General features: G+C 42.3%; 2 protein-coding genes across 10 annotated transcripts; one reads left to right on the top strand and one right to left on the bottom strand.

Annotated features, from left to right (window-relative positions):
• The first annotated feature begins 26384 nt into the window (after positions 1-26384).
• On the top strand, positions 26385-48451 carry Rab14 (RAB14, member RAS oncogene family). The gene is made up of 8 exons (XM_075985996.1): positions 26385-26665; positions 35222-35280; positions 36424-36477; positions 37711-37888; positions 41389-41455; positions 44893-44980; positions 45305-45335; positions 46249-48451. The coding sequence occupies exons 2-8, from the start codon at positions 35229-35231 to the stop codon at positions 46424-46426; spliced, it is 648 nt and encodes a 215-aa protein (XP_075842111.1). The 5' UTR covers positions 26385-26665; positions 35222-35228; the 3' UTR covers positions 46427-48451.
• Positions 48452-49981: 1530 nt separating this feature from the next.
• Positions 49982-138336, bottom strand: Cntrl (centriolin). 9 transcript variants are annotated; one of them, XM_075985986.1, is made up of 44 exons: positions 138195-138336; positions 131322-131569; positions 129432-129562; positions 126101-126231; positions 124394-124535; positions 122411-122597; positions 120371-120564; positions 114974-115093; positions 113689-113911; positions 111583-111692; positions 109843-110037; positions 105922-106075; positions 104568-104788; positions 93531-93707; positions 90863-90997; positions 88097-88242; positions 87431-87638; positions 86573-86752; positions 84138-84317; positions 83179-83295; positions 82831-82975; positions 82236-82384; positions 80300-80489; positions 78100-78416; positions 74464-74672; positions 71255-71447; positions 68445-68575; positions 68112-68252; positions 67881-68007; positions 67560-67724; positions 66735-66894; positions 64638-64753; positions 64348-64565; positions 60850-61007; positions 59546-59619; positions 57234-57422; positions 56604-56829; positions 55844-56049; positions 54636-54776; positions 52931-53194; positions 52702-52764; positions 52001-52207; positions 50666-50735; positions 49982-50374 (listed from the first exon to the last, which is right to left on the bottom strand). In XM_075985986.1, exons 2-43 carry the CDS (start codon positions 131536-131538, stop codon positions 50682-50684), a joined length of 7011 nt encoding a protein of 2336 aa, XP_075842101.1. In that variant the 5' UTR covers positions 131539-131569; positions 138195-138336; the 3' UTR covers positions 49982-50374; positions 50666-50681. The 9 variants fall into 9 exon arrangements, with proteins under 9 accessions (XP_075842101.1, XP_075842106.1, XP_075842104.1 ...); XM_075985989.1 differs by having other exon boundaries at positions 50240-50374; positions 109843-110001; XM_075985988.1 differs by having other exon boundaries at positions 50240-50374; positions 120371-120561; positions 138195-138331.
• Positions 138337-144179: the final 5843 nt, after the last annotated feature.

Here is a 144179-nt window from a genome sequence, read left to right as displayed (position 1 = left end):
CACTTAAATACCCTGTGGAGTGGTCCTGACACCCCCAGGGAGGGGTCAGGACCTGGCATGCTGGGATTTGTGTCCAGACCAATAAAACTCTCAGGCCTGGGGGCTGGGATAGTTGTGAGTAGTTGGGGTCTAGGCTCCCAACTTAACAATATATTTTTATCATCATACAAAAGTTCATACCAATCTAAAATATTTGTTACTTCCTTAGTCTAGAAGGAGATACAGTGGACTAAGAAGTGTACTCTTTAACCTTAGTAAAAAAGTTGGCTTTTGGGGGCGGGGGGCTGAAGAGATGGCTCAGAGGTTAAGAGCACTGGCTGTGTAAAAAAAGTTGGTTGTCAAAGCATGGGATAAAACCGGACTCTCTGAACATGGTGAACAATGAGGGCTGATGAGAAGCCAAGGACAATGGCACGGGGTTTTGATCCTACTTCATGTTCTGGCTTTGTGGGAGCCTAGCCAGTTTGGATGTTCACCTTCCTAGACACGGACGGAGGGGGGAGGACCTTGGACTTTCCACAGGACAGGGAACCCTGATTGCTCTTTGGACTGGAGAGGGAGAGGGAGAGGAGTGGGGGGAGGGGGAGAAGGGTGGGAGGAGGGGGAGGGAAATGGGAGGCTGGGAGGAGGCAGAAATTCTTTTTTCTTTTTCTCAATAAAAAATTAAAAAAAAAGTTGGCTGTCAGCCACGTGTATGCCTACATCATGATGAGGTCACCAGACAAGATGTAGGAGAGCCTCACGGTATCTGTTTAAAACATGTCTTTCTTAACAATAGCTACCTGCACATATACACACAGTTGAATCCGAGTTACATACACACATACACAGAGTTAAATCTAGCTTGCATCCACATATACAGAGTTAAATCCAAGTCACATACGTGTACACACACACATATATATGTTAAACAGGAGTTGACTAAATTAAAAGAAAGGGAAAACTGGTGGGTGCTGAGCAAGATGAAGCTGCCTTCTCCACCTCTGGCTCTCATGCTGAAGCAGACCTAGACAGGACATTTAGGGAGGGAGAGCAGACAGATACAAGCAGGCTTTGGAGCAAAGAAAAAGAAAGTGGGTACCTTTGGCAGACCCTGTCATTAAGCAGACGACACACCACGTGCAACAGAGTTAGTGCAAGAGGCTTATGAGGCCTTGGGGAGGGGGAAGAGTGCGGATGTGAGAGGCAGGCAGACCGGAGGTAAAGAGGAGTGCCTGGCAGGCACTTTCAAAGGGTGCACTTGTCACACAGCTGATGGTGGGGAGGGACCTATGGCATGTAACTGTTGTGGTGGCAGAGGCAGGCTGTTGCTGCAGAAACTAACATTGGAATTCTTTAACGAAAGAAATGGAGTTAGAAAGAACAGAGAGAGGGCTTGGAGTGAAGATAAAATAAAGGTTGAAAATGGGGTACCCCTGTCCATCTAGAAGATCACTGACAGAATGTTGCAGTGGTCCCGTAAAATACCAGGATATAGGATGCTGGAAAGCAGTAATTTAGATAGATATCTAAGGGGTATTTGGGTCAGATCTAACTGCAAAGGCAGATGAGATTACATGGAAGATGCAGATCCCGTGAGTGAGGTATATAAATAAGGTCCTGGGATCTGCAATTCCTAGATTTCCAGGAATTCAGAGAGGACTATATTTGAGAAGGCCCAAGCTGCTCAGTGATTTGTCAAACACAGATTAGAGGCCAGACTTCTAAGCTGGAGAGATGAGAGATGATGGGGAAGGCACAAGCTTGTCAGTGGGTCCCAAAGGTCCAGGGGCCGTGGGGCGTTGAGCCCCAAGAGACATGTGGTTGTCTGATATCACGGTGTCTTTAAGAAGTAAGAAACCATGGTCAAGAGATGAATCCTCATTCATAGGAAACGATCAGAGAAGGGGGCTCACTTATCATGCTGGTGTCAGATGGGGGGGTCCAGAAATCCTCTGGTTGAAGAACCAAGACTGTAGTAGTGGCCTAGGTTTCAGGGATTCAGCATGCCTCAGACTACTGGCAGGCAGGAGGAAGCACCAGGATAGTCTGCAAGGTCACGGTACCAATGCTATAATTAAAAAACAAACAAACAAACAACAAAAACAGTGGAGTGTGTGTGTGGGGGGGGGGATGCAATCACTTTCTACTTATTGCAAAGGCCAAAGTTAAATTTTAAGTTTTAATTACTATGCCTAAGAGAGCCATGAAACAAAAATGTCTCTTGATCTGCAAGCCTTTCCTTTGCCCAAGGCTAGATAGTTTCTGAAATGCTGGAGGCTGTTGTTTATGGGAGATAATAAGTCACACATTTTCACTCCCCTAATTAAGTTTGTTTGACCCAGCTGCATCAGCTATGCCTGATCGCACGTGAGCAGGAAATGTGTCAGGATGTACCCTTGCTCCTGATTGGATGTAGGCAGGAGGTTTGCAGGTAGGAAGTACATCAGGATGTATGTGTGCTCCTGATTAGACCTTGTGGGAAATGTGGTAAATTGTGGGTTTAACGACTCAGGGCCATTTTCTGAGAAACCAGAGACAGACCTGGCCAGAGGCCATTCACCTCTTTACTGTTAAATTAAAGCTTGCTTAAAATTTTACTTTAAGCTCTGGTAGTGGTCTTATTCTTGACCAGTGGGATTATCAATATCGCCTGTCTACTTGTGACCAAGCACATCCGGTGCAGTTGAGTCAACCAGACTTGTTTAAGGAAGTGAAACAAGTGCCTTGTTATCTTAGATGTACAACAGCCTCCAGCCTCTCAGGAAGTATTTGTGTTTGGACAAGGGATTTAGAGCTTAGAGGCATTTTTGTTTTATGGATCTTTTAGGCACAGTAATTAAAACTTAAAACATATCTTTAGCTCTTACACTCTCTCACTGAGCCTCTGGGCACTGCTGTGATCGTGAGCAAATGAAATGCTTTACCCTCCGTGTTCTCTGAGGTGAGGACTCCAAAGAATGATGATGTCAGGGGGCTGGAGAGATGGCTCAGAGGTTAGGAGCACCCGCTGCTCTTCCAGAGGTCCTGAGTTCAATTCCCAGCAACCACATGGTGGCTCACAACCATCTGTACTGAGATCTGGCGCCCTCCTCTGGCGTGCGGGCATACATGGAGGCAGAATATTGTATACATAATAAATAAATCTTCGGGAAAAAAAAAGAATGGTGATGCCATCAGAAAGACTTTGGCAAAAATCCCTCAGTCTGAACCTACTGGATGCACTTTGAGGAAAGAATCAAGAATCCAGTGCTTGCTTTTATGAAAAGACATAGAGGGGCAGCAGATAGATGCCAACAGAGGAATTCGTGAAGAGCGTGTTCTCACCTGTGCATCTGTGGAAAATGAAAGCATCCCTGGGATTCTCAGAAACATCAAAGAAGTACAATGCTGGGGGGAAGGGTGTAGCTCAGTGGTATCACTTGTCTGGTACCCGTAAGCCCTGGCTAGATTCCCAGTAGTGAATGGGTCAAAATAAATGAGAATGAGTGATGATGTCAGGGTTTGGTGGTCATGTGGGATAGATGCTCAGATAATGGGGGTGGACCCCCAAATATTACTGAAGTCCATCTGCTTCAGAAAGACAAGAGTCTACTGGAAGGGAATAAGGTTCATTCGAGAGCTGGCAGGCACCCTTGGAACATGGAGAGGGACCGCCACATATGTCTACCCCACCCCACCCAAATAGCATCTCTGGGAGCTCACATATGTTCAAGACTTATATGGAGGGACAGGAGGGTCAGCGAAATAAGGACATGGAGTCTACCTGAGATCTTTTCCTAGAACTGGAATACTACAATTGATGACCTCTGCAGCTGATTGCATACAACTTTTCTGTAAGTTAGACATGCTGGGGTGGTCAGTCTTAATTGTCCACTTGATGCAATTTAGAATTACTGGCTAAGAGCTCCCTTGCAATCCCAAAGTAAGGTCTCACTTTATAGCTCTGGCAATCCTGGACCTCACTCTGTAGACCAGGCTGGCCTTAAACACACAGAGATCCATCTGCCTCTACCTCTTGAGTGCTAGGGTTAAAGGCGTGCGCCACCACACCAAGTTCCAGCTGGGAAGTCTTAAGAAGGGACTATTCAGAACAAGTTGGTGTATAGGCACGCCTGTGGGAGACTATATTAAAAAAAAAAACATTTACTTTGTTTTATGTGTATGAGGGTTTTGCTTGTACATATGTATGTGCACTGCATGCATTCCTGTTGCCAATGGAGATCAGAAGAGATTGACAGATCCCCTGGAACTAGAGTTACAGCTGATTGTGAGCTGCCATGTAGGTGCTTGGAACTGAATCCTGATCTTCTGCAAGAGCAGCCAGTGCTCTTGACCACTGAGCCATCTATCTCTCCAGCCCCTGTGGAAGGTTATCTTAATTGCATTAATTGATGTCAGAAGACTCGCCCACTATGGATAGCCCCATTCCCTACGCAGGGGATCCTGAACCACAGGAGTAGAGAAAGAATGCTGAATACAAGCATGCATTCCTTGCTCTATTTCTGATTATGGATGTGATAAGACCAATTCCCTTAAGGACTGGCCATTGTAACTTCTCTGCTATGATGATTATAGCCTGGAACTGGGGGCTAGAATAGATTATTTCACAGCTAAGTTACTCTTGCAGGCTATTTTTCCCCAGGCACCAGGAAGAGAAGCTGAGACACAAACTTTGTGGTAGCTGATGCACGAGGCTAGCATAGAAAGGTGTTCTCTCAAGAAAGATTAACTATCAGCTACCATCAAAATCATGGAGGGGGAGATTTTCCATATAATTTTGACTACCAGGAAAAGGGGAAGCAACAACTATGCAAAAGGTAACTCTCAAAGAAGCAGCTTGTCACATGAAAGGTAACTTCTATATGCCGGCTAACTGGATAGCCCTAGGAGAAGACTAGAATAATTTCTTAGTCAAGGGTACTATGGCTCTGGCAAAATGCCACAGCCACGCAAACTCAGATGGGAAGGGTTTATTTGACTTATACTTAAATATACTTAAATTTCCTCAAGTGGGGTTTCATCCTGTCCAGCTGACATAACCCTAGCCAGCACAATTGGTGACCTCTATTTTACATGTAAGGACAAGGAGACACCAAAATAATAGGTGACCCCTAGAAATTGCATAGCAGCTCAAAGGCTCCATGCCTCCATCTTTTAATATTCCAACAACTCTGAATATGTTAGTCAGCTCATCTCTAGGTCAAGGCAAGGAGAGTGGCGCATGGGTAAGAAGAAGGGAGAAGACAGAGGTTTACACAGGAATATGCATAATGGGAAATATTTACAAAAACCCATACCAAAGCTACATCTTTATAAAGCGCTCATCCACGCAAAGGCTTAGGAACAGAACTACATGGGGTCGGATACAGGGGGGACTTTAACATTCCTTTTGTAGTTATAGTAATAATAATAATGGTAGTGCATTTATATATTATTTGAGTTTACTACAAATGTAAAGAAATAGCTATTACAGGTCAAATCATGTCACCTCACCCCCATCCCGAAATGAGCTGAAGTCCGTACTCCGAGCACCACAGAATATAACTGTATTCTGAGGTAGGGATGCCATGGCTGTCATTTATGCTGCTGTGATGAAACAGCTTGGCCAAAAAAAAAAAAAAAAATCAACTTAAGAGGGAAAGCGCTTGAGATAATGCTCTTGTACCCTGTAAAGATCTGTCACTGGTTTAATAAAATGCTGATTGGTCAGTGGCCGGACATGAAGTATAGGCAAGGCAACCAGACTAGGAGTGTTGTGGGAAATCCTTCTGTCTATGGGTTGCTTTTATTGATTAATAAATAAAGCTGTTTTGGTCAGTGGCTTAGCAAAATAGAGCAAGGTGGGAATTCCAAGCAGATAGAGAAGGAAAGAAGGCAGAGTCAGGGAGAAGACATGTAGCCTCTGCAGGAGACTTATCAGACACCAGATGGAAGTGGACCACAACCATGTGGCAATACACAGAAATTGGTTAATTTGATATGTAAAAGCCATCTAGAAATATGCTTTAGATATTGGCCAAACAGTATCGCAAATAATGTGATTACTTCGGGTCTGGGTGGCTGGGAATAAAAAAGCAGCCTTTGCCAAGAGATTGGGACACCAACGTGGGGCTGACTGCAGCCACGTAAAACATTTAAATGCTTGGAAAGCAATTCTGGACACAAAAGAACAGAGTTAAGCATGGCTTCTTGGTAGCCAGCATTTTGTTTTCAGATGCGCTCTGTTTGCTGGCAGTGAGCAGGGGCACCATGGCTCCTTTATGAAAGGCCTTATTGACTCAGTGTAAGAAATGGCAGCTTCCTGGTTCAGGCAGCAAAAACTCTGGCTCTTTTAGGAGGCCGAGCACTTAAGTGCAGTTTGTGAGCAGTGTGCTGCAAGTTACTTGGTTGGGCAGCTTGGGCCAACTGCTTACCAGAGTTGAGGTGGTGAGGACGGCTCCCACCCGGCAGTCTCAGAGGCAGTGAACAGACATCTGCCATGTTGGACTGGGTGAAGCCAACAGGTAAAGAAGCCTTAGTCCTAGCCACACTGCTTAGCATTTTAAGAAGAGGTCCTGGTCAGAAAAGGATTACAGATATGCAATAAAGACAGATTCAGATAAAAAAGACCTCTAAATGGGTCACAGTGCTGGCTAGATGTATGTAGGCTTGAGAGAGAGAAGAAAAAGAATATAGACAGTTATAAAAAGAAGTAAATAGCTTTTTAAAAAATTAAACAAAAGCCGGGCGATGGTGGCGCACACCTTTAATCCCAGCACTTGGGAGGCAGAGGCAGGCAGATCTCTGTGAGTTCGAGACCAGCCTGGTCTACAGAGCTAGTTCCAGGACAGGCTCCAAAGCCACAGAGAAACCCTGTCTCAAAAAACCAAAATAAATAAATAAACAAAGTCTTTAAAGAGACAAAATATAGACAGTCATAGATTAAAAGAGAAAAGAAAAATAAGCCGCGTAAGGATGGAATATACACAGAGGGTCTGGATTAGGTATATTGTTGTGTTTTCTTTAAATTTTTTGACTGTGAATGAGCTAAGTACAGAAAGACATATATAAATATATATATATTAAAGGTATCTTGACTTCAAAATTTAGGTCTAAGGCTATGTTGCTTTGGAAAAGAGGTTCTGCTTTTGTTTCCACAGAGGATAAAAAGCTGTGGATTCCTTTTAGACTAATGGACCAAGAACTCCCAAAAGGTCTCTGTGAATCCCCAAAATTATTTCACCCAACAAAAAGCAGGAAGCAGTTTGTAAAGAACTATGCCCAAATTCCCAAATATTGTTTATAAATGTTTGTTTACATTTAAAGGGGGATATGCTATAGAGATGAATACTTTGCATTGGTATGGATCTTGGTTTATTGATACAAGTTTAAAGTCAATTTTATTATATGTTTATTTCTGCTCTTGATTAGGGTATTGTATCTCATTAAAATGTAATCTATAGTTAAATAAAGGTTAGTAGATAGTAATTATAATAGTCAAGCTTGTAGTCATGTTAGGTTTTCTAGATATACAAGATATATTTCAGATGGACAGGTATTCTTCAAACCTTTCAAAGACTTACAGAATATGTCATTTAAATATTTTAAAAACTTAGGACTTTTCATGACAGTGAGACACATCTGCTCCTGATATCACCAATTATTTCAAAAGGATGATGGGCACTGAAGAGGGTCCTTATGGAGTTTGTTAGTCATTTGGGCAAGAAACTGCTCTTGTGTGGACTGCTTGATGCTATGCTGTATAAACTGGACATGGAGGACCCACAGAAAAATGACTGCTGAACTTGCATAAAGATGAGACAGTCTTCCAGGTTTTCTGCTTCATAAAAGAATCTGCCAGATATTCTGCAGGACACAGAAAAAAGTGACTGACAAACTGCCAATATAGGTGGAACTGTCTTTGAAATTTACTGCTTCATGGAAAAGTCTTCCAGATACTATGGGCCTGTTTGCTCAAGATGGATGCCCCATTGTTACAGAAGAATTTTGGGTGGCTGTCCAGGCAGCGACATCTGGGGTTATTGATGGAGTTGAAGAATAGATAGTTATAGTTTTTTTTAGTTATAATAAAAGATAAAGTAGATATAAATATTACAACTATAATTATTGCTTGATAACTGTTTTGTTATATGTAATTTTACTATGTTAAAGTTAAAATCAGCCGGGTGGTAGTGGCACACAGCTTTAACCCTAGCACTCGGGAGGGCAGAGGCAGGCAGATTTCTGTGAGTTCAAGGCCAGCCTGGTCTACAAGAGCTAGTTCCAGGACAGGCTCCAAAAGCCACAGAGAAACCTTGTCTCAGAAAAAAAAATGTTAAAATCTTCCTTTTTATTTGAACAGAAAAGGAGAAATGGTATGGTAAGCCCTTCTGCATATATGTTGCTTTTATTGGTTAATGAATAAAGCTGTTTTGGCCAATGGTTTAGCAGAACAGAGAAAGATGGGAGTTCCAAGCAGATAGAGGAAAAAAGAAGGCAGAGTCAGGGAGAAGCCATGTAGCTGCCTCAGGAGACTAACTGGACACAAGATGAATCCTTATCAGTAGGCCACAACCACATGGTGATATACAGATGAATAGAAATGGGTTAATTTAAGATATAAGAGCTAGCTAAAAATACACTTAAGCTATTTGCCAAACAGTATTGCAAATAATATAGTTTCTGTGTGATTATTTTTGGTCTGGGCAGCTGGGAATAAACAAGCAGCCTCCACAACATAGAAAAATTCTAAGAAGAGGAAAGGCAGAGATGCAGTTGCAAGCCAGATGCAGAGGAAGCAAGATGAGAATGCCATGTTGAGAAAAGGTACCAAGCCACATGACTAAACATGGGTAAGAATTATGGGTTAATTTAAGTTGTAAGAGTTAGTTAGTAATAAGCCTGAGCAATAGGCCAAACAGTTTATAATTAATATAAGCCTCTGTATATTTATTTGGGACTGAACAGCTCTTGGACTGGGTGGGACAGAAACTTCCATCTATAGGAAAGGGTTTATGTGACTTATAAATCCAAGTTACAAATTTGTCATTTGGGGAAGTTAAATAGCGACCTCGCACCTTCAGTCAAGTGAAAAGAGGATAAGTGCATCCTTGCTTGTTTTCCCTTAGCTTTCTCTTCTTGCCCTGATCAGGTCCTCTAGTCTAGGGAATGGTGCTGCCCACAGTGGGCTGGGTTGGTCTTCCCCACAGATATGCCCAGAAGACAAGCCGATCTACATAATTCCTCACTGAGACTCTTCCTAGTTGATTTTAGGTTGTAGCTAGCTATTAATTAAAAACTAACCTAGCACTGAGGAGGCTGTGGGAGAGGCAGAGGGACCTTTGAGTTTGAAGTCACCCTGATCCATATAGGGAGTTCCAGAACAGCCAGGGCTACATAACGAGGCTCTGTGTCAAACAAAACAAAACAATGACGGTAACAGAGCCTTGGAAGAGATAATTGAAATAACATTGTAAGGGTGTAGTGTATCCTAATCTGACTATAAGAGAAAAGAAAGACACAGACACTCGGGCAAGAGCACACAAAAACAAAAGATTTCCATTACCAGCTAAGGGGGGAAATGGCAGTCCTCAGAAGAAACCAGTTCTGGAGACTTTGATCTAGATTTCTAGCACCAGAGTTGTAAGAAACTAGCTTCTGATCTCAGTCGCCCATTCTATGAATTGTTATGTATCCTGACAGCAAAGTCCCTTTTAAAGGTTTGGTCCGTAGCTTGGTTGTGGGTTCCTTAAGAGGTAGGACCCAATGGGAGGCCTTCAGATCACTGGAGATGAGCCCTGTGAGATAACTGAGGGAGCCCCTGCCTCTCTTCACTCCCTTTTCTTCCTGACTATGAGGTAAACAGTTTTGCTCCTCAAATGCTTTCCCCAGGTGCTTCCATGATGACATCCGGCCTCTCCACAGGCCCAGAGCAATGGGCCCAAATGATTGTGGACTGGAACCTCAGAAGCTACAAGACAAATCAATTACCTCAGGTATTTTGTTAGTGTGATAGAATTCTGACAAATGCACACAGCACACTAACAGGACAAGGTCAGTTTCCATCTCTCAGGAGCCACCAGCCTAAGCAGAGAAGCGGGGTCTTATAGCGAGGTATTGTAATTCCAAGGGAACTGAGAAAGGCTGGGAAATGAGGAACTATGGAGTTTGGGAGTGAGAGGACGAGGGGAATGCCAGGCAGATATCATAGAGGAAGTCGTTCTAGAGAGGGACCTTAAAGGTGATTAGCAAGGAAAGTCAGACTCAGGACTGGCGGGTATGGTGTAGGGACGGAGTCTGGGACAGGCAAAGGGAGTGGGGGCGGGACTACTCCACAAAGGGCCATAAACTAGGAAAAAAAGCAGCATCTGTCGCATGAAAGGTAATCTTTAAATGCCAGATAATTGGAAGATCCCAAGAGATGAGCAGACCTATTAATGTTCTCTACTTTCCTTGTAAGGGGAAAGAGATGCAAGCCAGGGCTGGCCGTGAAGTTCTGGTCTGTGTCCGAGTAAAACTGGAAGGCAGTTCTTGAGCACAGAGATGGCGAAGAGGGGCCGGAAGTTGTGTTGGTCGCTTTCTCAGCACCGTTATGGACGGTCTGACATAGCCAGCTTATGAGAAAGATTTGTGTCAGCTCCGGTTTCAGAGGGCACATTCGGTCCCTCTGCTTTGGGTGCTTTGGCAGAATGCAGACCGCAACCAAATCAACACACGTACGGAAAAATAATGAACAACTGTGAGGTTAGTTGTGCCCCTCCCTCCTAAACAGATGAACGTCCTAACCCCTGGTATCCGAGGATCGTGTTTATTTGGAAGCAGCATCTTTTTTTGCTGATGCAATTAAGAGATAAAGTACTGTATGATGATAAAGGAAGAGGCTGGACCCCTCATCCAGTAGACTACTGCCCCAACAGTAGCTCAGAAAAGAGCAAGGAAGAAGGAGGCCCAGGGACAACAGAAGCCGACCAGATCTCTGCACCTGCAAACCAAGGAACAGCTGAGACGGATGGCCACCACCAGCAGCTAGTGGTTGTCCTGGTCAGTGTCAGAGGAAGGCCAGCCTTGATGACTTTGATTTTGTAAAATTTCAAGAGAGGACATTTCTGTGTTCTTAACCTGTCCTGTTGTAGTCAGAAACTCTAGGGAGTAAATACTTGGAGGAATCTACATTTCCTGCCAGTGATTGACGGTTGGAGTCCAGGACACTCTGGGGGGTGAGCCTCCAGCCACCCGAAGACAATGACAGCAAAGACTCCGAGAACAACAATGTTGCTTCTTTCTCCTGAGATGCGGCTACAGTAGTCAAGGTCGGGAGAAAAGATAACATCTTTTTAATGTAATAGCTTTCAGACAGGGAACCTAAGAGTCGCCAGGGCTTAACCTTAAACTGGCTGCTGGGGGGTGGGGAGGAGCTCAGTAAGGACGGGAAGATGCAGCACAATTAAGGGAAACAGCAAAACCAGGGAATTATCTTAGTGTCTTTCCCTGTTGCTGTGGAAACGTACTCCAATAAAGCACCTTAAAGGAGCCAGGGTTTATTTTCACTCACAGTTGAGAGGCCAGGGGAATCCAGGAGCAGCCTGTCCCAGCACACAGTCAGAAACAGAAGGGCAAATGCACACGGCTTCCCTTCTCCATTCATATCTAGTATCCCCGAGGAAGGGGAATGTCCGTCCCACATAAATGAACAATCTCCCAGGGGGTTCTAGGTCCCTTCAAATTGGCAATTAACACTAAGGAATGCTCTTCAGAACGGGTTAGAATACAGCCTTAGAAACAAGCCTTCCTCGCTCCATGAAAGGGGACAAACTTTGTCATGTTTTATGCGTTGCCACCACCCTATGGCCAACCTTCACTATGCGTGAGAACATGCTCAGGAAGCTCACATGACACAGAGTATAAGACCCGAGGGCCGTGTTGACGTCCATGGTGTGTACTGCCACTAGAGATACGCTGTTTCCAGAAACCCTGGTGGGCATGCTGTGTAGTCTGCACAGTTGATGCCTCCTGTGGGGTGGGCAGAGAAAGACTCAGTTTTCATTAAGGGGCTGGCCATGCTCAGAGAGCGTACGGGCAGCACAAAATGAACTAGTTTTTGTTTGTTTCTTCTTTTTTCAGGGAGGAGGTCACAAGGACGGGGGTGGATCTGGGAGGACTGGGAAGTGAGTATAATCGTGGTGTATTATGTGAAATTCCCAAATAATCAATAAAAGTATTATGCTAAAAACAAAAGCAATTAACGCCCATCCCATGCCTGTGAGGTGCCAGGCTCTATGTGAGCGTGACGGTCATGCTCTCATAGAAAGGGCACAGGACATTATGGGGTAGGCACTATTTTAATCTTTGCCCTATGCTTTTCATCACTGCCATGAGGAAAACGAGAGCCAAGAGGTCAAGTACTCGCCCAAGTGTGTAATTGCGGAAGCCGGATGAGGAATGGCACACTCTGGCTTTGCTCGAAAAGGGAGGCCGAGCTAGCAGCTTAAAAGGCTTCCTATCTTTGCACTCTATGAACAATGATCCTTGCGCTCATGGGTGCCCAAGGGAAGTGCAGGAGTCCGGAGAGTAAGACATGGGCTCCCCTCAAGTCTGGACCTTTGGGTCCTGATCCTTGAAGTGCTGGGGCTTCACCGACTGAGGTGGAAGGCAGGCTCCTTTGTGTGCTGGGTGTCTCTAATTCTATACTTCCCCAAGCCTGGAACGAAACCACTAATTATTAATCAGAATGAGAGCTAACTTGCCAAGATTTTAGCAAATGGGAGAGCCAGGATTTTAATCCAAGTACACCTGACTCCAAAGCTTCTCCACTTACTCCTAGACTGGAGTAACAAAGAGGCTCAGGGAACACAGCTGCCAAGAAAGGTGTGCGCCAGCAGGGCAAATGGGCCCTGTGGCCACAGGCCAGGCTAGCCGGAGCGGGCTGGCATGGACACACTGCGCCCTCTTGCGGAGAAGTCCTGAAATGCTCTGCTCCCCTGGGTTTTCCAGAAGAATAGGGTGTTTTACTCATAGTAGGTTTTGGAAAGAAGTGGCCTCGGCTAGTGTTCCATTCCTGAGACTACATGAAGTCCAGGTGCCTGATCTGTGAAGGCCAGCTGCGCTGGGCTCAGTTATTGACTAAACAGAGATTTTATTTTGTGTTTTGGTTTTCCATCGTATCCACCTGCTTAACGCAGCACACCTACCTGAACCGGTTTTTATCGGCAGTGTGGAAGAAGTCGAATGTAAAATGAACAAAAACCGAAATAAATATGTCGGCAGGAAGAAATTCGGCTTCCTTCATGTTTCCTTTCTCTTTCTCTTTTGTTCCCATCTCTGGAGTGGAAAAGATCTCTGGCAAGCCCAAGGCACGAGGAAGTGCTGTGGTTTGTACGTTTCTGAACTCGGCTCCCAGCTGGTGCTGCCCTTTGGGGAGAGTGGGGACCTTCTGGGGCCTGGCTGGAGGACACAGGTTGCTGGGAGGCAGGAGGTGAGGACAAGCTTCCTCCCATCATGCCTTTCCCATAATGGGTTGGGAGTCCTTAAAACTGAGAGCTAAGATAAATCTCCGCTCCTGAAGTCACCCCTGCTAGGTCACAGCTAAGAGAAAAGAATGGCCATACAGAACATTTTCAAGGCAACAATGCATTACAATCAGTTCTAGATCCGAGGTCATTTGCCCCAGCAGCCTCGGAGGTTGCTGTGTGGGCCTCCTCAGGGGGTGGGGGGGGCAATCTGGAAAAGAGCAGAGTGTGGAACACTTGAGCCTAGCAGCTAGAGGCCTTACCAACTCGATCAACTAGGGACCACCACCTCTGTTGCATGGATGAGGAGGCTGAGGCCAAGAGAAACTAAGCTTGTTTGAGCCTTCGAATGGATGAGCTACCTGCCGAAATAGCGCTGGAGGAAGCAGTAAATAAAAGTCCAAACTCCGTTGTCTGGTCTCAACTCGCAAGGACTTGCTGTGGGCGGCTGCCTGACTCTCTGCTTTCTTATCAGCCCGACAGAGACGCATTTTCAAAGGTGCCCAGGGTCTCCTCTGGGTCTGCCAGTTACTACAAGGGTCAGAGCCGAAAAGGACAACACAGGCACAGAGGAGCTTGAGCAGAACTGAAGAGATAAGGACCCAAGTCTGAGGCCAGGGTTCTTGACATCCTAGGAAATGTTAGCCCAGGGCCTCTCCTGCTGCCCGGCACAACCTTACCAGCACAGAGCAGAGAACACCAGAGCCCACGGAGATTTCTTTATCTCTCTGCTATTTTAAAAGTTTTAAAACAAAAACTCCAAGTCATAAATCCTTCAGAATGGTTGCTGTGTGTTATATTTTTTCCCATCAGAGAGTTGCTGCGAGTGGGAAGTGGAGGGGTGGGGGTGGGGGGAAAATAGCCTCATCAACCTGAACCTGAGGAAAACCTTGGGGCCCCAGGGCTGAGACACACTGGAATGGATTCCTGTCTGAGCACAATAATCTCCTCATATTCCAGGTATGGAAAATGAGGCCCAGAAAAGGGAACAACCTCCCCAGGGTATCCTCAGACCCTCCGTCCCATTTCATGATTGAAGCCGGTCACTTTCTCACCCCAGTCCCTCGTTAACCGGCAGCACGCACACTTGGAAAGCTACTGTTTGCCAGTATTTCCAGGCTGCAGAAACCATCAGGCAATTACAGAGCGGCTAGAGGGTCTGTCATGTGAGTTGAATTACCTAAGGCTTGACGATTTGGGGGTATTTTTCAAAACTAATTTTTTGGGTGCAATGTATTTTGGAGGTAGTAGAATATAATATATAATATTTGTCATCTTAATCTTTGTGAGTGTATATGCGCGCGCACACACACACATATATGAGTCTCTGTATGAGTATAGGTGTGTGTTTGTGCACAGGTGTGCGTGTACAGTGTCTATGTGTGCAGGGGTGTATTTGTGTAGGCACATACGGAATTCAGGGGAAAACCTTTGGTGTCATCTCTCTGGGGCCATCTGCTTTGGTCTTTGAGACAGGATCTTTTACAAGCCTGGGAGTCTCTGGATACACCAGCTAACTGTAACTGGCCAATGAGCCCCAGGGGCCCCCATCTTCAAGTCCCCAACACTGGGATTACAAGTGTACGCCGCCACAGCCAGCTGTTTACGTGGGTGCTGGTGCTGGAACACAGGCCTTCAAGTTTACAGTGTGCTGACTAGTTTTCATGTCAACTCGACACTCTCGGGAAGAGGGAACCTCCAATGAATGAGCAATCGTTCAGACCAGGCTTGGCGGGAGCCATTTCTGAGAGGTTGTCTTGACTGACGACTGATGTGGGAGGGCCCAGCAGGAGGGCCCAGCCCACTGTGGGTAGCATTATCCCGGGTGTGTGGGTCTTGGCTGAGTGTGAACTAGGGAGGAGTGATCCAGTATGCAGCTACTTCATGGTTTCTGTCCCAGTTCCTGCCTGAGTCCCTCCATGACGGTCTCTGACCCGGAAGCATAAGCTGAAAGGCCCTTTCCTCTCTAAGTTGCTTTTGGTCCCAGTGTTCATCACAGCAGCAGAACGCAAACAGCAGCTACTGACCGAGCCCCCTCCCTCGGGCCCACTTAAGCCCCTTTAAGTGTATGCTTTCGTGGTGCTAAGTAGATACACGCTACTGTGTGACTGTCAGCACGGCTCAGCTTCAGAGATGGTTCATCATTGAAGACTGAGCTCTGTACCCTTAGCAGGCACTCCAGTGCATACTGAGAACCCCACTGTCTCCCGGGCTATGTGGCCCGGTACAGGAGGGACTTCATGGAAGTGTAGCCGTACAGTACCAGTCCTCTGTGCCTGACTGTTTTCACACCATGGTCATGATTCAGCCACATGTGGCTTGAACCTGAATTTCCTTCCCCTCTGAGACTATAACATGCCATTGCATTTTGTGTGTCTATCTACCTGTGAGTGGTCCTAGTGGCTTTAGTGGCATACGTCTGAGGACTGAGTAGGGCAAAGCACGTAACAAAGTGTGTCACTAACATGGTCAAAAGATCTTTCCTGGGTTCAGAGAGTGGATGAGGTAGAAAAATAACACTATAGTCAGACTTGGTGGCGCACGCCTTTAATCCCAGCACTCGGGATGCAGAGGCAGATGGATCTCTTTGAGTTCAGGGCCAGCCTGGTCTATAGAGTTCCAGGACAGCCAGGCCTACACAGAGAAACTCTGTCTCGAAAACAAGGAAGAATGGAAGAAAGGAAGGAAGGAAGAAAGAAAGGCAGCCTTACCAACACTCAGAGTAATAAAGACACTCCCTCTTAGGAATTTGGAATGCTACAGTTACAAACTACCCTCACATTTGTATTTCTCGTGTGAATTCCCACACACTCTCTGTAGGGTCCATTGGAGAGATACTGATCTATCCATTTTGCTGCTCTTAGCAACCACCTGTCTTTTGTGCTCTTGGATGTAATTGGATGGGGATGGAGTCTGTTGAGGTAGACAGGAATACTGTCTGCTCCATCCATCCTTCTATGGATAATTATAAAACCAAACACTCTCAATTTGAAGCCACACAATGTGATCTGAGCTACTTTAGAGAAAAGACTGACAACCCAGTGTATTTGCAGATCTATTTTCCATGAAGTCTGTCAATGTGCAGAAACAGAGACAGAGAGTGTGCCCTCTGTGTCCTGAAGTAAACATGGTATGGCACTGGGAAGCAATTGATGCATGGGAGCAAAAGAAATAAATGTTTGTAGTTGTTATAAACACTGAGTTTGTGATGTGTTTTCACTTGCCACACAGCAAAACCTAGCCTCTTCTAAAACATCTACAAAAGCAATATCCATTCCTGACATAGGGAGCTGTGACAGATTCAAAACTCATCTTGGCTCTTAGTGTGTGCATGTGCACGTGCACGTGCGAGCATGTGTGTATATGCATGAATGCATTTGTATGTGTATATGTGTGTGCATGTGCGTGTGTGTATGTGTGTGTATATGTGCCTGCATGTGCGCATGCCACGGGATAGGAAGGTCCTGTTGAGATTGTCTCAGACGGCCAAGCCGCTAGATCCCTACCTCCCATTCTTCCCCAACTTCCCTCTTTCTCTGTTTATGTTTCTCTTTGCATACCCTTCTGGTCTCTGTCGAATTCCATGACAGCAGGTAAACCTTCATTCCCTACCAGGTCCCATGCTAGGAGCTTTCCAGGCTTTACCTCATTTTAGCTTAATCCCCACTGTGGGGATCTGCCACCGCCACTTTTTGCAGACAAGGGCATGAAGCTCCTTAAAGAACTTGTCTAAAGCCTCAGCGCTACAAAGGAAAAGGCTGAGCTGAGCTCCAGTAACTCCTGCCTTGTGGGCTGGGGCACTTTGTTTGTTTTTTTCTACAGACTTGCTTGGTCCGCTCTTTCTAGGCCCCACTCTTCATCAGGATGGTAGAGGGGAACTCCTTTTCTCTAGTTCTTCTTTCAGTTGTAAAGATTTTTTTTTCCCTGAGGATGGCCCTGCTCCTCTCCCCTTCATCTCGGCCCTGCTCCTCTTCCCTTCATCTTGTCTTGGGGAGATGAAAGGCTAATTTGTTCGGTAAATTTGGGAATTCCTGGTCATGCTCAGTTCAGCATGGGCCTGGATTCTGCTCTCCGGTTTGGGAACTTCCCTCTGGTCTTTGCTGCCCCAGGTCTGGGGTTCCCCTGCATTCATTTCTGGCGCTAGATCTAATGTCCTCTTCTTCTGCCAGCTGTATCACTAACGAGAGAAGCATCCTGGCCTCTCTCTGCTTCTTTATGTTTCATTTCCTCAATGTAAGAACTCAGGCAACACGAAGAGAAGCCACAGACTGAAGAGTTCTGAAAAGAGCCCCAAAGGGAAGCCTGCGGGAATGGCCCTGCTGGGAAAGGCTTCAAATCCTACTGTTCCCAGCTCACTCCATGACCTCATCCCCCCTAGCTCAGTACACGGTCTCACCCCCCCAGCTCAGTACACGGTCTCACCCCCCCCCCCAGCTCAGCACACAGTCTCACCCCTCCAGCTCAGTACACGGTCTCACCCCCCAGCTCATTATGACGATCTCACATACCCTCCCCCAATTCAATGGTCTCAGGACTTAAACTTAGTCTTTCCCTTAAGTTATTTTGCTCAGTGCCCTTTCAGGGAAAGAAGTGTAGAGTGGCGGATTTGGGTGTGTCTTGGGGACTGAAAACTTGCAGCCTGACTTGCAAGTTGCCTTGTGATCAGGTGACTCATCTGTGGGATGCAGGCAGAAGCGGTCTGCACAACTTCTGGGAAAGACACGTTCAGTATTTAGAACCACAAACAGCATTTTTTTTTCCCGTGAGGGAGTGGGGGAAAGAAGCGATAAAATAACCAAGGCACCTTCTAGCTGCCATGTCAAGTGACATGTCTTCCTGCCTAGTGTCTAGCGGGAGAATACATTTCTATCTCTGGCAAGTCACTGTCATCTTGGGGGCACTTGGTTGTAGCATCTGAAACCAAATGGGATCCTAGGAGCTACTTCCCACATAAGGAAAGGGGGAGGGGCACAGGGCTCTGGCAGAGGCCCAGATATGCAGTTGAGGGCACAAGCAAGATATCTCTGGGGTTAAGACCACTTGCTATTCTTCTAGAGAACCTGGTTGGTTCCCAGCAGCCATGTTGGTTGGATCACAACTGCCTGTAAGTCCAGCTCTGGGTGATCCAATGCCGCCTTCCGGCCTCTGTATGCACCCGTGCTCATATATTTTTATGATTTATTTTATTTTTATTTATGTGTATGTGTGTGGGCATGTACAAATGAGTGCAGGTGCTTGGAGGCTAAAAGTATCAGAACCTAACTGGAACTGAAGTCAGAGGCAGTTGTGAGTCACCTGACATGGGTGCTGGGAACCAAACTCACGTCCTCTGGAAGAGCTGCAAGTGTTCTTAACTGCTAAGCCATCTCTCTAGTACCCACACATATAAAACAAAAACCAAACATACTTGGGTTTGGACAAATAGCTCAGTGGCTAAGAGCCCATACTGTTCTTACTGAGGACCCAGGTTCAGATCCTAGCCATTTCTCACCTTCTGTCTGTGAACAAAACTGACTGGCCAACTGAACATTCCAAAAGATTTGTCTGTGTTCTTAACAACACTTCCTTTGGCCGACTTTTCTTTCCTGCTTGCCAGTTCCCAAATAACCAACATGGAGACTTAATACTAATTACCAATGCTCAACCAATAGCTCAGACTAGTTACTAGCTAGCTCTTACATTTTATGTTAATCCATATTTCTTATCTACACTTTGCCATGTGGCTTGGTACCTTTTCTCCAGACAGCACGCCCAGCTTGCTTCTCCTTGCATCTGCAGGTGACTTCAGACTCTGCCCTTCTCCTTCCCAGAATTCTGTTTGGCTTGCGCACCTAACCTTACTCTGCTCAGCTATTTTATTAAACCAATCACAGTGACACATATTCGCATAGTGTATAGGAATATTCTACACCTTCGACCTTGGCTCCGTCAGTTATCACGGGGTAAACACTTGTGTCACATCATGTGCATGGCTAACTTCTTTTTCTTCCTGTTTTGCAGTTCTGGGGATGGAGCATAGAGCTTCATCCATGCTAGGCAAGCGCTTGGCCACTGATCTACATCCCTTATCCTCATTTAAACTTTCAGTTAAATGTGCAAGGCCAGAGAGAAACACCTCAACTGGCATTCTGTCCTCCTTGTTTCTAAGCTGTGCCTCTTTGGAGTGAGGATGCAAGGAAAGAATTGAATCTGTTTTTCTGCAGATGTGCATCCACTGCATGTTACAGGTGGTCCACTTGAGTCTGCTCTTCTGCAGATGCGCGTCCACTGCATGTCACAGGTGGTCCATTTGAGTCTGCTTTTCTGCAGATGTGTGTCCACTGCATGTCACAGGTGGTCCATGAGTCTGCTCTTCTGCAGATGTGCGTCCACTGCATGTCACAGGTGGTCCATGAGTCTGCTCTTCTGCAGATGCGCGTCCACTGCATGTCACAGGTGGTCCATGAGTCTGCTTTTCTGCAGATGTGCGTCCACTGCATGTCACAGGTGGTCCATGAGTCTGCTCTTCTGCAGATGTGCGTCCACTGCATGTCACAGGTGGTCCATGAGTCTGCTCTTCTGCAGATGTGTGTCCACTGCATGTCACAGGTGGTCCACTTGAGTCTGCTCTTCTGCAGATGTGCGTCCACTGCATGTCACAGGTGGTCCATTTGAGTCTGCTCTTCTGCAGATGCGCGTCCACTGCATGTCACAGGTGGTCCATGAGTCTGCTCTTCTGCAGATGTGCATCCACTGCATGTCACAGGTGGTCCATTTGAGTCTGCTCTTTTGCAGATGTGCGTCCACTGAATGTTGCAGGAGGCCCGTTTGGCTACACTGAGTGAACTCTTCAAACAAAGTTGCCTCTGTTTTTTTCCCTTAGAACAAGATTCTACCTTGGTTCTACATTTCTGTGTTCAGCCAGAGAAATGTCTGTCAGACCCAAATTTAGACCCAATATCAGAGAAACACTAAGGCTGTGCTGCTTGGGTTTTTCTTAGAAATTTTCGGTGTGATTTTTAATCTTCTATGATTCTCGTTTGTTATGGGGACATCTTTCGGATGTCACATTGCCATATATGATGGCTGCAGAGGATCTTAATTTTGAGAGTCATCATAAAGTATGTGGAGATGGTAGAGCACTTTGGTAATGGATAGAATATTTCTTTTTTAATTTTTAAGCAGTTGTATTGATATAGCACACCATTAGTCAGTGACCACTAACTGAACTGAATCCCTTTTCAATTCAGTTAAAGACTAAAGGGTTCCATGAATTTGATTTTAACTTGCTAGTCAGTCTGCTAAATTTTGAAGCACACCACTTATTTCTTCTTTAGATGAACTAAGGTTTGTGTGTGTGTATTTGTTGTTACTCTTTTGTTACTGCTGTTTTGTTCTTTTTTGCTATTGGTTTTTACTTAATTATGTATCCCTGAGAGTTAATGAACCATATTTTAAAATATATTTGTTTTTAATTAGGTATTACTGGCATGTGGCATGCAATGCAGACAACAAATGGTATTAACTCTGATATTATCTTCAGAGGCTTCTAAAGCATTGGGGCAGTGATATTTTAATACCTGAGTCTGGATTGGTGTCAACTCCAACACTACCAGTCAGAAAGGGGTGAGGGGAGAAAGCCTGGAAGAGAGGAGAAGAGAAGAGCGGGAGGGGATGGGGTAGGGAGAGAGGAGAAAAAAATCTGCAATTCAATCTAAGCTTCTGAACCAGAAATTGGAAAAACAGGAAAATTAACCAACAAAATTAGGACTATAAAACTAATAACAAGGAGATGCATTAATTTAGTTTAATAAGCACGATGGATGTGAAAATGACTCTATTTAGGTTGTGAAATGGGATACAGAATAAAGTAGAATCTTTTTTCTTGCAAAAGAAAATACATAAGAATTCATAAACAAAAGTAAAACAAGACCAGGTGGGTATGGCAATGATTAAGTGCCAGGTGGGTCCCTGGAGCTGGTGACCCTCACCTGCTGCATTGCCCAGCTGACTGTAGGCTCCATTGTTTACGCTTCAGCCCTCTGATAACATCCCCTTGCTGGACTGAGCAGTGGGGTAGGGGAGATGCAAGCAGTTTAAGTTGCTCTCCCTCCACACTTACTCCCCCACTCCACCAGCCCCTGATGGGCTCGCGCCACCACTAGTGCAATCAGCAATACTAGATCAGGTAAGTCTGTTCCTGCACATATGCCCGAGGATGGTCAGCGCCCTTTGCTACCGGCACACTCAGGCCTCACTGAAGACCTTAACTCTAGAGGGGACAGGAGCCCCTGTGGAGAGAATGGGAGGAGGGCCCCCATCCCTGCATTTCCATGGAGACTGATGTCCCTCTCATCTCCCAGGTCCACCTTTACTGTGGTATGTGTCTGTGGGTCATATCTATGGTAGCATCTATGAATGGGGGTGTAGGGTTAAGCCAGCCCCTTCTGCTTCCTGTGCTCTGCAGGAACCTTGGTCCTGTAAGTCTATTTCTTCATTAAAGCTGTATATATTCTTTACAATCTGCCTGCATTCATTTACGCCGCTACATGGGGAGATGGGTTGAGAAGCACTGGGGTGGAGGTGGGAGGTTTGGAACAAGATTTACATCTTGAAGAAGATTTAATCCTTTGTCTATAAAATCCAGACTCATTGGGGACTTTTGTTTTCAGGTTTGACCATAGCAATAGTTCTAGGATAATAGAAAAGATGCCTGCCTCCCAGTGTCTTTTACCTAAGTGAGTCACCTTTAAAAGAGCTGCAGAATATACCACAATATGGATGTGCTATAGTTTACTGTAATGGCTCTCTGCTTTTGTCTTTAGTCCTTTGCTATTATAACGCCCCTGTGAATATTGTGTGTGTATCTCTCATTACATAGAAACAACTCTTTAAAAGAGTTAACTGAAAGTGCTGACAGATGTTTGGCAAGAGGAACCCTCAACTATGCAGTGAGCAGTTACATTGGACCTTAACTTTAGAAATTCTAGGGTCTGCTACAAGATATAGCTATTTAATGGTCTGCAGTTTCTTTGCAGACCATTTGCAACGATGTTTCTTCTCAATGCCACTTCAACATGATCCAGTAAAGCCCAGGATCTCCAAGTTCAACCAAGGAAAAAGTACAGGTAGAGCTCAGAATAGGAACTCTCAGGTCATGTTCCGCAGGCTCCTGTCCCCACACCGCCAAGCTTTACCTATACGACTTGAGGCCTACAGGACATTACACCTTTGCATTCGTGAAAAGGGTGGGGGCCGGGAGGTGGTGGCGCATGCCTTTAATCCCAGCACTTGGGAGGCAGAGGCAGGCGGATCTCTGTGAGTTCGAGACCAGCCTGGTCTACAAGAGCTACTTCCAGGACAGGCTCCAAAACCACAGAGAAACCCTGTCTCGAAAAACAAAAAAACAAACAAACAAACAAACAAAACAAAAAAAAAACCCCAAAAACAAAAACAAAAAAACAGTGATGAATTCATAAAGATGTTTTAGAAATTAAATAGGAATGGGATTGGAGAGATGGCCCAGTGCTTAAGAGCACTCGTTGTTTACGGAGGACCAGTTTCCATTCCCAGAATGCACACAGTGACTCATGACCATCTGTAACTCCAATTACTGCCGGGGTCTGGTGCCTTCTGATCTTTGTGGGCTCCAGGTATGAACGTGGTGCGCAGGCATGCAGGCAATCACTCATATACATACCAAAAAAACCCAAACAAAGAAATGGAATAAGATAATGACTTTTGGAAAGATCCTGGTATGTAATAAGTGTTTAATAACACGCTTCAGGTAACAAATAGACAGGAACTTTCTGGTTAGTTCTGGTTAGGCATAAATTCATCCCTGGGCAAGTACAGGCAATTTATGTTCAGCTTTCTCCTTTAGTCAGCAAAGCAGTTGAAAACTTTTATCTTTTTGTTTGTTTGTTTTGTTTTTTGAGACAGGGTTTCTTGGTGTAGCTACAGAGACAGTCCTGGAACTTTGTAGACCAGGTTGGCCTTGAACTCACAAAGATTCACGTGCCTCTACTGTGGCTGGGATTAAAGGCTGTGCCACCACCATCCAGCAACTTTTATCTTTTGCAGTGCTTGAGATGGAACTTACAACCCTGGTACATATTTTGTAAGTGGTCTACCATTGCCTAGAAATTTCCTTGATTTCAAAAAACATTAAAATATATACAAACTATATTTAAGTATAAAAAATGTATAAATGTCTTAGCCATTGACCAAAGGCAACTCTTACAAAAGGAAGCATTTAATTGGGGGCTTGCTTACAGCTTCAGAGCTTAGCTCATTATTGTTAGGGCAAGGGGCATGGTGGTACCTAGACAGGTGCTGGGCAGTAACTGAGAGCTGTATATTCTCATCCTTGGTCAAAGAGACACAGAGAGAGCCTGGACTGGTGTGGACTTTTGAAATCTCAAAGTCCACCCTTAGTGACACAATTTTTCCACAAGTCCACACCTATTCTAATAAAGCCATACCTCCTAGTCCTTTTAATCCTTTCAAATAAGGCCACTCCTTTTAAACATTTAAATATACAAGCCTTTGAGGCCATTCTTATTCAAATCATCACATTCAAATCCCTGGCCCCATATGTTTTTAGTCATAATGCAAAAATGCATTCAGTCCAACTTCAAAAATCCCCATAATCTGTAACAGTCTCAACATTGTTTAAAAGTCTAACATTTGAAGAATTCTTTCAGACTCATGACCTCTCTTAACTACATTCCCCTATAAAAATCAAAATTAGGGGGAAAGGAGGAATGTAGAATGTACATCTGACAGATAGCTCAGAGATTAAGAGCACTGGCTACTCTTCCAGTGGACCTGAGTTTCATTCCCAGCAACCACATGGTGGCTCACAACCATTTATAATGAGATCTGGTGTCCTCTTCTGGCCTGCAGACATATATGCAGACAGACACTGTATACATAATAAATAAATCTTTAAGAAAATCAGAATTAAAAAACAGATCATACACTTCCAATATATAATGGCACAGGATATACATTACCATTCTAGAAGGGCGGGGGGAGTGAGCATAGTGAAGAAATACTGTATCAAAGCAAGAGTGAAAACCAGCTGGGCAAACTCTGAAACTCCATGCCTGATGTCAAAGCACTCTTAAGATCTCCAATTCCTTTTAGCTTTCTCTTTTTCCAGGCTGGTTCTGCACCAGGTCTGCAGATCTCCTTGGCAGGTTTCTCACAACCCTGTTATGTCCAGCCTCTTGGGGTCTCCAACAGAATCCAGGTTTTACCATCACAGTTTGGATTAATGGCATTGATAGAGGAGATTTCAAGACAGCCTCGCACTGACTGTGTCCTTGGTGACTAGCACTCATGCTTCTGTGGGTCTATAATGGAAAGGAGCACGCAGCCTATTTTGGCCTCCATGAAGGAACACCCCTGGCACATGCCTGGCCTCAGTGATTTGCTTGCCCTAGCTGTGGAGGAGATTTGACAACCCATTTCTTGTAAGGCCAGAACCATGTGGCTGAAGCTGCCAGGTTCTGCTGCTTGCTGGGGCTGGGCCATGGTCCTCTCTTTGAATTACAGTAGCTGCAGCTTTTCTGCTGTTATTAGTTTCCTTCATGCTTAAGTTTTTCTTTAATCCCTTTTTACAAGTTGGAACCTTAGCCGAGTGGGATCTTGCCTTGAGGCCACCATTCCCTTTATTCCACTTGGCATCTGGCTTTTCTTTAAATTTTTATCTTCTTAAACATTGGACTTAGCGCCGTTCCATTTCCGGCGATCGTTTTCTCCTCAGACAGTACATTCTCCATTCCTCCTTGCCTGCGTGCTCCTTTTCTTGATAGACGACATGAGAATGCGTGCTAGTCACCAAGGACACAGTCAGTGCGAGGCTCTCTTGAAAGCTCCTCTAACAATGCCATTAATCCAAAACTCCTCAATTTACCTTCCAGCAAATTTTTACAATGGTGGCAGAAAGTGACCACACTCTTTGTCAAATATCACAAGCATTTCTAGGCCACTTACTAATATTCTTTCCCTCTGATATATCTTGACCTGGGCTTCACAGTCCAAATCACCCTCAGCTGTCTTCCATGCTCCTACCAGAATGGCCCATTATGCACAAGAATGGATACATTAATAACATATAACAAGACATTCATTTTCTTTGGCAAAAAAGTCGATTTTGTCCCTCCTGAATTTTCTTGGGTGGGGTGGGGTGGGGTGGGATGGGGTTCAATATATTGAATAGGGTAAAATATAAATCAACTATAAGTGTAAAATAAACAAATCTGCACTCAGGTTCTACCAGGTGAAAAAGACTTACGAACAAGAAAGTAAAACTATTACTTTCACTGAGGTGTCTGGGGAAGGTGCGACTAGTGGCCAAGCAGTGAAAATGTCTTTCTCTCTTGCTGTTGAAGGTGTCCACAGAGCAAGGTAAGGAGAGACAAAGATGAAACACAAGGCAGGGAGGGCCACCTCCTAATTAGTATAAGTGGGTTGGTCAATGTGAGCCACCGTTTCGCCTCTGATAGCACAAGAAGCTTCTTTGGGTGTTGGCCAGCCTTGTTCTCACAAGTCTCGAATTGGTAGGTAAATGTTGAATAAATGCAGGAAATACGTGTGTGTCCCAGGTGCCAGGACATAGAAGCGGCCCAGTGGGAAGCAGATACGGTATTAAAAACAGTTATGTCTCCAAACGCAACATTTCTGGACCTAGGAACCCCTTAGACAACAACACGCAAACCTGCGCAGTAACTTCCCCGGGAGGCGAGGGCACGCGACTGCGCTTGCGCAGACCACTTTCCCCGCCCCCTTCAGGCGTGAGGGCCCGCGGGGCGGGCCTCGGCCGAGACAGGCCGACTCCGGAGGGGCGGGCCGAGGAAGGGGCGTGGCCGCCAGGTCGGGCTCCACCACCCTCTTCCGGGCTCCGCTGGCTGCGCGCGCATCCTCCCCCCTTCTTTTGTGGTCCGGCCCATTGCGAGGGTGACAGGAAACCCTGTGCAGGGAGCGCCGCCATCTTGGACCAGCCCGAGGAGGATCCTGAGGGAGCCGCAGGAGCAGCCGCCGCCACCACCGCGCCTGCCGCCGGAGCGTCTGCAACCCCGGGCCAGCCCGCCTTCCTGCTGGGTCTCGGCCGACGGATCCCGGCCGCTCTCCCGCCGCGTCCGCACTCCGCTTCCTCGTCCTGACGTCCCCCTCCCGTCCGGAAAGCTGCCCAGCCACCAGCAACCCCCCAGGTAACCGAGGCCTTCCGCAGCGGCCGCCCGGCGCCGGCCCCCGGGCCCGGCCCTTCCGAGGGGCGGAGGGGAGCCGGGAGGTGGGCGGGCGGCGCCCCGGACAGGCCCCGCAGCGGGCCGCGGCCAGCCCGTAGGGCGGCGGAGGGCGCCGGCCTGACAGCGCTCTGTGGGGCGAGCTGTCGCCCGCGCCACCCGGCCCGGCTCGTGCTCCCGGGCTGCGGTCCCGCTCCGAGGCGTGCGGGGAGGGTGTGTTCCCACCTTATCTGCCGGCCTGCGGGACGCGGCCGCGGCCGCCGCAGGCCCGGGCCTCGCCGCCTTTGCCCGCAGCTTCACACCGCCCCCGCCCGCAGTGTTTCCCCACGCGTGTCACCGTCCTGCCACCCACGAGCCCCAGTGGCGGCAGTCCCACCCCAGGCCACATCTTCCCCTCCGTACAAAAGGCAGCGCTTCGGCACCGCGCGCTGGCTGCCGTGTCCTTGTCGCAGCCGATCTGTGGTCGGGGATAGGGTCGGGGACAGTTGGCGAGGTCCTGGGAGTCCCTGTAAAGTCCCTGGGCAGCCCGCGCGCCTTACAACCTACACAGCATCGAGAAATAACGAAGGAGAAAAGTTTTGGGCCTCTTGAGCATTTGAGAAAAGAAGGTGGCATGGGACTGCTTCGAGAGTTTGCACGCCACTGTGTGCCAGGCACGGGTTTAGGTGTCTTCACGCGTACCTTGCTCCGAGTGCTTTTTGAGAGTTTTCCGCATTTTTTTAAAATAAGGGACGGGGGACGAACTGAGGCTAGAAGTTGTCCTGTAGCTGAGTAATGACAGCACACGCAAACGGGCTCCTCCCCACACTGGCTGGTGTGTTTTGTACTACACTACGTTCAGCGACGGTTGGACATACACGACGTGACCGTTTCAGAGCAGTGGCAACTCAATTCCATTTTTCCTCTGTTTGCACTGGGTGATAACGGGTAACACCCAAAATCTACCATGTCAGCTGCTCCCCTGGCAGATGCTCATTGGAGGAGAGGTGGTAGGATTTCCTCTTTTATTTGTGAAGAAAGCTCTGTGTTCTTGGTGGCTGCACAGCAGAGTGTTAGAAACTCTGGAAAGTTGACTGCTCTGGCACTCCATTCTAACTATCTTTTATGTAAATGTGATCATCAAGGACAAGTTTGACCCCAGGGTAATCCAGCTTCCCTGCTTTCAACAGTTTTTCTGGGGAATTGCTGTAACTAGGAAGTGGCAGTACCAGAATAGGAATTCAAGGCATTTACACTCCAAAACCTTAACCTGCCTGCTCTCAGGCATGACCAAGTAAAATGCCCAAACTATAGCATCCTGGTTACTTAATTGACCCTAACTAGGTAGGTTAACCCCCCAGATTCAGTGTCCTTATTTATAAAGGGAATAATTGTGCCCACATTTCAGAATTACTTCAAGGATTAAGTAGGCTTTAAAGAAAGCTCTTAGTACCTTGTTTGGCATGAAGTGCCTCAGTGTCTCCGATTTTGCTAGGCTTATAATAGGTGTTTAATATCTGTTGAATGAAAGGAGCATGACTTTGGAATAGACCCTGGGCTTAATCCTACCTGTCTTTTTAGTAGTATATAATCATCAGTATATCACTTTTGACCTGGTTTCCTTATTTGTAAAATGAATTTTTAGGATTAGAGATTGTTTATGAAGTAGCTGGTTTATATTAAGCACTCAATAAGTGAGTTTGTTGTAAAGATACAAAAAACCTTAGATTCTAATAACTATTGAAAATTTCTTGGAATTAGGCTATTTTTCTTTTAAAAAGTCTGCTTTCTATTTTTTATCTTAAATTTTATACTTGTAAACTTCGACCTTGCAAAAGAGCTTGGAAATTTCTTGCAACCAATTTTATAAGTATTATATTTGCATAGTCTTAGTAAGACATGTAAGATATGTTGAAACTAAGCTATTAAGATGCTTGTGTCATTAAAAATGTTAGCAATGTGGGAGGGGAGCTATTAAGGTGGCTCAGCAGGTAAAGGCTCTTGCTGCCAAGCTTGACAATCCGAGTTGGAGTCTGGAACCCATGTGGTGGAAGAAGAGAATGAATTCCTGCTTGTTATCCTCTGACAGCCACGTATGTGCATACACATACACACAAAACAAACAACTATGGAAAAAGCTGTGGCAGGGACAATATTAGTATTAAGAGATAAACTATATTATATATAATCTATTGTCCATAATGCTAGATTATATATAAGAGATACTACATTTCAAACTTCTTAAAGTTTGCAAAATAAAGAAGTATATTGGGTATCAGTTTAATGAGCATTACTATCGTATCACCCATTAGTCGGTGTCTGCGGTGAACAGTCTTGTTCTAGCTATGTGCTGCTCCTCCCAAACTCATCTGTATTATCAGGAACATTTTTACTCTTAACAGTCCTTTCAAATGCAGGTTTCATATTTTTAAAGATGGATAAGTACTTTTATAAAAAAGAGGGTGCAGAATTGGAGTACCTTATTTCTTATTCATAGCATACTATCATTAGTGGGAAGATTAATATACAAATGTATAACTTTAAATGACTTGTGGAAAGTTGATCTCAGAAATGGACAGGTTGTTTTCAGAGGTTGTAATACTGTTATGGAAAGGAAATTGACCATTTTTGATTAAATTATTAGATTGACTATGGAAGTTTTATGTCCGCCTGGGTGATAAGTTGAGTAGCATTCCACTTCAGGGCTTCTAAACAAGAAGGCATCCATTCTTGAGTTCTGTGAATGTAGAGACAGTGTTACTTCCGTTTTTTGATCATTGTGAAAACCTTTAATAGTGGTTTGTGCTTAGTAGATAATAGGTGTTTTCATATTGTTGGTGTTGGAATCATAAAAGTAGTCTTGTCTCCAGTAACAAAATGTACGAATAAAAACCTAACACCAAAGAGTGATACTAAGAAAGACTTTAGATCACCAGCAGAATTTAGTGGGTTGCAGCAACACCCCCTTTGGGTATGTATCCAAAGGATGCTCAACCGTGCTACAAGGACATGTGCTCAACTATGTTCATAGCAGCATTGTTTGTCATAGCCAGAACCTGGAAGCAACCTAAATGCCCCTCAGCTGAAGAATGGATAAGGAAAATGTGGTACATTTACACAATGGAGTACTACACAGCAGAAAAAAACGATGACACCTTGAAATTTGCAGGCAAATGGATGGAGCTAGAAAACATCAATTGAGTGAGGTAACCTACACCCAGAAAGACAATTATCACATGTACTCACTAATAGGTGGTTTTTAAACATAAAGCAAAGGAAATCAGCTTACAAATCACAATCCAGAGAACCTAGACAACAATGAGACTCTAAAAGAGACATACATGGATCTAATCTACATGGGAAGTAGAAAAAGACAAGATCTCCTGAGTAAATTGGGAGCATGGGGACCTTGGGAGAAGGTTCAAGGGGAGGGAAGAAGGGAACAGAGAAAGATGTAGAGCTCAATAAAAATCAAAAAAGAAAAAAAAATTAGTGGGTTGCTTTTCCCTTACTGTTGTAAAGATTGTATAGTGTTCTGAGGAATAGACTACAAAAGTCATAGACCAGTGAATGACAGTGTATAAACAAACACATAAGGAGTTAAAATAGAAGCCTGAGAAAATGCCTGTTGCTCTTGGGTGCTTTGATTTTTACTCTGAGGTCTGTACCAATACCTTTAAAACTAGTCATTGGGAGCTGGAGAGAGATGTCTCAGTGGGTAAAAGCCCTTGCTGCTCTTGCAGATGACCCAGGCTCCAGTCCCAGCACCCACATTGTAGCTCATAACCATCCATAACTCCAGTTTTGAGAGATCTGACACCTTCCTTGACCTCTGTGCCCACCAGACATTTGGGTGGTGCACATACTACACATGCAGGCAAAATGTTCATATCCATAAGATAAATTTAAAAAATTAGTCATTTATATTATCTTAGGAAGGGATCGGATTCTGTTTGGCACAACAGTGATTAGCATGTAATATATGTTTAGTAATCTTTTAGCTGTAATTGTATTGACTCAGGAATATATATGATTTTATTAAGTGAAAAGAACATGGTGCATGTGTGTTTGTTGGTTTTTCAAGATAGGGTTTCTCTGTGTAGCCTTGACTGTCCTGGAACTGTCTCTGTCTCTGTCTCTCTCTCTCTCTGTGCGTGTGCGTGTGTGTGTGTGTGTGTGTGTGTGTGTGTGTGTGTGTGTGTGTGTGTGTAGCCCAGGCTGGCCTTGAACTCAGATCCACCTGCCTATGCTTCCCAAGTGCTCGGATTAAAGGTGTGTGCTACTCCAACCCACCTATGTTGCATGTTTTATGAACTGGTATATTCCATTTCCCTCCCTCCCTCCCTCCCTCCCTCCCTCCCTCCCTCCCTCCCTCCCTCCCTCCCTTCTTTCTTTCTTTCTTTCTTTCTTTCTTTCTTTCTTTCTTTCTTCACTCAAGACAAGGTTTCTTTGTAGTCCTGGCTGTCCTGGAACTTACTTTTAGGTGAAGCTGGCCTTGAACTCACAGATATCCACTTGCCTTTGTGTCCCAAGTGCTGGTATTAAAGGTGTTCACCACCACCACCTGGCAATATATTCTATCTTTAAATGAAGCTTGCATATCTCCTTGATATAGGTATGTTTCATGTTGAGATAAAAATTGAGAGGTACTTTGTTAAAGCAGTATTAATCATGCTTAATATTTAAAAGTGGTCACTTGATTACATAGTACAATTATCAGTGTTTATGGGACATTTTGTGAAGATTTCTTTTGATAGTCAAGGACAGTTTTGTGTTCACCTTTGCATGTCTTCAATAAGTTAGTTAGATAGAGAACATCATGGTCTTTGGAGTTATGCCTCTGGGCTCAAGTTCTAGGTCTGCCATTTACTAACTTTAGAACATTGGCCAAAAGAGTGAATTTCTCCAAAGCTCAGGTTCTTCAATTTCTGCAAGAAAATAATAATAGCTTTACAGAGTTGTGGGAAGAATTAGTATAGGAAAAAGTAACAGATTATTGTATGCTTTATTACCAAATGTCCCTTATTGTTAACAGTAGATAAATAGTAAATCAATATTACTAATTATCTGTAGTTGTAGTTTCTTAAATCTGTGCATACTCCAGATGTACTTATTTAATATTTCTTATTTAGAGTGTTACATTAGAAGCGAAGGAATGAAAGGTCTGTACCTTAAAGAGTCATGCTTCCTGGTACATAATCACCTGGAAGAGGCAGGGTGGTGCTGTTTTTAAAAGGAAATTTCTTTTACTAATAGTGCTGAATGCAGTTATAGACTTGTCCCAAACTGCCTGAGCTAGACATACTACTTTCTTCTTGAGATCATTTCCTCATTTGTAAAATGAGGATACTCGTAGCTGTCTTCTAAGGACAGCAGTAAAGATGAAGTCACTGTTAGAGTATTGCTTGGTGTTTATTCAGTGCCCCATAAGTGGAAACTGTGGCAGTTGTGTTCTCAGTTTACAGATTGTTCGTTGTGTGCTTAGTGGTGTTTGTTGTCGGAAATGCATCATTCTCTTTTTTTTTAAGCAAAGGCATCAAAGGAGATCTTAATGCCAACTTTATCCAAACAATTTTTATTAAAAAATGAAACAAAAGGTGGCATTTCTTGTAGTCACAGTACTCAGAAGGCTGAGGCAGGAGAATTATAAATGCATGACAGTGATTCCTAGGCAAGTCTGGGTGAATAACGAGACCATGTTTCACAAAAATAGAATGGGAAGAAAATGCATTTTAATGATACAAGTTATAGAATATTGCCAAGCTCCTTTTTTTAAATCAGTGGAAATTGTCCGTTGAGTGGACTGTGCTATCAGTGTGAACTGGGACAACATTTCTTGCTCACATCCTCATTCCCTCTGCCTTTTTTTTGACCTTTGAGCTTTTAAAGCAAATTTGCCCTTACATAACAGGGATTCCCTCCCCCCCCCTTTTCAAAGCTAGGCAAAAATATTTTGTTCACTTGATCAGTCTCATGCTTTATGTTTAAGAAGTGAGGTTGAGAAAGCCTTTGTCAGAGCAGTGGTGACTCCACTGTAAGTACATAGTTTGATTCAGCTGTGCGGTTATTTAAAGTTTACCAGTTTCTTATTTTTGAATAAGAAGTTTTTTACATTTGTCTACAGAATAAATTTTGTGAGTGTTTGTTTTCTTTTTTTGGTTATTATTTATTTTGTTTTTTGAGACAGTGTCTCATGTAGCTCAGGCTATCCCTCAAGCTCATTATGTAGCTAAGGGTGATCTTCACCTTCTCAGTGCTGGATTATAGGCCTGTACCACACTGGGTTTTGTTTATGTGTGAAGGTGGCTCTTGGTACATGCTCGTCAGACACTCTGCCAGTTGAGCTACGTCCCCAGCGCTGTTTCCCTGTTTCTCTTTTTAGGGTTTTTATATGGATTTGTAAAAGAAACTTGAGTCGAAAAATTAATGTGCATAAGTGGAAACAAAGCTTTGGTGTTCATCCTGAAATAGTGATTATTTATTTGGAAAACTACTATATTATGTTTATTATTTAAAAACACTCTCAAAACTCATCATTTCAGTTGATATTTAGAGAATGCTATGTGTGACAACTAACATGTACACAAATTGCCCAAATAGAATTGAGTTATAATTTCATGATTGCTCCTAGAACTCTTGAAGTTAGTTGACTTTGGGACTGTTTAAAAGCCGCAATTCTTGGGCGTTGTGTGTTGGGGGCCTGAAGCCAGAGCCTTGTGCATGCTAAGCCTGCTTTCAACACTAAGATACAGCACAAACTCTGTAATTTTTATATTGTCTGTCTGTCTGTCTGTCTGTCTGTCTGTCTGTCTGTCTGTCTGTCTATCTATCTATCTCCCTCCCTCCCTCCCTCCCTCCCTCCCTCCCTCCCTCCCTCCCTCCATTTGAGACAGGGTCTCTCTGCATAGGCCCAGCTGTCCTGGAACTCATTATGTAGACCAAGCTGTCCTCAAACTCAGAGATCCCCCTGCCTCTGCTTCCTGAGTGCTGGGATTAAAGGCGTGCGCCACCACCCCGGTTAAGGCCAAGTTTGAGTGCCAGTAGCATCTAGAAACGAGGTAGAAGTTCGTGTTTCGGCTCCCAGCTAATCTAACTAGAAAAACTCCTGGAAGAACTGGTTAAGGGAGTTTTCTATGATGTACAGGACTGACTATAATGTGTCGCAACATGCTGGGTGTAGTGGGAGCAAGGCATGGACTTGTGTTGAGTGTTGTCTGTACAGCAAAGTGAGACCACCATGCATTATGTGAGTGTTCCTTAATTTTCTGCATTTAAGGATTTCTTTTCCTTGATTATTCACCTATTGCAGATGTTTTTTTTGTAGGTTTAATTTGATTATGTTGAAATTTTATTTGAAATATAACGTAAAGTTACAACAAAATATTCACTAAAACACTGAAAAGCAAATGTTTTGCCTTGGTATGTATGATTTTTGTCTTTCCTTATCTGAAAACTGGGAAGAAATTTTATTAGATGCTATTATCAGTATTAGAATGTGTTTCTCTAGAACCTAGCACAGTATTAGATATATTAAGGCACTTACGTGAATTATTTGGGAAGACTTTTGTTCTTGAGACATAGGTTTCTTTATTGTCCAGACTGAACTCAAAAGCCTGGATTCAAATAATCCTTCAGTCTCCTGAGTAACAGCTGGGCCTAACATGCATGCCATTGTGCCTGTGAGATTAAAGGTTATTACAAGTAAGAAAGAAATGAAAAGTTTTTAGGCTGAGTATACCTGAGGACTAAGGAGTAGGCTATGATCTTTGAAAGTATCTTAATATATGCTTAATATATAAGCTTTTGCATTTCATAACAGTGAGTGTAGCTTTATAACCTTTCTCAACTACTAGAATGGTATACAGAAGACACTTTATATGCTTTTAATAATTGAATACTGTATTGAGTTGAGTTATGTGAAATTGCCAATAATAATTGTGCTTCTTTTAAAAAGTCTATAGGAACAGCAATTTCAAGTGATTCAGTCTAATTTTGACATCAATTTGATTTGAATTGCATGCTTGTTCTTTCTTTATACACTTTAGATTCTTTGCTAAGTACTGATGTAAAATAGAGGATGGAAGTTATTTTGTGTTTATGCTAGTGGTTACTTTTGATACTGTAGCTTATTTTATCAGGTAACAAGAAAAATTAGACCTTAGAGAAGGAACTGTTTGACTTAAATTTGTAGAGATTCTTTTCTTTAAAAAAATTTCCAGAATAATACTTGTTTTTGGATTTCCTAAAATGAAATTTTGGAGTGTTTTGGAACATAGTTTTTTTATATTTTTGTGGATAATATAAGAATATTTAAGTAACATTTATTCAAGAGAATTTTCGATCACTTAGGAAATTTTACTGACTTAAATAAAAATTTTATTTGTGTTGTCAATGTGGCTTCTTAATATGTGTGATATGTTTGAGATGTGGGTATGAATATATATTTGCAATGTATTTTGCCTTTTGAAAGGGTAGCAGTGATGCGTTTAGATAATGTGTGTGTACTTTTTTTCTGAAGTAACATAGTTTTTTTTTTGTTTTTAGTGCCACCATGGCAACTGCACCATACAACTACTCTTACATCTTTAAGTATATTATTATTGGTAAGTTTTTAAAACGTGTATGCTTGTCCTTTAAAGAAAGTTAACACATTTATACACCAGTACTTAAACATACTGCTGCTGAAGGTACATGATTTTCTGACTTCAGAACTAAAGCTTTTATTTTTTTTTTTTGATTTTTTTTTGAGACAGGGTTTCTCTGGTTTTGGAACCTGTCCTGGAACTAGCTCTGTAGACCAGGCTGGTCTCGAACTCACAGAGATCCGCCTGCCTCTGCCTCCCAAGTGCTGGGATTAAAGGCGTGCGCCACCACCGCCCGGCCAGAACTAAAGCTTTTTGATGAGGATAAATACACCTTTTACATCGTGGCCCTGTATACTTCTCTAGTCTCTCTTTGGGCACTAGTGAAATGATAGTGATTGTTCTTCAGGGCTACCTCCAGACTTGGTAGTGTTGGGGATGTAATTAATTTCCCACTAGTGCTGAAATACCCCAGTAGCATAAAAATTTTCAAGTCCCCTTGAATTCCAAAATTGGTTGTATGTGTATATATAATTAGAATATTTTTGTTTTCTCTTAAGTGTCAAGACTTTGCCCACATTGTCTTAACACTGTCTGTCCATGAATGTTTAGCATCAGGTGAAAGCCCAGGTGCACTTGGGGTAGAGCTCCTATAGACCTGCCCCGGCTGCTGAGAACAAAACAAACCGTAAATATAAAGAAAGCCCATGTCTTTTGCTTTGATGTCAAGTCTGTGTAGCTTTATAAGATGGCATCTACTGTAATCTAGCAGTAAAACAGAATAATGAGCCAGACTTCCAACATTTAGTTATTTATTTTTGCTTGCCCTTGGGATAGTTCATTTGTATAGCCCAACAAGTACACTTGGTCCCCACCTGGAAGCAGTTGAAACTAAAAAAGTCCCATTACAGTAATTCTTTTGTCACAAGCCATGTATAGCTCGTTAGCTATTTACTAAACAGTATTTGCAATCAAATTCTATCCTAAAAATTAGGATAGTCAGTTTGCCTTTACTTCATTCTAAAGGAGTGAGATGCATGTGTTCCTAGTGGTCAGATCTGTGATATGTGAGGTATGTGCAGTGCAGCCATCACTGCATATGATCATAAGAGTAAAAACTGAGAAACAGAATTGCCGCCTGAAACATTTTCTTTTTTTAAACAGGGGATATGGGAGTAGGAAAATCTTGCTTGCTTCACCAATTTACAGAAAAAAAATGTAAGTTCAATATGAAAGGTAAAAAGATGAGAGCTTACTCTATTGTTACATTCTCTACACCAGAAAAAGCACCATTTTCAGTGTATTTAATGCATTTGATTATAACCTGTCTCTATATTTACTCTTGCGTTTTTAAAGAGCCATGACTTTTTCTCTAAAGTTTGATTTTAAAGATTTATTTTTAAGAGGGGGGGCTGTGCATGTGAAAGTGCCCTTGGAGGGCAGAGACAGCAGATCCCCTGGAGCTGGGGTGAGTCACAGGTGGTTGTGAGCCATCCTGATGTGGCTGCTGAGAACCAAACTTGGTTTGTTTACAAGACACTTCGAACTTTGAACTGCTGAGCCATATATCTGGCCCCAGGTGCCATAATTTTTTTTAATGGGTACAGATAAAATGGAGTATTATTACCAGCATGTTTGTATGGTGGTTTTTGTTAAATGTATGATTAGACTCACTTTGATCTTTCTTTCATGTATATGTATATATTTAAAAAGACGGGGTCTCACTGTTTTGCTCTTCTCTTACTGGCCTGGAATAAACTATGTTTTATAAATTTATTTTATAAATAAAAATAGACCAAGCTGTCCTTAAACTAATTGAGCTCTGCCTAACTCTGCCTTCTGAGTGCTGGGATTAAAGATGTGCAAACCATGGCAGGCTGTTTGGATTTCTTGATAGTATAAATGTAGAATTAGTTTTTAAAAATGTGTCAAATGTAAAATTTAAATAACCTTTTTTAATACTTTTACTTAAAATGTATCTTTTAAACTTTTTATTTATGTGCATGTATGCACATTCATGCATGTATGTGCATGCCATAAGTGGGCTGGTACCCACAGAGACCCAAAGAGGGTATTGGATCCCTTGGAGCTGGAAGTTATAAGCAGTTGTGAATTGTTTAGTGTCATGCAGGGAGCTAGGCTCTGGTCCTCTGACAGGACAGCAAATGTTCTTAACCACCGTGACATGGCTCCAGTTCCCTACTGCCAAAATTATTATCTTAAGAAACATTTTCTTTTTGCACTGTATGCGTCATTTATCCACTATAATTAGTAGTTTTGGAATACTTATAGAATTCTTTCTGTTTTTGTGACTGGTTAAGATTTAGAGTACAATTTTTATCTTGTGGTAGAGAAAGAGGCCATGTGTTATAACTGATGAGATTGAGATTATGGCCTTTTTGTGCTTCTTACCAGAAAAGTTTTCTGAAATTTGTTTCTTTTCTTCAACAGTTATGGCTGACTGCCCTCACACAATTGGTGTTGAGTTTGGTACAAGAATAATTGAAGTTAGTGGCCAAAAAATCAAACTGCAGATTTGGGATACAGCAGGACAGGAGCGGTTCCGAGCTGTCACACGGAGCTACTATAGAGGAGCTGCGGGTGCACTCATGGTGTATGACATCACCAGGTATGATGGTGTCAGACTAGGGAGTAGACCTCTGCTTTGGGCAGTGCACTTTCTTTTTTACTGATTTAGGCCTTCTTTAGTTTGTAATTGGATGACTGTAAATAGTTTATTTGGGTTTTATGGATTCTCCTCTAAAGCTGTGAAAAACTTAAATAATATGCTGATTTTCTTCACCTGAAGTCGGTTAAAGAAAGACCATGGGTAATGGGGGATCAAGAAGAGCACAGTCTTGAGAAGCAGCACCAGTTGCTTGCAGAAAGGTGGCTTTATATAACTAACTTAAGAGGAGATGAGCCAGCATAAGGGATTGCTGTAGTCAGTCTCTGTGTTAAAATTGACAGCATCTAGCTGGGCAGTGATGGTGCACACTTTAATCTTAGCACTTGGGAGGTAGAGGCAGGCAGATCTCTGAGTTCAAGGCTACCCTGGTCTACAGGTGAGTTCCAGGACAGCCAGGACTGTTAACACAGAGAAACCCTGTCTCGAAAAACAACAACAACAACAACAACAACAAATTGACACCATCTGCAGAGAGGCCAAGTGAGGAGTGAAGTACTTAGTTTTGTTGTGGAAGCATGTAGACTGAAACAGATCCTGTTTCCATCTGTAGGCCAAAAAGAGATTCTTTTTTTGTTTTTTTGATATATGTGACTTTTTGACATTTAGGTGGTGGTTTATACATAATATTTACTCATTTACTTAATTCATTTTTCTACCATGTATTGAAGTGACTTAAAACACTGCATCAGGATTCAATTCATGACAACATGGCTATATCTGGAAACTCAGAGCATTCAACATGAAGTCACAAAACAGGAATACAAAGGTTTGACTTTGGAGCATGTAGCAAACTGCCACTTAACTAGACCTGAACAGTTGTCTGCTGTAAGTTAAAAATGAACTTTCACGGTGATGCACAGTGCCAGTCCAAAGCACCTCTAGGAAGAGCCCATCTAAGGAAGTAGAGACAAGTGAGTGGGACCAACTGACAGCTGGAGATCTGCCTGGGAGAACGTTCTATGCCATTTCATCTTGAAGAGCCAGAGAATACCTGAGCATAAGAGGACTCTGAGACCTTTACTGTAAAAGATCCCTTGTTGTGTAACTCTGTTGACTTTGACACACTCTAGAAAATACTGCCTTAGAATATTGATGGGGACTGGTTGTGATAATAGTACAGAAAGCCTCAGTCAGTTCTCAGCAAACAGTAAAACAAGCCTAAGTCCCCCCCCTGTACTGGGCAGTTGGTAACATGATCAATCTGGTCTTGTGGGGAGACTTTAAGAACCTGGCTGTTGTATAGAACTGCCTTATTTATGAACTATGACTGCATTCCTGAGGACTTACATTTAACATTCCATACATTTTCAATATACTTAAATATGATGATGTATGCTTAAAGTACAATTTTTTTTGCTTTGAAAACATTTTTTAAACATAGTAATACTATGGTAAAATTTATATGTATTCAAGTGATCAAAAAGCACTCCATATGGAAACAGCAGAAATGTCCTTCAGGTAAAGGAATGGATGATACACAGCAGGTGGCATATCCACACAGTGAACTTTTCTGAGCTGTAGAAAGGATGACTGACATACATACATGCTATATGTAAGTGTAAAAGGCTACATGTGATTCTGTGTGTTTATCTAGATTAGGCAGTAAGAAGATTGCAAGGGCATAGGCAATTATTAGGCACAATGTTTCTCTTTTGGGGTCCAGTGAATGTTCTAGAATTTGATAGTGGTGATACTAAAAGTAAATTGTATTTTTAAAGGGTTTATGGCGATTCATTGTATCTCAATATAATTTACTGAAAAAGTAAATTTTTAGGTGTTAGGTTTGTAGGTAACTAGACCGTTCATAGTCTTAGGTTGGTGGTAGAGTCATGACACTATTTTCCACCAATTTTTTGTATTAATCCTTGACATTTGCAACTTAGAAGTTCTTGCTTTAATTATACCTTTTATTTTTGGCATTTACTGTAATTGTTTTTTTCATTTACTGTAATTGTTATAAGGCATTTTATTGTTTTTTTATCCTGTTAGTTGTTTTGCCAAACAGTCACGGTGCAGTTAATATGTTAATACCTAGGTGAATGTATTTTGAAGTCAAGAAGTAGAATGCCAAGCCATCCTAACCCAGAGCTGTTCTGTGTTTGGATTTATTTTCTGTGTTAGGGTGAGCTGAACTAGCGCAGATGACACGGTGCTTTTTATTTTTTTTTTAATTTTATTTTTTAAATTTTTTTTTTTGAGTCAGGGTTTCTCTGTGTTGCCCTGGCTGTTCTGGAACTCTCTCTGTAGACCAGGCTGGCCTCAAACTCAAAAGATCTGCCTGCCTCTGCTTTCCTTTAACCTGCTGGTATTAAAGATGTGTGCCACCACCGCCTGGCTGACAGCATGCTTTTTAAACTTGCTCAGATGAAGTGGAAGAATGTTGCAGTCTGAATCTGCAGATGCTCTAACTGCTGTAAATAAGAGATAGAAAATGCAAACTAACTTTCTGGTAGCTGAGGTCTTCAATTTCTACAGAAACTTTTTTTTTTTGGTCTGTGTATTAGCTTACTCCAGATTAGTAGACAGGGCATGGTGCCACATGCCTATACTTCTAGCATTTAGGAAGTAGAGGCCGGAGGATCACAAGTTGGAAGCCAGCCTAGGAAACATTCTCTGAAAAAAGAAAGGAAAAGAACAGTATAGGAAAGATGAATTAATTTAGTATGACTAATTTAGAATGACTGTCTTATTTCTGCATGAAAATTTTAATTTGAAGGTAGATGCAGAAATTTTTCCCATGAGTATATTATTAGCTAGACATTTTGGTATTTTTCTCCATTTTATGATTGAAAACCTGAATGATTTCAAGGAATGTGTCTTGATTGCAAATCTTGATTCTGAATTTTTTTATGTTCCTTACGTGTATATCAGTCTGTTTATGTATATGCTTTTTAAATACTTCTGATATCATTAGTATTGTTGGACATCGAGCTATTTAAAAATATTGAGTTTGTAGCGAGGTATGATGGCACACACCTGTAACCATGGGAAGACTGAGAGAAAGTTGGTTTTATAGGAGAAGGAATATGGCTTGGACTACATACACAGTACGACCTTGTTTCAAAATGCAAAACAAAGTTTGACTAGATTTTTGAGAGTCATGTTGGTTCTGTTATATAGCGTCCTTTGGAGTAACCATCTGGTCAAGGTAGAAATACATGTAGTTGGGATCTTCCAATTAGTCTGTATATGTATGTATACATTGACATGAGCTTGTTTGCTTGCGTCTTTTTTGAGACAAGGTCTCACTGTAGTACAAGCTGACCTGGAATTCATTTATGGCCATGATGGCCTCAAACTCAGGTCACTTCTGCCTTGTCCCTGCCTTTTAATTGCTGGAATTGCATGTGTGTGACACATCATATCTGGCTGTCTTCTTTTTTCTGTATAAATGGCAATTGTATGTAGAAGTCAACACATTCTAATTTTAATTTTTGCAGAAGAAGTACATATAACCACTTAAGCAGCTGGTTGACAGACGCAAGGAATCTCACCAATCCAAACACTGTAAGTCAACACCTTACTCTATAAGAAATCTAAAATCAGTTAACCCAAACAGGCAAGCCCTTTAATGGTGAGATTTTATTTGGGTACTATGAAAAAGACACCATTCATTCATTAATTCACATTTTCTTTGGCGCTAGAGATCCAGGCCTCATGTATGCTAGGCAGATTCTCTACCATGAAGCTATGTCCCCAGCCCCAGGTGTCTTTATTTTATTCTTAAGGTGATTGATGAAAACTTTATTTTTTTCAGTTTTAGTTGTATTCAGGTTTTTCATTTTATTATACTTGTTATGGTTGGATCTAAAAAAATAAATAAGTAAAAGTTGTGAATGAGGTAGTGATCTAGGTGGAGATCTTATAATCTGAAATTATATTTTAAAAAAACATCTGGATTAAGTTTGTAAAGAATTACTGTTGGAGGAAACTAGGCAAAAGTGAGCAAGGGCTCTCTTATTTTTATATTGTGTGTAAATCTCATAATTATCTGAATAGAATGTCAATTTAAAGTTAATTATTTCACACACCTTGTAGACCATGGTTGCCTCGAACTCACAGAGATCCGCCTGTCTCTGCCTCCCAAGTGCTGGGATCAAAGGTGTGCGCCACCACCGCCTGGCTGATTATTAACTTCTTAGTCAGACTGAGAAGATAGAAGTTAAAGGACAGCTCCCATAGCCTACAAAGATACTTTTTTCCCTCTGGTCCAGAAAGGGTTATTGTCTAGTAGAGAGAGAACCTTCAGGTTTACAGAAAAACCATAAAAGCACCTGAAAGATGAACTAGAAATGCAGTGAGTGGTGCAGTGCCAGTGAGCAGGATGGGCAGGACCTTGTGGAGAAACCGGCCGGGTCCGAGGGTTCCCTCTCACTTAGCTCTCTACCTCCTGCATCTGACAAAGGCTGGGCCAGTAACGATGTAGATGAGTGGTAAGAGTGCAGCTAGCTAGTGTGGACCTAGGGCTTTCATTTCCATTCCTTCTAAACGCGTGTTGCTGTGTGTACACACCTGTGGATACATGTGCAGCGTTTTTCTTGATAACTAAAACCCGAAAACAGTCCAGCTGCCTACACACAGGTGAATAGCAAAGACAGTTTGATGCATTTACACTGTAAGTCCTACTCAACCACACGGAGGAAGGGTTTGTGATAACAGCATCTGCTCTAATGAATCTTTCTAGGTTTTGGCTGAATTTAAAAAGTCTTAGAATATGTAAACCTTTATGTACATTGACATATTTCAAAATGACAGCATCTTAGATAGATGGAGAACAAATTAATGGTGGCAGGGGTTTGTTAGTGATGGGGTAGGCGGATGATTACGGGAGAAAGAGTGCAGAGCAGTTTGTTTGTGATGATGTGATACTTCTGTGCCCTGATTATGCTGACACAAACTGTAACTGTGTTAGCATTTCACACACAGAACCACGCATAGACACGGCCACAATACACGAGAGTTTGAAAAACTGGTGTCTAAGGGCTGTAACTGCACCAGTGTTAGTTTTCTGATTTTGCAAGTATACTGTGGCTCCCTAAGTTGTAGCCCTTGAAGAATACCAGTAAAGGTATCATACCTCGTGATTATATTTTGCCAAGTCTATTTTCCCCCAAGTAAAATGTTAAAAATTCATTGTAGAGGGTCCATGGAAATTTAGTGAGCCATGTTTCACTTTACACCCTTTAAAATCTAACCATCTCTTCAGAAGAAGAAAATGTGTTTTGAAGCCCTTTGGTTTTTATGTAGAAATTGTGTATTTCTTGTTTTGGTTGTTAGTGTTTTTTGTGCTCTCTGTTGTTAGCAGACTATAGGCTCTCAAGGTGGACAGCAAAATCTACAGGTTGATGTGTAGTTGGGAAAGAGGAAAAAAAACCACTTACTGAGGAGGGTGGTGGTGGGGTAGAGTGCTGGGGATTAAAGCCAGAACTCTGCCTGCTAGGTCAGTGCTCTGCCCACACTCCTTAGGCTAGAAGGCAGCATTTCTTGATTTGAATACCTTTCTTACCCCCCCCCCCCCCCCCCCCGCAGGGTTTCTCTGTAGCTATGGAGCCTGTCCTGGAACTAGCTCTTGTAGACCAGGCTGGCCTCAAACTAACAGAGATCCACCTGCCTCTGCCTCCCGATTAAAGGCATGCACCACCACCACCTGGCCTTAATGACCCCCCCCCCCTCGGTTTCTCTGTGTAACAGTCCTGGCTGTCTGGCTGTCCTGGAACTCACTTTATACACCAGATTAGCTTTGAACTGACTAAGATCCACCTACCTCTGCCTCCCAAGTACTGGGATTAAATGGTGTGCGCCACTGCCGCCCGTCTAGATTTGATTTATTTTAATTAACTATTTTTAAAGTGTCATTATTTTGTTGTTTGGTGACTATGAACTATATATGAGCATTATTTTCCATTCTCAGTGGTCACTGGCTCTTTGATGAATGTTCTTTATTGAACAAGTTAACTTGTATGGAAATGATACTCAAGAAAAATTGAAAGTGTAACAAAGAGCCAAGCACTAATTTTATGCAGAAAAAATGTTGGGAAGCACCTTTTTGTTGAAATCATTGATTCCTAACATATTTGTATCTGATTGGAAGGGGCAGAGAGTTAAACGAGGGCTGGCGTCTTTCCTTTTTTTTCCCTGAAATAAAGACCCAAACCCCTTTGTTTCCCAAGGCTACCTTTTTTGTCTCTAACTTTGACATAATTTTACTTGTGTTGGTGACTCCAAAGTAGACAATAGAGGTGTGATATTTGACCAAGGATTTGAGCCTGTTGCATATGTACCCCATCTCCTGCCTCTTCCACAGACAGACACAAACATTGGTGATCAGTTGCTAGAAGTCTATACCTCTCCCAGGATAGTGTCAGCAAGGACAGAGTTTTGTTTCCAGGTCACAGTTTGCATTCTTTTAGGGTTCTAATGCTCTTTTTGCTAACTCTTTGCCTTAACTGCATTTAGTGGAAGATAATTACTGTGACCCTGAAGGAACTGAACTAGTGGTTTTAAGCTTCCTTAGGGTCCCAGAATCTTTTGAGACTCTGAAAGCCACACACCTTCTCCAGGGGATATTGATGTTTACCGCTCTTATGTACTTAATTCTAGGGCATTTTTACTAATATTCTTTGGCCTAGACTAGGGAACAAACTGGTTGTGGGCCACAGTCACTTAATAACTTGTTTTTGAGTGGTTTACTTTTCTATAAGGGGTCTGTAACAACAATAAAGACAATATTCAACAAAAGCTGTATGGGGACCACAAACCTGAAAATAGAGTTTATGTCTTTACAGCAGGTTGTCAAACCCTGGCCTGATTTGCTGCCAGAGTCTTTCCTAGTGCAAACCTTTATGGGTACTTAGGGCTCCTTTTTCTCCTGTCAGGACTTCTGTATTTGAGAATTTTAATGGTTATTTTTTTCTAAGGTGTCTTTTCTTCTGTTCACAATTTAGGTAATAATTCTCATAGGAAATAAAGCAGATTTGGAAGCACAGAGAGATGTTACCTATGAAGAAGCCAAACAGTTTGCCGAAGAAAACGGTGGGTTTAAGACAGCATTCATCATTGGGAAAGTATTAAAGGAAAGGTGATTTTGATCATGCAAGTTATTGGATAGTTTCTTTTCTTCTTTTTTTAATGTGGACTGTTCAGTACTCTCAGTGAGGAAATAAAGTGTTTCTATGATGCATGTTAGTAGTAGTGCAGCTACTGAATGACAGGCACAGATCTGCCCTGTCGCTCAGATGCATGTTCCTTCCTAAGTACTGTAGCGGGGGACTGTCGGGGGGGGCCTTGTCAGGTGTGACTGAAGAATGCTCTTGGCAGTCTGCAATGGCCTAATTATAGTCTGAATTTTATTTTTAGGCTTATTGTTCCTTGAAGCAAGTGCAAAAACGTAAGTATGGCTGAAATGTAGATGATGTTTTCAGTTACATGTGGGTTCTGAGTAGAACCGTGTGCTTTTTAAGTGGATGGCAGACATGCACGTGAATTACACTGCAGTGAAGGTGTGTGCATTCCGTGTCAGGAAGGACAGCAGCAGACGCTTCTGTTTCACATTGCAAGAGAATGCGAAGTTCTGTTCCTTCAAGGTTGTAGCTTATTGTGCCCGGTGATAACCCGGGTTAATAAATGAAATTATGCTTACATTTCACAAGTGTTTGACTTTCACAACCAAGGTTGACCAACGTGTTTACACAGCACTTGTGATCACCTTAAGGAATGATTCAAGGACATACTCAGTGCTAATGAGGTACAGTGAATATTTCTGATCATCCTTGGAGTCCCAGCATTGATCTCAGCACTCCCAGTCATAGTTCTCTGGTATCACACCAGGCAAGGGCAGACCAACCTGTTTGTGTTTATTTACTTCTGCTGTTAATCCCAAGAGAACTCATGTGTGAACATGGCTAAGCATGACTGTGTCATGCTTAAATCACATGATAAAAATCACAAAACGATGGAAACCTGGAATCCTCTCAGTATATTTGGAGAAACTTTAGGTTCTGCTCTCATGAGAGTGGCTATCTCAGTCATCATGTAATATGCTAGCATAGCACTGCTGAGTAGAAGATTCAGTGTGCAAACCCAACTTAGAAATAGCTCAGTACTGTGTTGTATGCTCGCTACCAAAGCCATTTCCCACATTGTTCTCTTAGCTCAGTTTTTGGTAATCTCTTATTAGATGACAGTGGCTTAAGTGGAAGACATCATGGCGGTTCACTAAAGGTTAGCAGAAGGTCAGTGTAAATGTCTTACGTTTTCTAGAAAGCTGTAGGTTGTGAATAAAGTTGTTGATTGTCTCTTAGGGGAGAGAATGTAGAAGATGCTTTTCTTGAGGCTGCCAAGAAAATCTATCAGAATATTCAGGATGGAAGCCTGGATCTGAATGCTGCCGAGTCTGGTGTACAACACAAACCCTCAGCCCCACAGGGAGGACGGCTAACCAGTGAACCCCAACCCCAGAGAGAAGGCTGTGGCTGCTAGTGACCTCTTTGCTCTGGCCCTCATTTGACCTTTCACATCTGTCTGTTGGAAGCAGTACTTTTTACTGCCTCCTTGTCTTCTGTACATCTTACTGGGTTTAATTAAAAAAAGAAAAAAACAACTCTTGTAAAAACAGTTTAACAATACTAAACTGCTAAACAACTAGTTGTAATCAGGTTCTCAAAGGCAAGTAGAGTAATAAATCTCTCCTGCATGGTAAATCTAGACTTTCCCCCTTTGATTGTCCTCGTGATAGGTTTGTCACCAATATGATTTAAACTGAGCACTGATGCGGGACTCGATTTTTACCTTCCCTTTTGGCAAGGCTTTGTCTCACTGTACGGTTTAAATTTGATCTCTTCAGCTTTTTCCCATCTTTAAACTGTTAAAGTATGTCTGTTGTAGCCAGAAAGTTCATTGCTGTGAAATGACTTCCAATGGCAGAGAAAAGGGAGTCTGTAACTGCTTTTGTTTTTGTTGGATAAATTCCCTGTTGTAGGGGTGGCATTTTTCTTGATGCGGTTTGCTTCTGTCTTAGCCTTGCACAGGGAAAAATACTCATTTATCTTTTCTTGTGCTTAATTAATAGCTTTATCTTTTTTTTTTACACCATTTTATCCTTTTCTCTTTAACAGAACGTAAATATGTATAAAATTTGAAGGAACCTAACTAACAATATCTTCTGTGTATATTATTTTAATGAAGAAAATAAATTGATTACTGGCATTGGAACAGTATAAAATACCAGTTTGTACAGTGTGACCTATATGTGACCATGTTACTCTCTTCCATCTCACACAAGGAAATAAGACACGACTTCAGTTTCACAAGTAATACTGGCTCCACCTTGGTGCTGGCAGTGTTTGGGGACAGACATAATGCTGGAAAGAGCTCCTGGCATCAGCAGAAACACTAGCGGATTCGATTCCATCTTTGCACTGTGGCTTACCTGCTGATTTTCTTAACTGTTCTTGTGAAATCAACAATGTGCTGACCTGCTTTTCTTTTTGTAAACATTTTGTTACAGGCTGCATTCTTGCCTTACTGTATAGAAAAAGGAAGAAGGCTGGGTTTAATATTGCACATTTTAAGGTTTTATACTTTTATCTTGGAATGGTCAACTTCTGGACCAGCTAACCGGAACCACAGGTCTGCTGTTAAGGGATTTTAAATTGTGCATTTTTAACACTAAGGTGAAATAATTTAATGCTATCACTTGTGTTCATAGGATGAGGGGCTATTTTATGTCCTGCTAGTGTAAGTTGTTTAGTAAAAGGAAAAGTGTTTCTAAATGTGTATGCTGACATAAAGTTACTACTTTGCACTGGGTAGTCGGCCACAAAAAGAACACCTTGTAAGAGAAACCTTTAGAAGGCATCTGTTTTACTCAATTCTTCGTGGTTGGTTTCTAGAGTTGAAAGTGGCTGGGATTCAAGAGGTCATTGGAAGTGCTCACAGGGAAGCCTAGGCACATTATATAATGCTATCAGCTCAATGCTGTGTTTAAAATTCACATTTTAAATCCCTCTTTACCAGACACTAATGAAAAAGTACATCTTTCTGGATTATAAACGTGGTAGTTCCAGAGTTTTGTATAGTCAATGTTAAATAAAAGCCAAAACTGGAATGTGCAGAAAATAGGATTTGGTTTATTTGTGGATTCTCCTTTTGTCTTTGTTTAACTTAAAGGATTCCTGGAGTAGATTGGTATATTCTGTTAAAGACTTAGAGCGATCCATTTGCTTACACTGTTGCATCACAAGGGATTTGCCCAGGGACCATGACCTGCTGGTGTGTGTATATATTTACAAAAACAAAACAAATCACCCATCGGGGTACAAGGTAGCAATCAAACTAAAGACGACTTCGACTTGTGTAGGTGCAATGCCCTGACTCTCAGTTACAGTGGGTCTTGTTTTTGTGACAGAAGGATTTATTCAGACTGCTGTACTCTTCGTTCGATGTAACAAAATGCTATTATCTAAATATTTGTAAATAAAGTACCTGTATCTAGATTAAATTGAACATAGTTGCCTTATTTTTGAACTGTAAAGACTTTATTCAGTTTTTATTGCAGCATTGTGCTTAGTGTATGGTGAGGTCTGTGTAGCTTATAAAACTACTAATTGAGCTGGAGTTCCATCCTTGTATATTGTATCTTTGAGGCCAGCACATTGGTGGCTAATAGTGTTCTCTCTTTACTGTATGTGGGGCCAAATTCTATTTTCATGTGTAACACCGTGTAATAAACTTGGGAGTGTAAGATAGAGGAGCAAACTGTTATATTGCAACATCTGTGTGCCAGACACTGGGCAGAGTGGATTTGTTAATTTTTAACCTACAAGAGCTTGTGCAAGTGCTTGCTACTCTGGTGTTGTGACTGCTTTCACAGAGGAGCTGCTCTGGTGGTGGTAACTAGTGCTCGTCTGCATCAGCATTCCAGCAGCTTTGAGCTGTTTTTCTGAAGTCATAAAGTGTGGAATGCAGTGACAGATGGAGGGAGTTGGTCAGTGGTGGTCACATTGTACTAGTAAAAGGTTATACAGGTTTCTTTAGAAAGATGTCCTTTTGGAACTGGCAAGTTTTTGGTGTATGCAGTGGATCAAACCTAGGACTTTGCACATACAAGGCAAACATTATGCCATTGACTTACATCTGTGGAAGGGCATTTTTGAAATCAGGTGTTTTGGTTCATACATTTGTTACCTCACTTTCTCAATAAGCTTATTGAGACTTTTTTTTTTTTGCCTGTACGTCTGTTTTAAATGTGGCTTTAAAAGAAATAGATGGTTTAAGATCCTTCACCATAAACAGAAAAACAAAACAAAATCCAGATAGTTCCCATTCCTACTTATATGGAAGTAGAGATGAAGGACATATGACAGTTACTTGGTCCAGGCCCAGAAAACTGTGTTCCCAGACCTTGTCCATAATTGTGATTAGCCCATGCCTTTAAGCATTTTGCAAAGATGTAAAGTGAAAGGAGAACAGGAATACAGAAAATATATGTTGGAAATACATGCCTTCTGGAACATACTGTGCAGTAAGTAAGTAAGGTGTGACTCCCATTATCTCTGTTATAATTGTATTTACTCCGCATCGTAATGGTTCAACTGTAGCCAGACAGCTTAATGAGAATATATATTCCTTATTGTGAGGGGCTGTTGGGCAGTGCTGACTATGGCTCAAAGGCTGTCCAGTCACCAACATCTTTAGGATGGTTAGAGCCACACAGCTTTGACAGGGTTGGTTGGTCATTTCTAAAGAGATGTAGCGATCACAGTTGAGCTGTTAGAGTGCTTAAAGGTAGACATTTATCACCAGAGCTGAGTCTCCAGAATACAGTCTTGATGTTTTCCACCAGAGAATTACTATTTTAATAGGCTAAAGAAAAGCAGTCTTAAGTGCAGCATTTTCCCGATGGAGACTTCTGAAGAAGGAAACACTCACTGCTAAGAAGATCAGGTAAAGATGTGAAAAAGGTTGGAAGATGTCATTGTCATAACCTGATGGCTTACCAAAGAATGCTCTTGTGAAATGTCAAACAACAGACCCAAGTTGGCTGTACCGTTTATTTTCATATTAAAAATAATTTTGGCCAGAATCTGAAAATAACTTATTAAGCCTTAGGGCTCCTAGTACATTCTTTTTTTCATGGTAACTAGGCATACCAGTTATGGACTCAGGAAGAACAAAAACTTTCCAAGGCTGGGGGAGAAAAATATTCTGGTTTAGACTTTATACATCTAGTCCCATAGGTACATGTAATTTACAAAAACTTCAGTGTAAACAGTACAAACACGAACTACAATGCATTCTCAGAGTCTTTGATTCACAGGATCTTGGTAATATATTGATATTCCAATTAGAAAGTGAGGTAGGAGAGTAGTTGTTCCCTCTTAAGCTCACACAAGACCATATTCCTGACCTCGGCTGAGGCTTCTTTTCCTACAGTAAGAAGAAGCAGAATTAACCCTCTTTAGCAGGACAAGGCTGTAGAGAATATGGTTGGTGTGATGACTGCTAAAGTAGCTTGCTGAAGGACCTTTGGAACCTATTCTGTAGTGACGGGGACTGAATCTGGGGATTTATATGTGCTAGGCCAGGGCTCTACCATTAAGCCCAGTTTCTAGCCCCAAAATATAAGATAAACTTTACGAAATACTAAAAGGTGATTAGTTCTTTCCTGGAGCTGCCACCTAACAAATCTTCCAGTTAAATGTAGGGCTGTTAACATACCCTGCAAGCAGGAAACTCAGCGGTGGTAACTGTGTGGTTCTAATGGACCTTGCAGAACTTGGAAGGAGCTCTGAGAAAAATGAAAAACAGTTTTAAGCACAGAAGCCAGCCCCCAACCCCAGCCCAATTCAAGGCTTCATCTCTCACTGGCCCAGATGACAGCCCCAGACTGAAACAGTGCCTACAACTCACCTGTACCTCTTATGTAGAGCCCTTCAAAGCTCATGTATTTTTTTGTACCACAGCCTCAGGTTCTTACTAAGCACTTAACTGAGTCCATTAAGTTCTGGAGGGCCTTTACCTGACTCGTCTCCACTACAGGTGTTAAGGTAATCTTACTAAAGACTCAGTCCTGCTGCTCATTAGTTTTGTGACTCATAAGCTATTTGCCCTCCTTAGGCCAATTAAAGAAGCAACTGTCTTTGGACATTCCTTGTGTTTTACACTTGGGACACACTGCTTTCTGGTAAAGGTAGGTTAGCCTGTATGTCCTGATTTGTCCTTTGCTATGTCCTTACCTGTCATCTACCATTTTATATAGTACCTTACCTACATAAAGGGACAAAATGTACCTTCCAGGATGTAAAAATTAAATGGGATATTGATTGTACTGTGTTTAGCATGTTGAGCCTGGAAATGGAAGCCATTTTCTGCTCATCAATAATGTGCTACTGTTGGCCTGTTCCATGAGTTACTTTATATTCTTGTTAAGTGGTTATTAAGTCCCACACAGAAACCCTTGTGAGATCCAGAGTTTATAGTAGACAGTGAAGAGGTCTACATTCAAATGTCTTTTGAGAATTGGGCACCACCTAAAACCCAGGGAAACCCAGACTTGACCTCACAGGTCAAAGTTTTTACTTCTAAAAATGTGTTACAGCTTTTTTGCCTGCATGTAAATATCTGCACTATTTGGGTGTCTGGTGCTTGTGGAGAAAAGGGTGTTAGGTCCTCTGGAACTAGAGTAACAACAGATGATTGAGAGCCACCATGTGAGTGCTGGGAACTTAGTCCAGATCCTCTGGAAGAGCAGCCAGTGCTCTTAGCTGCTGAGCCATCTCTCCAGCACTGAAGGTCTAAGTTCTACATTGATCAAGTAGAAAATAAGGAAATCTAGAAGTCAAGGACACAAACTGACTGCATTTCTCCTGGGTCATCCTATCCAGTTCTAGTTCACTGACTAAGCCACCAGCGTAGGTGCAAAACGATTAGGTAAACTTTCCCAGAGATTTCCAAGACAATTGACAGTGACATTAGATCCCACGTCTTGGATCACCAACCCCAAAGTTTTTAAGTATCTAGATGACACTAGACTCTTAAGTGTGTCCTTCTTACCTGACTTTGTCCAAATTGGGAGTCCTCCACAAGGAATGATTCTAGATGAGACAGACTAGGTGATGACGTTGAATCTACAGAGGTACTGGTGACCAGTTCTCCTAAAGCATCAACTTGTCTCCTCAGACTGTGTAAGGTGCCCTCTGTCTGCCGCTTCCCTTTGATTAACACTTCTGCTTGCTTAGACATACAGTGTCGAAGTTGAGCCTGAAAAGTGTTACCAGATACGGGATTTATACAAAAGAAATACACCTGAACTCAGCTTCATCTTTGATAAGCAAGTCTGACTTCAATAAACAGGAATGAGGGTGGGGCATTTTAGTCCTTGCATTGGGGAGCTGAGGCAGGAGAGCCCCAAGTTCAAGGCCACCCTATAGTTGTCCCATGGATGCATTTTATAGGTTAAAGAACACAACTGCACATCAGAATTGTGGACTGGACCGAGTACCCTTGCATGTGCTAGGCAAGTATGTACAACTGAGCTATATCCAAGGCCCTAGAATTCAAATGTTTTTTTTTTTTTTATTGATAGCTGTTTACTACTGTGTGATGTCAGCTTCTCTGAACTTATACAATGTGATCTTTAAACCTCTTGAGTGCTGCAAAATAGTGGACTGAGCAGTATGTGGACATGGGAACGCTTCTCCTGCCAAGTGCCAACTATCTCATATTGGCTATTTGTAATTTCTTAAAGAAGCAACCTTGAGTCGATCTTCACGGTGGCGCAGTCTCTCACGGAGCGCTTCTCCACGCCAGTGTTCATCCTTTTTCAGAAAGGAAAGAGATCAATGAGTCACCAACTGACACGAGTGGGAGCCTACCATCTTTCCCTCCTACCCTGGCACCCCAAAATCTGTTTTTAGCTTTCCTGGGGGAGGTGGGAACCAAACTATCACTGTGAAGCCCAGAGAAGAGCAGGACAAACTTTACCATGATGTGAACTTGGGAAAAGTTAGATTTTTCTTCAAAAAGTCTCTCATTCGTGGTAAATGGAAAGTTCTCTTTCAAGCTTTCCAGCTCTCCTAAGTTTTCGTTTCTTTCCAAAATAGCTGCTAGATCTGCTGGTAGTTCTGGAAGAAACTGGTTGAAATTCTTCAGACTGGTTCTGATTTCGTCTTTCACTTCTGACTTAAGTGTCCTCATTGCATCACTGATTTCTATTTGCCTTCTCTCCAAGTCTTTTTGGTTTGCCATCTAAAGAATGAATTGGAGTCAAACACCAGGCTGCTTAATGTGTCTTATATTGAAGGATCTACAGATACGGGACTGGCTCATTAGTAAAGTGCTTGCTTTGCAAGTGTAAGGACACACAGACTGGGCAAGGTGGGGAGGCAGAGACAGGTCAGTCTTTGGAACTCCTTGGCCAGCTTAGCTAACTAGTGAGCTTCTGGTTCAATGAGAGCCCCGTCTCAAGTCAGTAAGAGCAATTAGAGGAAGACACCAAGGGTCCTTCTGTCTTCTACATGAACCACTAAGTGTAAGCAACACCCATATCCAGACTATTTGTTACCCTAATACCACACATGCACACTTATGTCACACAATACCCTAATACCACACGTGTGCACACACCTACCACACAATACCCTAATACCACACAACACAGACCACACAATACCCTAACAACATACAGTAAGTAGTGTTCTTCTGTGGCCCATTTCAGTTCCTGCCTGACTTCCCTCTGTGATGGAGTGTGACTTGAGAGTTGTAGGGTAAAATAAACCCTTTCCTCCCCAAGTTGTTCTTGGTCATGGTGTTTATCACAGCAATAGAAACTCTAAAGATAGCAAGGTGGATGTCTTCTGAGGAATGACACCTGAGTTTGATCTCTGGCTTCCAGCTGTATGTGTACACATGTAAATTACACACATCAGTGCACGTGTGAGCACACATACACACCATAAAAAGTTGAGGGGTGGAGGGAGGTATTGGTCAGTCAATAAAGTACTTGGCTTGCAAGCATGAAAACTTGAGCTCAATACTCAGAATTCATATAATGTTGAGCATAGGGACACGTGTAATCCTAGTGCTGGAGAAGTGGAGGCAGGGCCTCCTTGGGGTTCCTGCCCAGCCAGTCTAGTCTAATAGGTGAGCTCCAGGACAAGGAACCCTGTCTAAAGAGACAGGGCTGGGTTTCCTGACAATGATACCCAAGGTGTACTCCAACTCCACACATGCATGGACCTGCACACTTAGGAGCCTGTGCCTGCACACCTATTTTTTAAAACAGTTGAGCTGTTTACCTCAGCAGGTAAAGTTAAGCCTTCCAACCTGAGTGGAACCCCTAAGACCCAGTAGAAAGGAGAGAACTGGCTCCCTCAAGTCTTCTGACCTCCACATGCTTGCCATAGTGTGTGTGTGTGTGGGGGGGGATGCACTCACACACAACACAAATGTCATTTTAAAAAAAGCTAACTGAAAATAATTTTAGAAGTATATTTTTAACCAATACCTTTTCCTTAAGTGAATGTCTAAATTTTAGTGCTGTAAAAGATTTAACTTACAGAATATTCTTAACAATAAACTTTTCACAACTCCCACATGCAACATATAAAGCCTGCCTGAGCCCTGGGGAGAGGTGTAATAGGCCCACATGGTGGCCCAGGCTGGCCAGGTGGGCTCTGGGGGTGAATACCTGTTTCTTGAGCTCCAGGTACTCATGCTGCATCTGGCTGAGCTCCTTCATGAGGCGTTTGGCCCGCTCATGGTTGTCCTGGGCTACCAGTTCAATTGTGGCCATTTCCTTTTGCATGCAGCTCTTCTCCTGTTTTTGTTCCTAGCACAGAGGGAGGCAAATTCTTTGTAGTCACTTATGGGCAGTTGTAGTTACTGGCTTCCACACTCACTAGCGTTGTAACCACCTCCGTTTCTACAGCTGCAGAATGGAGCTAAGTCTATCTGCATTCTGGGGGCAGGTGGGTGTAGTGTGGCCGGGAGAATCCCAAAGTTTGAACCTCGGATCTTTAGCACTATCTCTGACAAGTTACTTCCCCCTTTCCAGTCCGCTTTAATTATCTGAAATGGTAACAATATCATCATGGGTAATGTGTATGTGTGGGTTATTTTATTTACTTATGTATTTGTGAACAGGGTATTTAGCCACTATGTAGCTCTGGCTGACCTAGAACCTACCATGTAAGACTAGGCTGGCCTCAAACTCAGAAATCTTTGGCCTCTGGTTCTGAGTGCTGGGATTAAAGGTGTGTGCCACTGTGCCCAGATTAAATTTCAGACATCTAAATTCCATCACCTTGTCTAGTCCTAGGTGTAAGCACACACCGTCTGGGAAATGCATCCAGATTCCTTTCATACAGCAGATTCCACTACTCCCTGCAGAGAGCAGGGAGAACCCATTCTTCAGAAATCCACTGTGCTCATTGCTCTCAGTGATGTAATTATCCCTCCTCCAACCAACATACCTAGTTCAAGGGTAAAAGCGTGGTACACCGTACTTCCTGATTTTTGTATATCTGATAAAAGCCAGTGTTGACCAAAAAGGGCAGAATGCAGCTATACAAAGTTTCCTACCAACCCAACACCTGGCAGCCCACAGTGGGCTGAACACAGTGCACAGCTCTGTGGTGTGCTTATACTGTCCACAGGATGGCCCCCTGCTGGCAGCCAGAGCTGCTCTGGGGCTAATGACCAAGTCTCAGAAAAAAACTCACCTTGTGCTTCAATAATAAATTAGGATTAAATACACCAATAATTACCATTGGGTTAGGACCTGGGTTGATGAGTAATTTATTTTCTCTCCAGTGAAGCAGTGGATAAGTAAAATGTCTATGTCAATTCAATGTAAACCGATTGTTACTCTAGACTTCCAGGGTAGCAAATACTCACTAGAAGGTTTTTCTCTAGTTGGTTCCGCTGTATCTTCAATGCTTCCTTTAGGCCAGCCACCTGCTTCTCCGCCTTTTTCCTTTCTGTTAAGAACTGATTTCGCAGTAGGCTGAAATCTGCCCTCATAGCGTCTGCCTCTTTCTGCAGGGCCAACAGCTCACTTGATTTCTCCGTTAGCTGCTGTTCCCGTTCTGAAAGCTCCTGTTCTGGAATGTAAGCATGTTTAGTAGGTTTGGCCAGAGGCCCTGGAGCAGCTGTGGGCAGAGCTTTCTACCTCATGGACAGGTTGTCTTACAGTGGTGTTACCTACTCTGCTGTTTCCCTCTAGTACCTGGTTTTACAAGCCTGCCCCGACTCACTCCATGGGCTCAAGAAAGGCTCACCAAGAAAGCAAACTGATTCCAGAATGGATCCCTATTCTCAACCTTCAGTGCTGATACTGTATTTCTGAACAGCTGGGGTCAAATCCACCCCAGGTGCACAGCTCCCAAAATCTTGCCCTTGAGAGTCTAACTTCCTATTTTCCCACTCATCTTCCTGGATGATGAAGAAGGGCATGAAGAGACACTTTGGCCAGTTTTAGGGTCAAGCCTCACCAAAAGGACAAATTCCCCGACCTCCCTATGGCCTCAGCCATCTCTCACAGGGCTGCTGCCCTCCTTCAGCCTCCTTAGACGGGCCAGGGTCTGAGTCTTTCCACATACTTCACAAGATGAACAGAACAGCACTCCACCCTGTCACATCCCTGCAGGGTACTTACTGGCCTGGGATAGCGTCTTCTCCAGGCTCTCACTGCACCGCTCCTCTTCCTGCAGGGTCCTGAGGCGTCCTTCGGCCGCCGACACGTCTGTGAGCAGCTGCTCCAATTTGAGTTTCTGCTCTGTCAGCTCCTTCTCCAGCTGCTCTTGTTGCTGTATCAGGGTCACTTTACCAGCCTCTAGCTTCTGTTCCTCACTTTCTCTTTCCTTCTGGAGTTTTTGAAACATCTGAATAGAAAATCACCTTAGTCAGTCATATAGAAATAAGTGTCCCCGATGATCCTCAGAGAGATTCCAGTTCAAAACAAAGGAGAGAGAAGTCTGCAAGGGGAGAGGGGAGGCAGAGACGGACAGACAGACAGCGAGAAAAATTGCCAGTGCCTTTATAAAGATGAAGCAGGGTCTGGAAAGCCACCTGGCCACCATGAGAAGAGGATGCAAGGTGCTAATTTATTAGCATGTGGCCATTAAGATCTTTACAGGACCAATGCCTGAGACTGAACAGTCCATAACTTAGCCTAATCAGAGTCAGTCACCCAGGAGATGCACACAGGGTGGTCTGATCTTGGGTTAGGAGGTGGGAGACACGAAGCTCTCATGAAATGCAGAACACCCCCTTTTCTGTGCAGTACCGCTTCTTGCTGGTCTAGCTGGAGCTTGCTCTCTCTGATTTCATTCTGAAGTTCCTGAAGTTGCTGTTCTTTAGTCTCTGTCTCTTTCTGGCAGTTCTCAAACCTGGCAATCCATTTGCTGATGTCCTTCTGCAGCTGCCCCTGTTCACTGAGCAGAGCATTCTGGCGCTGGGTGGTGTGGAGCAGGTCCTTTAAACGAAAGAACACATTGGAACTCTTTACAAAGCCACTTCCTAAGGTGACCACATCCTTTACTCTCAGCAAACTTAACAGAGAAGTGCCCAGAACTCAGAGTTAAACCCCCGGCTTGCCTTCTCTCAGTGCCTACTTCACAAGGAAGATGGCAAGGGATGGCAAACCTCACTAAAGCTTCAGTTGCCCTGTCAACAAGATGGGGATAAACAGCACTCTGCAAAAACCTCAGGACTGCTAGGAAGACGAAGAGAAACTACAAACGAGGGCTAATCCTTTTGTTACTATCTGAAATCTTTAGACAGGTTCAAAACTTAGAACAAATTTGAAAGAGTTAGCTTTATATTTATTTATTTATTGGTTTTTTTCGAGACAGGGTTTCTCTGTGGTTTTGGAGCCTGTCGTGGAACTAGCTCTTGTAGACCAGGCTGGTCTCGAACTCACAGAGATCCACCTGCCTCTGCCTCCCGAGTGCTGGGATTAAAGGCGTGCGCCACCACCGCCCGGTGAGTTAGCTTTATTTTTAACACAGAAAAAAATTTAAGAATCTGACATGCAAAGATATTTTTTTTTTTGAGGGCTGGAGAGATGGCTCAGTGGTTAAGAGAAATGGCTGTTCTTTCAGAGGACCCAGGTTCAATTCCCAGTACCCACATAGCAGCTCACAACTGTAATCCCAGTTCCAGGGAGATCCAACAGACACACATGTAGTCAAAACACCGATGCACATAAAATAAAAACAAAAAAGATTTTTGAGCCAGGCCTCAATCCCAGCACTCGGGAGGCAAAGGCAGGTGGATTTCTGTGAGTTTGAGGCCAGTTCTGGTCTACAGAGCTTGTTCCAGTACAGGCTTGAAAGCAACAGAGAAAAATCCTGTCTTGAATACCCCCCAACAACAACAAAAAATTGTCTTAGAAGTTTTATGTTTTCGAAACACAGAATTCTAAAGGTAAAAGAAAAGAATTTAATGTTTCATCTAATTTCTTGAAGCCCTCTGAACCCTAAACTGTATGTAGTCCTGCTCTCACAGGCTGACACTGAGTGACCAAGGTCATCAGAAGCACAGGGTCACAAGCTGCACTAGTCGGCTCCTGACTGGATGGATGGCTCCAATTGACACCTGCTCTGCAGTTCTGTGAGCAGTCTCATGGGAGTGGGGAGAGCACCTGTGCCATAGGTCCCCATGTCCTGGTAGAGGCTTCTAGGAACTGCTGTTTGACTCTGGTCTAACTACTACCCTACTTCTTCCTAGCTTTGGGTCAACTTGAACCAAGTGCTAACACAGACCAGAGAACCATCCCAGGATCAAAGCCTTATTTGAAGGCAGTGCTGTGTAGGTAGATAGCCTTATGGAGCTGCGTAGGTAGATAGCCCTATGGAGCTGTGCAGGTGGCCCTATGGAGCTGCGTAGGTAGATAGCCCTATGGAGCTGTGTAGATGGCCCTATGGAGCTGTGCAGGTGGCCCGATGGAGCTGCGTAGGTAGATGGCCCTATGGAGCTGTGTAGATGGCCCTATGGAGCTGTGCAGGTGGCCCTATGGAGCTGCGTAGGTAGATAGCCCTATGGAGCTGTGCAGGTAGATGGCCCTATGGAGCTGCGTAGGTAGATAGCCCTATGGAGCTGTGTAGATGGCCCTATGGAGCTGTGCAGGTGGCCCTATGGAGCTGCGTAGGTAGATAGCCCTATGGAGCTGTGTAGGTAGATAGCCCTATGGAGCTGTGCAGGTGGCCCTATGGAGCTGCATAGGTAGATAGCCCTATGGAGCTGTGTAGGTAGATAGCCCTATGGAGCTGCGTAGGTAGATAGCCCTATGGAGCTGTGCAGGTGGCCCTATGGAGCTGCGTAGGTAGATAGCCCTATGGAGCTGTGTAGGTAGATAGCCCTATGGAGCTGCGTAGGTAGATAGCCCTATGGAGCTGTGTAGATGGCCCTATGGAGCTGTGCAGGTGGCCCGATGGAGCTGTGCAGGTAGATAGCCCGATGGAGCTGTGCAGGTAGCCCGATGGAGCTGTATAAGAGGCTATATGGTGTTGCGTATGGGGCCCTATGGTGCCATGTAAGGGGCATACAGTGCCGTAGTGCCAGCTGAAAGAAGTCAGTTATATTTGTGAACCTTACCTGCTTTGCTACGTTCAAATGGTCTTGGGTATTATCTAGTTCCTCCTGTAGCGAGTTTATGGCTTCCCGTTTATCTACAGAAACATTTTCATAAAATGTTATTTATACATATGCATACAGTTTTTCACTTGAACCTCCTCAAATTTCATCAGAACTAAATTTATATTTATTTCTGTTAAAACAATGACAATGCTACATTACCTTATTAAAGGGCAAAAGACATATACAACCTAGGTAGGGGTTTTCAAAGATTTCCATATTTTCATGTTTCAAGGAATTCATAAACACTTAGATAATAATGTTAGTTAAATTAGTGGTTTAAAAATGGGTGTACTGCACATTACTTCTGGAAATGTAAACCTGGCAAACTCTTTCATGAAGACAATGCATAGATAAAATTGGTATCTATTACTAGCTCTGCAATCTTTAGTAAACTGCAAGAAATTAAGCCTCAGTATCATTACCTATAAACAGATAATGGATAAAATACTGCTTTCTATGTCAAAAATGCTACAAAGGTTTTGTTTGCTTTTGAAACAGTGTCTCATTATGCAGCCCAGTTGGTTTTAACCTTAATGTTCCTCCTGCCTCAGTCTAATGATTACTGTGTCACCAGATCTCGTTTAACCTTAATGTTCCTCCTGCCTCAGTCTAATGATTACTGTGTCACCAGATCTAGTTTTGTCACATGGATTAAAAATGAGACAGTACATACACCATGACTAGAACATAATAAATGCTTAATAGCTATAAATACTTAACCAATTCTCCTAAATAAATGAACAAAAACATTTGGCAGTAAGAGACATTTCTACTATTTGGGTGCACGCACACACACAAAGAGTTATGGCGTGAGGAGTGATGTCAACCTATTGTGTATTTGTGCAAGTGAGTATGAGCATGAGCCATGCAGCAATGTGGAGGACAGAGGTCAACATCTGGGAGTCAGTTCTCTCCTTGTATTGTGAGCTTGAAGTTCAGGTTGTCAGGCTTGATGCCAAGTGCTTTTTACCTATTGAGCCACCTCACTGGCCCAAAAGTAATTTTTATATAATTTTTTGTTCTAATTCTAAACTGTTCCCTAAGGAACATAAATTACATTTTAAAAAACAGCTTACAATAAAATCCATGTATCATGTGTGTCTTAAAAGTATATGATCTAGACCTGGTATATTTATAGAGTAGTACAATCAAATCCATAATCTAACTTTAGAAAGAAACCCCATGCTCCATTTTGCATCACTTACTTCTCTTAGGGGCAAGCTGCGGGCTGCGGAGTCATGAGTCTGTAGTCTGTCCCTTACCTTGGAGCTGCTGCTGCACCATGGAAATGTCGCTGTGAAGGGCTAGCTTGTCTTGGCTCAGGTGCTCCAGCTCCTGCTGCAGCTCTCTGACACGCAGTTCCAGCTTCCCTAGGGTTGACTGCTCTGTTCTGTTGCTTTCTTCAGAAGCTGCTAGAACTCTACCATGGAACAAACCAGACTGTTAAACAGAAAATATGCACACACGAGGCCGACTAGGGGCAGTGCCACCCTCCGTAGTGCACAGCAGGAAGTCGGGATGAGGATGAGGCCTGAATACAGGATGCCAAAACTCATTTCCGAAAGACACCTCACCAGCATTCCAAACAGGAAATTAAAAAAAAAAAAAAAGGTTCACTAAGTTTTACATGTGACATTCAAAATTCCCAAAACAAAACAAAATAAAACTGAGTGATAGTTTGGTGCAAACTCTTCAGCAAGTGAAAAAGCAGGAAATACACTATTTGTACAATTTGTACCATAGGGTTTGCCTGTTACTGCAGCCACTCTAGCAAGTGTATCTCACTGTGGTTTTAAGTTGGGTGTCCCTAGTGATGAATGATACTTAGTGTTTTTTCATGTGCTTCTTTTCCATCATGTAGCTTCTATGAAAATATATGTTCAAATCTTTATTTAGCCCATTTAAAAAACTAAGTTATTTTCTATTAAGTTTTGAAGGCTCTTTATAATAAATATTTTGCACATGTAAGTCTTACATTACACAAATGGTTGAGAAGATTTTTCTCCTAACTCTTGCCATGTATTTTTATTACTTTCAAAAGTGTCTTTTGGAGAGATCTTTTAAATGCCTTGTTTTTATTTTTACTTATTTTTTGAGAAAGGATCTTTCTATGTAGCTCTGGCTGTCCTGGAACTAGCTCTGTAGACTAAGCTGGATTGGACTCATGGATTTCCACCTGCTCCTATCTCCCAAGTGCTGGGATTAAAGGTGCGTGCCATCACACCCGGCTTGCATGTCCAGTTTTTAATAAGGTCACTTACTACTACTGTGCATGCGTCTGAGCGCAGGCCAGAACACAGCCTCCAGGAGCTGGTTTCCTTTCTCCCTGCTGTGGTTTCTTGTCATGTTTCTGCTATGGTGGGTTCTCCAGGTTGGCTGGCATGTGGGCTTCCAGGTGATTCTCCTATCTCTGCCTCCCATCTCTCTACAACAGTGCTGGGATTCCCAATGCACAACCCCAGCATCTGGCCTTTTATGTGGGTTCCAGGGTTTATCTCATGTTATCAGAGCATCTGTGCCTTCTTGTCAGCATTAAATGTCCTATTTTACTTATCTACTTTTGTGTATATGTGTAAGCATTTGTGTGTAAGATATGTTTACCTGTACAGGCATGCATGAAATGATATAGTAGCTCTCTGAACCCGGAACTCACTCTTTTGGCTAAATGAGCTAAGCCAGTAGGCCCATGGGGTCTTGCCTTCTCTCCTCCTTCCTACAGAGTTCTGGTACCTGGAACTCAGGTCCTCACTGAGCCATCTCCCCACCACTGTGCTTTACTGTTTTTATATGGATCATGTTTTTGGTGCCTAGATAAGAAAATTTTTGTCCTACTTGAAGTCACAAAGGGCTTGTTTTCTCTTAAGTTTTATATTTAATTTTTATATTTATGGCTCACTTTCTTTACAAGTATTTATTCAGTTGGAGAGGGGGTATGCACATGCCATGTTGCATGTGTGGAGATAAAATGACAACTTAAGCCGGGCGGTGGTGGCGCACGCCTTTAATCCCAGCACTCGGGAGGCAGAGGCAGGCGGATCTCTGTGAGTTCGAGACCAGCCTGGTCTACAAGAGCTAGTTCCAGGACAGGCTCCAAAGCCACAGAGAAACCCTGTCTCGAAAAACCAAAAAAAAAAAAAAAAAATGACAACTTAAGGAGTTGTATTCTTCTATTTTGTGAACTCAGGGAATTAAACACAGGTTATCCCAGGCTTGGCAGCAAGAATTGTTACCCACTGAGCCATTTTGCTGGCTTATGTGACTAAGTTCAGCCTGCACGCATGTCTGTGCACTACTTGCATGCCTAGTACTCAAGTGGCCAGAAGGGAGTGTCACAATGCCTGTAACCAGAGATACTTACGGTTATATGCAACCATGTAGGTGGTAAAAATTGAACTCAGAACCTGGGAGAGCAGTAAATGGTTTTAACTCTTGAGCCATCTCTCTAGCTTTTTTTTTTTTTTTTTGAGACAGGGTTTCTCTGTACCTTTTTGGAGCCTGTCCTGGAACTTACTCTGTAGATCAGGCCGGCCTCAAACTCAGAAATTCACCTGCCTCTGCCTCCCGACTGCTGTCTAAAGAATTCTATGAATTGTTGGTCGTTTGCTTTCCTTATAAATTTTAGAACCAAATTTTGAATTTCTAAAAAGGGAAGGAAAAAATGCTTACTGGGATTTTGACTGCAATTGTTTTCAATATGTAGATCAATCTGAGAACAATTTGTCTCTTACAGAAATGAAGAAATTGTTCCTTTGCATTTGTTTCCAGCAAAAGAGAGCGTGTGTGTGTGTGTGTGTGTGTGTGTGTGTGTGTGTGTGTGTTTCAGAGGACACCCTTCGGTGTTTAGAGCTGCTCGCCTTTTTCTTTTGGAGGCAGGGTCTCTTAGTGCCTAGAGCTCATGCAGGCTAGTGTGGCCTGTGAGCTTCAGAGACCTCCCTGTGCTGGGACTATGAGTGTATGGTTCTGTGTTCACACGGGCTCTGGGGACTGAACTCAAGTCCTCATGCTTGAAAACAACCACTCTACCTCCAACCCCAGGCAAGATTGCTTGTTTATTTTATTTTATTTTATTTTAAAAAGAAAAGAAGCTAGCTTTCTTCATTTTACATACCAATCCCAGTTCCCACTCCCTCACCTCCTCCCAGCCCCATCCACTCCTCAGAGAGGGGGTAAGGCACATTGCTTTGGGGAGATCCAAGACCCTCCCTACTATATTTAGGCTGAGCAAGGTATCCATCCAAAGAGAATGGGTTCCAAAATGCCAGTACAAGCAGTAGGGATAAATTTAGTGCCACTGCCAGTGGCCCTGCAGTGTGTCCAGCCAATACAACTGTCACTTACATTCAGCAAGGCAGTTTTTGAAAAAATGCTTTTAAGGGGAGAAAAGTTGAAAAAAAAAGTACCAAAAAAAAACCCCAAAAAATTATGCTATAAGGTTTGTAAAATATTTTTTTCTGTTATAATTTTGCTGTTTTGTTGAGTCAGGGTTTCATTGTTTAACAGTGTTGGCTGTCCTGAAACTCGCTCTATAGACCAGGTTGGCCTCAAACTCAGAGATCCACCTGCCCGAGTGCTGGGATTAAAGGCGTGCGTCACCACACTTGGCTTTTGCTATTGATTTGAGACAGGTTCTTATTAAATAGCACTGGTGGCTTAGAACCTGCTATGTAGGCCATGGTGGCCTTAAATTCATGGCAATGCTCCTGCCTCAGCTCCTGGGTACTGGGATTCCAGACATGCAGCACTATGAGCAGCTCCCTTACCTTTTGGCATGTGAAGACTTCTTTTCCCAAGTTTCACACTGTTCTTGGAGATCTTCCTTTTCTTTAGTCAAACACTCCACGCATGACCGCAGTGCCTGGGTCTCGGCCCTCACTCGCTCTATTTCCCGCTTGTCTCGCTCCAGCAGCTGCTTCTGCCACTCTATTTCCCTGTTCTGCTGCTGTGCTGTCTGCTGCAAGCTCTCCAGCTCCAGCTTTTCCTGAGTCAGACAGGAAAGACTTCAGAACCCTGAGGAGAAAGGCTGGGGAAAGGCACAGGTTCTCCTTCGTACCTCCAGCACGTCCACCTGGGTCTTCTCTAGCTCTGTCACCTTCTGGTTGTGCTGTAGCCTCAGACCTTGGAGCTCACTGCTTTCAAGTTGCAGCGTGTTTGCTACATTCTTTAGCTCTGACAGAGACAAAGCGGGTCAGTGCCAGGAAGAGAACCAGGAGACAGGGCACGAGCACGGCAGACCGCACTTCCTTGTTGACCGACATAGAAACACAATTTTGCTGAATTACCTAAATGCTGATTTTATTTTTAAAGGAAAAACCTTTTTGAAAGTCCTGTTAAAAACACTAATTTGGAGCTGGCTGGTGGTGGCGCACACCTTTAATCCCAGCACTGGGAGGCAAGTAAACAAAAATGACACTAATTTGTTAAAAACATTTAATAAAATTCTGATTCTAGGAGCATTTATTTCCATATAGAATGAACTAAGTACTTTTTTTGAAAAAAATATTAATTAAAATAGGAAAAATTTGGACCCACATGGTGGAAAGAACCAATGCCCCCAAGTTGCCTGACTTCCATACTGTTTCTCACATGTACACATTTAATAAGCAAAACAATGTAATAAAAAACTCAAAAGATGACTACTACAAGAGCATTTTGGGGTGTTTTATTTCAGGAGTACACTTTGTTTGACATGGGCACGGCCTCAGACTTACAGTCAATGGTAGTTACCTAGAAGCCTCAGGTGGACTGGGAAGCTCTGGACAGGAACCTGACGTGACCGAGTCTGTGAATGCTGACACTGTGTGCACTGGCGAGCAATGCAGCTTCCTCCTCCCAAATATATACAGCCTGAGACTGCTATGCAGGCCTACAGAGACTAGACCCCACCTCCACTGTGCTGCTCTAGCGGAGCAAGTGTGGCCCATGTCTGCTTATCTGGTGTTTTCCCCATTCCCTCACTTTCCAGACAGGTTTCCAGGACACTGCCAGTAAAAAGCATTTGCTATGTGGATATGAGGACCTGAGTTTGGATCCCAGAACCCACAGAAAAAGTATATAACTGTAGCTATGTGTGTATGTGTGGGGTGGGGTGGGGTGCAGAGGTAGGAGGATCACTGGGACCAGGTTTAGTGAGAGCCCTCGTCTCAAGGGAATAAGATAGTGACCCAACAGGACATCAGATGTCCTCCTCTGGGCTGTGTACACACGCAGGCATGCACACACTATGCTCACATAAAATAAAACATGATCATAAATAAATAAATAAAAAACTGGGCTATATCTCATACTCACCATTCACCTAAATTTTTTTCACTCTAATTTTTCATGTCTTTAAGTATTAAACATAAGCCTTTTGTTTCCAGTTCTGTAGTCACAAATCACGCTATGGTGCACATAAAGGCGGGCCATCTCTAGATGAGTAGAAATGGGCACTTCAGCTTGTTGTTTTTCAGTCGGCTTTAGTGGCTGTACCTGATCTGATATCTTACCTACCATCTATGGCCCAACAGCCCTGAGGCCTGGCGAGATTTCCAGTCATACCAGCACCAGCTCTGTTGTTGCCGCCAAATGTACTTTTTTGACCAAGTCTCTATCATTCTCTTTACCAATAAAGACTCGGGAGTCAGATGTTGGGGTGAAAACCTGCTAGCTCAGAGAGGCTGAGAAGCAATCAGCTGGTTTTCCTTTTTGGCCAGAGACCTAACAAGACGGCCTCTCTTCAGCTGTCCCAAACCAAAAATATCATGAAACTCCCTACTCTTTCCTGTGTGCCTCTGCCTCTTTATCCATCTTTCTGTATGGTTATTCCTGTCAACTAATAAAATCAACTAATCCAAGGTTGATTTTATTAGCACAGCTTTGGGTTTCACAGTGTGATCAAATAGCCCACAAAATTGGTTTTACAAATTTGAATATTTGAAACCTCTCTGTTATACCCCATCAGTTCTAAGAGCCTTCCTTCCAACAGCACACTCTAATCAGCCACTAATATGGCTACTTCCCTTTAAATAAACCTTAAGAAACGGAATGGCAGGGACCATCATGTTCCTTTCATAACTTGCTCCTCTTTGCTCATCAGTGATGTCAGTGTGGTGAGGTGCGGCACAGATGCTCCCAGCCTCACACTTTGAGACCTGCTCTTTAAACTTACCAGCCTTATGTTTCTGCAGCTGCTGTAAAACTACCTGAAGGTTTTCTTCCTCTTTCTCCATCTCCTGCTTTATAAGTGCGAGCTGAGTCTTCTTTTCACTGATGTGGACATTCAGTTCTCCTTTCTGGAAACTCAGTTCTTCCAGCAGAGACTTTACTTCCTGTGTTTAAATAAAAGTCATCTCCTCTGTGAAGAACTGGCATCCCTTTCACAGGAGTCAGCTCTGTTGTTGTTTTATCTCACATACCTAATTTGTAAATTAGTTTATAGCAATTTTTGCCTTTGGTGCCAAGAACAGAACCATATTTTATACTAACATCTACCGTGTAACAGAAAAAAGTAACATAATTCATACATAGGTCATTGTGTGATTTTCCCCATACAAAGACTGCTTCCAGTCTCAGGGGCTGTCAGGACAGAAGGCTGGGAGCACAGATACTGTCACAGACAAGAGGCTGCTCTCAAATACAAGAGAAAAAAACTCCTTAAGAGCAACTGAAAAACAAAACAAAACAAAAAACAAAACCCAAACCAAAACAGGAGGTTGCATGTGGCTGAGCTTTGAGAAACAGGCAGAATGGGATGTAGACTGTCCTGGGATAAGGGCTTTTCTGGACAGGAAAGGCATGAGAAAGCCAAGAAGCAAGAGAACCCAAAGTGTATCAGGTGGTAACCTGACTCCCTCATCACCAATACATTAACACATGTCCAACGGCATTGTGGAGGAGGCCCTTCTATCTCCATTTGGGGAGAACCAGGGAAAAGCTTCAATATAAACCTACGGCACTGCCCTGGACTCCTAAGAGAGCCTATCGTCAAACATACCCTGATGTGATTGCACTTCTCAGCGACTTCCGTCTCGCCCAGTGTCAGGGCTTCTTGCAGGTCAGATTTTGCCTGGACCAGGCTGTCCTGGAGTAGGAGCAGCTCCTCCCTTCTATGCCTCAACTGCGTGTCTAGGTCAGCCAGCTCCTGCTGCTGGCTTGTCACCTGAAAAAGGAGAGATAGGAAGTTGGACTTCAAGATGTATCTATTTTTAATATTTTTTTGTATTTTCCCATCTTTTCTACAATTAATAAACCTTATCCAGCAATCCTCAAGAATAAATATGTCTTAATTAGTTTTCTTCCGAGTATCTAGCCACACCTGGCTTTTCAGTGTTTCCAGCTCAGCTCTCTTGGCCTGAAGGAGAGTCTCAGATTCTCTGAGGATCTGCAGGTGGCGATCCTCATTGCATTCTGCTATCTCGATGTCTCTTTGCAGACTCTGAAGCCTACAAAGCAGGGCAGTACTTTAGCAGCCTCTAAAGGGGCCTGGCACCCACAGCTGCTGTGGCCCACACCCCCATCCCGGGGCCCCTCAGAGGCCTTTACTCACTCTTCTGTCAGTTTCTCCTTCTTCTCATTCAGACACTGGAAATCTGCATCTTTGGCTGCTACAACTTTGTTTATTTCTTTTAAGATCTCTTCTTGTTTGATTTTGTGCTGCTCCAAGTCCTCTGCATCAGCCTGGAGCAGTCTACAACGGGATATTTACCCCCTTGGCTCTTCAGGCTTAGCACACATCAACCATATTACTCTGTGCACCTCAGCCCTCAGTGGCACAGGAGTCAACCCGCCTCATCAGTCCCGAGGTCACCTACCTCAGTAGCATTGGGGTCCACCCAGCAGGCTGGGCTCCACCCACCTCAGAAGTCTGGGGTCTACCCACCTTAGTTGCTGCTCGGCTTTCATGAGGTTAAGTGCAGTCTCCTGGGCTCTCTTTTCTAATGCTTCAGCATCTGACTCAGTTTGTAATAAATTTCTTTCAGCATCAGCAAACTTTTCAACAGCATTCTTCGTCTAGAAGAGAAACTGCCATTAAAACCAATTCGACTATAGTACTTACCAGTTATTTACCGAATTAACTGGTACAAATCTCAGTAAACATGACACAAACAGAAACACCTGAAAACATTCCTTTGCTATGACTCTCTAATACTCAGAGAGTTGTCCAGAAGCAAATAATCACTATGTAAAAATGTAGTTAGATAAATCTGGACAAATGAAAGATGAAGATAGGGAATTAAAACAGACTGTGACCTAGTCTTTGTAAGGGCGTGTAGCAGCATGCAGATGTCAGAGTATGCTAGAGCAGAAAAGAACTTCAAGTGGTGTAAGCAGGTGAGAGGAACTGTACAACTACATCTTTGTCAACAAAGAGCTCGTAAGAAAAAAAAAGTTGTTCCAAGTTGATGAGACTGACTGGAGATTCCTTTTTATTTAAAAAATTGGATTATTATCAAATTTAGTCAACTAAATGGCAATAATCTGTCTCCTTTCTGCTGCTCTTCTTTAGGGGCAGGCAGGACTTTTCCTACTTCTTCTCTAGTCTCTGTGTCTCTTTTTCTTTCTCTTCTCTTTCTCTTCCTCTCTCTCCCTTTCCCACTCCCTTCCCTCAATAAAACTTTCAGTTAAGTTTAAATAAATAAAAATAAATGGCAACAATTTTACCAAGCTTTCACTCTCTCGGTAGATTCTTCTTACATCATTGTGAAATGGGCTCTCATTTTGTGATGGTGACTTCTTTATGGCTAAGGAACACCAACACCAAATCTCTTTGAAGTCTCTGGATTCCTATGCTAGATTTGGCATATCAAACATCAACTTGGTTTCCTGATCTGCCTAGATTAAGAGGTTTAATGGATCTAAAAGGAGAGTTTAGTTTGTACTGACTGAATACTGACTCCCATAGAGCCTCAGAAGTCATAGGTGTCTGCGGGTGAAATCCGTCTGAACTGTCCTGTGGATGTCAACTGGCTGGAAGGTCCACAGCACTGGACACGTCGCCGCATCTCTTCACTGAGCTGCCTTCTGCCGGCTCATCAGCAGAGCATCGCCCTGCTCAAGAAGGAAGGCGCTCTAGCCTCCTGGGCAGGTTCTAACATGTCTGGCACATTCAGCTGCTTCCTCTCCCCTGCTTCACAAGCCTTAACCCTGAGTCCCTGGGAGGAGAGAGCGGTCTGCTGTGTGGTCAACTTTCCTCTGTGTGGTCAACTTTCCTCTGTGTGCCCACTGCCAATGCTACTGATTAAAACAAATACAGGTGATATGTTTTCTCTACTTCTCCACACAGCAACTGAATGTTTACAGCACAAGGACTCCTCGTAAGAAAAGAAATGAAGGTCAGGCAGTGGTGGCGCACTTCTCTAATCCCAGCACTCGGGAGGCAGAGGTGGGTGGATCTCTATGAGTTTGTGCCTGGTTTGCAGAGTGAGATCCAGGACAGCCAGGGCTACACAGAGAAACAGAGAAACCCTGTCTTGAAAAACTGAAACAAAACAAAACCAAAACCAAAACAAAAAGAAAAAAAAAAGAAATGAGGACATCCCTGTTCTCATTTAAGACCATGTACCATGTGAGGGAGGCTTCCTGGAAGGGGCTGTGTCTGTGAAGACTGATGGGCTCCACTGTTGTAGGGTTGACATGCTGCAGGCCAGAGACTCACTACAGTTTACACTGGGTTAGCTTCAGCCTCCGAAATTAGAGACATGCCTTGGCCACCTCTGTGGGGGACCTGACACCCTGTTGACTAGCAGATAAAAACTGATCTAACATCCTGAAAAACAAACTCAAAACCAAAACCAAACAAATGAAAAACCTTTGGGTTGTATTGCAACAACAGTACACAGAATTTAATAGGTGAAGCCACCCATTCAGTTCCAAGTAGTAGGTTTCTATTAAATAGATTCAAGTTGAACTAACAAAATAAAAATAGTTTCTGAGGTGTCTCATGTGCCCAGGGGCTTTGTCTCTCTCTGGAATTCTCATTTACTAAAGAACTCTTAGGAAGGCGCTGCTTCAGCTGTGCAACGCTGGGCCAGATATAAGCTGCGCTGAGTTGATAGGCAAACCATGCTAACGTCAATTCACAGAGCTGCCAGGGATGCGAAATGAAATGGCTTTTATAAATAGCCACCATACGGGCTTGGAAAATCACCTTCCCTCTGGATTTCTCCTGCGTTGTGGCCTAAAGAATGCTGTTACTGTCACTCACTCACCACAGAGGTAGGTTCTGCAAAGAACATCTCAGAACCTTTCTTTGTTTTTTTAATTTCAACTTGGCTGTACTTAAATAAATGAAAATCTATGACCTAGGAACTGAAAGGATATCATTACTTCTGTTATCAATGTGAAGAGAAGCAAGACTTCTATAAGAATCTGATTGGTCTTTTAAAAAGACACAGATTGAAGAGTCCAAATTAAAAACAAACAACAATCCCTCAACAAACACAGGCAGATGGAAGAGAAGGACATGCTGAACTAAACAACTTCAGGAATTTAAAACATGCTATTTAATACTAAACAGCCTGCGTATTCTTAGCTCGAATTTACGGAAAGGCAGGCCAAGCCTGAGGACTAAACTACTGGCCCAGATGTCCAGACCCGGACAGTGCTCTCGTCCGTTTCCCTGCAGTCTTAGGCAGGCGGCTGTAGTCGCTGTGTCACACAGGAGCCCCAGCCGGAACCATACGGACTCACCTTCTCCTTAGTGCAGGAGAGCTCATGCTCAGCTTCTGCCAAAAGTCGGTCAGCTTCCCTGAGCTCTGAGCGCCGCTTCAGAAGAGTCTTCTCTATGCACGCAACCTCGTCGACAATATCCTCATGGCGTTTGAGAGACTTTTCTATTTCTAGTTCAGTCATAAGATTCTCAACATTTCCATCAATGAAGTCCCTAAAAAAATTACATGAATATCAAGAGATTTTAAACATACATAATGTGGACACTCATAGCCTATGAAGAGTGTTCAAGAATTTACTAACTTTCTAAGAGAGGTAACTACGGGCTGGAGAGATGGCTCAGAAATTAAGGACACTGGCTGTGCTTCCAGAGGTCCTGAGTTCAATTTCCAGCAACCACAAGGTGGCTCACAGCCATCTGTAATGAGGTCTGATGCCCTCTTCTGGCCTGCAAGCATACACAGAGAGAGAGAGAGCACTCAATCCTACATACATAGAGAGGTAGCTACAGTTGGTTATGTTCAAAACGTACTATTATTACAAACATGGAATATTCCTGGCAGTAAACACACACTATGTAAAATGCCTGGTGAGTTTGTGCTGTCAACATCTGGCCAAGACAATGCTGCCACATTATTTTTTTGAAAAATAGAAATAAAGGAAGTGGCTACACAATAATATCCAGGTCCTATGACAGTCCTCAAGGACAGACCCCAGGCCAGTTGGCCTCAAACACTGCATGGATTTGTGACTTACTTCTTTATATTAGAGTAAAACTGTCATAAAAGATTTGACAAAAAAGTGACACAAAATTCAGTAACTCAAGGCTAATATGACAAATTATATGAAAATGCTTCAGAGAAAAACATGAGAACAAACTCAGCACACTGATGTTTTTCTTCTCTCTTTAAACAAAGGTGTGCAAAGAACTTTTGCCTTTTTCTCTGATGACTTAAGTGTCATTTTCTTCCTACTGTTACAGTGGCAGATGTCCTACTGCTCCACCACCGCCGTGCTCGTCCTAAGATGTACATTCACATGACTAGTAGCTATAACCACCCTACCCACGAGCACAGCATCCCGTTCTTCTCAGTGAGGCTCTTGCTTTCCACAGCAGTTTTAATCACTCACCTGTCCACTCCTAGGCAGCAGTGATCTTGTCTCATTCATTCTGCATGCCTCACAGGCCCCCGACCACCCCGAGAGGAGGCCTAGGCTAGTGTGGATTAATTGACAAAAACTGGGGAACAGCCATAATTCATGGAGCACCACAGAAGACAACATTTTATAGAACTGAGCAGACAACAGAGGCTCTGTGAACTGACTGACTCTATGCTAGCTAGGTACAGGCACCCGTAGACGGAGGTCCAGCTATCACCCTATTGACTCTCTGGTTGCTTACAGCACTGCATGAGCAGGGCTATGTCAAAGGTTGCTAACCCTAACTTTCACAGGATACCTGAGAGGAAGAAGAAAAAAGGAAAAGTTTAGAGTAAAAGGGAACCCCTGACCTTTGTTTTAAATTCTTTTTTTTTTTTAAGATTTTATATCTATGAATGTTTTGCTTTCATGTATGTATGTGCACCACAGACTGCCTGGTGTCCACAGAGGTCAAAAAGAAGGTGTCAGATACCCTGGAACTGGAGTTATGGATGTTTGTGAGCCACTATGTGGGTGCTGGGAACTGAACCTGGGTCCTCTGCAAAAAGCAACAAGTGCTTTAAACTGCTGAGCCATCTCTCCAGTCCCTCAGCCCCCACCTTTGTTTTGAAAGGCAGGACAGATGGACGGCTTGGGGAGGGCATTTCAATGATGGAGGAAGGTCATTGGCTAATAAAGGAACTGCCTTGGCCCATTTTATTGGTTAGAACATAGGTAGATGGAGTAAACAGAACAGAACGCTGGGAGGAAGAGGAAGTGAGCTCAGACGCCACAGCTCTCCTCGCGGGAGCAGATGCCATGCTCCCAGCTCCTGGGCAGACACACGCAATGAAGCTCCAACCCAGGATGGACCTAGGCTAGAATCTTCCTGGTAAGCGCACCTAGGGGCGCTACATAGAATATTAGAAATGGGCTAGTCCAGGTGCGAGAATTAGCCTAGAGGAGGCTAGATAGAAATGGGCCAAGCAGTGATTAAATGAATACAGTTTGTGTGTTGTTATTTCGGGCATGAGCTAGCCAAGCAGGCGGCCGGGGTGCTGGGAACGCAGCCCCGCTGCTCTTATTGCTACAAATCCACAGCTCTCCTCTCGGGAGCAGACGCCTCAGAGAGACACCATGCCTCGCTCCTGGGCAGACACACGCGATGAAGCAAGCTGCCAGGTTAGACATGCTGAATCTTTCCTGGTAAGACCGGTGCTCACAGATTATTAGAGATGGGTTAATCGGTATGTGAGAATTAGCCTGTAAGGGCTAGAGCTAAAGGGCCAAGCAGTGTTTAAATGAATACAGTTTGTGTGTTGTTATTTCGGGTCATAAGCTAGCCAGGCAGCCAGGGTGCTGGGGACGCAGCCCCGCCGCCCTTATTACTACATTTCAGGAAGAAGACAGGAGTGAAGGTGCGGAGGCAGAGGAAAGTGGTGCTAGGGGATAGATAGCACAGACGTGGTTCATGCCAAGTGTTTTCTGAGGCTGAAGTCTAACCAAAACAGGCAGGGTTCAGACTGCCTATGTACCAAGATGAGACTGAGTCCAGTGTTTCCTGGCAGACTGGAGAGAAAGATTCTACACATGGTGGTCAGCGTGGAAGCCATGTTAGTGGTCTAGAATTCCACTAATTAAAGGATACAGCAGTGGAAATAACAGAAAAGGGTCAGTTAGCTCTCTGTATGCAATGTCAGAAGGACAAAGAAACCACACAGACACCACAGAGAACAAAGGTTTGAAAACCCTGTTGTATGTTCTGCTGTGGTGGCTGGGATGGAGAATGGCTGTGCTGGGCACCAGAGAACCACAAAAAGGCTGATCTGGATGATCTGCCAGGATACCTTAGATATTCGCTGTCCTAAGTGGTATTTACCACAGAGCACTAAATTAATTGGAATTAAATTTTATCAGTTCCCTTTGCCACATTTAAAGAACCATATACAGCTAACATTTATTATTTTGCAGTTTAGATTGAAGAAAGTTTTACAATGATAGAATGTTTTATGAGGCACTGCTGACTGAGGCACCCTTCCGAACTGATATGGTATCCTATGAATTATAGAAATATAATGGTGGATGCTTACTTTCGTTGTTGATGTTTCTGGATGGTTCTATGCAATTCTTCTACTTCATGTTCTAGTTCTTTCTTCTCTTGCAAAAGGTCATCAATATTATGCAGCAGCTCTTCCACTTCTTTCTCAGAATGCTGCTTGGTTGCTTTCAGCCATTGTTCTTTCCGTCGTTTTGATTTTAGGTGCTGCATTATGTCTTCTAGTCTAGACACTTCATTCTCCTGGTCATAGAACATGAATGCATTATTGAGATATCGGAGGGCATCTCTTCCCTTTTGCTGTCAGAAGTTGAAATCGATTGGATAAAGTATGGATCTATGGCCTAAAAAATAGTGGGGCATTCTAAGACTTCAGTATGGGAAGAAAAATTGAGTCAAGTCAATTTTTTTCACACGGCAAGATGGAACTGACAGACTTCACATAACTTTTCCATCAGTTTGACTCTACATTAGAAACTCACCAAACCACTCTGTCTCTAGAGTTCAGCATCTAGCAGAACAAAGAAATTGAAGTCTCTCTCTACTCTGGACACATGGGAGAACTGTTGAAATAGGTTCCCAGAAGAAGAGGTATTTTGCCTTCATTTTGCAGAATGAAAAAGGTAAACCAAGTCTCAAGAAAGAAGAAGCTAGCTGGAAGGTGGTGGTGCATGCTTTTAATACCAGCACTTGGGTGGCAGAGGCAGGAGGATCTCCAAGTTGGAGGCCAGACTAGTCTACAGAACAAGCTCCAGGCCAGCCAGCCAGCCAGCCAGCCAGCCAGCCAGCCAGCCAGCCAGCCAGGGGTACACAGAGAAACTGTTTCAAACAACCAAACAATAACCAAAAGAAGGGGGAAACAAAACAGAAAACTACAACGTCGAGGTGTGAAAGCACACTGGAGAAGCTGTGTGAGTCATGTATTCTTTTTTTTTTAAAATATTTATTTATTATGTATACAATATTCTGTGTGTATGCCTGAAGGCCAGAAGAGGACACCAGACCTCTTTACAGATGGTTGTGAGCCACCATGTGGTTGCTGGGAATTGAACTCAGGACCTTTGGAAGAGCATGTCATGTATTCTTGAAGGGCTCTAGTAGGCCTGGGCATAGCAAACAGGGCACCAACAGGTTTGCTCTTCACCTTTCCCTTTTCCCCTTGCTAAAAACAATTATGTCATATTCCTAAAGCTAGCCACCAAGTTCTATTCCCTTTTTGGCCACTTCCTCCTCCTGGGGCTGACTACCAAGGTTCAACTATCAAAGTATGGAAGTCCAGCAATCAAAAGCCCCCATTTGGCTACACTAATTAACATGCCCAATCAAAATTACCTCATTCTAATGGGAGTTCCCCTTGTCCCTTAATAAACTGCCATTTGCCTAAGGGCCATGTGTGTCTTCTCTCTATCCAGAGGCAGTCCTTTGTCCCTCCAAGGCAAATATCCCTTCCCCTCCCCTCTCTTGCCCCTTTTCTCTTCTCCCTTGTCATCTGTCTTTGTCACTCTGGGGCAAACAGAGCTCCTTTGTGCTGAGAACTAGGTGTGTTCTGTGTTCATTCCAGGGTAAAAGAAATAATCCAAGGGAGTATCAGCAAATGCTTAACAGACAGATGGTTACAAACTGAATGTATGCAAAAGCCACATGTGGGCCCCGTGGACCAACTGTGACCTACTAGAAGGGGACAATGACCTGGTACCAGGTATCTTTTCTTCTGTTCCCTCAGTGGGCTGAGGAGGGAGGAAAGAACAAATGCTCTAAGTGCTCTGAGCTCAAAAGATGAGCTTAGGATGCAGTGTTATATTAGAACCAAAAAAGTAGAAAGCAATTGGATTAGGAAGTAACCACTTCTTAAAATCTAGCCTAAGAATAAAAAGCACATTTAAGAATCCTCACAGTGGGCTGGAGAGATGGCTCAGTGGTTAAGAGCACTGCATGCCCTTCTGAAGGGCCTGAGTTCAGTTCCCAGGAACCACAGGGTGGCTCACAACCATCTGTAGTGAGATCTGGTGCCCTCTTCTGGCCTGCAGGAGTACATGCAGACAGAATACCGAGAATACTGTATACATAAAAAATAAACAGATTTTTTTTTTTTAAAAAGAATCTACATAGTCTGCCGGGCGGTAGCGGCTCATGGCCGTTGATCTCTGTGAGTTCGAGGCCAGCCTGTTCTACAAGAGGTAGTTGCAGGACAGGCTCCAAAGCTACAGAGAAACCCTGTCTTGAAAAACCAACCAACAAACAAACAAAAACAAAAAAAAAAGAATCCACACAGTCACCTACTGCACGTACAAATAAAGAAATGTTATCTAGATATTAACATGCTGTTTAAAAATATTTGTACTGTTCTGTTGTATAACAGTTTCCTCCTATATTGAAATATCCCATCCTGCCCTTAAGCAGGGAGGTAAACAACTCAAAATAGCTTCAGGAAGCCCCTGAAACTGATCACATTCACTAGACCCCTCCCTCCCTGCCAGAGTAAGCAGAGCTAAGACCAGCTACCTAGAAGATGCAGAAATCAGTAGAGCTGCCTGGAAGTGGTTTAGAGCAACCTAGTCACTTGGAAAGGATATTCACCAACCTGTGAGCTGTCAGTGTGTACAGCGTGAGCCAGGTTCCCAGCTTCTGTAAGCTGGGATGGGCCTTAGTGATGCAGCTGCGACTCATTTCTGTTCCTGTATGTAGCCCCTAACACACAGTTCTGTAAGTAACCTCAATGAAACTCACTGGTTCACTAAGCTGCATTTTGGTGGTGTCTGTACTTTAGTCTGCTCTGAGTTCCCTATCTGGGGTGGGTAGATGTGTGTGCTGTGTTGCCCCAGGGAAAGTTTTGTCATACAACAATTCTTGCAGCAGACTTAAGTTCCTTTCCTAGAACCCACACCAGGCTTCTCACAATTGTCTATAACTCCAGCTCCAGGGGAGTTGATACCATTTCTGCCTCTGAAGGCATCATATTCACATGCACACCCAACACGTGGTTTTTTTTTTTTTTGGTGTTTGTTTTTGGTTTTTTGAGACAGGGTTTCTCTCTGTAGCTTTTGAGTCTGTCCTGGTACTTGCTCTGTAGACCAGTCTGGCCTCGAACTCATAGAACAGTGGCCTCTGCTTCCCAAGTGCTGGGATTAAAGGTGTGCGCCATCACCACCCGGCCACACACATATATATATGTAATTAATAAACAAGTAATTAATAATAAAATCTTTAAATTATAAAAACTGGGTATTATTTCTATTAGTAAATGGGAAAACAGAATTCAAATGTGCATACAACAATAACTGTAGAAAAAATGTATAATCATTCTCACCCATATGTACTGAATGCTGTTTATACATATCAGCACATATGGGCACACGTGTACATGTGGAGCATACTCACACACATACATAAGCTACAGGTACTAGTATGTGATAGCTTTACATAAACACTACTACACAGTTAACAATAGGAAGTTGTTGGTGTTTAGACTGAAAGCATTTTAGAAAACAGCTAGCTGCATCAGGCTTTGGGCTTGAGAATTTCCTATCCTGTTCAAAATCATATTTTAATAGGAGACTGTTTGTTTTTTAAACATCAGCCCTATAATCTCACTCCTGGTCTAGGCTCATGCATCCGTGAACTCATCACATGTGCGTCTGTCTGAAGCACTTGGAAGCTGTTTCCCACTTACTAGGTTATGGTGCTCTGGGACATTGCAATGCTGCATACCCACAGGGACAAGGGGAACAGCAAAGTTGGTGGGAGGAGGTCCACATAAGATGGGGGCTCCAGCAGGAGGTGGGCCATAAACCACAGTGCCAGGGTGCAGAGGTTGGCTGCTGCTGGGCAAAAGAGGCGATGGTGCATACAAGGCCATTCCTCGGGGTACTGGAGAGCCATCAGGAAGCACAGTATACATTATGTACCCAGGAGGAGGCACAAATGAGGGTTCCTCCTGGTCATCCAGTCCACTCTCTTCCTGGCTATCTCCTCCACTGTCTGCATCTTCTGTGAGATAAACAGGAGAGTATACTAGGTAAGTAGATTTAGGAAGAAACAAGAGCATTTTAATCAAAACATAGGAGATGTAAAACAAAATTGTAAGAATGGTCAAATGTAGTTGTGAGAAACAGATCAATACACAAAGTATTTTCAGCAGCTAACACTTCACGTTTCTTCACCCACAGATGTATTCAGCAATCATTTGAATATGTGTTTTATACTACATAAAATATCAACAGAGATGTTATGAGACAGAACTCAAGTTGATTCTGCCATGACATGTAACACTCTAATATGACGGCTTACTTCCTACTCATCTCCCCTAAAGGCAGGAGCTGTGTCTGCTGACCTGACATTAAATAAAGCAAACACACAGCAGGCACTCACCCAAGGAAGAGTTCCTGTTTGTTTGCTTTTGTGTTGCTAGGGATTGAACTAACAATGAGCTACATCTCCATCCTAACAAATATTTTCTTAATGAACAAATCACCAAAATATAGTATTACTATGTCATAGATCAACAGTCTCAGAGCCGCAGAATGGTTTGACTGTGCCCACAGAGCTATGAAATGTAAGAGCTTAGACTACCCAAGTCTCATTCTTGGCACAAAGCTTTGAAAGACTAACCTCTGACAATCTTAGTAGATTAAAAAAAAAAATTATCCAATGTTCCATGACCTAGAAGCACAAGCCAAGAAACTATTCAGTTGGAGAGAGTGGAGGAAGACACCATACAAGGAGCATAGTCTTCCTAAACCCTGAGTATGAATTGGTCTGGGGAAGGAAAGAGGAAGACAAACATTACAGAAAAATGGAGGTTTAGGGGTGCGGATGTAGCTCAATGGCAAAGTGCTTACCTAGCAGGTGCTAGGGCCTGTGCTCTACCTACAGCACTGAAAACAGACAAAAGCAAAGAGGCTTGAACGTGGCATGCTACAAGTATCTTTAGATTAGCGGTTCTCAATCTTCCTAATGCTGCATCTTTTAATACAGTTCCTAATTTTATAGTGACACCCCCAACCATAAAATTATTTTCATTGCTACTTCATAACTGTGATTTTGCTACTGTTATGAATCATTATGTAATTATCTGATATGCAGGATAAGCAGCCCCTGTGAAAGAGTTGTTCAACCCCAAAGGGTCACACCCCATAGGTTGAGAACATTGCTTTAGACAGATAATGAAGAGATACTAACTAGCCCACTTAGGCACGTGACTCTGGCTGGCCTTGCCCTTGTCCCATTCCCTCTGCCTTCCTAAAACTAGTCACCAAGGTCTAGTTCCCTTATTTGGCCACTTCCTTCTCATGAGGCTGACCACCAAGGTCCAGCTATTGAGGTATTGAAGTCCAGCAATCAGAAGCCCCCTTTGGCTCACCTAATTAACATGCCCAATTAAAATTAAACACCTTATCCTAACATGGGGCTTTCCCCCTTTACCTTTACAAACCAACATTTGCCCATGTGTCCCATCGGTCTCCTCTCTCCAGAGGCAGTGCTTGGTCCCACTTACCCCTTACCCTTCTCTCGCTCCTCTTATCTCCTTTACCATCACACCCCAGCCCATTTTAACACAGACTACCCACTTCTTCTCTTAAAATGACCCCTGCAAGGTCATCTGCTCCTGTTTCTCTGCCAGAGTCAGAAAGCAGCACTTTAACTTTTCTTCCCTGCTTAATAAGGGATCCCTGTGTGTTTTGTGCCTAATCTAGTGTCTGGGAGGGAGCCCCCGCTGTGCAGTTCTTTTCAGATAACCTATGAAAAGATAGGTTGTCAGCCAAAACAGGATCACACAGGATCTCAGAGTAAGCTAAGGACTTTGGAATACACCTGTGGATTTCAAGGAAACAAAGGTCGAAATGCAACTTCCCTTATGTGAAGTGACTTACCTCTATTTGAAAATGATTTACGCAACCTATTTCTGCTGGGTGAATAGACCCAGTATCCTGAAGTAGGCAGAGGTCCACGGTTGTCCTTCTCTTCTTGCTGTCCAGGCTGTGGTTTTCTAAGAGGAGTAGAGGCTGTATACTTTAGACCCAAACCGGAGTCCTTTGTGGCTTGAGAACTATGGCTGGAAACCTAAAATCAGTGACAAGAGAGTGCAGCCTATCATCAACAGAAAGGCTGACCTTTAGATACGCCAGAGCACACTGCTAAGGTGAGATACACAAAAACTAAGAAAGGATCTATGTCCTTATTATGGTTCTCATTTTTCACAAACAGAAATAAGAAACGATTGCAGTTATACACAGTCATAAACTATAGTCCATACATGTGGCTCAGCTTATTAGCATTTCTTTAACATGGCAGTGTTGGGAAGGCTGGGCAGGGAGGAGTATGTATGCAATGGCTGAAGTCACATCAGACTGCTCTGGTGAAAAGGGTAGGGCTCTTTTCAGGAAGCTATGTAAGAGCTGTCTGGACCATTCTCTGGGAATAAAGGTCCTCACAGCACTGCAGTGGTAGAGGCATGCTGTCTGGCTATTTGACTGAGTTTACTTTATGGCACAATTTTTCATGAGAGAAAAATAAAAATAAATTCTTTGTAAGTTACCAGACCCTTGAGTGTCCTGTCCGCCTCCTACCTGCACTCATGACTGCTAGTGGCTTTTCTTCCTTTGCCTTGTCCTTAGTAGCCCAGTAGCTAAGGTAAATGAAACCACACACTCCTAAAGAATCTGGAGGTTAGTGTCTTGCTGTCCTGGAGTGTGCTGCTTCTGTCCTTCCTGTTTCCCATCACACTCAGCTCCACAGCTGACTCAAAGGGTGTCATTCAGTCCCACTTAGGTCCATTACTCACTTCCACACTCAGGCAGCAAGCTCATCCTTTCGTATTACCTCTTCTTTCGCAGCTCCACTAATCTAGCTCTGGCCTTCAAATGGCCCACAGAAAGCTCGCCTGGCTCCAACTCTAGCCCCCATGCTCAGCGAGAATATCCTTCAGAACTCTGACTCTATAAGAACAATCTCTTTTTCCCCTAACATATAATGGTCTTTTAAAGAATGACCCTGTGGTTTGAATGAGAATGTCTCCATAGGCTCAGGTATTTAAACACCTGGTCTCTTGCTGGTGGTGCTTTGGAATCACAAGCCCAAATCAACTGTTTCTTCTTTAGGTTGTTCTGGGCATGCTCGTTCATCACAGCAGAAGAAGAGCAGCTCACACAGCCCCAGTCTACATTTCTAGCTCTTGGTTCAGCATTCCCAGTAAACTAACGTTACAGGTTCCTCGCTATGGCTATACCACCTTCCTCTTCACACAAGCCGTTTCCTCCCTCTTAACCCTTCTCTGGACAGTTGTTCACTGTCACCACCGCACAGCTTCAGCTAGTCAGCCTTCCTTCCTCATAGAAGAATCTTCTAAACCAACCTCTCCAGCTAGAGCACACTGGCCACGTCTGACGTTACAACTACGTTACTGTCTAAGTGCAGGGATGCATCTGTCATCACAGCACTCAGTACAGCCTAGCATGTGGCCTACAGTTTGGTTAACACTCAAAAGATTTTTTTTAAAAAAGGAGATCAAACCTAGGTACCCATTATTCTGTTCACACCTCTGCACATTTCTATAACCATTTTCATTCAGCTCGTTGGGCCTAAGTCACCTTATACTTTATCTACTTCACGACACTGGCCATGAAAGGCAAGTACTACTGTCTGTAGGACAGCTCTATTTTTAAATCACAAATGACACAAACACTGAAGAATGTAAATGTATGTCTCAGCAGAGAAGTATTTCCAGCACCTGCTAACAAATTTGGGGAAGGAGAAAATGTCACTTTCAAGAAAATTCAGTATATACTTCTAGCAACAGAGAATTCCTACTTTTGATGATGGCGGTGGTGGTATAAAATACCAATAGCCTTGTCTTTTGAAAGGATCTGTCAGGTTGCTGATGTACTCATTCTGAGCAGAAACTTCATGCCGGAGTTCAGCAATTTCCTCTAAAACATTTTCAATGCCTCCTTTGTTATCTGTAAAGGAAAGCCACTCTATGAAGCTGCTATGCATTCAAGGACTTCCTTTCTGTGCCCACACAGAAGAGAGATTCTGGGGAGCAACAGCTTCTACCACCATGTCCCAAAGCTGACTTTCAGCCTGCTCTTGGGTAATTTGCTGTTGCTGAACACTAAGACAACATCCTTCTGTCCATCGATTATAAAGTATAAATTCACAGAAAGCAAACATACTTGTAAGACATTACTCTTTAAATTAGTCTATACCTTGTCTTTCTATAATCGAATCCCCTCATACCACACTGTGAAATGCTTTTTAAGTTCTTAACTTGTCAGGTAAGCCACGAATCTCTAGGTCACATATGGAACTGACTCCTTCAGCCAAGTGCTTTTTTCTAAAGGCAGCAGAAGGCAGTTCAGTTTGTAACACAGAACCAGAGAAATCAAAGCCAACAGTACTTTACCGGTCCCAGTGAGGTGTAGTACATCCCGAAGCCTTGTGATCTCAGCCCTTTGCTTCGCCATGGCCTCATTCAGCATCTCCATCTCTAGCAGCTGTGAGTCTGCTCCTTTTGAACCTACGCCTGCATTCTCCGTCTCAATGTGAAACTATTGAAAAGGCGTACACACAAAGTCACAAGAACGTCTACCCTATAACCAAGAAGCCACTGTCCCTTTCATTTCCATGGCACAGCAAGGCCAAAGTGCTGCCTACTGACCGGACTTCAGTGCGCTTTGAGCAATCTCCTGCAGCGCTTAGTTTAGGCACCTAGAAGCTCACAAGAAGGGTAGCTCCAGGTACCAACACTGACCTGCCCCTCTCTCTCCCTGAGAAGATGCTGCAGGAGCTCGATCTCCGCTTCAGCTCGAGTCAGGTCTCTGGCTGCTTGCCTGGCCTTTCTGCTGAAGTTCTCTGCTTCCTGCAGCTCCTATCGGGACAGAGCATGAGAAGGGCATTGCCATCATGATGGTCATCTCAGTCAGTCTTCCTCTCAGTGTGACCTCTCTGCTCCCATCCTACTACCAGCCTGGCTTAGTCATGCACACATGGTGCCAAGCCTGACCTGTCTGGGGATAGTCTCCCAAGCCTGTCTTTCTGGCTTCTTTCTCATGGTCTCAATCTCACTGAAGTCTGTGTCACAGTCTGTACCTTAACCATCACTCCAGCCACCACACTAACAGCCTGTAAGGTAATGGGTTTTCATATACATAAACAGGATAAACATTTTGAGGGTCACAATGAGCATGGTGGCACATAACTTTAATCCCAGTGCTGGAGAAGGCAGAGGCTGCTGGTGAATCCCTGTAAGTTCCAGGGCAGCCTGGTCTACTACATAGCCAGTTCCAGGAAAGCCAGGGCTGCATAGAGAAATCCTATCTCAAAAACAAAACAAAACAAAAAAACAAACAAAAGCAAAACAAAAAACCCCACCAAATACCCTAAACCAAAAACCATAAAAAAAGAAAAAAGAAATACTTGAGGCTCAGAGGAACTATACTGAAACTTTCAAAACTTCAAGCACATATTGACAGAGACTTCTTTAAAGAGTCTGCTATCCTTTAATATTCATTTTGTGGTTTCTTTAAGAACTCGGTACAATCTGGGGCCTGGAGCAACCCCAATGATGGGGTACAATCACTGGGTCTTAAGAAATGCAGAGTGTACCACAGTAGTTTGAAGATGACCAAAGTCTGTACCAAAGAGCCATAATGTATGTGGCTGCGTTTTTGAGATAGAGCTGGTAAAGGCATTCAGACTGTATGGACTAACCTCGGCCCGCTCCTGATTAATTCTCATGACAGTTCCATGCAGGGCCTTGAGCTGGTCCTTAGCGATGGTGAGCTCGGCTGCAGCTAGTTTATCAGAAGCAGCCACAGCTTTCTTTAGACTCTTCAGTTCTTTATCTAAACCAATAAACTGCTCCTGAGATTTGGCATCTTCATGCTTCTTCTAAAATAAAAGAATCATAACCAATATAAATAAATGAAGACATGAGCTCCAAGAGAGCCAGGATCTGTTCCGTGCTCCATGCCCATGTCTAGAATAATACCTAATGTATACTAGGTGCTTCATAAATATTTGAAGAGAGACAAAAACATTTGTGTGTGTGCGCCTGTGCACACACACATGTGCAGATGTTATTTCCCACTGAGTCATTTGAGACAGAATCCTTCTTGGAGCTTGTGTTTTCTTAGCTAGCCTAGACCCAGCAAGTCCTAGCCATCCTCTTGTTCCAGCTTCTCTCACAGCTCAGACTGCAGGTGTATGGAAGATGCCAGTTTACTGTGAGCAGTGCTGGTCTCTGGTCCTCATGATTGCCAGCACTGCTCCCAACAGTCGAGTCATCTCTCCAGCTCCCCATGCACATAAAACTTTTTAAGTAACTCTTTTCTTCGTTAAGAATCATGGACTGGAAAGATGGATTAGAGGTTAAGAGTACTGGACACTCTTCCAGAGGACCCAGGTTGGATTTTTCAGAACCCACATAGTAGCTCACAGTAACTCAAATTCCTGGGAATCCAACACCATCTTCTGGCCTCAGTGGAAGATGTGTGATGTATAGAGATACACACAGACAAAACAGCCATACACATAAAATTGAATGAGTAATATTTAAAAAACAACCTTCCAAACCCAGCCTTACTTCTTGGCACCATAACAGATGGACAAGGCTTTCAAAACAACTGTATCAGGCCTGGCTATACGATCGTGAAGATGTTGACATTTTTGAGGGTACTGAAGTGGACAAATCATGCAGCGTCTCAGGCTTAAGAGGCCTGGTCTTTAAAGTGAAGGTGGGGAGAGGAGGTGGGACTGACTACAGCCATTTCCCCATTTCAGAGAGGGTGGTGACTGGAGGGTTCCTATAGGGTAATTTGTTCACTGGGATGGAGACGAGATGGCAGGTGTGGAGGAGGAGGGATGCCCAAATGACACGTGACAGTGAGGCTGAGGGACACTACCGTTCTGGAGAGCTACAGTCCACCCCCAGGACCATGACACGTGACAGTCCACCTCCCCAGGACCATGACACGTGACAGTCCACCCCCCAGGACCATGACATGTGACAGTCCACCCCCCAGGACCATGCGGACCCCAAGAAAGCAGCGATCTTAGTTTTGTCAGGGAAGTGAGACAGAAGAAAAAGAAAAGGGACTTAAAGCTACTTCTGGGTGAAAAAAAGACTTAGTAGCTGGCCGAGGACTTTAGGCTGGACAAGAAAAGCAGAGACTGAAAAGCTGGAGGTGCTCTTCTTTCTCGTCCTCTCTCTCACCTGCCTCTCTGCCCCCTCCCTACCTTCCCTCCCCCTCAATAAAACTTTTCTCCCAATGTGAAGAAAAAAAAAGGAGGCTGGTGAACTAGAAGCTCGAGGAGACCAGAAAAGTGTCAGCATGAGGAAGTTAGGGAGACAAGAGGTTGTGACTAGAGCAAGATGCTTCAGTGTCTGGTTTTAGAAGTGCTGAGTGAAATTTCTGAGTGGACTAAGGAGATTACACTGGGATGGGTGAAGGCAGATGGAGAAAAGGGCATCAGAGGGGCCAGATGATGTGGGATTCCCCTCTGTATGCTATGAATATGTTTTATTACCACTGGTTAGCAAAGAAGTTGTTTCAGCCAATGGTTTAGTAGAGTAAAGCCAGGCGGGAAATCTGAACAGAGATATAGAGAGAAAGTAGGTGGAGTCAAAGAGATGTCAAGTAGCTGCCGAAGGAGAAAGACGCCAGCCTCCAGCCAGAACCTTACCATTAGGCCACAACCTTGTGGTGATTCACAGATTAATAGAAATGAGTTAATGTAAGATGTAAGAGTTAGCCAAAAATGTACATAAGCTATTGGCCAAACAGTGTTGTAATTAATATAGTTTCTGTGTGATTATCTATGTCTGGGCGACCGGAAACGAATGAGCAGCTTCTGCCTGCACATCAGAAAGTGAGAGGGAGAGTTTAAAAGTAACTCCATGGATGTACCTGGGTGGCAAGCTAACCTGTTATTGTTTGTTAAGTGTCACCTCCATGACCCCAAGGCTAGTTCTCTTGTTTCCCTGTATCAGGAGAGTTTCAGGTCCATGACTGTCTAACAAGACCCAGCTGTGAGGTCAGGCTCAGCACTGGGTCAGCAACGAGAGCTGGATGTGGATTACTACTGACTCTGTCACCAGAAGCAAGATGTGGGAAGCAGGTCCCTTACTTTTCTAGGCTCCCTACCTTTTTCTCTAACTCCTGGAGTTGGGTCAGAATTCTTTCTTTCTCTTCATCTGCTTCCTGGAGCTGGAGGTCTGTAAGGCCTTGGATTTCTTCCATACTTTTTAGGTTTTCTTGCAAATAGTGAATTTCATTTTCTAATTGCTGGATTCTTGCATTATGTTGCCTTTTATCAAACTTAATCTGTGAAGAAATAAAATTTTTATCAAACTGAAGATCTCTCTCTCTCCACTCTCTTTGAGACAGCCTCTTGGTATATAGCCCAAGCTATGTTTGAATTTGTGATACTCCTACTTGATACTCCTGAGTGATGAGACTTGTGTGTGTATACATACATACATTATATGCATATATATATATACACACAAGTGTATATATACACACATATGTAACCACATTAGTAAACGTGTATGTAAACATACATACATATAAACACATAAAATGTATGTTTTAAGCAAAATAAGAATGTTATGGAGCTATGGTTTCCTTAACAGGAAACATAAATATAACAAGGTTTTGTGCTAAATAGCGACCAGAGATGTTTTTATCTTGCTCTCTGGGATTTGAATGCTTACCTCAATACTTGAACATAAATCAGTAGGTTAAGATTCTGACATCACACTATACTTTGGTTATGTGGTATTATTTAATCTATCCATTATAAACTATCTCTCAGCTGCTTTCAAAACAAGGAAAAACCACTGTTACAAACAGGCCTGACTTTGACATCAATAACCACATTCAGGATTGGATTTTAGTCACAGACTAGTTATGAGTGAAAATAACAAGGGTATTCTCGATTTACATGTTGAAAACAGCAGCATTTGCTAAAGGCTGCCTTCTGTCTCTAGTCTTTCTTACTCTGGCTTCAAGTGCTCTTTCACAGGCCTGCCTGAACTCCTCTTGTCCATTTGCCAGTTTCTCTTGCTGGAGAACCATTTCTTCATGGAGTTTCCTCTCTCTAACTTGTGCTTCCTCTTTTTCCCACTGAGATCGTGCAAGGATTTCACTGAGTTGTTTCTGTAGATCAGCAAGACTTTTCCCCAAGACATCTGAAGGACTATAGGTTCTAAGGGGGAAAAACAAGAAGGTATAAATGTGACATTTAATTCGATACAAACATGTTCAATGCAGTGTTAAAAACTGAGAGTAGAAAGTACTGTGTGAAGGGACTGGTGTCAATTGCAGCATTTTTCTCAGTACCTCATAAGAGCAAATCATTGTACCAAATCACTGTGGCCACTCTGAAGACACAGGCTAAGAATATGTGTCCATAAATTTGATGTTATCCTGTTTTGTACTTATTCACTACAAAAATACATATTGTTCTTTCGGATCACATACAACCAACTTCAAGAAGACTCTTAAATACTTTATGCTGTCATCAGAATTAAGCAATCTTGCATCAGTCTTTCAGAAACATCAATCAGTACTACAGAGACTGAGGATGGAGAGCTCATGGTTGGTCTCAGGCACAGCTCTCAAGTGGAGAGGGTCACTCTAACTTGGGGTCCTACTTCTGCTTACCTCATTTCCCCACCTCCTAGTTTCAACTTTCTGCTTAGCTCGTCTACACGAGCTGCTACTTCTTCTGGACGAATCAGACCATCAACCACGTGGTTGAGGTGGTTCTGGAAATCTTTCAGCTGCTGCTTTAACAGGCTGTTGTCATCCTGTGCATAGGGTGAAATGGAGAGGATGTGTTATCTGCCAGCAGACATTCCTTACTAACAGATACATGACCACAGAATCAAACTCATATGGTGCCTCTTTCAAATAGAAAGAATTGCTAAAATGTCCCCACGGTATAAAGAAAAGTGTTGCTACATCTAAAGATGGACGCACACTAGTCCCTTGAGTGCCTGTGGTACTCGAGGGATCCTCTACTACACATCCAGTGCAGCGCTGCTAACTACAATGGAGGGTCTAAAATGGTGAATACATTTTTTAAGTGCCCATGGCATCTAGAGGTTGGGTCTGTACACTGTCCCTCCCAATACCCTGAGGCAGCTTTCTCTGGGCCACAGTGTCCTCTACCACTTTACAGTTTTTTAAATGTTGTCTCCTGATACCATGTGGAGGCAAGGAGGTCCAGCTCCTGGACTAGCCAGGCCACCAGGGTAACAATACCTCTGTAGTGTATCCAGATGCCATGTTCTTTATATTTTGCTTGTGTTTTGGTATATCATCATGTTTCCAATAAATCACAACAGATAGGCAACATTTTATCATACAATAGGCTTTAAGATAACTTTGCCTAGCCAGGTGGTGGTGTTGCACACCTTTAATCTGTTCAAGGTCAGCCTGGTCTAGAGAGTGAGTTCCAGACCAGGCTTCAAATCTACACAAGAGAAACCTTGTCTTAAAAAAAAAAAGATAACTTTTCCTTACTAGACTAAATGCAAATATTATAAGCACACATAAGGATAGTTAGACCACAGTATGATATTCAGATTAGGCACAGAAAATGTATTTGAAACAAGTTATTTTCAACTTGTAGGTTTGTTAGGACATAACCCCATCATAAATCAAGGACATCTCTAGAGCCTACTCCTGGCCCTACGTGATCTGACTAGGTGATATGACTACAGTCAGCCTACTGATTAGCCAGAAAAAAAATAGGCTCTTATTATCTTCATAATTTGAAGTAAGATATATAGTAGATATAGTCTGTACAAGAGTTGGACCTGAAACAATGTATCAATTCAGGACTGAGGTTTAGGTTGTGCTAAATATGATACACAGAGAATTAGGAAAAGACATGAGAGCCATTGAGCCCCTAAAAGATTGATCAATGACTTTGATTCTTAGCAGCTTTGTATTAACAGTTTCCTCCAAGATTGAAACACTCCATCCTTCAGGGAAGCTCCTTAAGCAGGGACATAAACAACTCAAAATAGTATCAGGAAGTCCCTGAACTTGACCACATTCATTAGGTCCCTCCCTGCCAGAGTGAGCAGAGCTAAGCAGGATCTCAGACAAGCCAAGCTGCAAAGACAACTGAGACCAGACCAGCTGCCTGGAAGAAGCAGGAACCGGCTGAGCTGCCTGGAAGAAGTGCGGACCATAGTCACTTGGAAGGACACTCTCCATCCTACTGAGGGCCTGCAGGCTGTGCAGGGTGCTCCAGGTTCCCAGCTTTCGTGAGCTGTCATGCTGGAGTGGCATTGGCGATGCAGCCATCTGTGGGTCATTTCTGCTCCTATATAACCTCTCACCCATATTCCTGTGTAACACCAATAAACACCAGTTCACCAAGCTGGACTTCGGTGGTATCTGTCCTTTGGTCTGTCTACTGATCCTATCAAACTGACTTTTAAGAAAGATAAAGGTAGAGAGTAAAAGGTGTACTCCTCATCAGAAGGCCAAGCAAGCTCTAGTCCTAACCAAGGCAGACTACGGCAAGGCCAGGCTAGAAAGCGGACTTTAGTTTACACCTTAGAGAAAGGCCCACGAAGACTTGACTTTAGTGCTTTCTGGGAAGAGTTGCATAAAGAAGTATTTCTAGGTGAAAATATACTGGGTTTTTCTCTTTTGAGACAGGGTTTCACTATGTAGCCCTAATGTCCTGAAACTTACTACAGACCAGACTGGCCCTGGACTCACAGAGATTCACCTGTCCCTGCATCCAGAGTGCTGGGATTAAAGGCAGGAGCCACTATTCCCAACTTGAATTTTTCTTTAAAATACTTCAAAGAAAAAAAGTAGACCGAATGAAGCAATGTTAGTAATTGTATAAACCAAGCAATGGATCAAAGGTCATGGGGTTATTGTTTTTGTGATCACTTTAAATTTTCATAATAAAAATAAAATTTAATAATCTACTAAAGACTCCAAACACACACATACACACACACACACACACACACACACACACAGTTCACGCAAGAATGAAAAACTGATTATACTTTTAATTGCATCTCTATTGAGAAGACTGTGAGAACTGTATAATTAGGAGACCTTACTGCAGCTCACTATGGGAGACATTTCAATGGGAGAGGGTGCACTGATCTAGCAGTCTTAAGTTAGGTCTGCTGACAGTTCCTAGGAAGCATACAGGAGTTGTTTTCACAGAGAAGAGGTAGAGTTTATAGAATGCTGTTTAATCTGGACACGGGCACCATTTCTTTACACTATCCAGTTAATTAAAAACAAAGAAGCAGAGGCTATGGTGCAGCTCCATCCAGAGTTCATTTCATCTAATACTTCAAGTTGCTTAGTACATATTAGAGCAGGCTATGCCTAAGTGAGGTTGTTACCAGCGTTGGATGCTCCATGGCACAGATATCTTACCTGCAGCTTCTTAAGCTGTGTGTGGAGCTCACTGTTCTCCTGTTGCTTCTCTTCTGAGGACTGGACTTTGCCCAGGGCATCCCTGAGGGACTCTCTTTCCTTCTCCAGTTCTGTGTGAAGCACCGATTGCTCTAGCTGTTGTTGGAGGTAGCAATGACATTAAAGTGCAAAACAGTCATAGTTTATGATCCCAAGCAGCACAGGTACATAAACACCACTGCTATCGTTCTACATTTACGCACTGAAATTTAAAAACCCGAGATCACTTTCCACACGCTCCTCTGACTACTTAATGAGGCATTCACCTAAGAATTAGCTCAGCCTTGATATCCCATCAGAATCTTCAGGGAAGTCTCCAATACCAATCTTTATAAGCAAACTGTGGTCCTCAAATACCTGTATCAAAAATAATTTCATGTACCTATTAAAAATGAGGGGCTGGAGAGATAGCTCAGTTTTTAAGAACACTGGGTGCTCTTCCAGAGGTCCTAGGTTCAATTCCCAGCACCCATATGGTAGTTCATAACCATGTGTAACCCCAGGTCTGGGGGATTAGACACCTTCTGGCCTTCACAGGTACTAGGAATGCACAGAGAGACATGCAGGCAACACTTAAACACAAGGATTTTGAAAATACAGATGAAACCTGGCTTGTAATCCTAATGCTTGGGAGGCAGAGGCAGGAGGAGTGAGAGATTGGCCTGGGCTACAAAATGAGACCTTGTCTGAAAAGTAAGAGGAGAGAGAAATGGGGAGAGGATGGGGGTGGGGATGGGGGGAGTGGGAGGGACAGAAAGAGAAACAGAGGGAGGGAGGAAGGGAGGGAAGAGAGCAGGAAAGAAGGAAAAAGGAAGTGGGGAGGAAGAAAGAAGGAAGATGGAAAGAAGGAAAAAGGAAAGAAGGACGAAACAAAATAGCAGATGCCCAGACCCCATCTCAGATTTACAGGTCTGAGTATCTATGGAATCTGCATCTAATAAGCTCCACAAGTGGTTTCATAGAAGTGCAGTATAACAACCAGGAAACCAAGCCTCCATGCTCTATATAGTCTATGTGGTCTGAAGCTCTATGTGGTGGTTAAGGATAGGGTACTGCTTTCAATACCAAGCTCTTCTAACATTTTTGTCAAGACTTAGCAAACAATAAAAGTAGAAGTACCAAAGACAGCGTCATTCAAACTAGTTAGGGCAGAATTGGAAAAAAAAAGGTTTACTCTGAAGAAAGAAATGGCATTTAGAAATTTTATTTACTATTATTTAAAAAAAATCTACTTGCACTTTGCTTCCCCAACCTGCTGTTTCCTGTTACTCTGACCCTGCAAAGCGTTTTGTAAAACTTAAATGCTCTCGAATATGCAATTCTGACACTTGGCAAGACTCTGACCTCTGGTAAATAAAGAACAGTCCATGACCACTCCCGTACAAGTCCTTCCTATCACTGGACACGGCAGCAGGTGCCTTTCTGCCTTGTTATTTTACGTGTCTAAGTGTTTGTTAGCATGGATGTCTGTACACTATACGTGTGCCTGGTACTTGCAGAGGTCAAAAGAGGGCATCTAATTCCCTGAAACTAGAGTTACAAATGTTTGTGAGCTGAGTGGGTGCTGAGAATCCAATCTGGGTCCTCTGCTAGTGTTCTTAACCGCTTAGCTATCTATACAGCTCTCCAAACTGTAGTTTTGGTCTGTTTTTTTTTTTTTTTGAGTTAGAGTTTCTCTGTATAGTCCTGGATGCCCTGGCACTAGCTCTGTAGACCAGACTAGCCTCAAACTCAGAGATCTCCCTGCCTCTGCCACCCTTGCCTGACCCAAACTGTATTTTCACTCTCATAAAGAATACGCTACATCTGGCCTCCCTTTTCCTTTTGCCTTTAAGTTTTACCTTCTTTCCTCACTCTTCGTTTGCCCTTAGGTCTGAAGATCCTCACAGTATTTCGCCTCTTCCTTATTCTTCGGCAAGGGCGCTCACCCCTTCCTTCCTTCTCTATTCCTTTCACTCCTGACTCCCCCTGAGCCCACAGTCTCTTCACCCTCTAAGCTACAGCTGAGATATTGCTTCTAAAGGTGGCCATGCCTTTCTCTCTTTCGTCTGTCTCACGTGCTGGACTATCAATTTCTCAAGACAGGTCCTTAGAGGTCAGTACTTACTGGACGGATACTGTTTTCTCTAATTTGAAAGTGTAACAAACTAGTGGATCTTTCAACCATCATCAAAGGAAACAGCAAACTAAGATCAAACATTAACTTAAGAATCTCTTAGAGCTATTGTGAGAAAGGAAAACTAGGATTTATCAAATATTAACTACCAAGGGCTTTAATGCCCATTATATCCTTTATCTTATCATCTGCTATCTAACAGAGGAACAGGCTATGGGGCTCAGAGCCCCGAAATGATTTGCCCACACTTACATAGGGGTAATGTTTGAATTCAGAATGCTAGACTCCCAAAAATATGCTCTTTGACATGTTCCATCAATTCATATCCTTATTATTAAAAATGTTTAATATTAAGACTATGCCAGGTGTGGTGGCTCATGCCTGAAACTGCAGCACTCCAAAGCTGAAGCAGGGTGCTTTCCAGCCTGGGCTAGACTACACAGTGAGATGCTATCTCAAAAGCACAACAGATAACAGACTGCTTAGTTTATACTTGGGATATGCTCCACTTACCTGAGCGAGCCTTGTGAGTTTTTCCAACTCCTCCTTGAGCTGGCTGGCTTCAGCTTCTTTTAGTCTCAGCTGAGTCTCTAGCTCAGTTTCATAGGCGCTGAGCTCTCCTTGGGCTTGCTGTAGGGATGCATTCACCTCACGCTGCTCTTGGAGGGCACTTTCTAGCTCTGCAAGCTCCTGCAAAGTTCAGCATGTTTAAATGCAGCATCCTGAGTACCTTGAGAGCATCTACAAGTCATAACTAACCTGCGCACCAAATACTGGGCAATCGCTACTGCCTGGCACAGAAAGATTTATGAACAGCAGGATGGAGTGTTATGCTGGCACATTCAAGTTGACATACAGAGCATTCTACTAAATGTAACCTGAAAATTCACCAAGTTGCCAACATGCTGTTTCCAAAGAAACTATTTGTGTGACACTCCAGTCTGCAAGCATATGAGGAAGACAGGAGTGGAAAATACAAACAAACAAACAAACAACTGCTTCCCTGGACCCAGTGTTTTTACACCACTGTGTCATCTGTCTCCTGAACGGCAACTCACTATGACCACAGCACCATGGAGCTAGAAAAAGGGGGTGCATTATGGACCTAGATCTCTGACTGCAAAGCCCACATTTTTCTAATTAAACCACAGTGTGTTCATTTAACAGAAGAACAAAGGACTGGCATGCTAAAGATGGCAGTGACTGAACTGAGTGCTAACAACAAGCCAAGTGTCATCCACTGAGAAAGGAAAACACTCTCAAAACTAAACTCCTATACTGACACACCTTCATGTGTCAGTATACAACTTCTGTCTATTTATTTGGTTATGGAAGAATTAGCTCAAACTACTGTGAATAAACAGGAAGAACCTGGAGTAACTTCTATTTAGTTTTGTAAGAACTACTTGGCACTTTTTGGATGAAAGGCAGTTGTATGTACTGTATGTATTCCAAAAAAGATTAACATCCAAAATATAAAGAATTCTTGCAGTTAACTAACAAAAGAAAGATGATCCAATACAAAAAAATGGTCAGAAAATATGAATAGGAATCCATTAGGCTAAGGAAATCTGAACTGCAAAGAACAAATGAAAGGTATGTAACCACTCCAGTATTCATGGGAAAAAGAAGTTAAAACAGATATTATTTTATATGGAGTATAGAGGAACAAAGTAAAACAGCACAAGGAGTCTACCAGGCAGATGTACAGAATGCACCTGCCTAGACCATGCACACATGCACACCAGAATGCACGCATGCACGTGCTCATGCACACCACTATAAATTCTGGAGATAGTTAGGAAAATCTGATGGTAGTTTAAATGTTAGATGACCCCAGGGAAGTACCCTCAGTTTTCCTAGATGTAAGAATGGCATTTATTGTAGTGATGTTAGAAACCAACAATACTGATGAAAGTGATGTTTGAAACTTTATGAGCAGAAACAAAAGGTATATATTTATAAAATCAAAACCAAAATATTAATTTAAGGAGGCTCAGAGATATTTAACTACTTTTCTAATTTAACTACTTTTCTAATATTCCTGCAAATGTGAAAACTTTCATAATACAAAGTTTGGAGGAAGACACCTTTTAAGACTCAGCAGACTGACAAACTATTACATTTCCTGCTAGTGTGGTGACGCACATCTATAATTGGAGCACTCAGGTGGTAGAAGCAGGAGAGTCACAAGTTCAAGGCCAGCCTGAGCTACATACTAAGGTATTTTTTTATTTTTTATTTTTGTTATTTTGAGACAGTGTTTCTGTGTACCCCTGGCTGTCCCAGACTTACTCTGTAGACCAGGATAGCCACAAACTCAGAGATCTGATGGGGAACCTCCTCAAGCCAATGGCCTTTAAGAGGCTAGACCAGGTTGGGACATGACTTTTGGACCCAGAGAAAGCCGTTGGCCCAGCCAGCTCTCTCTCTTGTTCCCACGCTCCACACCTTGAGCATGGACCCCCTGTTCCTGTTCCGTGAGATCTTCCCTTACAATAAAGAATAATCTTATAATTATTATAATAATCTTATAATAAAGAATAATATTATAATTATAATAATCTTATAATAAAGAATAATCTTTTGGAGTTATCTTGGGATTATTTGAATTGTGAGTTCCCTCATTGAACATGTTCAGCTTCATTTGACAATCCAACTTAGGACCCAGTTCAGGCCTGCTCTTCAGGACGCCTAGGCACCCCTGCGGTGCTCCCCATTTGACAGCTCAGCATCACATTCTCTGCCAGGGGCTGGTGACCCACCCACCACCCCTCTCATTTGTCTCTCTTCATCAGTCCCATCTCAAACAAGCCGCTGCCTCTCCAGCAAACTAGTGATCCCAGCACAGTCTGCACAGACTGCAACTCACACTGACGGAGAGCTTTGGGTTTTCTTTTTATCCTGTCACCAACTCTCAGAATTGCTTTGACCACCTTAATAACTGCTCTTAATTTGTTAAACAAAGCATATTTTTCAGTATCTAACAAGCGCAAAAACAAACTGGGATTGTCCATTGCTGCTTGCATCTCCTTGCCATGCGGCTGCTACTGCAACACCTGCTGGTCGATGAGGATTATTACACCTACTCCAACTGGCTGCAATTGCCTTACAACAGGTAAGAGCTGGAAAACTACAAAATTACCGATAACATAACTATCCAGGAGTTAATAATTACTTTGCTTATGCTATGGATGGTATTCTGAAAGGATTATGTGATTTTCCTTATATATCCCTTTATTTGATTCTAGGGTTTAGTTTTGTTTTTCATGTTATCTCATTAATATAGTTTGATAACAGAGCCAAGAATGAGGCACTTTTAGAAATGACACAGCCTTTACAGACTAATAATGAACAGCTAGTTGGGCAAATCAACACTTTCGAGAGGGATACCATTAATTTAACAGACAAAATCCAGTCAATGTCGAAGGGTGCTGAGATATTATCTGAAAAAATTCGCCCTGCTAAATTTAATAATTGTAATCTGTTGAAAAGTTATGATAGACTAATGGATAAGACATTTCTCCAGGAAGGTAATATGCACACCATCAAAATTATGTTCAAGAATGAGACGTTATATTTACTAGACAAGTTTCATACCTTGGAATGCTCAATGAGGGCATTAGAACAGAACAGAACACTGGATAGGAGATTCAGACTTTACAAAAGGCAGTAGTAAAAGAGTTGAAAAGATTGAGGAATTTATAGAAACTGATGAGCAGGGACAGAAGGTACAAGGACAGGATTTAGCCTCATCACTACATGCCAGACTCTGGGGTGACTTACCCAGAGTTTTAACTGCATATCCAGCAACTTCCTTGGAAAGACCATTTGGTACAGAGTACCCTAAGGTAGTCAAAGAATATACATGGGAACCAATACATATGAGCTTTCTAAAAGAAATTAAACGAGCAATATTAAGCTTATGGACTACATTCACATTTGTTAGGGAAATGGTGAAACATGGGCTTTAAGCAATAGGCTGACATACACAATTAGCTTCAATTAATCTCAGTGATCCTAGTACATGGACCTCATCTGCTTTGAAGTGTTATTGGAGTGAAGAGGCAAAAATTTTAGAACAACAGGGGAAAGCAAAAGGATTGGAGATTTACCAAGATCAAATTCTTGGTGAGGGCCATTACTCTGATCCTCAGGAGCAGGCTCTCTATGATGAATGCACCTTGTCCGTGTGTAGCACAGCAGCTTTAAATGCTTGCAACAGGATTCAGGAACCAGGAAAAAAACCCGAATCATATATTAGGGTTAAACAGGGCCAGAGAGAGCTTTTTAGTGACTTTATACAAAGATTAACTAAGGTTATACAAGTAGGAGTGTAATAGACCCAGAAGCTAGATGTATACTTATTGAATCTTTGGCTTTTGAAAATGCCAACTTAGAATGTAAAAAGGTCCTTGGGCCTTTAAAGGTCAGATCAGCACCAATAGATGAATGGATCTTACATACAATGAATGTCAAGACACTTGACTATAGCGCTGAAGCTTGGGTAGGAGAAGCGATTTCCAATGGTATGAGGAGACACCAAAAAACCAAATGTTTTAATTGTAGCAGAATAGAACATCTGAGAAGGAATTCCTAAGAATAATGTCCCCTCTAGGAAGGGCAAGAATATGCAGTCTATGTCTCAGCCTTCTGCTATATGTAGGAGGTGTGGCAAAGGCCGACATTGGACCAATGGTTGTAGATAGACAAAAACCAGACAAAGCAACATGAGACTGCTGTGGGACAATGGTCTTGTATTCTGTAAAGATCTGTCACTTGTATTGTTTTAATAAAATGCTGATTGGCCACTAGCCAGGCAGAAACTATAGACAGGGTGACAAGAACAGGAGAATTCTGGGAAAAGGAAAGGCTCAGTTTGTAGTCATTACCCAGACACAGAGGAAGCAAGATGAGAATGCCTCACTGATAAAAGGTCCCAAGCCACGTGGCAAATACGGACAAGAATTATGGGTTAATGAAAGTTATAAGAGTTGTTTAATAAGAAGCCTGAGCTAATAGGCCAACCAGTTTATAATTAATGTAAGCCTTTGTGTGTTTCTTTGGGACTGAATGGCTGAGGGACTGAGCATGACAAAAACCTCTTTCAACACGATACCACTGGGAAACTCCTTGGGGGGCCTCTCACAGGCCCCCATGTCAAACACAGTCCAGTCATTCCCAGTCACTATGGAGAACATGCTTCACCAGGAAAATTAAAAAATCCAGTGCCTATTGTAAAAAATTATACTGTTCTGGATAATGGAATAGAAATGGAAGAATCAAAAATTCCAGTAGGAAATAGGAAACATATGTTTTGTAGGACTTCTATAAATGATCAAAGACCAAAGCTAAGATTATGGATAAATAATATTGTAATTGATGTATAACTAGACATGGGTGTGGATGTGAGTATCATTACTCCAGAATCTTGCCATCTGGATTGGCCTCTTCAAGAGGCAGATATTCAACTCCTAGAAACTGAAACCTTATCTCAAATGAAATAAAGCACAGGGTGGGTTGAATGCATAGGTCCAGGAAAGACAGGAAGGCTGAGGCCATATGTAGCTAATATTGCAGTGAATTTATGGGGTCATGATCTATTGCAGCGATTGAACAGCCAGATTAACATTTCTGCAGTCCCCAAAACTCATGTTTCTGGAAAGGATATTATAAGGTATTATAAACAAAGGTCACCAGTCATTCAGGCTGTACAAGAACACAAAGCAACTAGCAAATTTTTGGAGGTACTAACGACCCTATCTTTAAAATTGTTAACTGAGAAACCAATATGGGTTAAACAATGACCTTTAACAGTAGAGAAACTGAAGGCTTTAGAACAGCTGGTATAGGAGCAACAAGATGCTCATCATATTGAAGAATCAACCAACCCTTGGAATTCTCCTGTATTTGTTATTAAAAAGAAATCTGGGAAATGGAGAATGGTGACAGGTCTTAGAGCTATGAATAAGGCATTCAATCTATGGGCCCTTTACAATCTGGAATTCTTCTGCCTTCTCTATTACCAAGAGGATGGCCTCTCATAGTTATTGATTTAAAAGATTGTTTCTTTACTATACCTTTACAAGAAAAGGTCAGAGAAAAATTTGCCTTCACAGTGCTTACTTACATTAATTCTCAGCCTACTAGAAGATACTAGTGGAGCATCCTCCCACAAGGAATCCTCAATAACCCTACCCTGTGCCAATACTTTGTAAGTCAGCCACTGGAAATAATATGTAAACAATGTCTATAATTTACCATTACATGGATGGCATTTTGTTATCTGATTCAAATGCAGATACTTTAGAAAGAATGTTTGAAGAAGTAAAGAAAGTTTTGCCTAAATGGGGATTACAAACTCTCCTGAAAAATTACAAAGAGGAAATTCTGTCAATTACCTAGGTTATAAAATAGTTTTACAGAAAATTAGAATACAAAAGGCACAAATTAAAAGAGAACGATTGTGGTCTCTTAATAACTTTCAAAGATTGTTAGGAGACATTTCCAGTCTATGTCCAGCTGTTGGGATAACACCTGATCTAATAATTCATTTAAAAAAAACCTTAAATGGTGACAAAGACTTAAATAGTACCAGGAAATTAACAGCTGATACAGAAAAAGAATTGATGGTCACTGAAGAGAAATTACAGGAGGCACATGTGGATAAGGTGAATCCAAATCTTAATTGTATTCTAGTCATATTGCCTTCCAGAATTTCCCCTACAGGAATTTTAATACAGAGGGAACATATTATATTAGAATGGATCTTTTAAACACATAAACCAAGTGAAAAAATTAAAAACTTATGTGGAAAAAGTCTCTGAATTAGTTATCAAAGGAAAATTGAGACTTTGTCAACTAGCAGGAATAAACCCAGCAGAGATGATAGTGCCTTTTGCTACTGATGAAATTAAAAAGTTATGGGAAGACAATGAACCATGGCAATGAGCTTATGCTAATTTTGGGAAGAAATTAATAGCAATTATCTCAAAAGCAATAGAATTAACTTTATAAAGAGAACTACTTGGATTCTTCCCCAAATTGTACATGATGCACCAATAACTGGAGCCCATACATTCTATATACTGATGCAAATAAATCAGAAAAGGCAGGTTACAAATCAGAAGAATTAAGTAAGGTGGAACAAAGTCCTTATAATTCTGTATAAAAGGCAGAATTATATGCTATTCTCATGGTACTAAGGGATTTTAAAGGACCTTTCAATATAGTTACTGATTCACAATATGCAGAAAGAGTTGTCTTGCATATTGAAACCACTTAATTTATACCAGATGATACAGAATTGACTTCATTATTCATTCAGGTTCAAGACATAATCAGGAATAGGCTTTGTCCCATATACATACACACAACCGATCCCCATACAGGTCTGCCAGGACCTCTAGCACAAGGTAATGCATAAATTGATCAATTATTGATTGGAAGTGTGCTAAAGGCCTCATAATTTCACAAAAAAATCAAATAGCAAAGGTTTAAAGAAAGAGTTTTCTATTACATGGCAACAAGCTAAGGAGATTATAAAGAGATGTCCTAATTGCTTTCTATAACCAAATACCATTACCTGCTGGGAGTAACCCAAAGGGTACTCAAAGGAATGAAATCTGGCAGATGGATGTACTCCACTTTACAGAATTTGGAAAATTAAAATATGTACACCACACCATTGACACTTATTCAGGTTTTCAATGGGCAACTGCTTTGAGCTCAGAAAAAGCTGATTCAGTAATCACACATTTACTAGAAGTAATGGCCATCATGGGTATTCCTGCACAAATAAAGACAGACAATGGTCCAGTATATGTATCTTAAGAAATTCAAACAGTTTTGCTTATTATAATATAAAGCATATTACAGGTATACCAAATAATCTTACAGGTCAGATGAGGAAGATCAAACTAAACTATAAATGGTATGCTAAACAAACAGAAAGGGATGGAAAATACACCCAGAAATAGATTGCATAGTATTTTATTAACCTTGAATTTTCTTAATGCTAATGAGAAAGGAACAATGGCAGCAGAAAGAAATTGGATAATAGGAAAGTCTTCTGAATTAAATCAGCTGGTGTATTTCAAGGATGTGTTGACCTCACAATGGAAATAAGGAGATGTGCTGTATGGGAAAGGGGTTTCGCTCTTGTTTCCATAGGAGAAGAAAAACCAGGGATACTATAAAAATTAATAAAGATTTGGCTTGAGAAAGAGAAACTCGGGGCTGGAGAGATGGCTCAGAGGTTAAGAGCATTGCCTGCTCTTCCAAAGGTCCTGAGTTCAATTCCCAGCAACCACATGGTGGCTCACAACCATCTGTAATGGGGTCTGGTGCCCTCTTCTGGCCTGCAGGCATACACACAGACAGAATATTGTATATATAATAAATAATAAAATAAATATTTAAAAAAAAGAAAGAAAAAAAAAGAGAAAGAGAAACTCTTGAGAAAGAGAAATGACAGCTCATCCACAGAGGTGATAACCATACAGGTGGTAAATAAACCTCATAAGGGTTGGGGCAGGGTTATGCTCTTGTCTACATAGGAAACTACACATCCTCGAAAAGTCAAGGGACCTTGGACATTTGGATGCCTAAAGGGGAAAAAAAATAACTATCCAGAAAGGATCACCAAGTAAAAAGGAATATGACCCATGAGGACAGGTTATATGGAAAAAAAAATTCTCTCTCTCTCTCTCTCTCTCTCTCTCTCTCTCTCTCTATATATATATATATATATATATATATATATATATATATATATATATACACACACACACACACACACACACACACACACACACACACACACAAAGCTGGCTTTGGAGATGGAATGGCTATCCTTCTCTAAATCCAAACAAGTTGTTAAAAAAAAAAATTCAGACTTTCTGTCTCATGTCAGGAGCCATCTGGTATGGGACAGAAAGAAGAATTTAGGAAAAAATTTTTACTCATCTCCATGCCTATTTTGTCTATATTGTATATTTTATTGAATATATGTCCATATGAATAATGTTTCAGCTTTCCACAATGAACAGTAGATTTTCCTGCAGTAATATTTGATGTTCCAGGAAGAAGATGGGGTCCCATAACAATGCCTACACCTAGTTGATATGACATCACAATGCTGATAGTGCTACTCTAAGACCGGTTTTTGGGTACCAACTGCTGAAATGGTTCACCCTGTTACAATGTTCTGGCCAGAACTCCAAATAAGAACTTTAGAAAAACCTATCGACTACTCAGAGACCATTTGCAGTTACACAAGACAGTAATCTTGAAACTTAACCATCAGTTTACTTTTCCAGGATCCCATAGAGAGGACACTGCTCCCATGACAGCTGGAAGCAATTCTAGAAGACAACATCCCCTCTCCCAACAAAGTTTGTCCTCAAGGTTAGGCACACCATTTAGGGGTTGGTTATTAGTTGGGGGTTGGGATGGAAATTAAGTAGACCTAGAGATCTCCTTGAAAAATAAGGGGGATGTTGAATGGGATAATAGGTAAATTAGTGTGAAGTTACTCACACTAATAATAGTGAGTAATAGAGTGAATACTTGTGAGCTATTATTTATGGACAATTTACATTGGTACAGATTCTTGTATTTTGTATAAGTTCATATTATATTTGTTATACTGAATATGCTCCTAATTCTCTTTACAATATTTATATACCTATGCAGTTATTTTATCACAGTATATGCATGCATGTTTCTGTATCTGTTTAAGACATTTTGCATATTGATATTTTTAGGATAAATTTATCATATTGCATTATATATTTATACCTCTGATCAAGACATTTATACATTGTTTATATTTTAAGATCATTGTCCTCATTCACTGCACAGTTGTTTAAAGATTGTTTAATATTCTGTATGAAGTCTTAGTCTTTATGTTATATAGGCATTATATATAATAGGCATACTATTAAGTATTATAGGTCAATAGTCATTCATGTTTGTCATACTTATAACAGACTAATTAGGTTCTTTAGATACATAGAGATTGTATTCTACATAGATAGATAATTTTCAACCACTTCAAAGATCTGTAGAGCATGGCATTTAAATAACTTAGGGTTCTGTTGATGTGAGACAGGATTGCTCCTGGCAGCACTGATCTATTTCTGAGACAATGTTGAGCACCAAAGACACTCCACTCAGATCTTGTTTTCCTCTTGGCATAACTGGCCTTTGGGCAAGGAACTGCCCATGCCTTGACAACTGGCAAAGTGCACGGCATCCGGACTGAACAAGCAGGATAGGATACAGGAAAAAAAGATTGCCAAACCTTGCCAAGACAAGGTAAGATGGTTCTGAAAATTTCCTCCCTCTGAAAATGGTCTGTCAGTTACTCTAGGCCTTAGCCAAAGTTGGTTGCTTCAATATTGCAAATGAAAGTTTGGGTGATTACTCAGGCAGCCAGTTGTCTCTGTCATCTACTGCACATTTTGGGAGCTGCTTGATTGAACTTCCTGCCTACTCAAGTAATATTATCTCCCTTCTCAGGCCTTCGAGGGGGTTGAAGATTAGATAGTAGTAGTTACTTTTCTCTTACGATCCAGCTAAGCCATTTCGAATACAAGACTCCTTAGGATAGAATGTTTATTAAAACATTTAGCACATATTCCTTGCTTAATATTGTTCATGCTGTTTGTAATTCTAATTTTGTATGGTAAAATAGTGTATATAGTTTTGTATTTTGGGTTTGGAACTCTCTCATTTAGACAAAAGCAGGAGGTAATGGGAAACCTCCTTCAGCCAATAACCTTTAAGAGGCTGAACAGGTTGGGGCATGACTTTTGGATACCCAGAGAAAGCTGCTGGCCCACCCAGCTCTCTCTCTTGTTCCCATGCTCCACACCTTGAGGTTGGGCCCTCGTTCCTGTTACATGAGTTTTTCCCTTACAATAAAGAATAATCTTAGAATACACTTTTGGAGTTAGCCTGGGATTATATGACTCACAATTTCCCTCATTGGACACGTTCAGCTTCAGAGATCCATCTGCCTCTGCCTCACAAGTGCTAGGATTAAGGGTGTGCCCCACCCCCATCTGACTATAGTAAGATTTTATCTGAAAAAGGTTACTAAAACAGCAAAGGGAAATCCTCAAAGTGATGAGGATGGGCAACAAATGAAAGCTAGAATTTACAACCTTATGTCTATTAGCTGTAAAATGATGTAAGTTACTAAGTAACAACAGTAAGATGAACCATGTTCTTCCTGTAATTTTACTGAATAAACCCAACATAAACATTTCATACAATACTTTTAGTAGATACAATTTATTGCTCTTTAGTTATTTGGCAATCTTTAGGGAAAAGAAACAAAGCTAAAATAAAGTGTCTGAGTAAAGGAAAAATAATGCTTCCAAGTATGCAGAATATGAAGTGTAGTTGTCATCGTCCTCACCTTTAAAGGACACAAACCAAATAGCCACTAACGCTTTTGTGACTTACAGTGGCACTGTTCCAAGATAAATTTTGACAGCATTTATTTCTTGGTTCAAACAAACAGACAGAAAGAAATCATACCTTTCTCATATTTTCTGCATCCATGGCAACTATTTCCAGTTCATCCCTCTCCTGCCTGACGTCTGTCAGTCTCTGCAGCAATGTCTCCTTTTCATCCCGGAGCTTCCTACACTCCTTCTGGGCCTGAGCTGCCTGGTCTTTGATAGTCCCCAGGTACTCTTGCAATCCACTGATGACACCTTCTAAATCCTTCTTCAGAGCTTCATTTGCAGCTATCTGGCCTATGCAAGATGAAAATAAAGAGATAATATGTATTTTAGAAGTACTTTGTCTCCTTAGTGATTAGCTATTAGCCCATAGTGAAATTCTAAGTTTCATTTACTTTATCTTTCAAGACAGAATAATTTATTTCTTATAATATAGGAATATTTTGCAGATATACAATAAGACAAGCATATTTTTGACAGATATTTCCAAATGCCTAATGCTATAAAATTTTAATCTCGGCTAAAGTAATAAAAAGGTATAATAAAACTATGAGTTCTTACTGGACACATAAATCAAGACCACGATCTATAAGACTAACACCAGTCTCAGACTGGACACACAAAACAAGACCATGATCTACAACACTAACACCACTCTCAGACTGGCAGCAGAATATACAGCCTGAAGGGTTCAAAAAAAGGTACCATGGAAATTGGAGAAACGGCCCATCAGTTATGAGCAACTGGCTGCTTGTCATGGCAGCTCACACATGGCTGTAACTTTAGCCCCATGGGAACCGACGCTGTCTTCTACATTCCATGGGCACTGCATGCACAAGGTATACAGACATATTTGCAGGCAAAACATCCATGCACATACATTTTTACTAAGTATTTTAAGTGTATGCTGATACATGCTATTTGCAGATACTTTATGAAAACTGAATGGAAAACTTCTCAACAACTAATTATCGAGACAGTAACCAGTTTAAGATGACACACAGGATGGCAATCAGGGAATGGAATCTTGATTTACACTGAGCTCAGGCTCTCATTAATACACCACTATTCTAAAATGTTCCCTTCTAAAAGTATCTTGCAAATGTGGGCCCAGACTCCTTCCTTTCTGTAACCAGATGAGTCTCCTACATAAACGGGCTCTGAAAGGATTTTATGCCATAGAAGATAATCAATGACCAAGCTCTTCCTGATCATACTGACTTCTTGCCCATTGTCATCAATGTAACAGACCACAATAATACAAAATACTTAAAATTTTATTAGACATTCTGGATAATCTCAGCAAAACTTCCACATCAAGTACTAGTGCTGAGACCTGGACTGTATCCAGGCAAGTCCTAGACAGTCTCTCTAGTACCTGCAGCCAGCACTGAGACTGTTCCGTTAAATCACACTTCAGTTCTCACCGTCAGTAAGCTGTTGTTCAAGATCCTTGATCTCTTCAGTCTCCTTAGCAATCCTAGACAGAATCTCATCCAGGCGGCTCTCGAGATGTGTGTATTGCTTGTTCATAATGTCAAGCTGCTGTTCTTTACCCCTTTTCTGAGCTTTCATATGGGACTGAATTTAGGGGGAAAAAATGAATACAACCCAAGTTTTTAAAACTCTTAAAAATAACAATCTTTAGCAATGTTTAAAAGGAAGAATAAAAAATAAAATGTTACAATTCCATCTGCTCTGAGTATTATTTTCATGTAAGTAGTTCCTGTTAAAATCCCAGAATGGCTTGAAATAAGATGAGAAAACAGAGCTGATCAGGGAGTGTAAGCCATTCGTTCAAGGTCACAACTGCTAGGTCTTACAGAAAACTTCAGTGTTATATGCACAGCATTAAAATGTCTTTTAAAAAGGATTCCTGAAACCTAGCTATATTGAAAAACAGTATATTTAGAGGAAGCATCCAAAAGTACATTCCAAAATATAAATGTTATATCTGTGTACAAGGACTCTAAGAGATTTTACTTAAGGGTTTCTATATTTACAAAATTTTGGGGTGTGGAGTTTTATTACTGATAACTAATGCCTTTTTAATGTGAAAAATACATTTATATGTACTTTAGAAGGCTTTTGGGGAAATGGAGACTTGTGATAAACAAACTCTCAGAATTCCCATTTACTTTCTATCTCCTATCCGACATTTGTTTTTAGATACAATAAACTGGGGATGGTGAGGGTAGTCAGAGACCACTATCCCAGCAAGTATTCAATGCAGGACCCACAGGCCCACACCCTCTTGTTCCTGACAATATGGCAGTAGCCAGTCACTGCTAACTGAAGGTAATGGATTATCTCCCCCCCCTCAGGTGTGCTGGGGAAAACAGAGAACCAATTATCTTGTCTAACCTTTCATTTCACAAATATAAGCTCGAGTCTCAGATCAATCAAACGTCGTGACTGGATCTCCTTAGGCAAAAGTTCACATACACTGTAATTCCCGAGAGAAATTTTGCCTTCCCACTCATTCCACCCTTCCCAACAGGTTCAGAACACTAGAACAAATAACTGAGGGAGAACTCGTCAGAACAGTCAGGGCCCGAACAACAAACACTAAAATGCCCTCCGTTGGAGAGGTCTTCTTTCAAATGGAGAACAAATGACTGGCAACACCATTGTCACCGTCAGCTATTATTTTACTGGGGATAAATTTAATGGGATATTCAAATATTACCTTTCCCTACACCCCCCAAATACTCACCTTAAATCTCTGGACACTCAGTTACTGCAGATAAGAGTTTACATCCTAACTGTACTACTCCCTAGACTTGGGTGGCTCAAGGATGAACAAAACCCCTACTATACTTATATCTTAACCAACAACTATTAAAATTCCCCGTTAAAAGTGCACTGCAACCTCTACATGCAGGGCAAACACGTGGTTCAAGATGTGCATGCTGGGCAGTAAACACATGGAGGACAGCAGACCCTGCGGTTTCCTGCGCAGTGGAGCTCACAAAAGAGTTACTGCGAAAACAGGAACTTACAGACCTGGCCCCTCCTCCTTCCAAGCCCTTTCTCTGTACACAGAGGAATGACCATACCTTAACTTCGAATCTGTTCTGTTTACAGCTGAGACGTGGAGAACAAAAATAGTGGGCGGAAAGCTAAGCTCGTCTTCAGATTCATGTGTCTTTCCCACTCTGACAACCACATCTTTGCAAGAGCCTCTGTGCCTAAGTAACCCTCCCAGCGCCACAAACCAGCGTGAGTGACAGCGTAGCTAGTCCAGTCACCAGCAGGCTCCGTGAACAGGCCCCGCCCCCAACTTTAAATCAAAACACAGGAAGCTCCCGAGGGCCAATCACGCCCAGAGGCTGAAAGATCACTAGGCTAATTCCCTCTAGGAAAGCAGCACAGATTTTTATTGTTTGCCCAGTGATAACTGTTCCTCTAGCTGGGAAAACTGTTCCTTTAGCTGGTTACTAAAATAGGACTCGATTTTTAAATGCCATTTTCTCTTTTGAAACCTAATGAAATGTACTTTTAAAAAACATCTGTCTAGGCTTGGTTCCAAGCTAAGATTTTATTTTTCATTTTTTATCTTTAATTTTGGATTTTAATCCTTTTGTGAGGAAAGGGTTGATGTAGTAGTTTAGTGATCAGAGGCAGATAATTTAGTTTTCCAGGTCACATTTCTACCCTCTGCAAAGTGAGAGCTTGAGATGAGGTGAACTGAGAATGCCATGCTCTGGTGTGGGGACAGGGCTTGTGTGCCTTACTCCTACCTGAGCAGATGGGTTCTAGCTGCCCTCAAGACTTAAGCCACCATTCCTGAGTGTCTAGCCTCTCCTCTGTGATACTCCACAGAAACACAGTGAAAGTAAATTCCCCTTCAGCTCAGGAAGTCACGTCATTTGCTGAAACAGTCAGACTCAGGGACCATCAGGCTGCTTCCTTCTGCTTCCCAGGGGATAGAGTTTTCTATTGTTAGGACAACCCTTACACAAATGCACGACTCTTAATACATAATGTAAAAAAGCAAAATACTATTGACTATTATACATCATGGTACTTACAATATACATCATAGTACTTAAAAACCTCTGAGTTTTCTTCTAACAAAAATTTTCGAAAATAACCAAGACTTTTAGGGCTTGGGAGATTGGCCTATGAGCATGCGAAGCTGAACTCAAACACCCAGCACTCGAGTAAGGCAGGCACAGCACAAGGCCATACCCCACCCCCACCCTCTGGGCAAGACAATCTCTGAAGCTCACTGGTCAGCCTAGCTGAATTACTTAGCTCCAGATTCAGTAAGAGATCCTGTCTTAAAAATGAAAGAATGAACAAATAAATTAATACTTGAATAAGACAGAAAACAAATGAGGCTGAAAACTGAGAATGACTTCTGGCCTCCACATACATACAACATGCACGCACGCAAATGTGCGTGTTTACTACATATGCATGCATACACACAATTAAAAATAATACTTTCAGTGAGAATACTAAGTCTTAGCTTCTTTTTTTTTTTTGGAAGTATTTTAAGCCTATAAGGTAATCCTTTGTCAAAACTACCTGGCCTCTAGTCCTAGATGTCTGCGCCCTGGCACACAGGCAGGAAACTGGCGTGTTTAAAGAGTGACCCGTCTGTCAAGTACTTACAGCAGCTCTAGTGCACTGCTCTGCCACACTAAAGTTTATTCCCACTAGTCCAGACATCTTACATGTTTCTTAATTTATAATTCAAACTGCAACAAGAAAACATGAAGGAAATAGTTTTACCTATTTTAGAATAGTGGCTAAAATAGAAGCCATTAGTAAGATTTATAGGGTGTTGACTGACAAAAACCAAGAGTCTGACTCTACCATTCAGACATCTGACTTCACAACTTAGAATGACAAACTCCAGAGAGATGTTTTATTTTTAAGGATAAAATGAACAGAAATATCAGTTTTTGTAGAATATTTGCATCAAGAATTAAAAAGGTACAAAAGACCTCTGCCCCTGCCCCTGCTTTAGCACTTCCTGCCTTTAAGGAGAAAAAAAATTTACAGGGCACTTTGAATCAAGTCTCTCTTGCTCTAAAATACAATGAAATTCAACCACTGCCCCCCCCCCCCAAAAGTGCTTTCATTTATTGAAAACCACTCTTTCAAGACTTTTAGGTTGTTTTGTTTTGGATGTAAATGTTTCATATGAATACATAGCCTATATTTGTATCTAATTACATATACATATATAAATTATACACACACATCACTTAACTCTTAGTGTATCAAACTAAGAGACTAGAACGGGTTCTGCCATTAAAATGGTAAGACACGTACTACCGACACACAGAATCTTCAGTCTTCATAGAACAAGTCAAGATTTCGTATTTACTCACGTGCTTTGGGTCTTTGGAGTCCAGGCTCTCTATGGCTACTTGCAGGTTGTTGATGTCCTCCTGCTTTTCAGCAGTTTCTTTCCTTTGCCTTTCCATTTGCATCTCTAGATCCAGAGCCTCCTGGCGTAATTTGTTTAGCAGTTGTATTCTACCACTCAACTGTTGGAGAAGAAGGTCCTTCTCTGCTTCTGAAATCTAATCCTCCCCAAACCCCAGCATGTAATTAACAAAGGAGAGCAACAACAATTTATAAGCTAATGCCTATAATCTTAAAAAATACTCTATGTTATACAAACATGCAAAATAAGAGATGTAGGTGTGGAGGGCTGAATGAAAACGGTTCCCACAGGCTCATATATTTGAATACTTGATTTCCAGCTATTTGGGAAGAATAAATGTTTGGCATTGCTGGAGGACGTGTACTACTGGGGGCAGGCTCTGAGGTTTCAAAAGAACAAGCCATTCCTAGTTAGATCACTCTGCCTTGTGTTGTATCTCAAGATACCATCTCATCTCCCAGCTACTGCTCCAGTACCACGCCTGACTGCCTACTGTCACAAAGGTCATGGACTCTCTAACCCTCTGGAACCGTAGGCCCCTAAATTAAACAATTAATCAATTTTGGTTTTTCAAAAGAGGGTTTCTCTGTGTAACAGTTCTGGATGTCCTGGAACTCACTCTGTAGACCAGGCTGCCCTCAGACGCACAGGGACCTGCCTGCCTCTCCACCAAGTTCTGAAGATGTGCACCACCACCACCAATCTTTAAGGTAGCGATTTAAACAACTGTAGCAATGCTTTTCAGATGTGTAGTGCTGACTGAGGATGATGGTCTACACATTTAGTCCCAGCACTTGGAAAGAGGATGCAGGAATAAGCAGTTCAAGGTTATCCTCAGCTATATAGCAATTTCCAGGCCATCCTGGGCTACGTGAGACCTTGTATCAAAAAAAAAAAAATCCAAAATACATTTAAAAAAAAATTTTAACCTATACAATTACAACATGGATTTGAACTGCATGAAATACTTTGGCAACTGCTGAAAGTAGTTTTTGGTTGTCACCCATCCCCGCAACACATACCTTGTGTCTGACAGTCTTCATGCCATAGCAGACATGTTCTTTGGTTCTTAAACTAAGTCCCAGGTGAAGAGGCTTAGTTAGAAGAGATGAGTCAAGAAGTAACACGTATAGGAGACCAGATCTTCTTGTGTGAATTTTTTAGTATCTGTTTTTACTATTTTTATTATGTGTGTATCTGCATGTGGGTTTGTGCATGTGAGGGCAGATGCCTGTGGAGGCCAGAAAAGTTGGATCCCTCTGGAGCTGGAGTTATAGCAGTTGTGAGCTGCCTAACATGGGTACTGGGAACCAAACTCTGGTCCTCTAGAAGAGTAGATCTTAACTGCTGACCCATCTCTCAACCCCATCTGGTGTCAAATTTAAGTAATTTATTTCTACACATTTTGTGAAATGTTAATAGGATGTCATCATGAATGAAATACTTTCATTATATTTGACTCTAAAAGTATCCAACAATTCATTTCAAAGTGATTTAATATGACTATATATCCCTGGCTGGTCTGGAAGTCACTCTGTAGACCAGGCTTGCCTTTACTAACAGAGATCTTCCTGCCTCTGCGCCCTGAGTGCTGGGATTAATGGCATGCACCACTATTGCAATTCTACAGAAAGGAAGCAAAATAGCATTAAAAATTATTTTTAGTTAAGCTTCCACATACCTTTTTTTGTTGTATAGCTTCTTCCAGTTGCTGAAATTCTTGAGTAGCCTGTAATATTTTCTGTTCTGCTGTTTCTATATCATGGTGTAGTTCTGACAGTTGAATTTGTGCTGAAATTTAAAACAATTCTAATATACACACATGAGAAAAATGCTGACTTCTAAGATTTTTTTACTACATTTACTTTGCAATGAACGCCACCCTAGTTAAGTTGTTCCACTGAAGAAGAAATGTATTACTTACAATAGCTTCCATCTCTATTCAGCTCTGTTCTACAAAACTATAACTGATCCTTTTATTTGTATAATTCTTAACATGAAAAGGACTTGACTTCTCTTACCACTGTGAACTGCTTTAAGAGGGCTTCACTGCAAAGTAGGTACTTTACATGTCACCAGGATACTAACTATAGCACCACGACCATCCCCTTTGTTATAGATGGAACTCAGTTTCAAGAAGTTCACCATTTGGAGCTGGGCATGGTGGCACATGTATTTAATCCCAGCATTTAGGCAGAGAAGGTGATCTCTCTGAGTCTGAGGCCAGCCTGATCTACAGAGTGAGTTCCAGGACAGCCAGAACAATAGAGAGATCCTGTCTCAGAAAAAAACAAAAACTGAAACAAAAGCAGTTTGCTCTGGGAGGGCTGGAGCTGGACTTGAGGAAGAGCACTTGCACAGTGTGCACAAGGCCCTAGGCTTGTTTCCCAGCACCAATGAATACGATGGAAGAAAGGGGAAGTAACACAAAGAAATTAAGACAAACAGATACTTCCCTCTGGAGGGGGCCTCAAATCAGTTACTACTTTCTACCACAGACTTCATTTTGCCTTTTTCCTTCTCTCACACTTCATCTTCTCACAAAACCCCCTCTACCTATGTCTCATTTACTTCTGCTTTCTCCTGCCAAAGCCTTCCATAAAATACACATAAAAAAGAAACCAGTGTCCACCTTGCTGCCTATGTAACTATCAGCTATGCAAGGACGTGCTAACCATCGGATTGATGGGAGCCCCACAGTGGATCACAAGTCCACTGTGCAGCTCCACTGTGGGGCAAGGTGCACAGACTCCAGTCACACCCACATCTCCCACATCCACACAGCCAGTGAGCTAACACTGGCAGAGTACCTTCAGTACCTCTTGGCTTAACTTCTTCCTGTACTGGTTTGCCAGGTGTGGCAAGACCCCTTGAATTAAGACTGGGGAATGCACACTACTGTTGGAAGAATCAGAGGCCAGCCTGAGGGCAAAGCCTGAGAGTGCTCTGCTTCAACTTATTGGAAGGGTTCTGTCTTCATGCTTCTTCTCTTGCTTCAGTGACTATTAACTACACCTCTAAATGAGTGCCTGTTGGCAGGATGTGATTTATACCGTCCCCCACCCCTCCACCCCCGCCAGACAGGGTTTCACTGTGCAGAATCTTTGGCTGAAATAGAGATTCGTCTGTCTCTGCCTCCCAAGTGCCATGATTAAAGAGGTGCACCACCACCGCCTGACTGTTATTGTTGTAAGATTGAGTCCTTGAACATGTTGCCACCAGTTACTGTCAAAAACCTGATTCTCCACCACAACAGGAATCATTTAAAAAGCAGGCTCATTAATCAGTACCTAGGTTTTATACGTATCATTTAAACCATAAATAGTATCAATGAGGAGGGGAGGAAGTGGAAATTTTGAATGGTATTAATATAAAAAAGAAAAGAAAAGAAAAGAAAGAAGTCCACCCAGTTAGAACAGAAAAAAAAAATTATAAGATAAGCTGGGTGGTGACGGCACACGCCTTTAACCCCAGCACTTGGGAGAGAGAGGGAGGCAGATCTCTGTGAGTTTGAGGTCAGCCTGGTCTACAGAGTGAGTTCCAGGATAGCTAGGACTACACAGAGAAACCCTGCCTCAAAACAAAACCAAAACAAAAAAATTATAAGATAAAATCAACTTGTATATCCAGTTATTTTGGCTGTCTGCCTGTATTAAGCCTGTATACATTACTTTTTGCAGTGATGGACACTGAACCAAAAGACTCGCGCATGCCCGGCAAATGTTCCACATGGGGCCACAGCCCCAGTCTCATACTTTTTAAGAATCTAAGAATAACTTTGTTTAACCTGCACTTATTTTTTTTCCTGTGTCTTCCAATTGCACATCCGGTGAGGCATGAACTCTCAGGGGCGTGTGCTTGTGTCTAAGCTGTCCTCCAGGCACCATCTTCTGGATCTGAACAGCCTGGGCATCGCTGACAATGAAAGTCTCGGTGGCAAACATGTTTCTCTTGTATCTGGATTTGCCAATGTAAGGGCTTTCATCTGGGGATTTGTCAATTTCAGCATACTAAAAGCAAGCATAGCAATAGATCTATGGATTAAGAAGCAACTTCCAGTCAAATGACATTGTTCATCTTATTAGTGGTAAACACATCATACAACTAGTCATATTAATATTATAGTCTAGAATCTAAAAGATTTAATGCTATTCTTTATCTTCTTTTCATATAGCAAAAAGGAACTAGAACTAAAAATGGTCTCAAAAGGACTCTTGCTTCTACTGGCACATAAGCTTAGATTAGCTGACTAAAGACTACTCACAGCTATATGACTGCTTAATATTGTTTAATCTTCCAGTCAAAAGCCCATGTGTATTATGTTGTTTCCTGACCAATAGAAGTAAGAGTTCAATCTAATACATATTAATTTTAAATTTTAAAACCTAAACAACACATGATACTGTTGGAATTACTAGTCATTTGGCGGTTCCTTGATTCTATGGCGTTTTTACTAATAACGACTGCCGAATACTGACTCTAAAGAGCAGTGAACAAGCCAGCTAGGAGGCTGCCACTCAGGTGCTGAAGCACTTCTGTTGAAAGTTTGGATTTAATTGATCCGCCTCAGATAACAGATGGTTAAGACAACTGTTTTCAATTATAGACGTAGCTCTCAGCAAGGATCTCCTGGGAACTTTTATCTTTTTAGAACATTATTTAACTCCCTGAGCCAAGCTCACACACTCAACCAAAATACAGTTTACTTTGGTGATATCCTTTTATCAAGAGAATGGAGTGAGATTGGAGAGCTGGCTTAGCAGGTAAAGGTACTTGTAGCAAAGGCACCTGCTGCCAAGCCTGACCACTTGAGTTCAATCTCTGGGAAACACACAGTGGAAGCAAAGAAATGACTCCCAAAAATTGTCTAACCTAGAAATATATGCCCTCTCCTATACATACAAACACAAATACAAAATGCCCTCTCCTATACATACAAACACAAATACAATTTTTTTTTTAAAAAATGGAGCAATTAATGGTAAAATCCCTTTAATGTTCCTATCACATGTCTTCCTCCTACGTTCCCCAATCCTGGCTTTAATTTTAGATTGCTAAAAATATAAACTTACCTCTGATGGATAATAATTTAGTGGCTCAAACTTAGCATCAATTTTATAAAAGGCCAGTTCTTGCTCCAGCGCATACTGCTTTTGACATGCTCGAGTTAGTTCCACTGTTTTCTGTTTTAGCTATTGGTCAACATGAGATGAATCAGTATCAGTGAGTTTCAGAAGACCTTTGAAGTTTGTAAGCTATTTCAGGATATAGTGAGTCAAGATTTAAAAAGCAATTTAGGTTGTTCATCTAAATAGGAAAATAAATATCAGTCATTTTGTAGTACATGCTTCCTGGTTTCCCAATTATTAGTACTAATTTATTGAATGTAACTCTTTCCTTACTCTTTGATCTTAATGATTGCTTCAATTCACTGAGAGACATTTTACAGAGGAGGAGAAAGATTGGCTCTAATCTTAGCTGTGAGCGTGTGTGTTGGGGGGTCTCACTATGTCTGCCAGCCTCTTGAGCATGAGGGTTATAGACATGTGCCTCCATGCCAGGCCAGAACATTACTCTTTGTAGCAGAGAGGTAAGGAATGTAAATAAGTTCAATCAGATGCAAATATGTGGTATTAGTAATTTTTAATATAGTAACTTTACTCTAATTACAACTTTTTGGTTACACTTGGATATTCTGGAGCTGGGAGGAAAATGTAAAAATAATCTAATTTTCTGAATTTACAGATGTAGAAGTTGAGTTCCATATTGCTGAACTGCCTTGTCACAGGTTATCTGACTATCAAACTAATCCTTTGAGTTCATTTTAAAGGTCAACTAAGTAATTTTTTTCTTTTTCATTTCTTTTTTTGGGGGGATGGGGGATCTGAGAGTTGATTTCAAACAGAAAAGCATGCAGAAATATTTCACGAGTATCAAAATGCAAATTCAAAAGAAGATAGCATACACACAAACATTTCACAAGGGCAGGAAATGAAAACCGTGCATGAGTGAGCGTGCAGTCACCTCATGAATACCCATCAAAAGGAGCAGCACTGACCTGAGCTCTCAGAGGGGGTGACCTACATCTGCAACCCCATCCAGGCTCCACAACTCCATTCCAAGGTGATAAAGCTGCTCAGAGAGGCTAGTCAACCTGCCTAACTGAGCAACTGGTTGAAAGGCAGTGTGCACATCTGCGTAACCTGGTTTTAAGTCTAACACTTTGTCCCATGCTGCCTTCAGTGTCCTCTTGCAGGCTGTCTAACACATTGCCCTTATTTAGGTTTCTACTGAAAGCTCAAAAGACGGAGTCTCAAAGATACAATTTACAATCAACAGCCTCAACTTATGTTTAGGTTTCTCCCCCCAAAGCAAAGCCAAAACAAGGGCAAACACTACTGGAAGCAGAGAACATGTTTGGACTACTTTCCAAAATAACCTTTGTTTTCAAAGTATTTTTGTGCTTTTCATAGCTCTGGACTTAGATGATGATAAGTCCTCAGCAAACATCTTTTGGAAGAAGTGCATAAATGAGAGCAACACGGGAGCCAAGGGAAGTATGCGAGTAGCATATTGGCTATGGGTAATCAAGAGATGACTGCAGGAACAATAACACAAATCTCCTCTCACATTCAAATTTCCTCTCCTATATACAGTCATTTACAACATATTACACAAACACATTCCCAAAGAGACAAACCAGTTTCAAGACTTAAAAAGGAAACAAGCATATTAATACAAGTTATCATGCAAGACCACAGAAAACTGTGTGCAGTTCAGTCTTGAAGGAACTACCTTAAAGAAGAATAAAGACTCAGCAGAAAAAGGCCTGCAAGAAACCAAGATAAGGGCTAAGAGAAGAAGCAAACAGAAGCACATTACCTAGAGAACACTGGAGCGAGCTAGGCTCTGTTGCCAATAGTATTTCTACATTGATGATTCACCACCGAAGGATACAGCTATCAGGACTGGTGATGACACATGGCATCACTGAGTATAAATTTACCACCCTGTATTACTTGGTACTTGAAGTTATTTTCCCATTTAGAACCTTACTAAATTCTCACAAGGCCATGATGGTGGCCGGACAAGAAAACGTTCCATTTAAACAATAAGAACACTGAAAGGTAAGAGTTAAATAGCTTGCAAAACAACAAAGAGGAAGTTGGGTTAGTATTTCCAGATGGTGGGGATAGGATCCGCTACAATTTAAATGGATGCCCAAAGACTTAATCCAACACAGTTTTTCTTTTATAAAGGAACTAGTTTAGTGCATGAACAACAGCTTAATAAAATTGCAAATCATTATACAATTGGAGCGATATTATCATCACATATCCTGCAAGAGACAAAGGGAAATATAAGCTCTCCAAATAAGACCTAGAATTCTCCTTTTAAATATATAGTAGTACTTTCGGAGAACAAAAAGAGGCAAAATAATGAAATGGGTAATTTAAAAAGGAAAGACAAATGATCAATAAATGCATATATAATATTCACTCCTCCAGCAGTTAGAAAAATATAAAAATAAAACTAACAAGATTCCATTTTTTTTTTCTCTCCTGTAAGTTCACAATAATAAACCAAGCTGGACCCTTTTACTTACTGCTGTGGAAAACACAAATTAGTAATAAGCTTTTTTTTTTAAGTGGACACCGACATTTATCAAAAATATTTAATTGTGGGGGCTGGAGAGATGGCTCAGAGGTTAAGGATGCTGACTGTTCTTCCAGAGGTCCTAAGTTCAATTCCCAGCAACCACATGGTGGCTCACAACCATCTACAATGAGATCTGGTGCCCTCTTCTGGCGTGCAGGCATACATGGAGGCAGCACACTGTATTGTATACATAATAAATAAAATCTTAAAAAAAAATTAATTGTATGTTTGTAGTGTTTGTGCTGTGTGTGTGTTTGTAGTGTGTGTGTGTGTGTGTGTGTGTATGTGTCTCTATGTATGTGTACGTGAGTGAGTCTGTGGTGCGTGGTGAGTGTGTATGTTGTGTGTTATGGTGACAACTTGCAGGGGCTAGCTAGCTGTCTTCTTTTACCATGTAGGTTCCAGAGACTGAACTCAGGTCTTTACCCTTTACCTGCCAAGCTATCCTGCTGGTCCCATTTATCAAAATTTCAAAAGAATTTTGCACAGCAGTTCCACTTGATGTGATCTATGCTAAAGAAATACTAGTGTGAGCGTGTAAGATACACACACACACACACTTCTCTGCAGTATTATTTTTAAAAGCAAAAACAGCTATCTAAATATCTGTCTGCATAATTGTCTAAAATACGGAAGAGCCATAAATGGAACAAAATAAACAAAATAGACTTTTAAAATATCGAGGAAGATTGATATATATATTATATTATATTTTAACTTGGAGAGCTTTAACTGTGTTCTTAAAAATAAAATGAAGTAGCCGGGCGGTGGTGGTGCACGCCTTTAATCCCAGCACTCGGGAGGCAGAGGCAGGCGGATCTCTGTGAGTTCGAGACCAGCCTGGTCTACAAGAGCTAGTTCCAGGACAGGCTCCAAAACCACAGAGAAACCCTGTCTCGAAAACCCAAAAAAAAATAAAAAAATAAAAAAATAAAAAAAATAAAAAGAAGTATCTATATTGTCTATACATACATATATGTATTAAAAAATCCTTTTAAAAATATTTGCAAAATTATTACATTGTATAGTGTACTTATTACATATATAGTACAGAATCATAGAAAACAAAACACCTGGGGAGTGAGGTAGAAGAGCCTTCATTTCCACTGCATTTATTTCTATGATCTGAATTTGTTAAAATAAATGTTAATTATGTATAAAAATGCTTTAAGAATGTTAACAATAAAAATAGTGTAACTTGCAGAAGAGCATAATATGACTTATAACAAAAAATACAGAAAAAGGAACAAAATGGGAGGGCAAGGTGGCCCAGTGAGTAAAGGCACTTGCCCTCACACCTTACAATTTGAGTTCGATACCTGGGGTCCACACAGTGCAAGGAGAGAAGTGAAAACTGCAAGCTGTCCTCTGACCTCCACATGTGCACAGACAAATATGTGTGTGTATAAATTTACAAAATGATATTGTCTGTGTTGGAAAGGCTTCTTGGTCAGGTGGTGGTGACGCACACCTTTAATCCCAGACTCAAGAGGCAGAGGCAGGTGGATCTCTGAGTTTGAGGCCAGCCTGGACTATATAGTGAGTTCAAGGACAGTGAGGGCTACTTGGAGAAACCCCGTCTCAGAAAAGCAAAGCAAAGCAAAACAAACAAACAAAAAAGATCTTTCTTGAAGCACAAGCACACAGCTAATGTCTGCTTGTTTCAGGACAGCAGACGTATTCTAATTATTGTTCAAGACAGCTATCAGATTCAATACTAAATGAAAACATGTCTCCTGAATTTGCATCTGCTAGATCTTAAATTTACCTCTTGAGGCCTGATTTATATAATTAGAGCTCTAACTCTTCTTATGTGACAGCTCCCTGAGCTGCTTCCAGCCTGGACAACTTTACCCTCTCCAGAGCTCTGAAGTTTCTCAAAATATGCTGCCTTCTGGCCAAAAGTGTTCTACATTTTCATGTTCTTCTCCACATTTCAATTATAAAGTCAAATTATAAAAAGTTAGACTTTACAGAGATACATAAAGGTCGGCTTGGAAATTTTCTAGGTCTGCTGTTTTCCCCAAATAGATCATCTTGCATGTCTCTGGGCAGGCTCACACTGGAGTCACTGTTTTCACCACTGGGCATTGTTCACACAGGAAAATACGCCCAGGACCTTTCCATGTACAGACAGCCTGGCTTCATCTTAGCAGCTTATTACAGCTATTCAGCTACATGGATATCCAATGAGGACACTTTAGTTACTGGAAATTTTGCTAATATGAAGCATGTCATATATCCGTGTGTGTCTATGTGCATGTACATGGGCTTCCTTCTACATGTTACTGCTACCATTTCTACAGAAAAGGAGTTTCCATGACATAGGGTGCCTATGTTTAACCTTTAGATAACTCTGCCGTTTTTAAACTTCTGACAATCTCTAGTCTTCTCTGTGAAGCTATTTTAAACATACCCTAAGCAGTGTGGCCAACTCCTAGTGTGACACATCATGTTTCCCCTCTTGCTGGACACCTTACCTCACACATCAGCCTTTGGGTACCATACTGCAGTCAACTACACTTCGCAAAGCCTTGGTCATCTTCCCAATGCTACAGTCAGGATTGCATTTTACTTGTTTGTTTGTTTGTTTTTCGAGGCAGGGTTTCTCTGTGTGACAGTCCTGGCTGCCTTGGAACTCCCTTCACAGACCAGGCTGACCTTGAACTCACAGAGATCCTCCTGCCTCTGCCTCCCAAGTGCTAGAATTAAAGGTGTGCACCACCACCACCCGGCTGTGTTTTTAAATTTAAGAACAAAATTTCTCTACCTTAATAGAATACAGCCAAAGCGACATATAACAGACTCACCAACTCATTCTTTGTGTTGAGGTCGCTCTCTAGCTCCTCACAGCTTTGTTTCTGTAACATGGCCTCTTCTTTTAACGACTTGTTTAGTTTATCTTGATCTTTTATTTCTTGAAGAAACTTTGCTTGTTTGTTCTTAAGTTCTTCTGTTTCTAACATCTTCTTTTCCAGGTCTTTTTCCAGTCTTTCCACCTCTTCTGTCAATAATATAATAATGTAATAGGTAATTTGTCATTTTATTCTCTACCTGGAAAACAAGTTGTGCTTCCCAGAGTGACAGTGAAAGAAGTTTAAGAACAGTGCAACATGAGTCTGCTTTGAAAAGTATATGCCATGGGGTCTGGGCAAAGTATGATCACCTCGGATACGAATCCAACCTATACTAAGAGGTCAGAGAGCAGTAGTAATTGGAAGGGATCTTTATTATAATTATTACTTGTGTGACACACACACAGAGGAAGTCAGAGTGTGTACAAAGAAGTCACAGGGCAGCTTTGTGGAGCTGGATCTCTTCTATCTTTTTGTGGGTTTCAGTATGGGACTCAAGTCAGAAGGCTTGCTCAGAAAGTGCCTTTCTTCACTAAGCCTTCACTGGTGTGAAACTGCCATTTTTGTCAAAAGTAGATGAACACCAATTTCAGATTCAATTTCAATTTCAGATTAAACAGAGGCTGACTTCTCAACACTCTAACACGGTCATCTCATACCTTCCTTTCTCCTCAAGCCTCCCACACACCATCCAGTCTTTCTCAGCTAGGCTTCACATTGCATTAAGGGGATGACTTTGTAGTCCTACTTCCAAGAAAACAAAAGCGCCAACACCTACAAATTATTTTCTCTTTTTTAATGGAGAAACTGTCCCTCCTACCAAAAGATGATCACTGACCTCTGTCTGTCTCTCAGAATCTAATCTCAAGATACTCATTTTTATGAACTAAAAGAATCAAGGTGGGATTTGTCTCTCCTTCTGATCTTAGAAACACTATTTCATAACTACAAACTTTGAGGTTAAGTTGCATTTTGTTTCTTCCAATTTCCTGGTCTTGAAGCTGTGGGTGAATGTTTAGTCTTGCATCTTTTTTTTACCTTTAAACTTAAAAAATTACTAAGTATTAGAAGACTAATGTTGGTACAGAAATTTCAAGTCTTTGTCAAACATCTTCTTTCCATTCTTTAATCTGTTAATATCTATCATTAGTTCCCATCCCTCTTGAATTTCTCTGGGCAAGAACATCAAACCAATCCAAAGCAATTCTTCTTTGGTTTTTTAAGACAGGGGTCTCTGTGTTGTCACAGTCATCCTGGACCAGGCTGACCTCAAACTCAGAGATTAGCCTGTCTCTGCCTCCCTAATGCTGTGATTAAAGGTTTGCACCACCAGTGCCCAGCCCAAAGCAATTCTAAAGCCACCTCTGTGCCTGTCTTGCTTCATGTGTCAGCCCATTCACCAAGTTGACACTTGCACTCTTGAAATCTTTTTTGGGCTTTGGAAACTATTTCCTGAACTCTGATCTTGCTAGCATGTAAAACTGACTGTTTTCTTGGCTGGCTGCTCACCATTCCTTCTCCTCTCACACCTTAGATACACAAACAAAACACACATATTCAGGAGATCACTTTTGAGGCCGGGAACTTTTGGTATATTGTATATGCTCAACAGCTACTTGCTTAATCAATTTATGGGGTCATTTTCCATGCAAATTTTAGTAGAATTATAAAGTTTATAATTTGTCTTTTTTTAAAATGTCAGATGTGGTGATAAGTACCTTTTAAAATTAAATATTTGTGTATTTATTGGAGGTGGTTAGGAATGCACACCTGACATAGCATAAGAATACAGATCAGAGGACATCCTGTAGAAGTCAGTTCACACCTTCCACCAAGTGGGTTCTGGGGACTGAACTCAGGTCCTCAGGTCTAGCAACAAATGCCTTCTACCCTCTGAGCCATCTCATCAGACCCTGCCCCTCTAGAGAACTTCTAAAGGTAAGTTCCTTCCTCATTCAAGTTTAGCTTTTCATTTGATTTTTAAGTATCTCTTACCTAAATTGAATCTCTCGAAAGCCTCTTGTCTATCTTGAGTAGTTACTGGCTGACCCTCCAGACTTTCCAGAGAACGGAGGTGGAAAATGGTAAACTGGGGATAATGAGGAAGGGTCACGATCGGGTTTTCAATGAGGATTAGAGAAGTCAAATCTTGAAGTGGCTTCAACTTGCTTACATCCTGGAGCTGAAATGGCACAACAGTGGTATTGGAATAATTCACTTTAAAATCATAAACTAACAAAGGATTGCTTTTAACATGTACAGAAATCTACTTACAAAACCTACTGCCCCAAATTAGCAATGTAAGAAAGAGACAGAAAAGGAGTCTATGAGCACTGGTGTATCAGACAGTCTTATGCATTTTCTCTGTGGGTCTTCAAAGCCATGATGTCTTATCTGAATTTTAGAGCTGAAAAACTCAAGATTCAAATATGTGACTTGCCTTAGCTCAGAGCCTAGTGTAACTGAAGAAAATGGGGGTTTCAATCTAAGTCTAAATTAGTCTAAACTAATGTCTTTATTTTGTATGCATCAAATAACCATAAAATGAACTGCTATGAAGAATTTTGGTAAATTTTGAGATAATGGCATTATAGTTGATAGTGAAAAACACAAAAATATGTATAGATACTAACATTCTTTGAAGACTTTTGTTTATTCTAAGGACTTATGTAGGTTGAGAAACACTTAGCTTAAATAGCTTGTACAAGTACATATTTCTCCCAAATAAACATATATTATCTTTAATGATGCCAATGCCAAACAAATAGATGAGAAAATGATGTATGATTACAAATAATAAATACCGAACGGTTCTCCTGCTGTTCAGCAGACTCTGGGTATGACGCATGGCTGCTCATTCCTGCCGGCCTGTGAGGTGACCTACAGAACGGCTGAGACCTGGACTCCAAGGCTCTCGAGCTGCTGCAGTGAAATGGAGTCTCCTCCCCAGATCCTTATAAAAATAAATGCCGAGTGTGGCAGAACACAGCCGCAGCGCTAGCATGTGGGGGTGAAGGCAAGAGAGCTGCAAGTCTGAGTTGTGCTTGGCCCACAGAGAAAGGCCGCACCACGAGCTCCATGTAAACAGGCAAGACAATCAACAATAAAATGGGAAAAAGGTGTGTGTTCTAATTTGTCTTCACACTTGAAGGTATAAGAAATACAGTCTTAGTCACTCTTTGTCTTAAAAGTGTCTCTCGTGCCACCTGACCCTCCTGACACCTCTGTAAAGAGGCCATACAGAAATTATCTTCTCTAGTTTAAACAGTCCATAAAAATCAAAGGACTCTCCAAGGTGACATTAGGGCAGCCTAGGCCTGTAGCTGGTCATGCCCTCCCATTTCCAGTCTATGACAATTATCGTTAAGTTATATCACGATTGCTCCAGTCCTAACACCCAACATAACACTGATTAGGTGCCATATTTACTTATTAGGTGCTTAGAAGGCATGTTCTAACTAAACATGAATTAAATTAAGACTTTACCTGAAAAGTGGAAATCAAATTAGAACCTCAGAATGTAAGTTTAAAATAGATAGAACTGCATATGTATTACACATTGGGCACTAGGCAACAAGAATATAAGAAGGTGCAATGAAATGATGGATAAGAAAATACTAAGAGATCAATTCTTGATTATGGAATCTTTGTAAAATGAGATGAGTCTGTTTAATTATACTAACGAATTCTAGGTCATATCTGAATTTGGCATATGGTCAATCAAATTAGGATGTTAAAAATATCATTCTTTAAAAACAACTGAAGACTTCTAAATATCTTTCCCAATAAATAAAAATTTGAATAAAATTTTTTTTAGGAAGATTAAGGTACCAACAGGAGGAGGAGGGGTGTGAAAAGAGAAGGTACTGGGCACGAGAGGGATCATGTTCAATATAAAATATAAACATGGACAAAGATTTTTATAATTTGAACAATTTAAGTTTGAGGAAAAATAAATCTTGTACTTTGAATACTTACCGATGATATCTTATTGCCTTTCAGATTGAGGACTCGCAAAGATTTCAACTTCTTTGCAAACCACACTGGGATGTGCTCGATTTCATTTCCTGCTAGGTTCAGCTTTTGTAGGTTACACATGTTTTCTAGTCCTTCAATCTTGCTGGAAACCAGAGTACAAAATCAAACTTAGTCGTAAAATGTTTAAGTTCTTTCATGGCAGTTTACAGTAAATAGCCTCAGCTGCCGAACTTCTTTCCATAACTATAGTTAACTTTTCCCTCAATGACAACCAAAGAAAATGGCCAAAGTCAAACTTCCCCAGAGAGCTGAAGTGCTAACCCTTCAGGAGTGTGCCTGTAGTCCTGCCCACCTTACCACACTCTAAGATCTCCTAACACAGGAAAGAAGAGGTGCCCGTGGCTGCACCCCTGAGACTGGAACACTCAACAGCACACTGCTGTGAGCTGCGGTGCTGTCCAGATGTCCCATAATTAAACTGTCCTCACCAAAGATGAACTATGCCAGCAGCACATACACTCTAAAGTGGTACTGTGTTTATGAATATATGCATTCATTCCCGCTCAGCCCACTCAGCTCCCACTGGCAGCACATCCGTCACAGTACCTGCAACTTAGTTGTCAATTTCATTCCCTGGTCAGTTTACCATGCTGACCAAATATTTCTGCGCTGCTCTATTTTCATTAGATAACTCTTGTGAAAGTTTTTATATTGTGAACTTGATTTGCCAGGATTTTGTTTTACATTCATTTTTATTTTATTTATTTATTTATTTATTTATTTATTGATTTTTCGAGACAGGGTTTCTCTGTAGCTTTTGGTTCCTGTCCTGGAACTAGATGTTGTAGACCAGGCTGGCCTCGAACTCACAGAGATCCGCCTGCCTCTGCCTCCCAAGTGCTGGGATTAAAGGCGTGCGCCACCACCGCCCGGCTCATTTTTGTTTTAATTAGAACTTCTCTCATTATTAAGGTTGTTATCTCCCCCCACATACACCTTTTTTAAATTTTATGTGTATATATGTTTTGCCTACATGTATTTGTCCGTGTGGCCTAAGTGTGCAGTGCCCAAGGAGGCCAGAAGAGGGTGTGGGCTTCCTCTGACACGGGAGTTACAGCTGTGAGCCACCGTGGGTGCTGAGCCACCTCTCCAGGCCTGCGCTTGCTGTCTTTTGATTTGCTGACCATCATATTTAAAAAGTCTAAGCTGGGAAAAAAGTATAAAGATTTCCCAGATTTGATTTCTGTTGCATCTTCCCCATCACAGTGTTAGTCATCACTAGGTTGGACTACATTTATTTCTCCCAGTAGTTGTATATTTGTATGTATATCTGAATTAGAAATGAGATGTACAGTGTTATTTCTTGTAGCTATGAGCAAAGAACATGAGGATAAATACACAGGATCAAATTATTTAGAATATCTTTGGGATCAAGATGGCACTGTCTTCACAAAATATTACTTATGTAATAAGGCAAGAAATCACGAATAACATCTAGAACAAAGTTACTGCTAAAAAGAGAAAATATACCTGCTTTAACAGTGCTAAATAAAATACTACCCCACACTTAAGTGCTGCTGCAACATAAAGACAGATGGCAAGTTCCAGAATATAACCCTTTAATGGACTCTTTCAATGACCCTGATAACCTCAGTCTACTGCTGACAGGAAGGCCCCAAAATGCTACCTAAAGGAGCAGTCACTCACCTGATTTTGTTATATGATAAGTTGAGTTCACGTAATCTTAGCAGCTTGTCCACCTTCTCAATCTTTGCTATTAGATTGTAGCTGAGATTCAGTACTTCAAGTTTAACACACTTTTCCAAATTTTCGATGTACTAATTGGAAATAAATGGTAAATGCTTTATGCAGCAGACTCCTTGACATATAAACACACTGAGGCAGGTGCACTAGAAGCTGTTTGGATCAGCAAATCCTAACACTTTTCCTGGACAACCCCTGCTACCACTTTCCTTGACCATGAGTAGTAAGCTTCTGCCAATATTCTCCTGACCCTCAGCAATGCCTGTACAGTAAGAAGCCTAAACTACTCAACAAGAATTCTCTCACCATTGCGCCCTTGACTTCAACTTTTCCGTTTCTCTTTCTCTCTTCCCTTCCACTTTTCTCGAAGACAGTTTACTCTATCCAAACTAAGTACTACACTATTTAACGCCCCCCCCCCTCAGTTTACAACAGGTATACATTACACGGATAATATGAACAAAGTGTGATACTGCACAGCAAGGCTATAGCCGTGACGTAGGCCCTGTCCCCATTGCACAGTTCATATTCACTATGCCCACACTGTTTCTCTATCAGCAAGGCGCACTGCACTGTACTGGTGTTTCACCTGAGCCTTCCTCTTATCTCCCTCATTTGTCATGAGTACACTCACAAGAACTGTCTACACTTCTTTTCCTGCCTTCCCCATTTACTGCTATTGTAGTGGTAAAGCAATACATCTTTGAGCACATCCCAGCCTCTCCATTATCATCCATTTAGTAAATATTTACTAAACGTGGATTATGTGCCAGGAGTAGTTCTATGTACATGAAATATAGTGGCAGATAAGGAAAATAGGATTTCTTGGCTTTACTGGTATACACAAACACAAAATTCAAAGAAGACAATAAAGAAAACCTCTTTTAACAGTATGCAAGAGTCCTAGAGAGCAGACTGCCTGCTGTGTACACTGCTAAGCACTACTGCTGGCACATACTGGGCGCTAAGTAAAATCTGTTGAGAGAAGAGGAGAGGGTGTGTGGCTACAACTGGGTGGTAAGATAAGGCTTCACTGAGGAAGTACACCCAGCAGAGACTCCACACCAAGTCAGTTGAGTCAGCTGTGTGTACATCCAGGAACACAGAACACTAGGCCAATTTAAAAACAACAAAAACCACAGACAAGGGTCTGGAGAGATGGCTCTGCAGGTAAGAACACTTGCTGCCCTAGAAAAGGACTTGTGTTTGATTCCCAGAACCCACATGCTTACTACAACTATCTGTAACTCTAGTTCCAGGGGATATCGTGCCCTCTTCTAGCCTCTGTAGGCATGAGGCATGCAGGCAACACATACACACAAAGAAAAAAAAATCTTAAAAACAAAATACTCTCCAGAGGCCTTGAAAGAATGGACATGGTGGGTTTGAAAAACCTGTGATTTTTGTTCCCTCTTTTTTGGCTATTTTGATAAACCTGTGATTTCTGTTCCTCTTTTTTGGCTATTTTGCATCACTTTTACCATCCTTTGCTGTCTGCCGTTTCCACCTGAAGCCTCCATGCCTCATGCTCTCGGGTCTTTTCTAGCACAACAGATCCTTTAGGCTTTCACCTTGGCTTGGCCTCCCTAACCATATCCCACGATCCTCCCTATTCTCACACTTAATCCTAGACACTTTTCACACCAAACTCTAAATTCTCAGACTACAAGCTAAGTTTATTCACCTCTGTATCTGCCTGCTTAGATTGATATGTCTGGTGCACGGAACAGCTGCAGAGCGACTACATACTGATTTGATATTTCATTTCTACAAATCTAAAACTACCACAAGTGTCCTTTTCCTCAATAACTACACAACTGGAACCCGAGTGTAGTCTATTTAAGTCTTCAAATGAAACACAGAACATTCTTTCTGCGCTCACTAAAACGAGAAGAATCACACCACTTGATGAACCACCATTAAGAGGCTAATGTGTACACACTCAGGGTCTTCTATTCCTTTCTGTCCATACATACAGCAAACAGAATTTTAAAAATAGCTTGAGGTTATACTAAATAATACACTTTAAAGTTGGTTTTCACTGAAACTAACATGAAAAAAAATATGCCATGGTGTGGTCATTCAAATGACACTGGTCCCATACACTCATATATTTCAAGCTTAGTTCCCAATTGATGAGGTGTCAAGGAAGGATTACAAGGTGTGGCCTTGTTGGAGGATATGCTTTGAGGTTTCAAAAACCCATGCCAGGCCCAGTGTCTAGTTCTCCCTCTGCCTACTGCCTGTGGATCAGGATGAAAAGCTCTCAGCGACCTCTCCAGTACCGCCCCTCCTGCCTGCCTGCTGCCATGCTCCCTGCCACGATGAAACAAACTAACCTCTGAAACTGCAAGCAAACCCATAGTTAAATGCTTTTTTTTTTTAAAGAAATGCCTTGGTCATGGTATCTTTTCACAGCAACAGAACACTGACTGAGACATTTTAACACATAGGGTTCTAAATCACTTTTTAAATCTGACGTTATTTCATGGTATACTGCACTATAATTTATTTAGACAATCTCCAATGAGATGTTTAGGCATTTCTAAATTTTTTATTTAAATAATGCTTAATAAGCATATTATACCTAGGAATGAAAGAGTAGCAGGATTGCTGGGTACTGAGTATAAACTCAGTGACTATAAACTAAGTTACTGACCAGAGAACAACCACATCTGAACCATGCTTGCTCTCTGTGCTCACACACGCAGAGGAGAACACCCCTTTCTCAGACCTTTGCGATAGTGAAAGCTTTCAAAGTTTGACCATTGGCTGTACAAAACAGAAAATGTTTCCAAACTCTTGTTTTATTTGAAAATAATGAATGGGTCACGGTTTCAAGTTAATACTGGTCATTTAGATCCATTCTGAACTGCCTGTTCATACCCTTTACAAATTTTCACTGTCTCTGTCACTGAATTGTAGGTCTTCTATATTATACGAATGGTATTACATAGGCTGCAAACACTAACTGCCAGACTTGTTTTCCTTTTAGCATTTAAAAAGTTGTCTTTTAAAATCTTCATAGAAGCTAAAACTATAGTGCCTTCTTTTGTGGCCTGCATCCAGCACTCAGGAGGAAGAGCTAGGCGGATCTCTGTGAGTTTGAGGCCAGCCTGGTCTACAGAGTGAGTTCTAGGACAGCCAAGGCTACACAGAGAAGCCCTGTCTCAAAAACCAAAAACAAAACCATTAAAGGAAAAAACCAAAAGATATTCCTAAAGACATAAAAAAATAAAATCAATGTTATGTTTAGAAATTGCTGGAAACGTACCCTAAATTTCTTGCCACCATCTTTAGAAAGTGAAAGGTTCAAAGATTTTACCAAGGTCAAGTTGTCTTGTTTAGTGAGTTTTTTAATGAGGGCCTCTGTAATATACCGGACTCCTACATATGAATCAGCTCCTGAAATCCAGAAACAGATCATTAGGAAGTATAAACATCACAAAATACAAATTGTTTTTACGCTATACGTAAAGAAATTTTAATCTATGCAGATGTACAGACAGTATCTGGCTAATCACAGTACCTTAGGATGTCACTTTATACCACTTCACTATGAAAATGTTACAGTTGGGGCTCTATAATAAATGTTTTACATTTAAAATGTAAGCTGTATAAACCTTTGAAGAAAAAATTACTAATGTCCACATTTATAGAAACTTTTTGATCAAGAGAAATGGCTTAGTGGTTAAGAGCCCTGGCTACTCTTCAGAGGACATGAGTTTGATCCCAGCACCCACACAGCCCACTCACAACCAACACCCTCTTCTAGCCTCCAAGGACATCAGGGACATAAACAGTGAATAGATACATGTACAGGCAAGGCACCCATGTATAAAAATAAATAAATATTTTAAATTATATGCTCAATATTCTGCAACTAATATAGCACAAATTCAAAATGTCAACTCAAGCAAATACATTCCAAACATGTTCTCTCTCTCTCTCTCTCTCTCTCTCTCTCTCTCTCTCTCTCTCTCTCTGTGTGTGTGTGTGTGTGTGTGTGTGTGTGTGTGTGTGTGTGTGTGTGTGAAGGTGCACTTGGACCACAGCAATGTGTGGAGATCAGTTCTGTGGAGATCAAGCTCAGGCCCGAGGCAGGTCCTGTGTGCAAGTGTTTTCCCTTGCACTTTCAACCATATGCAGCACCGAGGTTTGCTGCAGAGCACGATTTTTCCATTTGTTGCTTTACTTAATAGGAAATATCATTTTTATGGACATAGGGTATCAGCTTGGTAAGTAACAGACCTTCCTTTACGGCCTTTGTGGAAAGTGTTGTCAAAGACTGTTAAAGTCATATTGCGTTTTATAAAAAGAAAAGTCTGTTGACAAAACCAATATTCTGGAATAACAATCTATTCAGAAATAATAAGGCACCAACAGGCAGTAAAGTTGCACAGTAGAGTATAAACTTAATGTTGAAAGATTTTAACATAAACCATTAAGTATTCAGGTCAGCAGAAGTTGACTCATGACCTAGTAAAGAATAAAGCATTTCTGAAAACAGAAACTAGATCAGCAGAACATTTTTTTAAGAAAAAATCCTTAAGGAACTGGGGAGATGGCTCAGCAGTTAAGAGCACGGGCTGACTGCTCTGCCAGGTTCAATTCCCAGCACCCAAAAGGCAGCTCACACTGTCTGTAAACAGTTCCAAGGTTTTTGACACCTTTTCAGTGACATACATGCAGTCAAAACATCAATGGACATAAAATTACAAAAAGAAAAAGGAAAAGACTTAAAATTAAAAGGCTGGTGGGACCTGTACATGCTCCCTAAGTGGAAGTCGGTGCGCTCACAGAGAAACAGTTTAAAGAAAAGAAACCATGGCTAGCACGTTTATCATCTTGAAAGCACTCCACTCGCAGGTGAGCGGTATGTCCAGCCATAGCTAAGGAGGGTGGAAAATTCCTAGTAAGAGCTAGAAAGAACTCTACAAGAAATCCAACCTCCTTTTCTAGAAACTCCCCGGCCCTAACACCTTCACAGACACCTTTACCCTCACCCAAAGCCTCAGTCCTCACCCCATTCTCACAGTTCCTACCAGTTATTAAAAGAGCAATGCTGGCTAGTTCAGGAGGGTGTTCTGTCTGGGACCCACATCTAAGCTCAGTACTTCCCATCTCTGCTTCCATAGGAGAGCAGACACATTTTTAGCAGTACCTTTATGGTGCTGGGACTCCAAAAGCATGGTGTTTTCATCTGTAGGCTCAGACTGTGCAGACCACTGTCCAGGAGTATGAAAAGGTGGCATCTCAGATCCAATTAAAGGCGAAAGTGACCTAGATCTCATATTGGATGTAAGAGATGATGGCCCAGAATAATGAGAGGACAGTGGCATCTTTGCTTTGGAGAAGTTTTGTGCAGAGCCTTTCTTCATTGCAAGAATAAAACCAGATGGCCATCAAAACCTGTAAGAGTTTTCAATATATTTAATAAGGTTAGTCTCTACAGCCATGGAGCATCTTTTTTTTTAATTTTTTTTTTATTTTCTTTTTAATTTATTTATTTATTAAAGATTTCTGTCTCTTCCCCGCCAATGCCTCCCATTTCCCTCCCCCTCCCCCAATTAAGTCCCCCACCCCCAGCCCGAAAAGCAATCAGGGTTCCCTGTCCTGTAGGAAGTCCAAGGAACCCCCACCTCCATCCAGGTCTAGTAAGTTGAGCATCCAAACTGCCTAGGCTCCCACAAAGCCAGTGCATGCAGTAGGATCAGAAACCCATTGCCATTGTTCTTGAGTTGTCAGTAGTCCTCATTGTCCGCTATGTTCAGAGAGTCCGGTTTTATCCCAGGATTTTCCAGACCCAGGCCAGCTGGCCTTGGTGAGTTCCTGATAGAACATCCCCATTGTCTCAGTGTGTGGGTGCACCCCTTGCGGTCCTGAGTTCCTTGCTTGTGCTCTCTCTCTTCTGCTCCTGATTTGGACCTTGAGATTTCAGTCCTGTGCTCCAATTTGGGTCTCTGTCTCTGTCTCCTTTCATCGCTTGCTGAAGGTTAATATTCAGGAGGATGCCTATATGTTTTTCTTTGGGTTCTCCTTATTTAGCTTCTCTAGGATCACTAATTATAAGCTCAATGTCCTTGGTTTAAGCCATGGAGCATCTTAAATTATCTCTGGAGCTCTAAGACTATGAGGCTGTGAACTCAAAGGCTATGGAAGCCTATGGAGCAGGTGCTGTCTGAATGCTGATCACGCCTCCACAGGGACAAGACCCTGGAAGACCTGTCGTGACACATGCTCAGGTCAGAGTCTGACTTGTAACTTCTTTTCTCAGTTTACCAGCACAAACTTTTCACAGGTCCCTTCCATGCAGGGTCACATATGGGAATATTTGACAAGCAATGCTTATAAGCACCCTTTCCTCCTAGAACCCAGTCTGTGACACCGTGTTCTACTGGCTTTCTTTTGTCTTTCTGCTACTCCGTGGCCTTCTTTGCTGGCTCATGTTCTTCTACTTAGCCTAAATTTCAGCACTCCTCTAGGTTTGCTTTTGTCCCCTTAAAATATCACCTTGGATAATCTAATGCATAGCCTCAGCTCTCAAATACAGTTAATTTTGGAAAACAAGTTTAGTGTAATAGTATATTAAGTTAAAGTAGTTTTCAGTCCAATGACTAATTGATATCAGAAGCAGATACTGAAAATAGAATGATGTATATGCATCTTTATATATGTTGAATTTGGTCTAAGATTGCCTTTCTTTTCTCTTCTATTTCTCTTTTTCTCCCCCTCCCCCCCGACAGGGTTTCTCTCTGTATCCTTGGCTGTCCTGGAACATGTTCTGCAGACCAGGCTGGCCTCGAACTCACAGAGATCCGCCTGCCTCTGTCTCTCGAGTGCTGGGATTAAAGGTGTGTGTCACCACCGCCCGGCCTGAGGTTGCATGTCTTGGCCTTACGTTTCTATATGGCCAAATACAACCTTCATGTACAAACTAAACTGAAAGTCCAATTTAACAACATACTTTTAAAACAAATAGCTGAGTCTTAGTCCAGTTCAATTTACTTACAGGTTTGCTAAGGTATCAAACCATTTTCAAATAAGACAAATGTTAATCTGCAGCCAATGAAGCTGTTCCTGCACCTCAGTTCCATTTCAGTCCTATGAACAGAAATCTGTGCTGTCCACGTCTCCATTCTCAAACCCTGGCTCCCCAGGATGGTTCCCCTATGAGACAGTATATATTCCAATATCCAGATTTTACAGGCGCTATGGCAATTTAGGGAGGGACCTGTGGGGGCACTGGAACTTGAGAACCATCACTTCATCTTTCATGTCACAATTTATGAAAATGTTTCTGGAGTCCACAGAATATATTTCTAACTCTGTGACTATATAAGCATAAGTTTTACTTGGCAGGAGAGGTAACAGGACTTCATAATAATTTAGTGATCACTAGCATTTGATAAGAGGAATTCTAGATGGTTTATAATTTTGAAGATGTGGAAAGAAGACTAAGATGTAGGATACAAAATAAGTGAATTGCCTACAGATATAGGATGCTTTATTAACAAAACTAAGAAAAAAAGGAAACATCTATAGTATGTGATATACATTATTCTATTTTTGTAATATCAGATATGCTATGAAACAGGGAAAAAGATGTAAGAGGATGGGCCTGTACATCCTGTTTTGTTTGGGATTTCTTGCCTTATGAAAACTATGACCTAGAGTGTTTGTCACCCCTTAATTAATTTTATTCAGGAGAACCTTAGTTACTTTCTATTGCTTTGACAAGATTCTATAACAAGGCAACTTAGAGAAGAACTTATCAAGGGTTACAGTTCCTGAGGGTTAGTTCATTACCATCACGGCAGGGAGCATGAAGGCAGGCAGGCATAGTGCAGGAGCAGTAGCTGAGACCCCACATCTTTATCCACAAACAGAGGGAGAACTAACTGGCCCACCCTAGTGACACTACTCCTCCAAAAAGTCATAGCTCCTAATCCTTCCCAAACAGTTCTACCAGCTGGACCTAGTATTCAAACACATAAGCCTGCGGGGCCCTCTAATTTAAACCACCACAAGGAGTAAATACATTTTATCTAAGTGTTTACACCTAGCTTAGTTTCTCACGCTTGAGTGTATTATTCATATCTGAAGGAGCATGGCAGTTCACCTTAGCATGGAATCACTAGTATGACCAAGAGACCCCTATCCATGAAAGAATATTAAACACAAATGGGGTTTTGTTGTTTTAGTTATTTTATCTACACTCCCCCCCCCCCCCCCCCAGACAGGCTTTATCTGTGTAGCTTTGAGGAACTCACTCTGTAGACCAGGCTGGCCTCGAACTCAGAGACCCACCTGCTTCTACCTCTGAGTTCTGGGATTAAAGGTGTGTGCCACCACTGACCAGCTTTAATCAACTTTTAAAATAAAGTGCAAAAGCTTTGTGATGATAGCATAAACAGCAGTTTTGTGACTCTGGGAGATTTTCTGACTTATATGGTTAGTTACATGTGAGAAAATGAGAGAAAAAGTATAAATATATGTTAAGTTAGCAATTTAAACTAGTGGTGTATGTGTGTGAGAAAGAGAGGGTGTGTAAGAGAGTTGTGCGTGTATGTGTGCACGTGTGTGTGTGTGTGTGTGTGTGTCTGTGTGTACTGAACTAACTATATAATACCGGACTGAGATAGAAGTCAGTTTGTTTTGTGTAAGACATCATGTGCCCTGTAGGACATGATGCAAAATATGATCTGAACCCCCAAAACTCATTTAGCTATGTGACATGGTAACAAAGAGCACAGGTTTGGGGATCATAGGAAGATTAAAATGTTGGCTTATCCAATTAGTGTGGAACTTTGGGTAAAACAACTCTTCATCTGTAAAACAGGAAATAGTATGTATTCAGTTCTTCCAATGCGACCATACAAGTTTATCGCAGTACTTGGCACTTGGCAAACCCTCTGTAAAGACTTGTCACTAGCACAGTCTTTAGAGTTAGATCACTTTGGTGATAGCCGCCCATTTCTTAAGGAAGAAACAGGGAATTCTGACCCTAGTTGTTGCTTGCAGTGGGTTGAAGTTTGAGTGCAGAATGAACAAATGGAAACCACAGGAAAGAGAAGGCAGGGAAAGGTAGGGCTAGCGTTGTCAAGAACAAAATAAAGAAAACAAGCCGAGGGCTGGAGAGCAATTTTTAAATGCCCAGCAGATGTTCAACAGAGCAAGAGAAAGCCACTGGAGTGTTGTGACAATTAGATTCATGTGACTAAGTTATAACACACAACTCATCCTACCACCCACAAACCTAGACACTTGTCCTGATCTAACAACACCAACACTTTTCCCTTAGCCCTTTAACATTTTAGATTTTCCCTCTGATTCTCTTCATTCCACACCTCTGGTTTCTGGCTTATTTAAATCTTCTCTTTAGCTGTCTGAAGTCCTGTCTTTAGACCCCGCCATCCTCAAGGTCTCTAACCCAGCCCAACCCTTTTTTAAAGCCAATGCCCATTCTGTGCGGCCCACTTCTGCCTTTTATTTTTTCACTACTATTTAAACTGTAAAGTTTCTCCACAAGTTCTGTCCCAGTTCCCAAACACCACCGTATCCTTCCCCATTTCTCTACAATTCTAATACTCTATCTTATAACTATCTCTCTATCCCATCTTCCCCACCTGCTTCTCTCAACTCAGCAAGTGCCACACCCTTCTCCATTCTAATACTGACATTCCCCATCCAAACACACGCTCAAACCACCCATTCATCTGCATGCAACCTAATTACCCAAGAATATGCCTTCCCGTGTAACACCCTGACTAGTACACCTTCCTCTATTTACAACCTTATTTCTTCCCTCCCATCTCACTCACACCCCAAACTTCTCATCCCTTTGTACTAATTTATCTATCCAACTTCACTGAACAATTTTTATAAATTTAGGAGTATGTTAAACTCTAAGAAGACACACAGCTAAGAAGGTCAGGTTTCTACACTCAGAATGTATGAGAAGACAAATGTCCCTGCACTGCAGATTCTGCACTCAGGGTCTTATAAACGTTCATTCGGTTGGATCTGTGGAACTACCTATGTACTGCTTCTTCTATCAGACTATAAACTACAAGAGAGTAGAGAATCACCTACTGTGCAAACAATAAAGGCGCATTACCTAAAAGAACCAGGAAAAACACGCCAAAGACACTGCCAATGTTTTAAAGATTTGTCTAACTGCGTATTTTATGAATATGGATGTTTTGTCAGCATACATGCTTGCACATCAGAAGAGGGCACCAGACCACATTACAGATGGTCGGGAGCTGCCATATGGGTGCTGGGAACCAAACTCAGGACCTCTGGAAGAGTAGTCAGTGCTCTAAACCTCTGAGCCACCTTTCTGGCTCCAGATATTGCCAAATTTAAATCTTTTAAGATGCTATATAAGAACAGAATCACAGTTGGGTGGTGGTAGCACACATCTTTAATCTCAGAGGTAGGCACAGCTCTGTGAGTTCAAGGCCAGACTGATCTACAAAAGTTAGTTCTAGGACAGCCAGGGCTGTTTCACAGAGAAACCCTGTCTCAAAAAAGAAACAAACAAACAAACAAAAATAGAATTTCATTTACAAGCAATCAAGACCTTAGATTCTAGAATCACATGATCTAAATCAAAATCTTTAATTTTCATTTACTATATGACATTAAGACAAATTATTTATTCCAATAAGGTTACTTGCTCAGTTTTAAAGTGTGAATGCAACTTTCACAGTTACAAAAATTCTAAATAACTTTACACTTAAGTAGTACTTGGAACTGTATTTGAAACATGGCAAACACCCAGAAGAGATTGGCGATTTTACACATGAAGAAACAGATCATGTGTGCTGACTGGTTTTTGTCAACTTGACAATCTGTGAAGAAGGAATTTTCATTGACAAAATGCATCCACAAAATATGCCTGTAGGTGCCAGGTGGTGGTGGTGCACACCTTTAATCCCAGCACTCCTGAGGCAGAGGCAGGTGGATTGCTGTGAATTCAGACTGGTCTACAGGACAGCCAAAGATACATAGAGAAACCCTGTCTCAAAAACCAAACAATAAAACAAAACCTGGCTTATAGGCAAGTGTGTAGGGCATTCTATGATTAACGGGAGAGGTTCAGATCGCTGAGTTCAGTTCTGCCCCCAGGAAGTGGTCCTGGAAAGCAGACTGAGCAAGCCATGAGGGACAGGTCAGTAGGCAGCAATCCTCCACTGCTTCTGCTTCAATTCCTTCCTTGAGGTTCCGCCTTGATTTTCCTCAGAGCACTGCACCAGGGACTTTAAGACAAACTCTTCCTCCCCAAGTTGCTTTGGTCACAGTGTCTTACCACAGCAATAGAAACCTTAACTGAGACATCAAGGAAGTAGTTAAGAAACATGCCCAGGGGGCCACTGAGGTGGCTCAGGGGGTAAAGGCATCTTTGGTGCTAATCTGATGACCTAAGCTCTGTATCTGGAACTCGCGGAAAAAGGTGAAAGGGAGGAAAGTGACACCACAGTTGTCCTGTGACCTTCACATGTGCGCCCCCCATCCACATAGAACTTAAAAAGAAAAAAGTGAAACAAAGTTTTAAAAGGGGAACATGCCCCTAGCCACAGCGCTGAGGTTAGGGAGAGCACCGTGATGGAATCAAGTGTGGCTTCCACACTCACGGGTCCCTGCTTCTCTTGTTCGACAGACATTCCCTCCTAGGCTGCCCGCAGGACTGCCAGCCCGTCTCCGTGCAGCATTCGGGGGACAGTGGCGCGCCCGGCCCTTCCTCTCAGCCTGACCCCATCCTTCCAAGCGCCTGCCCTCTCCGGCCCTGCCTTCCCTGCCGTGCCCTCTCCACCCCCACGCCGGCCCCTGCCCTCCCCTCCTCTTCCCCTCCCCACCCCACGCGGGCCTGGCGCGCCCGCCCCCTGCCCTCCCCTCCCGTCCAATCCCTTCCCAAGCACACGCCCCCGCCCCGAATCCGTCCCGAGCCGGCGGTCCTCACACTGGGCCGCAGCCTTCCGGCCTTTGCCTCCCGCCGTCCCCCTTGGTCCGGACGCCGAAGCACACTCACCGCCGCAGGACCGGGAGGGACAGCTTCGCCGGAGAGGCGACGCGGAGACGCTCGGATATCGCCCTCAGGCGACCGGCGGCACGGCGGCCATCTTGCTGTGTTGTGCCGGTTGCCGCGAGGATCCGCTGGGCATGGGCGGGGCTTGTCCTGTCCACGCCCCCGAGGAGCTCGCGGGTGGGGCGGGCTGGCTCTTCCCGCCACTCGTGCCGCCGGCGGGCTCGCTCAGCTTCGGGTGTGGAGCTGGCGGGCGGGCTGTGCTCAGCCTTCTGGGCACCGAGTCTGTGAGGAGAGGCTTCCAACGCAGCAGTGAGGAAGGCGGGCCACTCCTGTCCCTGAGTTCCCAACCGAGGGACCAGTGACGGAGGTGTCCACACCATTTGGAATTGGGATGGTGGAAGGCTGCCTCGAAGCACCCCATCCTGTACCCGACTATTTCAGAGGCAAAATTGGGAACCTATCCAGCCGGACGTGGCTGCGCGAAAGAACTGCGTGGGCTCCAGCTGCCACTTTGAGGTTTAGGGAGCCTTAGGAGCCTGAGAATGGTCCTCACGTTAGCACAGAGGAACTAAAGCAAGAAGTGTTTGCGGAGACTTGAGCTGGGGATACCCAAACGTGCTGCCTTCTGCATTTCCTGCATTGCTTGCATGTTTGTCTGCACCACGTACATGCCTGCTGCTTGTTGGGGCCGGAAGAGGGCATCGGATCCCCTAGAATGCAGTTACAGACCATTATGAGCTGTCTTATGAGTGCTGGGAACCGAACCTGGATCCTTTGGGAGGGCAGCCAGTGCTTTTAAGCGCTGAGCCATCTCTCCAGTCCCTCCAGCATATTTCTTAACTACTTTATTCTCCTCCAGTCGGGCATTAACGTTTCCTTTCATTACCACTAACTCCTGGCTCATTTTTCTGACAATTTTGGGAATTGCCTCTCTGCCTCAGTTTCTTCTCCCATGTAACAGGCGATCCCATTTCCTACAGTTTTCCCGATGAGCGGAAACTTTAATGATTCGAAAGAACTTGGAATAATATCTGACATTTAGTAAGTTCTCAGTATGCTCTAATTGTTTTTATCACTAAGAAAGACTTCTTAGAAATCAGTTTTCAGCTTAACTCTGAAAGAAGAATTTAACTGACTTGCAGGGATTTGCTTGGTAAAGAGAACCCGGGAAGAATCGGAGAAGAGAACTTGCAATGAGCTGGACATTAAGTAATTCAGTGCGGTTGGAAGAAGACGTAAGACTTACACAAATGTAGTTCATTATGGCTTGTGCAAAAGTCTGGAGTGAAGAAGCTAAAGATGGAAGAGGAACCTTACAAGCACCATTAAGTACTTGCTGTTTTATGATAGAAGCAGAGGTAATTTCACTTAACAGGAAATTCTGGTGATTTCCAACAGGGGGCGGTATTTACTTTCATTTGAATAATGTTCCCCTCTCCATCACTGTGCGCCACAACAGTCTTGCAGTAGAAAAGCAACCCACACAAAGATCCATTTAGCCATGAAAGGAAGTTGTATCCATTCTTAGTCAAAGTTCAAATGTTATGTAATAGTTTAGCATGTGTAAATTGCTGAGATTCCGTTCTATTCTTTGTTTTGATACGCGTCTACTTGCCTTTTCAACCAGAGACTTGGACTTACTGCTCAAGCTCAGGGCTGTTCCCCTTCATCCGCAGCGCCGTTCAGACGCGTTCCATTGCCAGATTACGCTGTGCCAGAGTTAATTCACCGGTCCTGTCAGTAGCTCTCCAGAAACGCACACAAATTTTCAGGGAGTCTTGTAGCTCTTATTTTCATTTGGCTTCATGTTGCCCTGTTTCCCTTCGTCATACAGACCTCTGGGGTGTAGCATGGTGAAAACCTTGGGTGTGCCTCCAGCCTTGAAGACTTCAGAAGAGAGATCAAAGTCATTTTTCTCGGTTGTATTTAATCTACAATATAGTTAGCAGCTAGGGAGATGTGAAGGCAGTCTGGCTGTGACCTGTCTGCAGGGTTGAAAGATGAACCAGGGCATGGTGGCTTCGTTCTTGCCAGCTCTTTTGTCCACCCAAACCCTAGCAAGGCTATTTGTTTGTTCTTTCTTGCTAGCTTCCCATACTAAACACTGTGCGCATCACCTTTAAAAGGGAACCAGAGGAATTTCTCAGGCAGAGGTGGCAGCCTCCACTGTTGCGATTTCTATAACTTCCTAACATGACTCTAAAAGATTAACTAAATTACAGCTCCGTTTTAAAATACAACGTTTAAAAAAAGTTTCTGTTGTTTGAAAATTTCATATGTGCATGTAGTGGATTTATTTATTTATATTTTCACTTTATTTTATTTTGTTTTTTCGAGACTTTTTCTGTGTAGCCTTGACTATCCTGGAACTAGCTCTGTAGACCAGGCTGGCCTCTGCCTCCCAAGTGCTGGGATTAAAGGTGTGTGCCACCATCACCGACTGGGCTATGCTGTGTTTTGGTCAAACAGGTTCCTCATTTCCTGTCCTATAGTTCTTCCACTCTACCCACCCCCCCTTTTCCCTCCCAAATAAATATTTTGTTTTGTTTCTTCTGTTCTGTAAAGCCGAGTTTATTTGGTGCTGTCAGAATGTGTATGGGTGTTGGGTTGTCTGCTGGAGTGTGAGTCGCCTCTCAAGAACCTCACCTCATCCCTAGAGAAAACTGAGTCTTGTAGCATCCGTCAGTCGCTAATAACTCCTCAGCTATGGTTGAGATTGTGACCCCATGTATGCTCCCGAAGCCTTATAAGGTATAGTTTACAAAAAAATTTCCCTGATAAATCTTGTCTTAGACACCTGAGAATATAGATATGAGAAATTGACCTGATTCTATACAAAAATATCAGCTGGTCTGCTGCCATCTACAAAATAGCAAATTTAATAGGCTGCCTTTAATATCTCCCCTCAATTAACTGGACTTCTCTTGTTCACGTTTCCTTGTTCTGTGTTTGTTTTTCACTGTGTGATAACTTGAATGTGTGTGTACTCCATGAGTATGCATCTCTAATTTTAAAGCGTTTGTAAGTTGACTGAATCACTGTAAGAAGAAAGTGCCCCCACTGTTCTTTTCAGAAGAATTCCAGCTAGTTAATATCCACAAAATGACCATCCAGGCCAGAAGCGTGGCAGCAAGCAGGCCGGCATGGTGATGGAGCAGTGGTGGAGATCTTCCATCTTGAAACACAACCATGAAGTTATGTTCGTTGCTACTTCGTAACTAATCTTGCTACTGTTAGGAATCGTAATATAATATCTGTGTTTTCCAATGGTATTAAGTGACCCCTGCGAAAGGGTCGTTCAATTCCCCAGGGATCGTGACCTAAAGGTTAAGAACCTCTGATGTACAGAAGAAGGGCGTGGTGGTGACAGTTTTCAAATTGCTCCCAGGAAAAGCCTGCTGAATGCTCTATCTTTAATAGGGACGCAGACCTCCTTCTCCACGAATCCTAAGCCAAACACACAGCAACCCAGACTTTCAACAAGAACATTTGATAGTGGAGGGGATTTTATCACCCTGAATGTTCTACTGCCGTCTAGTGGGTGGAGGCCGGGTGTGTGGCTAAGCAGCCTAAAATCAATCTGTCATTACTCCCATCTCACAGGGGAGCTGTTGTGGAGAAACAGTGACATTGCCTGTGCTGCTGTTCTTGTGTTTGCACAGCTGAAGAAAGAGCTCTGGACGTCGCCATGTTTGAGAATGCTAAAGGTTTGTGTGCTAAGTTACACAAGTACTGGAAACTGTGAAATTTGACCCGAGGAGTTGTTTTGTCGACCTTTGCCACTGTGTTCGTGTCATTCCTGGGGATACTGTGAGTCCATGCACAAAAACTGATACAAAACTAGAAACGTCAATTATCTCTCCGTGGCTAAAAGCTTGACACGGGTGTGAGGAGAGCTCCTGGTGTACGCATGTGTAAGAAGCTTCGTGTTTGGGTGTTCTCCTTGGGTGGTTTCATTTTTGCTGAAATGGTGGCAAAGTTTCTTTGTTTTTGTTAGATTCATCTTTCACAGCCCAGCTGAACAATTTCACAGAGGTTCTTTTGAAGTAAATGTGCCAGGTGGTTAGACAGTATTAGTCATTTTTGTCACTGTGGTGGCACATGTAAGAGACACCTTCAGTGAGACCTTTAGCCCTCTGACAAATATAAAGATGTTGGTAAGTTGTAGGTGCTTTTGGCAGTTGATGGCTGCCAGGGGGAAAGTGTCAGTTTTTTAACTGGTGTGGTCCCTGATACATTGACTGTGCCCCAGTGCATAGTCTGCCCCCATGCATTTGTGGACAGCACTAGTTAGACTCAGTATGATGCTGTGTATGTATTAAAGTGTATGTAATATATATACGGATTGCAGTAAGGAATAGAGGAATCTGTCTGGGAGGGGCCGGATGGTAGGAGTGTGCTGTGAAAATAATTGAAATACATATTTGCATGTTCTTTTCTGTTATTTTTTTTCAAGACAGGGTCTCTCTGTGTAATTTTGGTTGCCCTAGAACTTGCTCTGTAGACCAAGCTGGCCTCAGACTCATAGAGATCCACCTGCCTCTGCCTCCTGAGTGCTGGAATTGAAGGTATGCACTACCACCACCTGACTTGCATGTATACATTTTTAAAATATGCTTTAAAAGTGTTGGTAAATAGGACCTTAGGAGTGGAAAGTAAGCAATGTCAACACAGCATTAGCGAGAGATGTCTGTTTACACAAATGTCTTTACATTAGCAAGTGATGTCACTTTACACAAATGCGTTTACATTAGCGAGTGATGTCAGTGTGCACAAACATGTTTAGAGAGATTATTGTTTTTCAAACAGTTAATACATAGGAAGATAGGAAGGATAGTGGAGAAATGTATAAAGAAAACATTTCTTAAAAAAATTCATTTATTATGTATACACACACTAGAAGAGAGCACCAGATCTCATTATAGATGGTTGTGAGCCACCATGTGGTTGCTGGGAATTAAACTCAGGTCCGCTGGAAGAGAAGCCAGTGCTATTAACCTCTGAACCATCTCTCCAGCCCAAAGAAAACATTTCTACTGAATAAAAACATCATGAAAATAAATGTAATTAAAACTCTTAAAGGTAAAATTTTATTTACATATAACTTTACATATGATTTTATTTGCATACAAATAGTTAGAGTCAGTTGCTACAGGAATCTTTGTCTTCAAGTCCGGAAATAAAAGCTATTAAAAACCTACCGAAAGGCATGAAATTTTAAACTACAATATGTCTGAATGAATGCCAATTTTGAATGTGTGGCTACGGGAGTATGTGCACCCCCTGCTAACTCCTAAACATTTGGATCACCTATGCTAGCATCCTCCGTATGACATGGCCAGTGCATTGCTTCTTCTCTGGGCTGGGCAGATGGACAACGTTTTCCTTGACCTGCCTTGGAAGAGGTAGGTTGTTCATAGACTGTTTCCAGGACCAAAGATGCTGTCCCTCACGCATTCTCTAAAAGGGATCACTTTATCAGCCTGTCTAGCTCAGACCATCCTCAAATCGTGTCAGCATGGAAACAAATATAGGTAGGTGTCTGTCACTATCAACAGCGAGTAGAGTCTACCAGATACTGTTAAGGTTTGAATCTACAGTGTCCTCCAAAGGCTTCTTTACCAGCTGGTAGGTCTTGCAGCGACTGACTCATGGGTGCTCTGACTTACCAATAGGTTATTCCACTGATGGGCTCAGGCTCACAGTTTGATGGCCTTGTTGGGAGGTGGTGAAAACTTAAGAGGTGGGCTTAGTTATAGGAATCACTGGAGACATGCCTTTGAAGGGTGTCTTGTCGCTGGTCCCAGCCTGTCTTCCTTTCTCCTGTCTGTCATGAGGTGAAGGTGCCTCAGTGCATGCTGCCCATTGTGAACTGTCCCTCACTAGGCCGGGGCCAGAAACAAGACACCATGGGCTGAGATCCTGAGGCTGTGAGCCAAAATCATTCTTTCTGCCTTTAAAGTAGTTCAGGGAGGAGAAACTGGCATC

The sequence above is a fragment of the Microtus pennsylvanicus genome, chromosome 9, assembly GCF_037038515.1.
Source record: "Microtus pennsylvanicus isolate mMicPen1 chromosome 9, mMicPen1.hap1, whole genome shotgun sequence".
In the NCBI taxonomy this organism is placed as follows: Eukaryota; Metazoa; Chordata; class Mammalia; order Rodentia; family Cricetidae; genus Microtus; species Microtus pennsylvanicus.
The sequence above is the reverse complement of the archived record's forward strand: the minus strand, read 5'-3'. Positions and strand labels throughout refer to the sequence as shown.

Coding starts and splice junctions, on each gene's coding strand:
- Rab14 (XM_075985996.1), top strand. CDS start 35,229: ATGGCAACTGCACCATACAACTACTCTTACATCTTTAAGTATATTATT. Junction 41,456..44,892: donor ATCTCACCAATCCAAACACT/GTAAGTCAACAC, acceptor TTCACAATTTAG/GTAATAATTCTCATAGGAAA. Junction 45,336..46,248: donor CTTGAAGCAAGTGCAAAAAC/GTAAGTATGGCT, acceptor ATTGTCTCTTAG/GGGAGAGAATGTAGAAGATG.
- Cntrl (XM_075985986.1), bottom strand. CDS start 131,538: ATGAAGAAAGGCTCTGCACAAAACTTCTCCAAAGCAAAGATGCCACTG. Junction 113,912..114,973: donor TAAATTATTATCCATCAGAG/GTAAGTTTATAT, acceptor GCTTGCTTTTAG/TATGCTGAAATTGACAAATC. Junction 88,243..90,862: donor CACAGCTTAAGAAGCTGCAG/GTAAGATATCTG, acceptor CCCTATGCACAG/GATGACAACAGCCTGTTAAA.